This window comes from Vidua chalybeata, chromosome 1 (genome assembly GCF_026979565.1).
Source record: "Vidua chalybeata isolate OUT-0048 chromosome 1, bVidCha1 merged haplotype, whole genome shotgun sequence".
Classification (NCBI taxonomy): Eukaryota; Metazoa; Chordata; class Aves; order Passeriformes; family Viduidae; genus Vidua; species Vidua chalybeata.
The window spans coordinates 81,328,297-81,472,475 of NC_071530.1; the positions used below are offsets into that span (position 1 = coordinate 81,328,297).

The window sequence follows — 144,179 nt, forward strand, 5'->3', positions numbered from 1 at the left end:
TGGGCCTTTGTTTCTTGGCAGAAGGAATGTGAAGGAAAAGGGTTTCTATAATAGAAGAACATGCTATGTAATGTCTTTCCCAAACAATTATATCCTTTCACAGTAATGCTTTCATGAAAGATAATCTGATGAAATTCCTTTGGTCAGGAGCCTATTTTTAATACCCTAAGGATAGCTCTTTTAGCTATTTAACTTTGAGCTATTTAACTCACTTGGGTTTAATGGCTGCCAGTAAACCCTGAGTAATTCACATGTTCAAGGAAGCTGAATTTATGAGTAAATCCTAATTCACCTCAGCCTGAATCTGTGGTTTGGCAGAGGAACTGTAAAGGGAGTTAAGGAATCCCTACCTGCTACACAGACCTTTGGAGACTGGGGAAGCATCTAGGTATCCAGTATGGGACACTTTCAGGTGGACCACTGGTCTGATGCCATGCAGCTATTCTGATGCCTAAACTCCCTAGAGTTTCACCACTCAGCTGTCTTGGAGCTCAGACATGCTCTCCAGAATTGTTTATGCAAAGCTCTAACAATAAGCAGTCACATCAGGGAGACCAATCAGTGATTGGGGCTGCTAACATCTCAAATACAAAAGGGGACTGAAATTTATACATATAATTTATACATAATAAAATTGAAGGTTATTGATAGATTAAATGCGTACTTGGGTGTAGCTAACAGAGGCAGCTGTTTGGGCAGCAGTCTCTGCATTCTGCTTTGGGAGCTTCTGGACCTTCCAGGGACAAAGTCCAGGATCATTTGATATACTTGGGACATGCTGATAAACTGGAGAGTGCCTGCTGCTGTCAGACAAGAACAAGGGAAGGGGAGCTACCAGGGGTGGGCTCAAGGAAGCTCTGGCAGCTTCTAATGATCATGATCAGCTGTCCTTAACCCAGCATGCCTGGAGCCTTTGTGGCAGCTGCCCATCCTTAGAAGAGTGAAGCACATTTAGCCAGTGCTCAGGTGAGGACTATACATGAGTCCTGGCTTGGAGCACAGCTCCAAGGCAACACATTGTGCAGCAGACCACAAGGGAGGGGGCTTCTGCGGGATTTTTAGTGTTGTGACAGTCTCAGTTACGGTAGTGATGCGTCACAGGACAGCCTGCCTGGCAGGTGTTCCTGCCAGGGCAGTGGCCTGAGGCAGACTCTGGATAGCAGAAGAAGGCCTCCAAGCCCTGGGCTGCAGGGAGTAGCTAAAGCTTCTCTCTGATGTCTGCTGTCCTACCAGATGTGTGCTGTCTTACAAGATATGCAAACCAAATGGAGGAGTTACAGGTGGGAGTGAGCAAGCTGTGCAGCATCAGAGAGGCCAAAAAATGAGATAGATGAGTATTTTTATGGGAAAAAAAAAAAAAAAAAAGGAAAGGTTCTTCTCAGTAGTGTGAAGAACCCTAGGCTGCAACTGCAGTAGAGAAGCAGGCAGTATCCAAGTGTAACTGCTGGAGAATGGGAAGGATGGAAGTTCATTACTTCTATCACTAAGGAATTGTTCCTGCCACCATCTAAGCGCTTAAAACTGGGAGATGCATTCCCTGCCCTCAAAGCTGATGAGGAGTCAGGTATGTCCTCAGGCAAAGAATCTGCTCCATCTGACCCTAAAGCATGCAACACTATGGGGATGAAATGGTGAGCCCATGCAAGCAGGTGCCTAGGTGCCTCCCAGCTGCAGGGGACAGAGGCAGCCATGTGCTCATCTGACCATCACCTAGAGTGGTCTGCTGCCTGTGCCATGACTGGGGATGGCATGGAGGGAGTGCTGAAACTCCTCCAACCCTCTGGCCACTATCCTCTGCAGACCAAGGGAGGTGATTCTTCCCTTCTGCTCAGCACTGGTGAGGCCACACCTGTCACACTGTTGGTCTGAGCTCCTCAATGTAAGACGGATGAGACATTGGTCCATATAAGGTCCAGGTACAAAGATGATGGGCTAGAGCATCTCTTAGGAAAGGCTGAGTGAGCTGGGACTCTTTAGCCTGGAGGGGAGAAGGCTCATGGTTGAACTTATCAATATGTGTATATAAATACCTGGAGGAAGGGTGTTAAGAGGATGAAGTGAGACACTTTACAGTGGTGCCTGGTGAGAGAGTCAGAGCAAAGCATAAAAACTGAAACACAGTATGTTTCCCCTGAAAATCAGAAAACACATTTTAACTGTGAGGGTGGCTGAGTGCTGGCAGAGGTTGCCCAGAAAGGTGGTGGAGTTCCTGAAGATATTCAAAAGCTGCTTGTAAATAGTCCTGGCCAGCTGGCTCTAGCTAACCCTGTCTTGATAGGGGTGGGGAAAAGTTGGATGAAATTATCCTCAGAGGTCCCTTTCAGTCTCAGCCCTTCTGTGATTCTTCCTATTATTGCCACAGGGCTTTCTGATGGCAACACTAGAGATGTCTAAATATTACTGTGATATTTCACCTTTTGATTTCACTTCAAGTTTTTCACTGCATCAGAAAAGTAAATTTGCAAAGTGGTACCCTGAGACAATACTCTAATGAGAATATGCTCATTACAGATGGAGCTGTCTGAACCCATTAATTGTAGAGAAGAGCGTGTCTGAAAAACAGTCCTCAGAGTATTTAAAAAACCTTTGCCTGCTTTTGGCACGAGCTCAGAGACAAACCCAGAGGTGCAGCCTCCCATGTAACACGCTATAGATGGCCACATCACATCAGATGGGCAGCCCCAGAGCAGCCCCAGAGGCCTGGCCGTGGTTAGAAGAAAGGTAAACTCTATCTTATGGTGGTACACATGTAATTTTAATTCAGCAGCTGGAAAGGAGGCTACATTTCATGGCTAACTTAGAATGCTGGCTGTGCACACTGTAAGCCTAAAAATAGAGGTGGCCATATTGTCAGTGGTACAGTGAGTTTACTTTAATTTTGGGCCAACACCTGAGGCCAATATCAACAAATGGAGCCATGTCAGAAAAATATACTTGATCCAGAAGCAAAATTACATATTTTTATTTGTTTTAAATTTAGTTTCATACCATTATGCTCCAAAATATTTCTGAAGAGGAAAGAAATAGTGCTTGAGTCATCTATTGAAGATTTCTTTTGTTTACAGGTATTGATGAAATAACCCTCACTATAAATAAAAGATTTATTCAGTTTCTTTGAGGAAAGTGAAGCAACTTACAGCATAATGTGCTCCTTAGCTCAAACAATACATTCATCTTCTTTTCAGAAATACAGATAAAACCTATCCACTAGCTACAAACCCCCCTTTCCTGAAAGTTCCTTGAAAAATAATGTCTGGATTAGGAGTCAAGCATCTTTTTAATCTACCAAAGCAAAGCTTGTAACACCAACACAGGCAAGGTTTGAATGCTGCTAATAAGCTAATCAGTGAATCTCCATTTCTCCTGATCTTTGATGTATTAAAACAATTGACATGAAGTTTCTGATTAAAAAGTACTTCTTGAAATCCTCATTTTAATCAAGACCATTTGTTATTTACTAAGCTTGAACAAGTGTTCTGATCACCGTCAGTTAACGTGCTTTTATTTATAAACAACATAAAAGACTCAATTTAGGATACTATTGAAAATATAACTAATTAATATTAAACATTGTAACAATTTATTTTTACTATTCCAGGTATGATATTTCTTTACCAATATTAAGAGTGATTAGGATTTAACCTGTAGTGTTAAAAAAGCCCAGCTATTCAACCAGCCACATCCTGAAAATGGTCACAACCAGCAGACTGACAGTCAAATTGTGCTGTTTGGCTGAACTGCTGCAGTATTGCCATATTGCTAATCACCAATTTCCACAGCAGCAAGTTTTCTTTCTGGTGCTGTTAATGTCTCCCTTGATTCTTTCATAGGACTCTGGTTGTCTTTTAGGCATAATACTGTCTTGTTAAACTATGCTTAACAGTCTATAATGTCTGTTTCATGCAATTTTCCTTTCCGTAATTTTTGCAATGTGTTTAGGAATAGAATACAGTGCAGTGGATTAGAACATGCCTTTATGTCCAGCTTGGGTATTAATTTGGAGTCTCAATACTTACCCTGTTTTAAACCACAGGTATCTCTTTGAAAGGCAGTCTTTTGCCTAATCCATCCTTTTATGCTGTGCTTGGGGATGAGGGTCTCAAAATGCTTGCCTAAATAGAAATTTTTGGTCTGGATGTTTGGGAAGTTGTCCCAGATTTGGACATCTGGGAAGCTGAGGGCTCCAGTCAGGGTTTGTGTGCTCATATGCGATGAGGTGAAAGGAGGGAGTGCTGCTGTGCATTGAGACCCACAAGCAACATCTGTGAAGCCACTAAAACAGGTCAAGCCCTGTTTTCTGAGCTGAACTGACAGGGCAGCATACAGGCACACACTTCTCCCCTCCCACCACCCAGAACCACGTGGCTGCACCCAGAATGACAGGAGCAGCCCCCTACTTGTACCTGTCCAATGCCTGGCAGCACTTTGGACGAGTGAGGTGCTGGAGACTGTGCAGAAGCTTTGCGGGGCTGGTGGCTGGCACTGAGTAGGGAAAATCATAGCTCCAGATGCTGTGGATACTGAGGCTGTGTGGAGCTGGCAGTTTGGGAGCAGGCACAGCAGCCCTGAGCAGCCAGCTGCAGAAGAAAGACCAAGCAGAGTGGGTTGATGAGGTGAATTAAACTGCTTGTTAAATAATTAAGCTCCCCAAAGAAAGTACTTTTTAGTAAGAGGATGAAGAATGCTAGTGTTTGGGGGGTGTTTTCTGTGTTTAAATTTGTTTTTCAACAGGGTTTTAATGTTCTATATTTGTGCCACGAATTTGGATGGCAAAATAAAACTTTCTAGGGACTTTAATACCCTAGATGCTTTCTGGGAAAATTTTGGCAGAAAGTAAATTATTAATAATACTGGAATGTGATCATAATAATAATGAGTAGGCATATTAGGCTATTTTATAATATGCCTCAATTTTTTATTATATATTGTATATAACTCCTGCTAAAAAGGGCATTCTGTCCTGGAGAATTTCAAGTCTAAGGTTCTAGTCCTGTAATTTGCAGTATATGAGTGCATTTCTTAATCTGTATGCACTGCCAAAGCAGTCAGTTGCATGGGAGCAGTCAGTCACAGGCTATGGTTTTCCTAGAGCAGAACTGAAAATTGCCTGGGAGTACCCAGTGCCCATTTTTTTTAAATTTAGCTAATACGTCTTATTTTCTTGTAAAATTGAGGCAGCTTTCACTTTAGGAAGTGCAGGGCAGTGTAGGGCAGCTCCCATGACTCACTGTGATTGCCAAGTAAATACTGTTGTGATGAGTCTCTATAAATCCTAGAAGGTTTCTGGGATATGCTGTGCCTTTTCCTTAATATGGAAACAGTTATTTACAGCCAGCAACCACACTGAGTACAGAGAAATGAGCAACTCACCAAAAGTGCCTGTAGTTTCTGCCCTCTGACTGGACAGACAGAAGCCCCTAAAATATTGACCTTACTAGTAGTCCAAAAACTCTCATTAGCAAATAATTATCATAATTTAGTTGTACCAATTTTACTGCAGGATAAATGTCTAAGAGAAGTCATGCATTTTGTTTGTTCATAGTGGCTAATGCTATTGAAGGCCCAGCACTCTGCATTCTTTCATGCTAATAGGCCAGTGGCAGTAGAATTTTGTCATATGTGACCTGACATTTTATTTGTCAGGTTTTAAATTTGCAATTTCTAAACTTTGCTAAACTGTCATGCCAGCTTGACACCAGCTGAATGAAGCCTCCCTTGGAAAGGACAAAGAGTGAGCCAGTGAGGATGGTGTCTTTCAGGGCTTTCAGTGGCAGACAAAACCAAAGTAAGTCCCTGTTCAGCAGTGGTGTTTATGGCCCAGCCTCATGGTCCTTCAGTGTTTATGGCCCAGCCTCATGGTCCTTCAGTTCACTCCCTTCTTTTCCTGCCTGTGTGAAAACTGTGCAGTCAAGACCCACAAGAACCATGAGCACTTCCTTGTGTATTTTGGGATACAGGGCACAAATGCACTTTCTTTCCCAGATGTCTAGTCAAATAGTTTATGACATGGAAGTATAAACTCTATTTATTGCTGCTGTTGTAGATAGCACCAATTAAAATACCCCTTGGGAATCTTCATCTTTCATCACTCAAAAGTCCGCCCTGTTTACTTCTTTTCTTATTCTTTTAAAAGAGATTACTTGCACATTCTTCTTTCCTCCCCCACCAGGAAAACTTGACTTCAGTAAATGGTATTTCCACCATACTAAGTATCTCATGCAGCTATCACGTGAAAATAAAAATTACTTTGTGGGATTTTCCACCAGCTCTGAATGTACATAGCTTAAAACATAAGAATAAGATGTGTGAGGAGAGAAAAAGTGTCTTTATTTCTTACTGGTTTTTGTAATCTACCATGTATTATAAGGTTTTTTTACTGTTCTAGAGGTGTGTGAGATGCAACAACACATCTTATTGACTCTTTCTTTTAACAGTGGTATCATAAGACTTCTTCAAAACTGAATTGCTGCCAGCTAACCTAAATTAGGACTGTGCTTTGAGGAAAGTGATTCCCTAGGAAGTGTGGGTGTAGCCTGTTGAGGGACGGCAGTTCTTCCTCTCTGTCCATCTGCCACCTGCCTCAGTCTGCTTTATTTTCAGCTGGCAAGTAAGAGCTTCAAAACTTAGATAGCAAAAAGTCAAATGTATTTTGAAATAGGTAAGCCATTAAAGCAGCAATTTAGAAAAAGCCATCACATTGGTCATTACAGCTTTAAAAGTACAAAAAATTTTGTATTCCATTGTGCTATTTACAGGTGAGATAATAATTCCAGGGCAAGTTTACCTTCCAACGTGACCAGTGAAAAGTACACAAAGCAACATACATAGTAGCTTAAACTATGTGCATTCAAAAGAAAATAAAGAATTAAGATGAGCATGATGAATGGTTAAACAGTTGGTTCCTCCATGGTCTTTTCATAAAAGTGTAGGTATAATACTGATCTCTGTTTCCTCTGAAAAATCTGCTGCAATTTACTTTGTACTACATGGTGATGTTGTATCTCATTCTTTCTATGCACATATATATGAACAAGGGATAAAAATATTCTTTCTTACATTGACTTTTTTCCTCTCTTTCAGGACTTGGAAGTCATTTGTAATGCTAATACACAAGAGACAAGATCTGAGTACTACTTGTACTGTGCAATATTTTGCTTTCTTCTCTGACTGGTTTTCTCCTTTCCCTAAGTCAGTCCATCCAGTCTCATTTGGTACCAAAATATCTCCTTTTCAGTGTGAGATAGCCAGAGTGCCACTCTGTGTAGAGCAGCATGGGAAGAATAGACTTTGACAGCACTTTAACTCTGTATGAAATGAAGAATCTGACTCATTTGCAAAAGTGATAAGGATATTTATTGTCTACATTGGTGGTAAATGTTGACCAAGAACTGAAAAAGTGTGTGGTTTTTACAGGTACTCATGGTGGTTTTACTCAGAGCTGCAAAGGGAGGTGTAACTCACCTGCACCTGAGGCAATGCCCCCTAGGGGAGTTCCACTCAGGTCAGACTGAATTCTGATCCCAGCTCTGCTGCCCACCTTCATCACTGCTGTCAGCAAACCCTGCTGTCTCTCTGGATTTCCTCTCTATTTGTCAAGTAATATTAATTGCAGCCATATTTTCTTTCCCGCTATGAAGATTAGAAGGGTAAAGCAAAGCCTATCAGTGAGTGGCTTGGCTGGCATGTTGTTAAGAAACCATTTTGATGGTTTTGTAGCAGACTTCTTTAGCAATGGATGGTAGGGTAGGCATGTCCCTGATCTCCCATGACCCTTCCCCAAGGCCATAATCTCATTGGCTAATCCATGTGCTGCTTCTTTGCATTTCACTTGCAGTATTTTGCAGAGGATCAAGGAAGCCTGTCATCAGTGCCTGCAGAGGAGCAGCACAGCTATGTTCCTTGTTGTTACAAATCACATGTGGAATAGAGAAAGGAGGACAGTGTTCTACCACAAGGATTCTGTTACCCTCTAAAGGCTTTCCATTTAAAAAAATCCCATCCAAGTGATTTAAAGTATTGCTTTCCCCCCCACCCCATCTCCTCCAGAAGTTTATTCCCTGTTGCTGCTCTCAGATTTCTATAATACTTTTTTTTTTGCCACTTTACTTTTTAACCTCACTTGGGAATATTTTCTTTTGCAGTTAAGGGATTCTCTGACACCCTTAAAATAAACACAGTGGTGCTAGTTAACTGGATAACACTGTGCTGAACCTGAAACACAGAGCTACAAAGACACTGCACTCTGACTACCAACTAAAAGCAAGAACTTCCACGCATAGCTTGGAATGTTGTCACCCTGTTGGTTGGTCATGAGGTATCATGAACTCCAGGATATCATCTGCCTGAGTACAGAAAAAAACATTACCAATAAAATTTTAGTATTGAACTAAATTGTACTTACAAGTTTCTAGCACTGGAGTTTCCACAGCCTCTCTGACTTCAGTTTATTCCGGATCCATTTCGTTTTTGAAAGACAGTGTTCAATCTAGGCATATATCTCCTGCAGAGGCCTTAAAAACGCTCAACAGAATTCAAGAAGTATTTGCAGGATTACTTGTTGGTCTTGTTCACTCATGTCCAATTTGCATGGTCCTGTATTGCAGAGCAGTCTGGCACAGGCTTGTGTTCAGTTCGTGGTCCACTATAAACCCCAGAAACTGTTCTCCAACACTTCCTAACTATTTGGTCCTGATTTGTACTCCTGAAATTAATTACTCCTGCCCAAGGGCAGTGTTTTTCATCTTGACAAAATTTCGTAATTTTTTTTGCTGTCTGTTCCTCTGGTTTCTCAACTTCAAATTCTGCCTCTGGTATATTTGTGGGAAGCAGGTAAAACCAGTGATATAGTGAATAGTATAACATTAACCTCACATCCTTAGGAAACTAGTAAAAATTTCAACAAGAAGAGAATTCAAGACTTGGCATGTTGCACTGACTGTCCTACATTGGCAGTAGGGGCGAAAAGCAGTGACTACAAACTTCATCCAAAAGTTGTGTCCTCCACCAGAATCAGTCATAGCTGAGTCCTGCTTTTATTCTTGGTTGCCCGTGCAGCTCAAAGCTCTCCCGAGAATCTTGGAACATGAGAACTTGGTGGGCTGCACCCAGATGTGCTCCAGCATCTGCTGATAGCATGTGTTTCTTCCCATTGATTTGAACTATAAAGCCAGGTCTGCTGGAAGCTGAGTGTGCATTTCTGCTTTGCTAGATGCAAATCTTCAGATGAGGTGTGCACACAGGAATACAAGTAAGATGAACTGCTTACCTTCTAGTAAGAAGGACAAACCATGAACTTCTTGTTTTTACACCTGTGCTGAGAGCTCACAGTAATATGTTAGAAAAGTTCACTACTGGTGCTTGAACAGGAATGCATGCTTTTCATAAAGGCACTCATGGTAAATTTGCACAATAAGCAGGTTGTACTTTTCAGCCTTGCTTTTAGCAGATGTAATTTACAGATATAATTGTATATTTGATAATGATTCCAGTACTTGGCAGCAGCTATTTTTGCCTGTTTGTTTGGAAACCTCTAATGAATTAGTCCAGTTGAGCTCATTTCATAGCTTCCCCTATCTGTGGGCCATCTGTTATCCACTCACTTTTTTTTTCTTTCCCTGATTGGTTTCACACAAGTCCTTTAGTTCATTTCAATTAGGGTAGTTTGTAGAAGGTCATACTATAATCTACAGTTGTGTCATGTGTATGTTGTCCCTTCCCACCCCACTCATCCCACCACTGTTAGACAAAAAACATTCCATGAAGAAGAATGTTGTTGAATTTACCAGGCTTGGTGGAAAAAGACTCTGTGGGGATTTTCTCCAAAGCTGGATGATTTCTGCAGGTAAGCCTATAAAACCTGCAGAAGAGGGTAATGAAAAAAAAAAAAGTAATAGGAAAAAAAAGCTAAAAATTTTGACACTTTCTTTAGTCATACTGTTGACCTTTTATGTATATCTGTGCATATATTCATGCATATAAATATGTATATATAAACACTGTTGACCTTTCAAATTTATACATAAATAATATATAATTTATGAATATGTATTATATACATGTGTGTAATACAAAAATATCTATCTCACTTCCTTGGGGAATTTTTCTTTAATTTAAAAATTTCTGGCTTCCAATTCATACAGGTCATGAGTGAGGCTGGAGAAGTATAAGGGGAATGAAGAGATATTAGAAAATTCCTAGATGCCTCTTGAAATATATCTCCAGACAGATGAACCTGAAGGCCTCTTTTGCTTCTGGAAATTGTGTTGTGGGTTCGTTTTTTTTTATATGTAATTTCAGACTCTGAGCAAGATTTAGAGAATGGTGGAATGGGGAATTGCTGCTGTGGGAAGGATTTTGGAAGCAATAGTTCAGAAGCAGAAGGGCAATGTCAAGTTGGAGGAACCCTGTCTCGCTTCCCGTGCCATTTTGTCATAATGAAGAGAATCCTGTGGAATCCCCTGGGTTTTAAACAATTCTCATTTCAGATTGGGATGGGCAAACATCAAGGAATAGCTGACAAGTTCTAATATCATCTGTGTTTTTGCAGCAGAGTTGCAATAGGCCACACTATTGAGAAGCATAGGAGCAATCTTAATTTGAGATGTTATCTTTCAAAGCACAAAGGCCTCCCGCTGGCTTGCAGGAAACAGGGGTTTTGCAGAACTGCTCATGGCATGTTACTACTGTGTGCTTTGTCTGAGCAATAGCTCTGCCTGTCTTGTGGTGCCTTCACTCTGAGCTTGTCACAAATTTCTCCAGTTGAAATTTTCTTGTATCTTTATTTCATAGCCCCAGGGAGGAAAAATGCAGGTAAAATGTCAGCCGGAAAGCCCTTCCACTTTGGCTGGGAGCGGAGCACTGCACGGCTTGGGTTGGCAGGGGGCTCGGGAGAGTTGCTGTCTCCCCTGCCCACGCTCTTGCAGATGGATCACAGGTACCAGCCTGCAGCCCTGGCCTCTGCTGTCCTTGCCTGCTCCTGGAGCCCATGAAGCCGCCGAGATAGTGGAGAATGAGAGAGAACTGAGCTGCTGATGGGGGAGGGAAGGTTTACGGGATTCCTCGTGGGGTTAGTAAAGAAAATCCCCCAAATAAAACGGGGAAAAGGCAGCGTGAAGGATGTGCTCCAGGTTTATAACGGGAGGAGTGTGAGGGCTTCCCCATGTGATGTAAAGACACCAGCCCGCTCTAGGAGCTGAGGAAAGGCTTCGTACAGCGTTCCATTACTGAAATATCACTGCGTCCGTGCTGCCGTCCCCGGCAGCGGGGCGGAAGATCCCGAATCGCTACATGCAGCGGGCGTGGATGCGACAAGGAAGAGCCAGGGTCGCACGGCAAAGCTGTGGACTGTGTCTGTCTGGGGACAAGGAGCCCCTCCGTGTCCCCGGTGCCGGCCGGTGTACGGGACTTCGCTGCTTCCCACAGCACCACCTGGTGTCGGGCCGCGGCAGGGAAGAGCTTCTAAAGCTGCTCCTATCCCCAAACCTCCCGCTGCCCTTCTCTCTGCGCTTAACAAAACTGCTTCCCCGTGAAGGCCTCCCGGCGTGCCTGCTGAGTACCACCGCCTCCTGCCTGCGGTGGCTCTGCCCCTTGCCAGGAGCAGAGTTGGTACCTGACGCCTTTTAGCTCTGCAGCTGCCCTGTTCTAGAGTGGATTTCTAAGAAAGGATCGATTGGCATTTGGCTCTTTTATGCCAAGTATCACTTACTGGGATAAACTGGTGATGGCCTTCTGATTTATCAGTGTGACCAGGCTGTGAGCAGTGACAAACCCCAGGTGCCACCTGGAGCATGCTGCTGCACCACTGGCTCTTGTGGTAAAACAAATGCACCATTGCAGCCAATCAGGCTTGCTTTCTGCGGGCAAGAGCAGTCACAGCTAAAGGCTTTTTTTTAGTAACTGTGTGTTTACAACTTGCTGCCCTGCTGCCCCTGGAGATCCCAGGCTGAGGAGACAGGAGGTAGTCAGGGAGTTCTCTGAATCCCACCCTGCAGCTCCTGCCTGGGCGATTGCACCTGAGCAACCCCATGAGGAGCCAGGGGGAAACCTAGGTATCAGGGAACGGGATCCTGAATCTTCAGCTCTGGGGTACATGTCTGCAACCAGAAAATAAAGCCTGGTTTGGAGGAGGATGTTGCTTTTTTCATTGGTACACAGTAGCTGTTGGGTTTTTTTTCCAATACTGAGAGAGGAACTTTCAGAGCAGAGATGATGTTACTATACCTTGCAGTACTATCTGTTTCTAAATCAGTGTTTCTACCCAACTTCTCATCTGGTTCCCTGTGCAGCCACCTACAGACAGAGAAAGGCAAGACTGAGCTGAGGTATTCTGACTTTCCTGACTGCATCTCCATTCCTGTAAGGTGTGTAAATAGCCTTCCTCTCTCTCTTTAGTGGGATAGGTTTAGGGTGGGAAGTATGGCTTACGCAACAGCCTCAAATCCCCATGGCTGCCCCCCAGAGACAGCCATGAAGATCTTCAGTGGGAGCCCTTTCAGCTGTAGGCTCCTGTTTATCCTGTGTCTAATCATGGCTGTACCCATTAAGAGTCTGCTGCCAGGAATAGACCAGAGTAATCCTGGTGCCCAGCATCCTCACAGAGAGTTTTGTAATTCACAGCCATGTGTGTGTCATCTTCACTCAGCTCATTCTGCCAGGCATTGCCTTGTGCAATATGTACAGGTATGATCTACTGCCCACCCACCAGGCAGTGTTCTCCACGCGTGCTGGAGGTGTGAGAGGCATCAGCACCGCCTGCGGGCTCAGCTACAGATAGAGCTTTTCCTACGTTGGAGTTTGTACCTTAAACCATGTAGTTTTAAACCAGCTCTTTTTACACAGCTTATGACTCTGTGCGTGTATTAGGTGGGCTCTGGACTGACATGCTTTGGCTTTGCTAGCAGCTTTTTGCTGATGGGAGTGGAGCTGTTTGCCTCCTATGTAAAATATGTCCTATTAGTGCTTCTATACTGCTTCTGCTCTGGTGGGCAAGAGATAGATCTGAGGTGAGGCAGTTCACTACCTGTCAGTAGTAGTTTGACAGGCACAGAGAACAACACATGCAAAGTTCTGCCTGAAAGTCTGGAAAGTGGAATAAACAAATGCTCAAAGAAAATTACCTAATTCTTCATGTACACTTAGAAGGTGCCAGGCTGCTGTGTGCACTGGGATGGAAGATGCATGTGGAGAAGTGGGTGAGGGTGGGTGCTCTTCCTTTGCACTGCAGCCAGGCTGCTCTTTGCCTTGCAAGGCTGAACCTTGTGACAGAAAAAGCGTGTGCTGGGGACAGGCAGCAGGATGTCAGATCTGCAGACACACTGGTGAGAAAAATGGTTTTCAGTGAAGGCTTTGGGTATCCCAGAAAGACCTGGGATTGTGCTGCTTCTGACATAATGGGTGGGGATATCTGCAAAACCACAGGTCTGACTGGAGAGGAAATGGGGGAAAGAAGTAACAGGATGGAAGGAAGCCTGCACCAGGGAACAGCAGGATGTGGAAACCACAGTGTCTATGGTTAGTGCAGTACTTTAACTGCAAAACTGTAATGACCTGTGTGTGTGCAGAATTGAGAGAAACTGGTACAGGCATAGAATTTGACATTGTAATTGAGGCATTCACAAGTGCTTGAGGACCGTTTCTGATCACAAGCAAGCAGCACTTCTGCTTTGTGTCTCAGAAGAGAGGTGGAGCTTCCAAATGTGATGACACTGGGATACACAGAGTTCTGCTGATGAAATGCTATCACTGATGAGTTCAGCAAATACGGTGATCTTGAATTGTGAGTCTCAGTGAGACCTAAAGCCACTGTGTGTTCTCCCCATTAGCAATTACTGAACAGGATCTGTTTCTCCCCTGCACTTCTTTCTCCTCCCTGCCCCCAGGAGCTTGGGAAGCTGCAGTGTGTAATCATTTGAGCATATGCCAATCTCTTCAAAGATTCTCTGTAATCTCCTATGCTAATCCTCCTGGAAGAGGAAGGATGCTTGTAGGCAGCACTTGCAGATCCACACCTAGAACATTAAGCTTGTTACAACACCTGGCATGTCCTTGCATCTGCTGACTCATTTCCAAGGAAATTGTTGTGCATAAGTTCCTCCTTACTTTGAAATGTTGCTTCAGGTAAAAGTAATACTGTTTGTTTCACATATGAGAAAAATGGCAGCATCCAGGGACAGTTGTCATTATTCACTGCACTAACAGTGCTGAACATGAGAGGCCACATTTTTGAAGCAACCTCTAAGGCTGCACAAATCTGCAGTTACAGCAAAAGTAGGTGGTTCGATCCATGTGTCCAAACACTGATCATCAGCCTCATGCCAAGGATTCACCTTAAGGGATACACTGGGGCCCCAACAGAGGAGATGAAGTTCCCTAGACCAGTGCAAAATGAGGTACATTTAAGACATGCCCACATGATAAATGCAAGGGGAACTTTAGCACAAGCTGAAACATGCAGTTGGTACAAGACTTCTGTGTTGCTCTAAAGCTTCCCAAGTAGTGCAAGTGCTGAGAGCGTGGCAAGGTCTGTGCTGTTTCAGCTCCCTTGTGTGGCATTTCAAGAAGACATCAATTAGAAATCAATAGCATGCTTTTAAAAGAAAACCACAGGCTCTTCTGTGCTTCCTGGCAAAGAACACAAGGAGCCCTGTGCTGGAAAGGTCCCCACATCTGTGGCAAGTAGGGCACTTGCACAGCTGAGAACAAGCAGGGGCCAAGTCACCTGCCAGAAATTGCCATGTTCCACAGTCATGGCCACATTTTAGTTTAGCCAGTTTCCTTCTCAGCAGTATTTGTAACAAAAGGTATGGAAAAGGCTTTTGTTCTTCACAGGGATTATGTTTAATCACAACAGGTGTTAATGAAAAATTAATTAAATAAATAATGATGCCCACCAGACCATTAACAACCAAGGAGGAAAAGGCAAGGGAGAAACCTTGGCTCCGAGCAGGGGGCAGGTACAGGCTTGTTGAAAAGCTCACAGCAAGGGAAGGGCAGAGAAGGGAGCAGACAAACAATCAAGGGTTGCAGTGCAGAAACTCTGCAGGGCTTAAAGAGAAAAACTCATGAAGACTTCAAAACACACGTGTTAAAACTTGAGTGTGCAAGAGGGCATTGGATTTACTTCTGGTTGTGTAACAGTGAACTCCCAGCTCTATCAAGTGAAAACACCATGCTTTATCTTTGAAGATGAGAATTATACCAGCCTGATTAAACTGATCTAAATCTGATGAATCCATGAGAGATCACAGAGAGATACAGAGAGAAGAATCAATAAGGCATTAATAGATGCTAGAGTTGCTGCCTGTAAATCAATTTGGAATTGTCCGGTGCACTGCAGTTCATAAACTACACCACAGGCTGTAATTGTGAATTGGACTAAGTTACAAAGGAATAAACATCCAGGAGCTAAGGAGTTGCAGCAGGCTCTGAGTGCTACACAGGTGAAGCAATAAAGCAGATGCACTCCCCCAGCAGAGAAACCATTGAGTTCTGAGCATTCTCTGACTTCTCTGGTTGCCATTAGCACCTATACTGCTCCACACTGGCACTTCCAGATGAGCTGGAGGGCAACAAAATTAGAACTCAGACAGCAAAAGATGAAAATTAAACTCTTGTCAGTGGTCTGGTAAAGGTAATTTTGGAAAATATGCCTATGACATAAAGGATACTTCTATAAATTGATTCTTATGTGCTAGAGAAGCTCACCTCATGTCCCTATAGATAAAAAAGCTGGTTCAGCCTGAATTGAGGCTACAGATTTTGAATGTACATCTTTGCTGAAGTCTAAGGTAGAAGAGAGTAAAACCAAAAAATAATGAAATTCAAGTGTCTGTGTGCTTCATCTTCACCAAATATCTCTCATTTTTGCAGAGTGACACTGATGCTATGAGCCTGGCTATCACAACTCCTTCCCTGGAGAAAATGAGGTTGACATGATCCAGGGGCTAGGGAGAAGAGATGGTAACTGCCAGAGCTGCTCTGAGATTACTACAGTCAATCTTAGCACCAGAGTGAGACCCTCCACCTTCCTGTTCAACATCCCCTGCTCCTGCAGTCCAAGGGGTGAGTGCTAAAGAAGCAGTTGCAGTTTAAAACTGCCCTAGGGATCCACATGGCATATGTCCTGGGAGAGTCATTCCCAGATGCAGGATAAACTGTGGTCTGCCAGGTGCTGGCTGCTTACTCCATGTCCTTCACAAAATGCAGAGATCTTGTTATAAATTTGCCAAACATGTTGGGGTGGAAACAGCAAAACTCTGTCACAGCTGGGGGTCAAGAGCTGTCTTTTCTGTCTCCTAGGCCTGCATGGGCTGTCTGGGCCCACAAGCCAGGCTGCTTCCATTTTGGCCTTTGGGTAGTCCCAAGAGGTTTTGATTAATTCTACAGCTTGTTTTGCCTGGCTCCATGGCCCTTTTCCCACCCAGAAATGCACATGCCGAATGTGGTAAGGATTGAGAAAACTGTAACAAAGCTTATTTTATTTCTCTTTCTGCTTCTCTCAAAGCATGTTTTAAAAATTCAATAAATTGAGCTTTCACATTTTTTCCCTTGTTTTCCGGGGGAACACAATAAAACTGTTAAGTAGTGCTTTGAATCTAAGGAATAACAGAAGCCATGGTATGCTCCTCCCTGTGTCAGCTATATGGGGAACGGGTTTGCTGCTCAGGATGAGCCTCCCACTCCTCCTGCACACCCATTAGGAAGGTTTGGACCTTAAAAGCAGTGTGATTTCAGTGTGGTTTCAACCTGGCACTCTTGGAAGTACCAAGTGACTTTGATGGGTGGAGAGCATTCAACCTAGGTTAAGCTTTGTGCCCCAGGGTATGGTCCTAAACTAGGTGGTTCCTTATGTGCCAACAGCTGGAGTATCTAGCAATATAAATTCCATCTGAAGGAAAGCACAAGATGGTACATTTAAGGAGCTCTCCAGAAGCACTGTATGGCCTTTATGTTGGCTTAATGTATACACCAATTCCCTGTTGTATCTTCTGCTTGTCCAGCAGTTTAGGAGTGTTCTGCTGCACTGAGAAGATCTTTGGAGCTGATTTCCAAAGAGATTTTCTCCATAGATCAATGTTGTCCAGAAAGAGCATCTATTCATGGCAAGCATGGCTACTTGCCATGAATTGCAGCTCTGCAAAGGCACCAGACTGTATTCAAGTACCCCTGTTGTAGGATGCTGCAGCCAGGCAGCATTCCTGCCTGGGGAAATGCAGCTGTGGAGTTCTCTCTCTCCTTCTCAGCAGGGACCATGAGACAGAGTGTGTTAAATTTACATTATTAACCACGGTGTTTGATGACAAAGTCACAACGCTGTTGGGCAGCAGCAGCACAGTGCTGGGTGCAGGAGAAGAGGGTGTGCCACAGACAGGAGACAACAGCTGGGGAAGGAGTTTTAGCTGAAAGACTGTGACAATTGCATTCTTTGCTTGATGGGAAGCCAACCTAAGTGTGATTTTGCCTGAAAGGAAAAGTGGTGCTATGAACTTTTGTAAGCTGATGATCTTTTTCTCTCATCCAGTCAGTTTGCTCCTGGAAAGTCTGTAGCCATGATTGTTCCATAACAGGAACTACGGTTTTTTAGAGTAAAAGAAACCCCTAAGATAATTTTGAATCATTCAAAATGTTGTTGTTTAGCTAAACAAATCATCTACCCTATTTCTTATCAATTTAATTTATAAGGAAACAAAATTAATTTTTTGTTTAGTCTTAAAACAAATCTGCTTGGATACTTTGTTGAACTTGACTTTCATAATTTTGAATAAATTGTTTTTTTTTTCCCGGTGGAGATGGTCAAAACAGTTTTGCACAGCTTTTCTTAGTACTCTTTTGATAAAATGTGCTAATGTTAGAGAGTGTACTTCAGTACAGCACAGATGAAAATGCAAGGGCAGCTGGGAAGAGTCTTCACAAGTATTCTTTATCATGTGATGTCAAAGATCCCCAGGCAAATGTAGCTAAAGGCACCAAATCTCTCAAAGGGCTAAAATCCCAGCTGAGTCTCAAATTCACTGTGCAGGGAAAGGCTGTAATCTGCTAACGAAAAGCAGATGTACAAAAGTCATTCTGGCAGCTGCATCTGTCATGCTGCCTCTCCCCCACCCTGCTTTGATAGACCCACTCTTCCATCCAGTCGTGTGCTTTTCAGAGACAACAAATAGGCAAGCACGAATGTCAGTCATGTGAAATCTATCCTTTAAGATAGTCCTTTTTTCCTCATCCTGCCTTACAGTCTGATTGAGCCCTATTGTTCCCTCAGCGAAACGCTCTCAGAATTAAGGCCAAGTACTGGCCAGGACCCTGGGGTATCCCTGTCCAGCCATGCAGCTGCCCCCACACGGACAACGCTCCATGAGGGGACAAACCCATCGTGGTTCTGCACTGTATATCCTACTCCTCAGCGATCCTCCCACGATCCTGCGGCAGGAGCCCGCTGAGGGCCTGCTGTCATCTCGCACCACATTCCTCGTGTTCCAAGAGGGAATTGGGCCTCAGGGCTTGGATAGCGACAGGGGCGCTGATGCTCCTCCTGCCCCGCCACGATCGGGGGAGCGCTTTGGCGGCTCTGGGGCGCCCAGGCAGGCATGCCCTGCGCCCAGGAGAGCACCCCTCGGTAAGGCGGGCGGGCACTCAGGCCTGTGCGCAGGGAAGGCAAAGCTGCCCCGCGGGGCAGAGGCCCGTCCCGGGCGCGACGAAGCGAGGGTGTCCCCGCGGCCTCCCGCCGGCAGGCGGCGCCCGCGGCCCCCAGGCACCGCGGCATTGCCGGGGCTTGTTCCCGTTCGCGCCGGGCAGTCAGCTGGCACACGGCTACCTTTGCGAGCGCCGGAGCTTCACGCTGTTTGCACATTTCAGCAAGCAAGAGCATCGGGATTAATTTGCATCGGGTTGCAAATTACGTAACTTTCGTGCTAGTTGCTACTCAACCCCCATCTGCTGGCTGTGTCTGTTGCTGCTCATGTTAATCAGTCCGCGGGCGCGGTCCTGCCCTCCATCTGAGCCTGGGGTCCGTTCTGAGTAGATCGCCCACTGCCGAGATTACAATCCCCAGTTACTGCTCAGCCCCGCTGACTTTGCTCCTGGTGGCTCTCGTCCGGACAGTCCATCCAATTTAGGACTGTCTTCCCTATTCCTTAAAATTCTAACCAAGCATCCGATGCTCACAATGCAACTGATTAATCGTAACTGTCCAGCCACCGGCTGCTCATTTAAAAAGACAAAATGCAAAGCTTGACTCAGATCCCTGGGCACACCCTGCAGGGCTGGGTGCCGCCCCCTCTGAGGCGGCAGCGCCCTCAGCGAACGCCGTCACGGGGCCGCGCGGCGCGGCCATGGCGGCTCCCAGCGCCGTGTGGCTCGGCGGGGACCCGGTGAGGCGGCGGGGGCTGCGCGGGGCAGGGCGGCGGGGCCGGCGTGGCGGGGCTGACCCGTGTCCCCTCGCAGGTGGAGTGGGTGCTGTGCCCCTACGACGTCCATCACCGTGTCCCCCGCGCGTCGCTGGAGAGGCACGCGGCGTCCTGCCGGCTCCGCAGGATGGGATACTCGGCCGAGGAGGAGGTGGGAGCGCGGCTCGGGAAGCGGGGCACGGGGACACGCTGCTGCCCTGGGCGCGCCTGGGCTGCCACCACCGCTCGGCGGCCCCGGGCCGGGCCGGGCCTTGACCGAGCCTTTTGGTCCCGCAGGCCGAGATGTACGACTCCAGCTTTTTCTACGAAAACCTGAAGGTTCCCACCGTCGCCATGGGTGAGCGGCAGCGGGGGCTCCGCCTGACGGGGCGGCACGCACGGCTGGGGCTGAGGAGGGAGCCCCGGGGAGGTGCAGGGGATGAGGGGCTATGGGGAGATCCCGGGGAAGGACCGAGATGTGGGACTAAGGAATCCGGGTCCTCACGGTAGCGCAGCCCCACTGCCTTGGCAGCTTGTAAACTCCTCCAGACCTCCTGAAAATCTTGAGTGTTTCAATCGGTAGGTTAGTTTTCTCAAATTGTAATTTGCAATTTGCCGTAATTTACTGGTTTTATGCTTCTGTCACTGTGTAATCCTACTCTGTAGATCACTTTTATATTTTCGTCTTAAAAGCTGAGGAGGATCAGTTTTGTCCTCTTAGGAGTTTCTTCCTATATTCTCAGTCCTCACTCTTGCATCAAATCCCGAAAGTGTATTAAAATAAATGCTTAGGAGCTGTCTATAGAATTTGGAGATAAAGCAATGGTATGGAGAGCAATATACATACATTTCTTTTTCTGTATCCTTGTAACCCAGAAATACATAGTTTTTCCTTAATTGTCTCCTCTCATATCACATATTTCATATGTAATAGATGAAAATTACATTTTTAGTTCAAATGTCCACTTGTACATGAATGAAGCTATGATGTTCTGTACCATACCATAAGTCTCATAATAGAGGTTGGGAATAAAGACTAACCCAATCAAGTACCCGAGCACTTGATGTAAAAGTGGTATGATTTTATTTTCTTCTCTGCCTTCAGATAAAGATCTACAGTTTCACATTATTAAGCAGGGTAGAGCCCAAAGTGCGAAGGAAGGTGCAGGCTACAGTGAAGGTAAGGAGCAAGCAAATACTGATGTGACTTCACCAGCCTCCTGTGGGGGGCTGCTCTTGTGTCTCTCCTTGCTGCTTCCTTCATTCCATTTTGTTCGAGAACTGCTGTGAGGAATTGCACTTCATTTATTTTTAATATTCCTTCCCCTGCATATCTTGGAGCATGATTACTTTCTATACTTGGGGCAACTAGATGAGAGACTTTGAGTCTGTTGTGCTCATATCTCTTAATGTCTTCAGGACTGAAAAAACCAAACAACATGCGTGTTACTATGTTGGACTGTCAAGACAGAAATAAGAAGTTGTATAAGAACTATGCTGGCACGTTTGCAAATGTGATGTTGTCCTTTGTCACTGCTCCAAGCTCACTAATTCCTTTACATTTCATTTTTCGGTGGGTTTTGTGACCAGACAGGGGACCAGGCTAGGATGGATACTTAGAACAAGTAAAAAATAAGGCTCCCTGTGGAATCTGTAGAGCTTTAGTGTATGGTTGAGAAATTACTGCAACACCTGAAAGACCATTTGCTCTCTGTAGACTTTAGTTTGTTAAATATGTATAGGCAGAAGGAAAAGTAACACAGAAACTTTTCTGACAGTGAAATACAGCAGCACTTGCTCGGACAATTTTTCATGTTTTCTTTGTTTCTCTGGCATAGCAAAGAGAGGCTTAATGGATAGTTGCTTGGGAAGGAGATTTCCTGGGATGAGCACTGTCTTTTGAGCATGTCAAGTGCATTTCCTTTGAAGGGAAGTGGGAACTCATTAATTTGAGACAACCACATCCAAGTAGAGGAGCAGCAGATAAACCCTTTGTGGAGTGGTTCATTGCAAATGTGCACCAGTGAGCCGCTAGGTGCCAGTGTTCACTGCCCAGATTTCCCTGCAAGCTTGCCTTTCTCTGAGGATAACACTAAAACTGAGCCGGTGCTTTTCATTGTGACAACTTGGCCTGTTGTAAGATTTACTGATTTGTTTGTTCAATTTAAAGTCTTTGGCAACAAATGAAAAATAATTTTTCATTGTAAATTTCCTTTTAATTCACTGTCTCAAAGGAAGAGATTTTCTTTCTTTGTTTTCTTTTTTCCAATTCTAATCATATTTAGAATATTAGCATAGCTACATTGTTGAAAAGAAGAGTTGGTCTTAATCACAAGTTGTGTCATTTCTCTAAAATCACAAGCATGTAATCATCAGTGCATTTTTGTGGACTTCTTTGATGCTGTAAGAACAGTGCATTTTAAAAAGAGACTTCTACTTTCTGTGTTTAAATTAATTTGTTCATGTTAGAACAGTTCTGGTTTATGTTCCAAGTACAGTAATGATGAAATGTTATATTTTAGGTTTGTAGAGTTACTGTAGGTTCTCTTCCTCTTCTTTGGTGTCTTTAGTAATAGTAGGATTGCCCAACTTCCATTAAGAGCTGAATAATCTGGAGAAGTTCTAGGTTTCCTGTTGTGAAGGGTGTTGCATACACCCTTCTTATGTGTTGCTCTTCTGTTTGCCTGGAGTTGGGTGAGATTGTGTTGGGGGAAGCAGGATTATGGAGGTCAGATCAATGGTTGCTGGAAAATTGAAAGTTTTTGACTAAAATGGTTTTTTGCTGGCCATATCCTAGAGTATTGCATCCTGTATCTTTGACACTTAACTGCTGTTGCAATGGATTGAGAATGGATTCATTTGTTTGGAGGCATATGTATTTTAACTGGGGAATGGGAAAGAAGAATGTTCAGGCAGTGTGTTTGTTTCCATAATTTTAAGTCAGTTATCTGAACTGATCTGGAGCACTTTGAAAGTGCCTTTGTAGTCCTTTTAGCTAGTGGAGTAGCCCATTTAACACAGCAGGCCGCTTGGGGCGATTCCACTGATGGCCCTATCAGTCAGCCTATTATAAAAGCTCCGTAGAGAAGGTGACAGTGTGAGTGAGACTGATTTACACAGTGCTTGGTTATCTCCTGGAAGCTTTCATTCTTGTTAGTAGAACAGGTATTTTGCAGCTAGCACTTTATGTAACATTTTAGGAGTAAGATAAACCCACAAGTTAGAGCTGCAGCCTCTCTTGATTTAGCTCGTAAGCCAAGAGCTGAAACTCATGGGAAATCACAGAGGTCATTTCGATCTAATCTAGTATGATTCTTTCATGGCATTTGAAAATTTTATCTGTGCAAGCAATCGAGGGGTTTTACAGCTTGAGGGGGGCTTGGGAGGGATCTTTGAGCAATTTTTATCTTTTCAAATTAAGAAGGTTGAAACTTCTTACAGATACATAGGGGAAGGATGAAAACAGCCTGGGAGCTTACTGCATTGTTTGTTTGTTGAGCTTCTTGGTATTTTCCTGCATAGTTATGCTACTTCACAAGTAACACCTCTCTGTCCAACCTCCAGGTTTATACTCATTACTGCCCATAGAAGTTCCTCAAAACCACAAGCGTTTCACCTGTGACCTGACCCAAGCTGACCGCCTTGCTCTTTATGATTACGTTGTTGAGGAGACAAAGAAACAGAGGTCCAGATCCCAGATAACAGAAAATGACAGTGATCTCTTCGTGGATTTAGCAGCGAAAATCACCCAAGGTTTGAAGAATGATCTGTTGTTCAATTTATGGCATACTGTTCTTAAAAGCTACAACAAAGAGCTGGCATCACAAAATGCTAGTTTGGTGTCTGTTTTCCTTCTGGGAATGTTTTCCTTCTGGGAAAGCCTCAGTGCTCTGCTCTTGGCACACATTTTGTGTGTATCTCAGCTGATGGATCTTCTGTCTTTACTGCAGCTGATAACAGGTTGCTTAATGTTGCCAACGTGCTGTGCAGCTTGGAACAGTTATTTGCTGTAAGACATTATGAGATTAAAGATTGCTTAAGAGTAAAAACTGAACAGGAGAGGTTGGCAGTCATGCAGGTGGAGCTCTAGAGCAACACACTTTGGTGTTGGTCTGGGACCTCTCATCCCTGTTGAGTCATGCCAGTTTGTAACTGTACCAAATGCAGCAAAAGCATCTGTGTCACCCTGCAGGCCCTGCTGAGCCTAGGAGGTGCGATACAGAATCTGGCTTTCTCATTCTGTGTCTTACTGTAACATCAGCTTTGAAAACACGACCCGTATTTAGAAGGCATTTGACCAAATCACAGGCCTGTATATTGGTGTGGATCACAGTTTGGAGACTGAGATCACATAACAGCATTTGCTTGGTGGCTTTTTACCTGTGCTTAAACAGCCAGCAAGAAGGTTGAAGGAGGAAGCTTGAGTAAATTCAGCATAGTTACTAAATATAGGAGGAACTTGAGAAAGAACACAATTATTTTATGTTCCTGAATGTACGAGGCCTGCATGCAGGTGCTAACATCCTGCTAATGACCATTTGTTTTACACACAATTTTTTGCTAGATGATAGTCAGAAAGGTCCGAAGTCCCATCTTGAAATTCTGGCTGAAATGCGAGATTACAAAAGGCGGCGGCAGTCATACAGAGCTAAGAATGTTCATATAACAAAGAAGTCCTACACTGAGGTGAGATTGGGAAAAAAAAAGGCTTTTTTTGCCAAAAGTGCTTATTGTATATCAGCATAAACAATTATATACGCTTTCAAAGACAAATAATATGTCTTTCTCTGCTTCTTGTATCCTGCTTTATGAGTGTTGCAAACTATAGAGGAATGTTTTTGGTTTGTTGCAGCAAGTTACAAATAATGAGCATTTCTAACTGCTAAGTTTTGAGTGTGAAAATGCCAGCAAGATATAGTTCATGATCATAAAATGGTGCTATTTAAATTTATGCTGAAACATTCTTCTGCAAATAAGACTTTCCATTCAAACATCTTATGTACAGGGTTTGGGGTAGATTTTATGAGGTTAGGGTTTTTTAAGATGTTTACAGTTTGTTTAGTGCTAGTTCAGGCACTACCGTGACATGTTTGTTTTTAATGTATCTTAATCTCCAGGTGATTCGGGATGTGATTGGTGTACATATGGAAGAACTCAGCAATCAGTGGCAGGAGGAGAACAGGTTGGATAATGCAGAGATATGTGAAGGAGGGAAGTCAAAGTCTTCAGGAAGGTATGCCACAGCTGACAGCTTCTTCATGCATGAAGCAAATTGTAATTTTATCTTACCACCTTCTTCTAATAGCACATATCAATCTTATCTGAGTCATATGCACGGTTTATTTTATACTAATTCTATTAAGTCTCGCTTGAGAAACTCTGCCTGCATGAAGCATGGAGAAAAATTAGTAAGTATCTTTCTTTCAGAGGTAAGTAGGTTAGTTGCAAGTGATTCAGCTGAACAGGTGGAGCTGGGTGGATGAATAGCTCTGGTGGAACTGGGGGATGAATAGTGCTTCCTCTGTGCCCAAATGTTGTAGCTGGATACAAAAGGACACTTGGAAATACAAGTACACAATTTCTTACCCTTCCCTACCACATGACATGTGTTAGATATATTACACCTCAGAGTTAAGGTTTCCATAACATAGTAAATATGGGGAGGCTTTACAGTTCTTGTCCCTGCAAATGCTGCTGTGCTAAGTGGAAGGGTGTTTTAGCTATACATATTTCTGCTGTGTCAAGCAACACTGCACACCCTTACAAATGTTTGTCACTGAAGTAACATTGAGTCATGACCTAGTGATTGCCTATTTGTGCCTCTTCAGCAGGTGTTTGAGAGGAGGATGTTTTTGAAACACACTAGAAAGTGACACTCTGTTCCCAGTATTAAAATGAAGATGAATGGGTAGCAGAGCACTGGAACAGTCTGCCCAGGGGAGTCATGCTGCCTGGAGACATTCGAAACCCACCTGGACACGTTCCTGTGTAACCTGCTCTAGGTGACCCTGCCTTGGCAAGGGGGGTGGAGTAGAAGATCTCCAGAGATCCCTTCCAACCCTAACAATTCTATGATTCTGTCAGATCAGGACTTATGTTCTCCAGCTGTAGGTTGCAGCTTAAGGCAGGTGCTTGAAGAGTTAAACATTTAAAGCAAAACAGTGTGAACCCCTTCTGCTGCCTCCAGTTTCACAAGCAGAGGTGTTAAGCCTGAGGAGCAGTGTTCATAGGAAATAATTGGATTAAATAGTATGCTGAGATATGCACATGGACTTTGGGCCTCTTTTGGGAGGTATTGTATTTCTTAGAGAGACAGGCTTAATAAAATATATGTCCTCTGTCTTATATCATTAGTATGTCACTATATTACAAAACTGGTACTGGAAACAGGGACTGTGCAACTGTTTTTATTGATTAAAATGACTTAAGTTTATTTTCAGAAGGGAAGACAGACGGTCAGCTTCAGTGGACTCACGGCAGTCTGGGGGAAGCAGTAAGGATACAGAGTGCATGAGACACAGGAGAGACACCAGCAGGAGTCCAAGTAAACGAAGGAGGAGTCGTGAGAGAGGTAAAGACAGAGACTCTCGGAGAAAAAGAGAGAGGTGAGCAGAAACAGGGACAGCTGACTCCTGCTTCTAAATCAGGCGGCTGTAGCCATTTTCTATGACAATTTAGTGCAGAGGTTGAGAATGTCTAGTCCAATTAAAAAGCTAGGCTAACCTCATGTGCGGTATGACAAGTCAGTGGCATGAGGCTACTAAACAAAACATACTGTGAGATCACAAACTCTGATCCAGACTTCAGAATTTACTGTCACATCTGAAAGGTGGCACTTCCTTCAGCATGCTTGCAGGGCTGCAACAGTACTGTAACAGGCTGTTGATTTTACTCCTTGATCAACATGGTTAAATGGACAGTATGTTTCTCATCCACAACTAAGTGCTTGTCATGTCTAATGCTGATTTCTGCTCTAGTTTGCTCTAGACCTTAATAAATATTATTTGTTTCACTAGTATGCATACATTAACCTTTCCATATTAGATGCTTCAAAACAATGCTGTTGCTCTTCAGTACTTCTGGACATACAATTTAGCAAAAGAAAACAAATCTAGGTCACACCTTCTAATACTATCAACAAAGACATGTTTACATCTACAGGACCACAGGTGTGTGGGACCTGTGTTTGAGCAGACATGAGGACTGTTGTGTAGAAGAAATGCTGCCTTGCCCCTTGTGTTTGGGTAAATGCATTACATAACTGCGTGGATGGCAATGATGGCTTGTCTCAAAGCTGGCTTCATTACACCGTGATGCCATTCATCCTAAACTAATTGCCATTCTGGCACTGCATGACAAGGCTTGATTAAAGCAGCATGGAAAATAAACTGTCTAAAACTAGTTTACTTTCTTTCCTTAGTGGAAGACATGGCTACATTTAATGAGAGCTTTCCATTTTCCAAGTTGTTTTTTTCTCTTCAGACTCTCACTCTGAGCCTAACAGCCCACACAATGTTTATGTTTTTGTTTCAGGGATGAAGACAAGTATTACAATCATAAAAGAAGAAAGTAGAAACAAGAACCTGATGATTTTGTTTGTCAGCTGTTCAAAATATAACTTCCACAAGAACTATTGTTACTGCTGTTTTGCCCAAGACAGTAAAGGTGTGCACATAATACTGGTGTTGCATCAGACCTGTGCTGCTCGGAGACAAAAAAGTGCCACGGTTTGTCAGGATGGAAGCAGTATATTTCAGATAATGTGTAAATTTGAAACATTTATACATCTGTTAATAAATTATATTGATCTCTCATGTATTTGAATTATTCTGACAAGGCTGAAGAATAAAATTTATGAGAGGTTGTACTTACTGGCCTTCCTGAACTGTAAGTGGTAGATATGGAACAGAGCTAATCCCTGGAGTCCAGATCAGTTACAAACAGGGAATGCATGAAGAGAGCTCCCCCTCCTACCTAACACTGTTACCTCTAGGTGACATTGCCTACTTACAGCATGTACCAGAGGGCAGATTTCAGAGTTCTCCAATAGGATAAAACATATCCAACTGCAACTGGACAGTTAAATGGACAATAACACAAAAGTTACTGTTCCTAAGCTCATGCTCAAAGAAAATTCGGATCAATATAGTCTGGAAAAAGTGATGAGAATGTAGCTCTCCACAGAAGATAGGGGTGAGGCACCAAGGACACTTGGAATATTGCTGAGTACCATATTCAAATAGCAGGTGCATTTCCTTCCAGCAATAACTAGGAAGACTTCCCATCCTGTGGACTAACATACAAATGTTTGTGATAGAGGTTGATAAAACAGACTAAAAGCGTGCAGATAGACATTAAGGATGTACAGTTCTGTTAATTCCTCACAGTCTACTTCAGCAAGGTCAATCACCATCAGCCAAGCTTCTTGCTTCAACAAAGTAAACAACTATAAGAGAACAAAATCCACCTTTCCTAAAATACTTATGTTTGTTCAATGTGCCAAGAGAGGGCAGGCACTTCACGTTGCTCCTGGTTGTGGCCTTCTCAGTCAAAGGTAATCTTAACAGTTTTACTGTAGCCTCTAGTATCCTCTTTCATACCTCAGTTGCTCCTGCAATTAAGTGTGATTATCTGTCACTAAATATCTGGTCTTGTTTTGATGGATTTAGGCTTCTATACCTGCTACAGCAGTCTAACCAAACAACTGTGTCAGGTATTCCTCATCTATGTGACAAATGCAGTAGCTTTGCCTGTCAGAAAACAAGATATATTTTGAAACATCTTTATTTAGACAAGTTTATCCAAAAATGAAAAAAAGATACTTAAGTTCTGAAAGGGTTCTAATTAGCGGGAAAACAATATGGAATCACCGCAGTCGTTGCACTCATTTTGTCTACCAGCTCAGCCACAGGGTTCTCATTAAGTTCTTTCAGTAGGGTTTGCTAAAACTGTTTAAATAGAGCATTGCCAGGCAGACAAGGTAGTCCAAGCACCAGCTGTATTTGTGCCAGAGTCAAAATGAAGTCAGAGCTACCAGAAGCATAATGAGAAATGCTCTGGTTACAGCTGCCCTGGCTTAACTGAATTTCATGTTTTACTGAATGTTTTCAGATGTAGATAGGAAGCTCAGTAACAACTTTTGCTCAATTCAATATAAGCAGATGAGTGAAGGGGTCGCTCCCTAGGGCTGGCCGTCAATATCTGAGAGGCTGGAGAACAATATAGCCATGTATTATTCAATGAACATCCCCTGAAGGGCCATCTCAAGAGCAGGACAAAGAAAAGGAAATGCCAGAGAAGAGGATCATGTTGTTCTGAAATGTGCAAATGACAGTACTTTGAACACAAATTATTCTCTTCAACTTATTTATTCCTTCTTTTGTTTTTCCTCTCACCTCATGCTGAAGAGTAGGGTTCATCAATAAAATATGAAGGTGTGTGGCAGGAAGTGTCTGATCAGCACCATGCCAGAGTGTTTGTCCCTGGAAAGGAATAAACCAGAATTTTTAAATGGAACTTTCACATGGTAAATCCTAGTGTGTTGGAAAAGATACAATTTAGGGCTATATGAAATGCAAGAAAAAGGGGCAATGATTAAAAAGTGGTTCTTACTAAAAAGTGTCAATCTTCTAACTAATCATGAAAAAGTTCATTTGTATGCTCTTGTTTTGGAGCTCCCATGAACTTGGAGCTGGTGGCAATCTAAGACAGTGTATGGAGTTTGCGTGGCGATGTTTTTTGGGGGGTGGTGGGGGGTGGGTCACAGTGGTGCCTTCTGTGAGCTGCTGAGAGAAGCTTCCCCCATGTTCTACAGAGCCAATGCCAGACAGCTCCAGAACAGACCTGCTGCTGGCCAGGGCTGCACCCAGCAGCGATGGTGGTAGCACCTCTGAGGTTGTGTCAGCCCACCAAGCACAGAAAGAGCAGTTCCAGAGAGATGGTGGGAACAGTTAAGTGTCTGTATGCAAACATGCTACAGAGGCAACATGTGGAGGACAAGCCTGATCTTTTTTAATTGGTGTAAGTGCATTTCGTGTGACCTGTGTGTAACTATGGATACAATGAGAGAACTCCCAGCCTTTCTCTCTAGTTTATGATCTATGTTAAATCAAAGAAACAGCCCAGAAGATGCTGCTTCTTCCAGAAGCTATAATATGCAGATGTTACAAGCCTGAATATAATAGCTTCCAACAGGGAAAATTATACCACCCTATAGAGACTTCAATATTTCAGAAAAAGATGGATAAATACAGTTTATCTTTTAACATTGCAAATGCTGAAGTTGACAAAAAATAACTCTGTATGCTTTTGATACAATCTTAGTCAATCCTTACTCCTGTCATCATGGCTATGCCCAAAAGAAAATGGACTATTCACCTGAAATTAAAGGCTTATGGAGAACCCAGAGGCAATTGATAAGATTAAAAATTCCTTGCACAGATTTTTACTTACGCTTGTTCTTTTATTCCATGGAGGAATGCTTTAATTTCTGTCTGTGATATCTCTCCATCAATACTAGCCAAATACGAATAAAGGAACGAGAATGTTTCAAAGGGAATTCGAGCTGCTCCTCCTTCTGCGTCTCTTGTTAAGATCTCGCAGGCCTGTTTCATTGAACTCAGTAAGGACTGCAGGGGGTTCCAGCAAGAAATGAAAGGAAAAGAATCAGAGCCATGAACATCCTTGCATACCATGAAAAAATCCATTAAAGGGAGGGTAAATGAGATGAAGGTGTTGTCATCGTTGCATAGCTTTAAACCCCAAATTTACTCTCTAGTGCAGGCCCAAGGATGGAAACAATAATGTAGTTCTAGTAGAGGCAGGAGTAAAAAAATACCAGAATCTTGTGATAGTCAAAGATTGCATAGGGTAGTCTGAACTCTCTCTCCATTAGGGCCAAATTGCTCTGTTCTGCTACTGTAAAAGCTCCAACATCACTGTATCTAGTAAAAGATCTTTTTCTGTGTGTGTGTGTATTACCTCAATGGTTCTAAATGAATTCTCAGCAGCAGTTAAGACAGACAAATCTACAACCCCCAGAGAATGAATATAGGTTTGGTGATTTTATTATGATATTGTATTATATAATTTTTAGATTATATTTTGGCTGATATTTACTGTTTCCCCTTTCTCTATTCAAGTTCCATTTCAATAGATAGTAGAAAAAGCACTGAGGCAAAAAAGCATTTAAAGAATATTTCAGTTTAGTCAAAGGCCAAGAACATCCGAGTTACCTTTAAAAAATGTGCCTCAAATTATTAATTCCAAATATACTTTGAAAAAAATCCTTCCTTTAATGTGGTGTTGACAATCCAGTGCCCTATGCATGCTGAGCTATACTGGGAAAAGTGTGGAAAAATTCAGCATTGAGTTTCATTCATTCAATACTGGTTGGATGCCATTAAAGAAACAAACCAGTAAAACCACACACACAATATATATCCAAAATATAAAAGCAAAAAATCAAACTCAAACAGGCTTTCTTTAACCAAAGTCTTAATATTTTTCACTGCAACTTTTTCAAAGTTTACTTTTACATTTTCATTAACAAGCAAGCAATGTCTATGTAAAAAGATAGTATTTCCTAACAGTAGAATAGCAATAATTAAAATAAATGCATTATCTGTTTAAGATCTAGAACACAGGCCAGAGAAGTGTCATTTTATAATCCTTTAACAGTTTTAATGTATCTCCTCCCCTGGAAAGCTTCTCAGGGAAAAGAGAGGCAGCTGACTCTATGATGGCCAACTCTACATTTTGCATTTTGCATTTGGCTACTCCTCTACTGCCCTTTCTGGTCCTGCCACCCCAAACTGCCACAACAGTCTCTCTCTCACAACACAGCAAAGTTATTCATATCCATTTTGCCAACTTTGAAAGACAATTTAACAGGCTACCTGTGTGGTCATTTCTCCTTTTGTAAAGGCTTTTGTAAAAATGTATTCATGCTTTACAAAAAAGATACTTCAGACTGGTACTCTTAAGAGGTTCATATTTATCTACTCTTGTATCTCAGCTGTGACCTTGTTTGACTGTGAACACAATTTATAGCTGCAGGAAATGAATGTAAATTTCTTGTGTATGTCTTTCTCTCTGGTTTAGGAAACTGAGGTCTAGGTTTCATTATGTAGTACTGAATTAAATTAGTTCACTTAATATCCAAAAGGATTGTGAGATGGTGAAATTTAGTCTGTCTAGCTCCATCAGAATGATGTCACTGTGACTCCATTTTTGGTTTTAGTTTTTTTGGGGTTTTTTGCAGGGAGAGAGGAGTTGGTTTTTTTTTTTAGGTAAGTAATGTTGCTGTTACTATTTTTAAATGAAGAAAAGAGCCCAAACAACAAGATCATTTTGGGAGGGAGACTGGAATCAAGAAGTACAAATTTGAAATAAAGACAGACAGAGAGATAGATAGATAGATAGATAGATAGATAGATAGATAGATAGATAGACAGACAGACAATTGCACAATTGCATCACCAGGCCAGGTTAACATTCAGGGCTTCCAGATATTGCAACATTCACAAAATATTATTTCACATATATTTTCTTTTTAGTACCTCTTCTTCCCTACTGTAGAAATCATTAGAAGCATTATACTTTATAAGAACATCAGCTTAATGCATTTTATAATCTTTCATTCTGTTGAAATGCTCTGCTGAGATTTTATTACTGACATTAAAAGAATTAAGTGCAGCTGTAGTAACATTAAGTGCTGCTGAGAAAATTTAATTGGCTACACAATCAATTAAAAATTGGTTCTTTAATTTCTCACTTCAGTTCTCTTTCATGGACATTTACACTGATGCCATCAGCATCATTCCTCCATCATCCTCTCTCACACAGTACAAGCTTCCTGCAGCCACACTTGCTCTTCTACCAAGGACTTAGCCATCCTTCTGGTTGAGTTACCAAGACCAAAATCTGATGGACAACAGAAGTAAACACGCAAGCCATTTTGCCAGCTGCTGCAAAAGCTATCACCATTCCCCAAATCCATCTGCATTAATTGTTCTATGATCTATTTTGTATATGGATCCTAGACAACCACTTGTGTTTGGATATGAGGGCTCCTGCTGTGAACGTACCCCACCAAGCACGCTGCACCCAAGTGCCAGAAACTTCATCCATTCCACCTTCTCGCCAAAACTGTCCAATTGCAGGATAGCTTCCAGCTGCTCCTCTGGCAAGCCCAAGTGCTTCCATTTTTCCTTTAGTTCTGCAATGGTCACCATGCCTTTGGAAGAAAGCTTTGAAAAAAATCATGGTACCACAATAAGAACTCTGAAAACCAGAACTAATTTAAGAACAGTGTCTGCCCAAAATATTTCAAATACTTGACAGTCTCTCTCCCCAACCATCTCCAACACATCAGCATTCCTCAATAGCATTCTGCATTTGATAAAGAACAACTCATACCTGTTTGTGCAAGACCTTAAGGAGTCCTGGGGTCAAACCAGCATCTTTTTTCACTGTTGCTAATGGCATTTCAAGCCTCTCCTTCACAGGAAGGGGTTCACCTTTAGACAAGGCTGAAAAATACCTAAGTGAATGGGAAGAGCAACACACCTCAATGCCCATGGCCATTACAAACTGCACAAAAGTAAATGCTCTTCAGTGTAAGAATCTGCAGGCTCCCCCACAGGAGCAGCAGCACCTGGTACGCTGCCAACATGCACAACTTCCCACCTTCCTGTGCCCAGAAACCACAGTCTTTAGACTTGCTCCTTTTCACAACACTCTAATAATTCTTTATTAGGCATTTAACTTATTTTGTGCACAATACATTCAGCTCTTTAATTGATAAACCTGAGGGCTTATCTGTTTAACATTCCCCTCGTGCACTACCCAAAATGTACATCTGACTATTCATATTGCAACTCTCTTCTCAGCACTTCTGCTATTTCTGTCCACTCCAAAATAAAATTTAAGAGTAGAGCATAAATGGCATTGGATGCACATCCTTTTAATTATAAGGCTGCCACCTTAAGAGCTGCCTCTTAGGTGAGCTGCCTCTGCCTTAACTGGCCAGAAATCTGAATTGTGCAAGGAAAACTCAGTTTTTACTGAGGCGTATCTAATCTACAAGTTTCTCCATTTGTCCTGCCTCATCTGCCCTGGTCATCCATGTCCATGTCCAGGCTATCCCATGCTGTGCAAATACCTGCTGAAATACACAGCAGGCAACACTCCAGAACTGAATTAGTGTGACTATAGAAATAGATGCACAGTATGCATGTACATAAAACACTCGGGCTATTTTTCAGCCAGATTCATTTCCTCATCTGATTATTCACAGGCACAAGCACTACAACACCGGCAGTACGTGTGAAGCCACAGCTTTGCTCTGCGTTGCATGGCTCCCAGGGACAGATCTTGCTCTGCCAGGTACAGCGGAGTATGCTCCAGGAAGAGGAGCTGCGACCAGCAGCAGCCCCCGCCGAGCTGCTGCAGTGTCCAGGCAGAGGTCGGGACTGGCCGCTGGCGTGGCCTTGGCAGTGCGGGGCCGGCCCTGCCCTCGCCAGCCCCACTCCCAGCAGGCTCCAGCTACAGAGGTAGCCGCACCTCGCTTCCATCACATTCCTAAGAAACGCCACACCATTTTAAGGTGGTCCTGCTGGCTTTCTCCAACACTGCACCGGTAACAATTCAGCTTCAGATTATTTTCTTTTTAACAGACAAGCCGGACTCCAGCCTGGCTTTGTTATCAGCCTCCCCTCCCTCACACGCTGCAGACGTTTTCCAATCCCCCCAGCTGAGAACATCTCACAGATACCTTTCAAGAGCTTGCCCACACAAACCATAGGGCGGGAAAAAATTATAGTGAGCAGTTGAGGTAAAAGAAAAAAAAGTGTTAAAGGAGAAACATTTAAACATCTAAATCAATTTTATGGCAAGAGATTTATTATGCTGATTATAATTTTAAAGGTGCAATTTTTCAGGCACTTTTCCCAGAAAGAAAGAAGAGAAACCTAACCAGGCTTAAGAATTAGAAAGCTAATGTCTATTTTTTCCTTTAAATTCCAATAATTGAATCTCAGATGAGAGAAGAAAACCCAAACCAAACCAAAAGGAAAAAGAGTTGGTCTTTCAGATAGAAAAACTATTAACAAAAAGCAAATTAAGATTAATTTTTCTGTATAGAAATTCAGCTACTTCTGAAGTAAGCCAGCCCTAAACCTCAAGGAAACAGAAAATAAATAGAATACCACTCTATTTTTAAAAGGCTTACATACTGCATTAGTACACAGAAACGTATGTGCAATGTATATGCTGATGTAATATTCAAAGCTACGTCCACTATACGATAAAGAGGAGAGTGGGGTTTTGGGGGTCCATATTTATAGCTCTCTGTTGTTAGGTGAACATCATACTTACGCAGCTGCCCACTGCAAAACATCAAAAGGCTGAGTCCTAATAGCAGCTTTAGTAAATTGCTTCAGAATATCAGGTAGCTCTGGGGGGATTTTGATCTGCTGAGCACAGAACATGGTTTCTGGAAGAGGCATGGTGTCCAGTCACAAGGACCTGAAAGAAATAAAACAGCAGTTCACAGATGCAGAATTTGAATGAAAAACTGTGTGTGCACATGGGAGTGGACAGTGCCTGCCCCCAGGTTCCCTCCTGTCCTACTCGATAGCTGGAGCTACTGGAGAGCTGACAGACTTGGAAGGATAAACAGACAAGCCCTGGCTCTAAAAAATTTTGTGGCTACACCAAGTAAAACACAGCAGCTTGGGCACCAATCACAGCTGGGTGAGAACTACTGCTTTAACAGGTGACTTCAGCTAGTTTTAAATTGATTCTCCTCCTCAAACCTACCACAACAAAAATTTGTAAAATGGGCAGACCAGACAAGTCACACCACACATGCCAACATGAAAGGTATCTACACTGATAGCTCACTACTGCATACCAAGGAAAATCTTGGCATTTTTGTACAGATGCCAGAGTATGCAGATGACCAAGATTCTACTGTGTTTATGTATTCAAAAATGCTGTAGCAAACAGTTACTAATTTGTGCTCATGACAGACTTTACATCAAACAATTACAGTGGCAAACAAAACATTCATGTGTGCTGCAAGCACATACCATACTTTGCTCATACAGCTCCACAGCTGTATTCAGGATGTAACTCATTTGTTGCAAGGAATCCTGTTGCCCAGGATCCAAAAGAAGGGACAGAGATAGGCTATTGTATGGTCCTTCTCCCTTCACAGGAATGGGGCACATTTGGTGGGAAACTCTCTCCTTATCATTTCCAGGACAAACTATGGCATGCTTAAGTTGACTTAGCAACAAGAACCTAAAATGGTTAGTTATTTCCAGAAAGGAGGAGCAGTAAAAGCAACAGCATTAAGAAAGGAATCAATGTAACAGAATTCTCCATCCCTTTAGACTTTTTTAATTTTTAAGATAAGACAACGTGGCAGGTGGCTTTCTCACATGAATTTTCCTGTAGCGGAAAAGAAAAACATTGAAAGTCAGTGATAGAGCAATGGAACTGCTGTGGCTCAAGGCTTCTTTGAGGATCAAACCATACTTAGAACTTTTTTTATGAAGAAATGCAGACAGAGTACAGCATCTTCATCACTCCAATGCAGCCAATTTGCATAAGGAACAGACTTCAAAGTGCACATTTAATTACCATATTGGTCATGTGCTTTTAGTAATGATTCAAAAACACAGCTCTAGCCAAGGAACTGAAGCTGAAGGCAAAAAAGCTGAGGATTTCAGGATAACAGAAAAACTCTGAGGAACAAATACAGCTAGGTGTGTATGTACCCTTGGGAAGAAGTTAAATAAAAACTAAAATATAATCAGAAAAAAATGCAGTGCAAGAGCTGCTTTTCTAATAAGTAAGCCATTAATCACAGAGTCTCACAGAAGGACAGAGGTTGCCAGAGACTTCTTGGAGGTCAGCTGGTCTGATCCCCTGCACAATCTATGAGCAGAGTGCCAAAGATCCATGTCCAGGTGTGTTCCAAGAATCTCCAAGGATGGAGACTCCACACCCCGCTGGGCAACTTGTGCCAGTGCTTGGTCACACTCACAGGGAAAAAGAATTTCTTGATGTTCAGAAGGAACCTCCTGTATATATATACATACACCTAATGGTCAAAGAAAAGCACAGCTAGGTCAGGCAGCCTCTGCACCTCTTCACCATCGTCACTCTGTCATGGGTTACTCTCCCTGGAGACAAAGATCAGCTCATCACTTTCACTTCCTGTTAGTTCTAATTTTCTGCTTTTTTCCTTCCACACACCCCAAGCCAGCCCCAGGTGTTCAGGAGACAAGGCCAAGGAGTGTCTGCACACAGACAGGAGTGGCCGAGCCGCGGGTGCCCGCGGCCCATCTGCCCCGAGCTGTGGGGAGGCAGCGCCGGCGGGCAGCGGCCCCTCGCAGGCCGGAGGGAGCCCCAGGGCCACCCACGGCCCCGGCGCCCCGGACACCCCGCGGCGGCTGCCGCGGGTCTCGGGAAGGCCCGGACACGGCCCCTCACCTGCCCCGCTCCGCGGCCCCGCTGCCCCGGCAACGCGGAGGGACGGGCCGGGGCGGGCGGCTCGGGCGCTGGGCGGGGGAAATCTTAATGGCGGCGAGGTTTAAAGGGCAAGAGCAGCACCTGCTTTGTACAAACTTTCGAAAAGGCCCCAACCATGGATGAGGGGGCTCAGTCTACCATTCGTAAATTCACAGACGCAGCCTGCAAGGTGGGTCGGAGTGGGCAGGAGGGTCCAGCGGGTGGACAATGAGCCAGCAGTGGGCCCAGGTGGCCAAAAAGGCCTCCGGCATGCCGGCCTCTAACAGTAGTAGTGTGGCCAGCAGGATAAGGGAAGTGATTCTTCCCCTGTACGTGGCCCTGGTGAGGCTACACCTCGAATCCTGTGTCCTCTCACTTCAGGGAGGAACTGGACGGTGCTGGAGGGTGTGCAGGGAAGGGTTACAAAGCTGGACAAAGGTCTGGAGCACAAGTCCTATGAGGAGCAGCTGAGGAAGCTAGGGCTGTTTAGCCTGGAGAAGAAGAGTCTCAGGGGTAACCTTATTGCTCTCTACAACTGCCTGAAAGGAGGCTGCAGGCAAGTGAGGGCTAGCATCTTCTCCCAGACAACCAGTGACAGAGTAAGTAGTCTTAAGCTGTGGCAGGGGACATTAATAAGAATTTCTACATGGAAGGGTCGATCCAGAGAAGCACTAGAATCACCATCCCTGGTGGTGTTTAAGGATAGACTGCATGTGGCATTTAGTACCATGGTCTAGTTGCTAGGATGGTGTTCGGTCATTGGCTGGTCTTGATCTCAGACATTTTTTCCAACTTGATTGATTCTGTGAACATCTTGGCACCATGTAAGTGGCAGAGCCCATGGCGGGGAGGCTGGTTCCTGCAGGTGCCTGGGTTCCCTGTAGCCTGCTGGCCCCTGCATGTCCCCTGGCCACAAGGATGCTCTACTAGGTGAGCAGTGTTAGGGTGGCATGTCCATCTTGCCTTTGGCATCCTCGCACCTCCTTTCCTGGGTTGGATGAAATGCGAAGAAATGCTGAGTGAGCTGGAAAAGAGACAGGGCAATATATCCCCAAAAATTCCCTCCACTCACAGCAGCTGCTGCTTCCAAGGACAGCTCAGCTACAAGAAACCTCTGCTGGTCAGGCTCCACAGTCCTGGACATTCAGGATAGCAGCACCACCGAGAGTCCGCCACCACGGAGAGCAGCACACGGCTGCTTCTCAGCACCTGCTGGTCCAAATTGACACCACGAGGCAGCGTGGGCTATCCCACTGCTCCAGAATGTGAGGAACCAAAGTGCCCTCTCTGCCACAAAATCTTCTTTCCACTGCAGATAAAAACAGTACCAGAGGTAACCTGACTGGCATCCTCTGTAAAGACACCAGCACATCTCTTGGTTACAAAGCAATACTCCTCCTGTACCTTCTAACATGGACTGTAAACAGCCTGAACACTCAAATCAACTTGGTAATAGGATTATTCACTTCAGAAAGCCTTTACAAGCCATTGCTCCAAAGAAACTTGTGTGCTGCATGCTCCAAACAGGCCAAGCAGTTACTGCAGGAGCACACAATCTTATTTGAAGCCAGGCCTTTTTAATCCACATTATGTCCCCGCTGATGAACATGCAAGGCTATGCAGGACAAAGATAAAATGGTGGGCTCTGGAAAGCAATAAGCACACATTTTAACAACTGTTTAACCTTCCATAAAACAGGAATACTTAGCATAAGCTACAGGCTAATTGTTTGGCCTCAAAATACTTTGCAGATTCCTGTAACTAATGAAAACAGTTCTGACATATGACATACATTTCTATCCTTTAGTTGTTTTAAAGCATCTACTCATTTAAAAATGCTATATCAAGAAAAACATGATGCAAACATTATCCTGCAGGAGCTTACAGAATAGAATTCAATTAAACTGATTTCACAGTGCAGTTTTTTAAAGGTGTCTAGTGATAACAGATAAACAGCAAGTTGCATATTATCGCTCATATGTGGTCCTTGCATACACTTGAAACTATCCCTAAAATGCTCCAAAAGTAGATGTCATACTCTTAATTCTTCCAGCAATTTGGTCCAGTGCAGTGAAATCATGCATAAAGCTGCCACACTGTATTATGGGAAACAGCAGCATGTAGGTGGAATTTTTTTTCCTGTATTTAATGAAATGTATTTTCATAGAATCATAGAATGGCCTGGATTGGACCTTAGAGATCACCTAGTTCCAACCCTCCTGCCACAGTCACAAGCACTTTCACTAGACGAGGCTACTCAGAGCTCCATCAACCTGGTCTTTAACATTTCCAGTGGTGGGGCATCCACATCTTTTCTGGGCAACCTATTCCAGTGTTTCATCACCCTCACAGTAAGGAATGTCTTCCTAACATCTAATTAAACTCTCTTTCAGTTTGAAGTCACTCCCCCCTTGTCCTGTGACTACATACTCTTGTAAATACTCTCTTTATATGAATCTATGCTGTTTCCTAGAAGTATTTCCTCCCTATATGTAATACCAAATCTTGTATATAAAGAACATTTAAAAGTATATCCACGGATGTAATTGTTGCTTTATAGCAGCACTGCCAGAAATGCTGCTATAAAGCAGCATTCCTTAGAGTTTCTGCTGCTTCCTACTTCCATGACTCCTGCTAACAACTAGTCAAAATATCCCATGGCCTCTCCATTCTAATCCAGTAGTATTTTCAGATTCATCACATTCCTTACCTAACTCTAGCAAGCCACTTAATGCAATTTGTATCTGCTGAATGTGGCACACCAGTGCAGCTCTGCACTATTTAGGTTCTAATACAGAAACTCTACCCAATATAAATAAAAGCTTTGCATTGTCCTCTGGTTTTATAAGCAACAAGGAATTCTAAGTAAAACTAACATCCTTTTCCAGGAACACAAACAGCCCTTGAAAGGCAAGTAATGTTAAATACCACCCCCTCCTCCCACACCTGATGTAAGACACCTCCAGATGTTTGACTTCACCTTGTACACGGGAAAATGCCTCTGTAGCTTTGGTGTTGGCCAGTACTCAACAGGTAAGAGATAATAGCAGGTAAGCAGATAAGCAGAAAAACTGATATGCAGAGCTGTAAAATAATATTGCCATTGCTCTACTCTCAGTATTATACTGAAGTCAAAACATTCAGTTTATTTTGAAACTGTATTTGACCTCTGAAAACATAATCTTTTAAAACTTTCCATTATTGAGTAACTTTGATTTCTGCATATAATTTCTCAATTTATGGTTACTTCTTAATGAAGAAATTAAAACCAGATGCATAATTAAAAAAATGGCTGTTAACTATGCAGTTCTTTATTTCCAGCTACTAATTAAGAACTGAAATACCACAGTAAGAGAGCTCTAACTTACCATTATGCTTTATAAAAGTTATTTCCTCATCTGTTTCAGAAAACAGTTTATTTTATTTTGCACCCTCAACTTGATTACACTACCAAGATTCAATTTCCTTGTTTAATGTTTTTACTATTTGTACCATCATTTCTGCCAAGGTCCTCACTCATTGCCCAGGCTGTACCATGGCCATTATTCCCAAGGCAGGCAGAACAAGAACACTGATCCTACTACGAAACCTTTTCAATCTGGATGTAAAAAAAATGGACAGTGACATCCAAGGAAACAAAATGATGCTGACCAGCATGCCAGGCAATGAAACCCCAATCATTTGTGCTTTGTGAGGTACAGGCCTTTGTGAAGTTTTTTACAGAATTCTCTGAAGAACAGTGCAGCTGCTGAGAAGGTTTTTATGAAGACCTTTACGCAAGCATAGGGGAAGGCAAGGAAAGAATTAATGCACTCAGCTGAAAAAGTGATGTGAGCACTGTAAAAGGTTGGAGCTGGCATCTTACTAAGGAAGTCACTGACACAAAGCAGTTACAGTTACTGAAGGGCCCTCAGAAATAAAATCAAGTAACTTCAGCTTCACTCAACAGAGAAGGGGCAGACAGAAAAGATGCAGAGTTTTAACTATTTTTAATCATTATAAAATAGCCTGTGTAAAAACAGTCAAAGCTAGCTGCAATTAACTTTTTTTCAATATGCACAAGATAGACACAGAGCCATCTGACAGTTCTTGGATGAAGGCCTGTGGAACTAACAACAGCATCAGATTCTCAACACACAAAGGGGATCCAGTTGAGCCATACACATCTCCAACCACTCCAGTCAAGACCAAGGTCAACACAAATTGTAGTGGAAGAGTGCACGCGTGCACACACGCACTTTCACATTTGGAAAGTAACAGGAGCACACACCACTCTGCATCACTCCAGCACAGGTTGAAGCCACTGGTACAGCACTCATCATCTGTCTCAGAAACAGCCACTTAACTTACAAGCTTGCTTAACAAGTTTCTATGCCAAGGGAGTACACAGCACACAATAAGGCAAACCACTGAAATGTAAAACAATTTATAAAGTACTGCTATTTAATTCCTGTTCTCTACAACCTCCATATTCTTTCAAAAAATGTGTAAAAATAAGAGGAGGAGATGAGATTTCTGAAAAGTTCACATTGGACAGTTCTGGAAACAAACTTCACCTGGTATCTGTAAAGGAGTGCAAATAAAGATACTGTAAGCTACATCAAAACAGTTGCAGTTCACATTGCACTACTGGCCTGATTTGCTATTTTCTTTCCTTACTTGTAAAATACCAGTAGTAAGAAACAGCACAAAGGCTTTTTCTTAATAAAGTTTAAAATTAAGACCACTTTGTCTGGATAAAAACAATTACAAGTACCACACTACTGCAAATTCTGCATGATGCACAGTAGTGCTCGCAACATTTGAGTGGCAAGACCATTTTGGAACTGTTTGTGAAAGATATGTCAAAAACAGAATATTGGCATAAGTAAGAATGTATGTTACCAGTGAATTTATTATTGTGAAAATATATCTGTCCCACAATGTACACCATTGTAAATAATCAAATGCAATATTTATGCACATCAAAAATATATGGGGCGAATATATACTCAGTTCAGCATTAAATCAGCAACAGTAAATGAAAAAATATTTTGGCTATTTTTCTATGATTTCATTTCACTGGAAATTTTCTAATAAATCACTCCAAAGGGTAATATTTGTGGTTCAAAACCATCAGGACAACAGTAATTCTGTAAAATAGTATGGATCTAAGAGTGACAGTCCAATCCTCCTGCCACTAGATTCAGATGCATTTGGCTTGTGCTCGCTGCCTTAGAACATGAGTCCAGACACCAAAAGAATGAACTACTACTATCACAGCCTGGACCACATTAGCTCATACCATGTCAGATCAGAGATGCAACATCAATAAAAGGAGATGACACTTTAAAAGCACCTGCCAGATTCTCAAGTATTAATTATATACACATATGGTAAAATACAGAATACTGAAGGAGAGTGTACTGAATAGCAAGTTAAATGCTCCATTCATTTTCTCATTACTGCAATGGATATTCACATTTTCCACATTGGTCCAGGAAAGATACTGCAATCTAAGCATGTGATTTGATGCTACTTAAAGCTTTGTGATACTGTTATGTGTTTTCTTTATCTACATAACCCCCACCCCCAACCCCAAATATTACTGCAAAAGAACTCTATCTACATATAGAAATAACACAGACTTGATTTGGTGGCTCTTGTTTGACTGTGCTCTTGTAAAGACATCTGCTAACTTTTCCTTACCTGTTTAATAGCATATTTATTTCCCTGCCCCTCAGGTCATAAATGGTACATGATAAATCACTTCCTCAGTATTATTCCTGTAAAAATTCACAGTGACCAATTCTGAGAGAATTTTTTTTGGTTGGGTTTGGTTTTTTTAAAAGTAATTGTGCAATATGAAATTCATACTACAATTTTCAACTTTGGTAACTTACAGAAAAAAGATTTCATGATGTTTAACTAAGGATCAGTCATGACATTGCTTACATTATCCTCATTATGCTGTGCAAGCACATCAGTTAAGGTTCATCCCTTTTCTTGAGATCCTGAAAAATTCCAATATTGATGAGAAATTTACTGCAATTTAAGTTGTGAACCTATTTAATTTTTCTTGTTACCTTTAAATACGTCCATCACCTAGCCGTAGTAAATTTTTACTTACTGTTTCAATTCATGGAATCCTGATCCCAAAACAAACAGCCACCTACCCCTTCAACCAAATAGAAAAATCCAGCTGAGCCTCAACAAGTACATCTGAATTCTCAGAAGAGGAAATATTTTCTTGATTTAACAGCAACTGTACAATATTACAAACTCTGACACATGAAAAACAATCAGGCAATAGAAAAATGTACAACAGCTTTGGTGTTATACAAAATAATAAAAAAGACTGGACAGCAAGATACATAGTTCATTATCTTCTCAACACAGCAACTTCATTGCTGACTGTAAGACAGTTATTTGCTTTTGATATTCTCTACGTGGTCTTTCCACTCATGAAAAATCATACTGTATTACTACAATAAGAACTGTTATGAACACCGTAAAATAAGCTCCAAATTTTATAAAAACATCTTTCCTCTTCGCACTATTGCTTTGTGGCACATTGTCAACAGAACAGCAGTCCAAAATAAAGTGACAACTAGATTTAATAAATTAATATACTTTTTAAAGATGTACAATGCACATTCTTTTTAATCCAAGGTTTTAGGGTGTCAGGACACTTCTATATACACATATACAGACCTCAGACAGCATTTACAACATCAGAAAATGCAGATAAGAAACAGAGCCTTAACTGCTATCTGGATGCTACCAACAGAAGCCAAAACACTGCTGAGAGTATTATTGGGAGAGAGATCCAAAGACGAGAAGAGTCTATGAAAAAAGGACATGTAAAGGCAAAGGGAAGGTCAAGATGTTTAATATGACCATCTATTCTTGTGAAGACTGAGGTGGAGTTGTTGATGTGCCTGGTTTACCAGACTTCCGTTCATAATTCACAAGTCGTTGTCCAACAAGGTACCTGGGATCACAGTAAAAACAGAAATTAACACAAGGTAAATACCATTTTGTAACACAAATCCACTCTATCTCCTTTGCTGCCAAAAGTAGTTTTTTCATTTCAATAAAAAATTATTCTATAAATTGTCAAGGAAGAACTTTAGCTGCTCCCTAATCTTTCTTAAAGGGAAAGAAAATATCCTCATGCTACTCCATGGAAAGCTTAAGGGCTGCAAGATTGCTTTAGTGCAATATTGAAACATAATTTAACTATCTCAGCAGCTTAACAGTTTTCATAGCTTTCACATTATTCCTTCCTTCCTCTATATCATTGTTCAACACTTTTTGCCACCTAAATTACTTTTCATATTTGCATGCTAGTTCTGTGTATACAAGAGCCCTACACACCTATGAATTAGTTGCTAATCTTCTTAACCCATAAAAAAGGTATAGGGTAACACCAAAAATAATGTAATAACAAAAAAAAAGGTTCAACTAAGCAAGATAACAAAAAAATAATAGGAAAATTATTATTTTTATCAGATATCTGAGTAATACAGAGTAATAATTACTGAAAATATCAGAAAACCACACAAAATTTGGTAAGGACAAATGATCAAAACACCTGAACAGGTTAGTTAGACTAATGAGTAGAAAGAGTAAGAAAAATAGTTATGCAGAAAAGGTTGAAGAAATAGTTTTATAAGCAGCATCCTGAGACATGATTTTAACTTCCAGGTATGTTGCAATTCATGACATTCATTTGTAATTCAAGGCTACAGATGAGACTAAGAGTCAGCTTCATTTGTGGGAAAACACACTCATGTTAGACAAGAGGGAGTGTGTTCCCTTTTTATAAAGACAGTCTATTCTTGTGTTTATCTACCTGAACCACAGATAAAACATCTGCCAAGAACAGTCTGTCTGTCTTAAAGAGTAATTTGTCTAGAAAACGTCTTAAAAACCCTTTTAGTCCTAAGTGTCTACAGCACCTGAATTCAACCTGAAGTATTCACATATATCAAAATATATGTAAAAGGGAAAAATTAAAAAAAAACCACTATATACTCACTTGTCATTTTTAATATGTTCATAAAGGCGCTTGAACTGGCGGACTTGGAAGGACAGAATTCCCATCAAAACCACCACCATAAGCAGAAAAGGATAAATGCGTCGCTGAACGAGGTTCTGCATTTCAGCAGTAACTCCTACAAAACAAGACACAATCCTTAGACACTCTAATATTGTTGAGCTAACTCACGTATTTCTGCTTCTCTCTACTCGCTTGCAGACTTTTTGTTGTACTGTAACTTCAGTAGAAGGGCTGTGAAATAAATGACACATCCATTTACATCAAAGATCCAACATGACAGTTGCTGTTCTTTTTAATCTGATCACTATGAGCAGAAAGCTTTCCATTAACAGAGTGAAAATCCACAGTAGAAAAAAAAAGCTTACCAGTTCTTTTTGCCTATTAACATCTGTTTATCTGCTTACTGACTTCTTGTATCAGAAAAGTCAACACAATAAAAGCTGGCATTCAAGTGAGACTGAAGAATAAAATGGAACTTCTTGAACATGTTAACACCAAAACTAACTAGCACAAGACAAGTCTTGATGAAAAAGCTTATCTACCCTGGTTCTAATCAAATTATTTACCTCAATTATGAGGAGATAGGAAAGCCTGAAAAAAACCTATATATTTAAAATTTAAATTTTAATACTGTTAAAACTTCAAAACAAACCCAAGATCTACACCTGGTCTAAGCGTCGTTTAGAATCTGACAAGTCAGAAAAAGATGGCTTCAGCTCAGTATAGCTCCTAGAGGGACTAAAATCAAAGGCTGATTGTCCAAAGAAGAAATGAATTAATCATTCCTTTCCCAAACTAGCTAGATACCTAAAATGCACGAAGAAGAAATCAGTGTCTGCCCCTCCTCTTGGGTAAGGAGGGGCAGACACAGATTTCTTCACTGTGGTGACCAGTGAAAGGACCCAAGGAGCAGCCTCAAGTTGTGTCAGGGAAGGGTTTGGGCTGGGTATTAGAAAAAGGTTCTTCACCCAGAGGGTGGTTGGGCACTGGCACAGGTTCAGAGAAGCGATCACAGCACCAAGACTGACAGAGTTCAAGAAGCATTTGGACAATATTCCTGAACATGGTGTGACTCTTGTAAGTCTTTAAACATTTACATTTGTCAGCAGAAGAAGAGTTTATTTGTTTTTGTTTATTTTTTTTTTTTTTGGTTTTTTTTTTGTTTTTTTTTTTTGTTGTTGTTGCTTTAATAAACTACAGATTGAAGTTTTATTTCCACAAACATATTTACATTGCTGTAAACCATGAGATGACAAATTCTGAATGCATACATACCCAGTAAAGGTACAACACCAGAAGCTATGATGTACGGCACACACAGGGAAAGTAAGAGGACAGAGATTACAGGTGCTGCCAGTTTACGGATGATGAAGTGTAAGTCAATGTTACGAATCCCATTTGCATATACCTAAAATGGAACAAGTTAGAAGTAGAACAGATCAATTAAGACAGACTTGCTTTGCACTTACAGTAATAATTAAAAGTTTTACACAATTCTTCTTATGAAAGGAAATGGGTATTCCCATGGCCACAGTTGAAGAAGAAATTTACATCATGAAGGTTCCAGGAAATCATTTAAACAATGCCCAAGAGACCAACTTAATCTGGAACAGAGTTGTGATTTCGTTGCAGGAATGCAAGAGAACTTCTGAAAGATCATTTAATAGAGCTGTGGACAATGGTTTTGTGGGTGACCTGGGATCACTTTGCGCTGTTAACTTACTAGAAGAGGATCCTGTATATGCTAATAGAATAAATTATTAAATTTTGTAAAGGGCAGAAAATAGGATCCTATTTTTGTACTTGGTGAGGTAGACCAAAGCCTCTGTACATAGAGCCCGTGCCTGAAAAAAAGGCCTCTACAATTCTTAAGCTTCTGCAGTTACTACCAAAAGCTAAGGTCAAAACGTAACCAGATTAAGTATGGGAAAAACCCAGTTTTGAACGCCTACTAAATGGCTTCTGGTAAATAATGGCTTCTGTCCCACAGCCTGGAAGGCTCAGGAGAGTGTGTAAACTTTCCATGGAGAGCATTCAGAATGGAAGAGGGAGCCATGGTATGCATCAAAACATACTCCCAGACAAAGACTGTATTTCGGCAGTGTGACAGCTGAAGTGATTTAATAACAGACTATGTGCTAGACTTACTCACGAGAGGCACCTTGTGTACAGAGGCTGGGACATGCACCACAGGCATCACATAGAGTGCAGGGCTGAAAAATTACCTTCTGACAAACAACTGAGATACTTCATCGAGATGACAACTATGGAATTGAACAGTTATAGCCAAGAAAAAAATACTTCTAACAAAACAAGAGACCATGTGACTCAACTGCTCAGAGAAACTGTTTTGTGTTGCTTAATAATCAAAGGGGAACAGAAATTGTGTCTTTCATCTCCACTGATCTATGAATGGGGTAATCCCTTCAGCTGCAGAGAAAGCAAAATTCTGTGTTTTTGACTTGTGGATGTAAATACTGTCCAATATTTGGAGACAGACTTCATCTGAAGAAATAATCAGGTTTCTTTCTCACTTTATTACAAACCTGAGAAAAATGCATATATGTATACAAAGCATTTTCTTGAATTCAGATTTCTGATTTTTTGTTTTACTGTTAAGTGTACCTTAATGGATTAGGCTATACAATTTAAAAGGTTTTTACAAGACTAGTTGAATTCTATACTCAATTACTCCATTACTGCAAGAGTAACACTGTTTTCTGACACACATTCAGAAACATAAAAAATGTATTATACAGATAATTCACATGAACAATTTTTCCCTACCTGTTCAATAACAGTTTTCAGCCACCACTGGGGACCCATCAGTGTTATGGCAGCAATTATTTTGGCATGCAGAACTCCAAGAGCCCAGTCCTAATTTTGTAAAAATTTATAGTGTTAGCATTAACATATCTTTAAAAAGTCTGACAACAAAAGCTTTAAGAGCAATGTGTTAATATTGCTTATAAGTGAAAATATAATTACTTTTCCATTTACATGGGACATTGATCCAAAGAGATGACATCATCTACAAATTCCTATGAGAAAGAGGATGCTTTCAAGATTAACTGACATCTGTAAATTTAGCTCCCTGGGAGCAGGAAAATCACTACTGCTATTAAACCAAAGGCAAATACAAAATAAAATCATTAGACTTAAAGCAATTGACTAACATTCTGGTTAAAAACTAATTTACATAAAAGGAAGTTAATTTCCTTTCTCTATAGAAGAATAGAAAAAAGATACAAAGATGTTCACATGCATCAAGAAGCAAGTTCTTTTGAAGTTTATTTATTCCCAAAACTCTACCTGATGTAAGAAAGCTTAAAGGAAGACAATGCTTTAACAAAAAAAGTCATACTTTTGGTGGAAAATTTATGATTTAATATAAACTGCAATTATTATGGCAAGGAATTAGGACACTGTAACTACTGGCTTCTAGTAAATACTTCACATCATAAGTCCATCCTTTTTGGATTACAGATATTTGTAAGAGATTTTCAATAAAACCCGCCAAAAATAGAATGCAAAACATAGGCTGATAAAGTAGAATACACAGCCAAGATCTGGTAAGACTTGGGACATCATAGACTAAATTAACTTTCTTATCCTGATGGGGAAATATATTTTCTTTAACTGATTATTTAAAAAGACAACTTTTGTTAATGTCAATTCTAAAGAATTTAAAAAAATTGTTACAAAAAAGCACCAGTCTTAAAGTTGATTCATATTTATTTAAGGATGCAACCTCTGCAAACTCTTTTGGGGAAAATGGAAATTAGTCTCAATTTTCATAGTTCCTTGTTGATTTAGAACAAGGCTTAAGTCCCACTTATCCTATATTTTGAAGAAGTTCTGCTACGTGAAAATAAACCTTTTCAGTATACTTCTTTTAAAACTTCTAAAGAACTAATATGCAATAGTAAAGAATTTTTATAATCTCTAGCATTACAAATTCTTTCCAAAATTGTTTGGAAACCATGATCATCTACCACTGTAATTATATGATGCCCTGATTTTCTGGTCATCTACTCAGCTCAAAAATATACTTGGATTTTAAAATAATGAAATAATTAAATTAGTAGCCAAATTCTTTATGGCTTTCAAACATTTGGATATTGAAAGTAAATGAAAGCTTAGGGCAGCTTAGAAAGTCACTGTCCCTGAACAGTTTCTTGTTATTTAGTAATGACATTCTAGATGCTCTGAGTTATGGTCCCCTCACTTGGGTTTCACGGAGTTATGACTTCTTTCATAATTCAGCCTAGGTGATGGAAGCACATGTCATTCAATCCACTGCATCTTCATTTAGTCTCCCAACTTGCAGGACTGAAATTTGCATTCAGCCTGTGAGACTTGACTGAAGAGTAATAAAACACAGCTACCTCAAAATTTTGTATTAATGATTTGACAACTCAGGCCAAAATCAGCATGACCCTAAATAATTTAAAAATTACATTCATAATGTGCCTCATCACTGAATTAAAATCTTACAAGGAAAAAAAAATGACCAGAACCTCTTGCTGCATAACTGTATGCAGAAGGCTTTCCGGAACAATTGTACATCTGTGCATACATACATATAGGTATACTAACTTCTTACATAACTTTACAATTACACTACTGGAAAAATAGCTAATCACCGAAATGCAACCTTTGCTGTCATCTCACAACAGTTCAGCTTTTCATAGTTTAAATTCCTCAGCATATCCTTTTGGTTCAAATAATTCTCACATCCAGACTGACTGCCTTTTCTGTGCCACATATAAACATATTTGTGGAAAATGCTCTGAAGCACCAAATCCACACAAAACAAGGCAGCCCATACTCCTTACATAGACAAAAGCAAAAGAATGGGAGCAACTGACCTGCCAAGGATAGAAGAGAGGTGTTTGATCCAAAGGAACCCTCAAAGGTGCGACGATGACCAGTTCAAACAAAAGACCAAGCAAAAGTGGAACCACACCAGCGAGCAGTATAGCCACTATCAATGTCTTCATTATCTAAAAAACCCAAGACATTTAATAAATTTATTTACCAGAGGATTCTTTCTTTAAACTCAAAAATATAATTAGAGTACTATGCATATTGCATAAACACACAGCCCTGGTAAAAAAAACCCAAAATGACATAGACCTCTATTTCACACATATACACCCTTAGAAACAATTTTTACTACTTACACAGTTTTGCAACGCAAGTTTTCAAGATTGGGTCCTATTCCATAGGAATAGGAATTCCAGAAAAAATCATGACTGTGCCTACTAGTATTCATATAGTTTTAAACCATAAAATCACACTGACTGTTATCAATAGGGAATACTATCCAATGGAACTTCAATACATTGCATATGCTCATATCTTGGGAAATAGAAAAAATTTTTCCAAAACTGCCAATTTTTCTCTGGAGCAAAACAAACCCTAAAAATTCAGTCATTATGGACTATTTGACTTAAAAATGGAGGACTCAGAACACCATACTTGAAATTTTATTTATGCTAAAATTATCTTAATTTAACTGCATCATACAAAGTAGCCTGACTTAATTAACATGCTAAGGAGAAGCAGCAAAGAACAAGTAGAAATTATGCTTTAGCTCTGAATTTTCTTGAAGAAGCTAAGATCTTAAAGAAGCTAAAATCAAAATGATGGATGAGGTATTTGGGAAACATGATAGTACATGAAGAACATGTACAGTGTAACAATTCAGTAAGCACATTAAAATGTTTATAACAAGATACCATTTATGCTATCAATGTTTAAAGAAACTAGCAAGATATCTACTACAGAAATCCTCAAAATCAAAACCAAGATAAAAAGATGGGGTATGAATTTGTTTTCATGCTGAGAAGGTCAACTCATCATAATTAATATTTTTGAGGAAAATACCTTTTATTTGAACAACACAAGTTCAAGAGCTGATATCTTTCTGAAAATATGCATCAAGCTACTTTTTAGAGACATAGTCATAATCTATCAGCTTTATTAGGTTTTTCCATTTGATAATTTCATGTAACTAAACACGTAAATAGTTAAGCTTCCAGATTTATGTGAAAATGTCAATGTTTTTGAGAACACAACACATGGGATAATAATGCAATATATTCACTTTTAAAGGAAAACAGAAAAAAATATAGACATATATTTATTTAAACATATATATATATACAAGCCTCTTTACTCTGATTCCTTTCCAAAAATAGCCTATGCAATGGGAATGTAAGCTGCAAAAGCTTCAGAATGGTCTGAAAAGCAAAATGTAGTATACAGAACAGAGTAAAGTGTGCAAGCAAAAAAGGAAACAAGTCCTATTAGCTAATTTTTTGATAATTCAGCAGAACTGCTTCTCAAGACTCACCATGAGAGACCATTCTTTGACCTTCTGGAAAATGACTCTACGACCCTGTGGCATCCAGGCAACCAGCACTGTCACAGCTCGGATAGTCAGCCAACAGACATAAAGACCACAGGCAGCTGTGTACAGTTCATGGATTTTGGCAGAGCCCGTCCAAAATGACATTAACCACCGGCCAGCGAATACTGAAAACACAAGCACTGTTACATACAGTAATGCTTCTGGATTTATTAGGGAAGGATGCTTGTTAAAAAACTACTTATCAAATTTATCTGAAATATCCCTGCATAAATATTATTCATCATGAAACAGTTATTTTGGTACTGTACCCATAATGCATAAATGTGTGAAGCACTATGCAAACAGCTTCAAAAATTATGCCAAATAAACCCACAGAAATCCTTTTCCACCTAAATTTTCATTAGGACAGCAATGTTACCTAAGCTACAGCAAAACAAAGCACTGTTCAGAGCCTAAACACTGATCTTTAGAACTGCAACACGGATCATGCCTTAGTGTGTGAGCTTGAACTTAAATTATATGAGCTATCTTTGGGTTGTTTCACTGCTTCATGTAATTTTTTAAGACTTACTGATGGGGCTTCTGAAGTTCTCTGACAAAAATGGGAGACTGATTTGCTACAGTTCATTTTTTAATAGTGTTTAAATTTCCCTAGTATTACAGTGGAATTATTTTATGTCCTACTACTAAAACTATCACAGAATTTATAACTTTGATCTCAACACATTATTGACTTTAGGATCATTAATAGAACAAGGTATAAATTACATGGTATTACAGCAGACAGGTTATGAAATTTACATTGGTTGACATGGCTTAATTTACTCCAAATTATTAAAAAAAATACCAAATGCTTTTGAAGTACTTATTCAGACATTTTAAAGTTATATATGTACCACTTCACAGAATCTCCTAGTGATGTGTCAAGATCACAGAATCATAGAATATCTCAAGTTGGAAGGAACCCCTAAGGATCACTGAGTCCAACTCCCTGCTCCTCGCAGTATTCAACAATGACACCTTCAGAATATTTAATTAAGGAAAATACTGCAGAAGACCTGGAAACAATCTATATATTTTCCTTCTTGAAACAGAAAAAGAGGTGCAAGAGTTTCAATTATTTTTTGATCAATACTATCGAGATTGAAGCACCTGAAGCCCTGTTCTCAGAGGAAAATTATTCTACAACAAAAAGGGAATGGCAATCTCTGTCATTTAGATTTTTAGATTACAATTTGATGACAAATTATTAAAAATGAGACTAGTTTCTATATTTTTTCCTTTTGACTTCAAACAATGGTTTCAAAACATCTGCCATGGTTGGGCATGGCAACATATTAAATTGTTTTTAATGACAGTTTACTGTAATAGACTCACCTGGTAAGGTAAGGCAGATAAGACTAGCAATCAGTAATGTTATGCACATGAAAACAATCAAAAGAAATATCTGAAAAAGTGAAAAAAAAAAGGAGGGGAAGTTCATAAGAAAGTTATTTAACCAAACCCCAAGAAACCCCAGTACAAAAAAATACATCATCCTAGAAATGCAGCTAAACTAGGATGTTTAAATAATAATTGATGTTTCACTGTATAAATAAATCAGCAAAAAGAAACCTAATCACAATACATGCAGAACACCTGTGGTGTTGTGTATTTCTAAGACTCTCCATTAACTGTTCCAACAGTAAAAAATAACATTTGAATCCAGAATTACTTAAGTTCTTTGCTTTGTCATATAAAAAAGACCATCTCTTAATTTCTGCACTGAGCAGCAGCATGACTCTCATATAATCCCAAAAGATTTCTAGCTCTGAATGCCATATGAGCAAGACAGTGGTTTTATAAGGAAAACCTTGCTGACAAAGTTCTTCTAGATGTGCTCAGACTTTCTGTGACCAGTGAAGGTGGTTACTTTTCAGCCAGGTTCTCATCTTACCAGAGAATTACCATGTACTTGACTTCCTTAAATAATTCTCAAGCACCAGGCACTATGAAGTTCTGCTTCACTAATCACCAAAGCCACACAAAAAGCAAGCTTGCTATGGGAAAGCTAACACCTCATCCCAACAGACTACTGAGAGAAAATTAAATCTGGAACACACACTTTCCTTGACGAGACATTTGGGTACCACAGGGACCTAATGTTAGCCATTACTTCCATTCTTCAGCTATACCTGAAACCACAGTAAGTGGGCTGTGGTAAGTTCATATTTAACTCAGAGTTCTGTTAAAAACAAAACAGTTACCTAGTTTAAGCTGTATCTTATTCTAGAAATGTAAGTATTTGCCAATAAAATTTCCTTTCTAATTTTAGGGATTTAGAACTTCCAAGTATTATACAATACCTTTCTATGTTTAATACAGATACAGAAGCAACAGAAGTTCTCTGCTTATTTTCTTAATAAAACAAAGTAGTTTTTAAATACACTTCAGCTACAAGACCAATGTACAAGCTACAAGGCCCCTTCAAAGCCATGCCTTGTTAGAGGCACACCTGAACTACCTGTTTGAGAGGGGCTTATTGTCTTTCTCTCCATTACTTACTGTAAAGAAAATAAGATGTCAACTGACACACAATACTCAACATATATGGGATCTATAAATAAAATTGTAATTGAAGGGCTTACATTAGAGGCTGAAAAAAGCCTTATATGAGCATAACTGCAAATCTATGTTTTTGAAAGCTGCAAACCATATAAAACAGGACCCACCATGTGACTTCTGACAACGTGGGCCAAATCTTTCTTAGAAAAAAAAAAACCAAAAACTTCTCAAATACCTTTTTCTTTCCTCTTGATGTGCTAGGTATACATACCCTGAGTGGGAATTTTAAAGGCCTACGATAAGGCTGGAAACCCACAGGTCCTCCTTGTTGAAGTATGGCTTGATGGGCTGCATGGAGACCTTCTCCCACAACTGGAATGGCATTATTATTGCGAGCATGCTGGTTGTTAGGTTGCTGATTTGCATTGTTTTCGTTCTCTTCCTGATCACCAAGTAGGTAAGAATGAAGATCCCTGTAACAATCACCATTTCAGTTTTGTTCTGTTTGATATGAATGAGAAACTTACAGAAATATAGGCCTACTCAGAATCCATACAGGTTGTAAAAAACTAATACAGGAGAACTGGCAGAATCTTGATTAAGTAAAATAAGCCTTTTTTGGTAACATACTCAATGTCATAATGAACACAATTTAGAATAAAAATGCTGGTGCGGATGCAGTTAGAATACAATCACAAGGAAAGGTCACTTATGTGTTTGACTGCTTTAAAAACACCACCTGGTAATAAAGATGTTGTGCATATGAAAGGAAAATTACATGGATATTTTAGTTCTTGTAAGCACACAGCTCTACTGACAGCTTTTATGTCACTGTCACTAAGCTCTATAGGAAACAACGGCCTTCAAATCTAAATCATACAAGGACGGTGCTGCATTGCTATGAACCTGCTGTCAGAAGTACAGAGACAGGCAGAGTCTTTCAAGAAGATTCTAAATTACTCAAAATCTGTTCACAACTTTTTAAGAATATAATTCCTAGGAAAAAAACCAATCTATTTTAAAATTATTCTGTTGATGTTTTCCATATATACATTTAGCAAAATTTGAGTCTGATTAAAAATGAACATTTAGAACTTAATTTTCCTCAGCTTTAGCAGAGTAAGATTAGTGTAGATATTCTATTAGCAATGAAATTTACCCAACAGTTTGCTTTTTGGGACCAACAGAGCAAAACACTTTCATCTGTGCTGAACTAAAATTGCTGAAGAGGTAATTTGCAATTGTCCTAAAGAGCTGCAACAGTGGAGTAAGAAAAGCTATTTCTATCATCATCTCTAAATCTCTCTTGTTACACTATACTATACACTATACTATACACAATCAAAATTTGGAAAATAATTAAAAACTTCTTCAAAATGCAAACTAAGAAAAGAGTGGGTGAGCAGAGTTTCCTTATGAGAAACTAAAATAAATATTTTGGATTACAGTGAAGAAAAAAATCTATCATTCATTCACTCACTCAGATATAACTTGGCAAAGAATAATTCTTGATCCTGAGAGTGCGACATGGTGGGAGAATGCCAATATACTTTGAAGTTAAATTGAAAAATGTACAGAAACAAAATCAACCTTTCTTTTTACCTGACTAATCTGGCAAACAACAGATGAACTAAAATATAATTTTAAGTGCTAGAACTCTGTCTGGCAGTACTATAATTTACTTCATTTGACAAAGAAATGGTTTTATTCTTTTCTAAAGTCTGAACTTTAAACTCTAAAACCCCTTATTTAAGTTGCTTACTTCTTCAGCTCAATGTTCTAAATGATTTTTCCTTTTCTTCCTTCTTATAGTAAGAAATCCAAGAAGTGCACATGAATTTTATTTAGATGATTCATAGAAACACACTGCTGATATTTATCTCCTTATATTCATATAATAGGGAGTTAAGATGTCAGTCATACTTTACAGATTCCTTTCACTAAGCAAATGCTGTAATGGTGTACCAAAAGAATTAATTGTCAAATGTTAGTTAAGCAGTACATATATCTACTGCTTAGAAGAAAGCAATCACTACAGAAGTTTTTCATAATGTATTTATCTGCAGAAGAGCTATTAAACCTCCTTGCTGGGATAACCTTCTGGAAAGCTGCCTTCATGTTTAAAGGCCAAACTGGGCGTAGTGGTTGTAGCTGATTTTGGATTTCTGTACTTACAGCAAGTATCCAGCAGTAACAGTCCATGCTCGTACAAGACCTTTCAACCACTGTCTTGTATGTCCTTGCTCTAGCAAAGCTGGAAGCACCACCTGAAGCAAAAGCAGCTCTAGGGAAAGTTCACTTACTGGAGCATCACTGGAAACAATGGGAAGAGCATGAAATCAAACATACAGAACATTCTAATAGCAATCCTTTACACTGAATCCCATTAATGCCACCACAATACAAAATTACATTGGATGCCAAAAAGGAAAACTCTTAGTTTTTTGCTAAGGTTTTTCCCTATATACTACCCTGAGCAGAGAGGTTAGGCCCTTTGGCATATAATAAATTTAGGAAAAAACATTGAGAAAGATTATATCTAAAAATACAGTATGCGTCTCTATTTGCATCTATCATTACTTTTCAATTATTATTCAGAAACAGGAAAATACTGCTATCACTAAAAAAATGCAGTTACAGATATTCTTTTACTCCTGAAGCAACGACAGTTGGGAATGAGTGTGTTAAAAAAGCAAACATGAAAGGAACTTCACTATCAGAAAGTTGAAATGGGAAGTGTTTTGAGGCCATAAAGCCCCGAACAGTTATCTTTATGGAAGGAATACAAAATGCTTCTTTTTTCAAGTAGCTTTTAATTTGTCACATTGTATGATGTAGCTATGTCCTTTACCCTTTATTTCTCTTAGAACAATGAAGATTAGATTAACTGAAAACAAAATAACATAAAAAGTGTCACTTTAATGCTCAGGGAATGCAAATGCACTTTTTCCAGTTATAGAAACACTGAACAAAACCCCTATCATTTTAAAAATAAATGCTCACCTGTAGAGCATAACATTATATGGAAGAAAGTTAGGTAGGAGATACTTAATAATGCGTATAGGAAGCCAGAGCATGAGCAGTACAATTGATCCAAAGACAATCTGCAATTATAAAGTAAACAAGTTAGTCCAAAAAGTAGAAACTACCAAACCTGGTTTCCCACCCATCTCTGACATGTTCCCTGGGTGTGTGGTGGGTTAGCCCTGGCTAACAGCTGAATATCTACCCAGCTGCTCTCCAGCTGAAGGGGAAGGCAAAAACAGAAGGCAGGCAAGACTGAGATAATGGCAATTTAACAGAGAAAGCACCAAGTATGCAATCAAAACAGTAAGAAGAATTCACTCTCTACTTCCCATCAGCAGACAGAATCAGCAATTTCCTGGAAAGTCAGGAAGACAAACACCATAAGCATGAACATCCCTCCCAACCTCCTTTCTCACTGCTCTCTTTTACTGCTGAGCATGATGTCATCAGCTGTTCCAGGGATACCCTCCTTCCAGCCTGCAGCTTATTCACTGGAGGTGAGGGAGCAGCAAAGAAAATGCCTGGATGTTGTGCAAGCACTGTCCAGCCATAGCCAACAGGCCTGTGTTAACAACACTGTTTCAGCTGCCCCACTATGCAGAAAATCAATTCCATCCCAGGCAGACTGGTTGACTACAATGCCCTCGCCAAATAGGACTGCAGCTGAATAAGCACCAGAATAACCCTGCTGACAGCTACAGCAATGTCAGAGAGTTCTTTCTTCCCCCTTTCCCAACACCAGATTTGCTTATTTTGTATTCCTCTCTTTTCTAAGTGGCTGACTTCTTAAGCAACTTGACGAAGCGTCAAAGACATTTCAGTTCTTATTTCTTCACATTTCAAATTGACTGAAAGACTGAAATTCAGTAGGAGACATCAAGTGCCTGAAGACAATGCACTTTTATGAATCCTGTTTCCTTAAGGAACCAGATGAAAAATTAAGTTTTAAACACATTCTTACATTTCATATAAATTAAATAGAGAGTAAAGATGTGAAAAAAAAAATTGTGTCTAACTATGTCAAGAAGAAAAACTGAATCCCATTCTTCCTCAAAAATAATAGTTTATGTCATACACTAGACATTTCTTAAAATACAGAGAGAGCTTGAAAGGTGTGATTTATTCTTTGACATGGTAAATGATTACCATTCTGGATCCCATATTCTAGTGAGGCTAGTGAAAATTCTGAATTAATTAGCTGAGCAAATAAAAAGGTGAAGTTCAAGTAACTGCCTGTTCCAATACCATGTGACAACATAAGTGAGACCATGAGCAACCAGTAGATCTTGGCTTGTATTTGGGCCACCTGATGTACCATGAAATTTCAGGCAGCTGAAGAACTACAATTATCTAAGGACAGAATGCTCAGACAGGTGGAAAGGTCAACTCCATTCAGATACTGAAGGGCTCTCCAACAGAACCAGGATCTCTCTGAGCTTTCACTGCTCAAAGCGCCTCAGGTGTAACAATACTGTATATCAAAGAATGTTTCTGGTGTGTCAGTTTACACAGTTCATTTATGTCAAAGACAGTCTACGACCCTTCCTTGACTGCATGCTCAGGAAATCTCAGACAAACAACTAAAGGGAAAAAAACTCATTGTTTTCACTATCTTACAATGATAATCTGGAAATGGACACCACTGGCTACAGCAGCAGAATCCAATCCAAAATCCATCAAGAAAATTACTCTCCCCTGCTGCACTACTTTGGCTCAACAGGACACACAATGTTTACTGCAGCAACTGAGGGCATAATAAAAGTTACAGGATTTACAATATCCATTATAACAAACACTTGTTTTCTGAGAATACAAACATTTTCTGGGACTTTGCATAATATACTTGGTTTAGAAGAGAGCTCAGAAGTCCAACCAATTATCCCCAAACCCCTGCTCTGAGATACATCAGGCTGATCAGAACCTTATCTAATTGAGTATTGAAAGATGCAGATTCTGTTTGCAACCTGCTCCAGGTACCAGTTCACTTCCATGGTGAAAATGTTTTTCTTTAAATACACAGTACATATGAAGCTTTATTTTCAAATAACGAAATCTTTCTGGTAAGTCCTTACCACTGATAAGATAAACCTCCTGAGATGTCTATAGATTGGCAAGTGAATCATTTCCTGCACAGGATTGAAGTCTGGATCATTCAAATTCCTGAGAAACCATAAGACACCAGGTCTCAATACCTGAAGAAGGAAACAGAAAACAATATATGAGGAGAATATAATCTTTGTATTTATTTTTCAATTTTGAACAACATTGCTGCAGAAAATAAGTAATAGGGTAAAACAAGATTGGTTGAACAAGATTCACCAAAATTGCACAGAAATAGAACAAAGAAAGTATTATCACAGGGAACTAGAGAACCAATAACCAAATATGAGCTTAATTTTCAAGTACTGATTGGCCTTAAACAACTAAAACATATTTGGATTAATTTGAAGGCAATGCTCAGATTTAACAGTTAAACAAAAATCTCTAAGTAAAATGTACTCAAAATCATGATTTTTCCACTGCAGTAAGTACCAGCATGGCCCTTTTAACATATAACTGAATCCAATATACACACAAAAAATGGTAGCAACAATACCCACACATGAAAGATTTAACAGTTTTGTATGTAAGCCTCTAACTGTGTTGCATACCAATCTTGTTCTTACAGACTCACCTCTCTTAGCAAAAGGATGAAGGATGCAAAATAGAAGACGTAAACCATTCCAACCAACCAATGCAGAAACATTGTGGTGCCTGGGGCAGACTGAAAGCTCAATTCTCTGTCTTTCAGAGTGGCGTCAAACATCTCCTAGAAGAAGGTAAGTAGTAAACAAATATGAATGAAGTTTGGCAAACATCCACAACTACTCTTCTGCTTACCCTAGTTCATATACTACTAAGCATAATTTAAATGTTTGCTTTAACACATAAATACACCATTTAATTAGAGAAAAAAGGGATTACTTATGATAAGAACAGCAAATAAAGATCAATATCTGATCGATTTATTTCTTCTGACAGAAAGAAGAAATATGTCAACTCAATCACTAGCAGACTCTAGAGAAGTTACAAATCAATTCAAACAAAGTAGCACTATGATGGAAGCAAATAATTCCTAAGTAAAATTGTACTTCTACCAAGGCTGGAAAAAACTAATTTTGTCCATTCCAAATTTATCACTCAGTATTTTTCAGGACAGAAAAACTGTCCTCAATTCCAAGCAAATGCAGCAAAGATATTTTTCAAAACAGAAAGAGACTGGACAACTTAAAATACAAAGTTATTACCATTTCACATAAGATGGCTACATAAAGAGGTTTATTCAGCACACAAGTTTGCCTATAAAAAAGCTCATTATCACAGTGGTCTTGTAACAGCACTAAAAAGGATTAGGATCTTGTTATTTTAGTAATAGCATGTTAATTTGTATTTAGCAACAAAAAACCCCCAAAATTAGCATTAGGCAGTACCTAAAAAACCCTGGAAATTTCCCTCTGGAAATGCGTTTATGAAAACAGCATTTATGTCAAACTCATATTAAGAGCTCTCTTCTCATGAGAACTTTTTTTTTTTTTGCTTCAAATATAAACAGTTACAAAAGATTTTATCATTATTTGTTTCTGTTCTTACCAAGGAGCATATATCCAACCACCAGCCACAGATGAGAGGAAACACACCAATTTCAACCACCACTAACAAGGAAACCTTTAGGAAAAGAGAAAATAACATCTCACTAGTTTAACAAAAATTGCTAAGAAAACGATAATGTCAGTTTAAATTGAGAGGGTTTTTTTTCCCCACACAAAAAATTAGGATTACCTTGACAACAATATAGCAAACTCCTAGTAAACGACGTGATCGCTGAAATTTAACAAGAGCTGCCAAACCCTGAATAACTTTGTCAAGAAAATAACACTGGAAAACACTTTGTAACAGTCTAATATCGAACACTATATTATGTTGCTTTTAGCAACAGGAAATTTTATAAAAGAGAAAAATTAAATAGTACTTATGTGTATTATTTTCAAAACTCGCTGAGACTCCAGTAGTCATGAGCTGGTGTGCTGGGTAACATCCCCAAACATGCATCTGAAATAAATAAATATTTATTAATAATAGAACCCTTTTTAAATTAAACAACCAGAGTTTTCTCGAGAAATAAATAGTCATCTCTGAAAACATCTGCCACAAATAAGTAAGTTTAAAAACTGAAGATCTACTTTAAATAGTAGCTTTCTCTTCCCTGCTGTCTAAATCAAACTCTCACCTTTTCCAAGAAAAGCTGGATGAAATTGCACTTTGGGAGTTTGTTTTGGGGTTTTTTTTCAGGAGGCAAAACCTACATGCTAATTAAATAATGTTTTACACTTGCACTGCACATTGGTATACTGATGTAGAAAGTTGATGTTAACTCTTGTTTACTTCTGAACAGAAAACTGCTAACAAATGTATATTCTTTCAAATTGAAGTTAATGTAAAAAAACATGCAGCTCGAATGCAGCCTTCTTACTTGTGACCAAATAAATCCTTCCAGCTTCCAGTACTTTATTTTCTACAACTAAGAGAAAGTAGTTTTCTCTGAAAAAGTAATAATGAGAAAGAAATTGTTGCTGCAAACTCTCAGTAGTTCAGAGACGTAACAAAGAAACTAAAATAATTCTTATTCAAAAAATCTGGCAGATCAAAAATATTTGTATAAATTTCCCATCATACTTCCTTTTATAATCTCTCTGCTGCAACTACAGTCCACAGCAGAAGCCTATGGATAAAAATGAGGAAAAAATGATTCTACACTTTTTTCCTCAGACAGACCTTCAAGCAAGCATAAAAGCCTTTGATTGTGTTGCTAAGCATGTGGAAGTACTTGAAAGCAGGCAGTCACACCGACAACTTCTAAATCCCCAAGAGAACAGAAGAGACCTTTCCTTCTAACTTCACCAAAAGAGCAGAGAAAAATAGTGAGTTAAGTGCACCTGCATCATGTCTGCACTGCCACAAAGCACAGCCAGAAAAAATTATTTACATGTAAATCTGAACCAGGTAACTACTGACAAAAGGATACATGACAAACAATTAGAGTCACTGCTAGAAGAACATATCCCACTATAGTTGTAATCAGGCCTTCAAAGTGAGATGCTTGGACCTGGAGCAAAGAGGAAAAAACGTGAAACTTTATCAGTCTCTTAGAAGATTACATCTCCTTTTTATGTAACTAAGATAAATTCCAAATTTCAACTATTCAAGAAGAATGTCAAGTTTCTCTAGTTTTTACATATTTTAATAATCTACTACTATTTTTTAATATTCATCAATAATAGATAATGTTTACATTTACATTACAACTACTTTCTTCAAACTCAAAACAATCTCAATATATGAAACAAAAGGTGCCACCTTACACTGTTTCATTCATCCCCTATTTTCCTCTACTTATTATCATCCACTATGAAAATTAGTAAACAAGTTTAAAATGTACACAAGGAACAAGAGGCTGTTAAAAACCCTGAAGACATACACAGTTTTTACAAACAGTAAAAATCTCACTTGAGATGTAAATAATGGAGGAAGGGGAAAAGAGTGGGACAACATGTTTAATCATATACTCAAAAAGGTTGAAGAACTAGTAAGAAGACATACTCGAAGTTACTTTTGCAACCACAAATAGAAGTGGAAAGATGCTACAAAAATATTGTGATCGAATAAATGGTGGTAGTTTATTTTTCATTTTGAAATTATAAAACAGTACTTACATATTCCTCAAAGCCCAGGCCAACAATGGAGAAGTGACCAATGTGGTATGGACAAAATGCTGTATAATGTAAGCAGAAAGGAGAAAAAAAGTCCATGAAAACTGCTAAATGAAGCCTTATTTGCAGGATGAATATTGTAACATGGTAGTATTCTACTTGTAAATTTCATGAAAAAATACAAAAATTTATTTCTGTGCAAATATTTTCAAGTGTTAGATTCCTATAATTTTACAAACACTGAAAATCAGATCAGAATTTGCACTTAAGGACTAAAACAATATAAAACTACACAAAATAAGAGGACAGTCTTTTCCTTCTAACTTCATCTTGCACTCTGCAAATTAATTCCATTTCTCAGTGTTATGTACTAGGCTGGCATGTGTCTCAGACTCCTGTAGGAACCTATGCTGTATACTCCTTTTTTCCCATGCACTAAAAGACTTCAGTAGCCATTTTACAGCCTGGTGAGATGGGACTTCCATTAGCAAGGCTTCGGTTCTAGTGCTTTAATTCTTAAAAATACTTAAAATATTGTGAAAAATGCAAGCCCTGCAGAAATTTGCAGAGGGAAGAGGAGGGGGAGAAAGATGACACCCAATGAAGGGATGAGGAGCAAATGAGAAGTCTTTTACTTTGAACTAATGCACTGAAAACTGTTCATTATTCCTGAGAACTCACTTCTGACCATTCTAAGGTTTCAGAAGAAATGCATTAGAAAAAACAGCACTTCCCCATTTTTAGAAACCTGAATATTTGCAATAAAATTTTTAGTTACTTTATCTCACTCTGTTGTCTTCCAACCAAGTTATGAAGAACTAGAGAATTTAACATCAATTTTTTATAGGAGAAAAGTGCATCAGTATAAAGTGGAGGGGCTGCAGAAGTGGCAAGCTTTTATTTTCACCTCTATTGTCTTCACTACATCGTGGTAGCCCACCCTGGGAACTACTACAGACTAAATATTCCCTCAAACGAAAAGTGCGATGATTTTCTCTCTCCTCATTTCTGTATGACCAATGTAAGAAAAATTACAACTTCAAAACCCAAGAAGCAAACAAACAAACCAACAAAAAAACTACAGGAAAAGATTTAGCAGGACTCATATTACCCTAATCAATAATAAGAAAAGTTTTAATTTATGTCTCTTTTAGGAAAATCTGTAGTTATTGGGAAGAGCAAACATGTAAAAGATAAAGGGAGGAATTGAGCTCTCCCTGCCCAGCAAGAACAAGAGAAAGAAAAGTGAGATGACAATGATCACACTCGCAACTCCTACAGGTACCAGACTAATAACTTAAAAGTTGCATTTTTGACATTTTATGAGAATATAGTGCACAGTTTGTCATGTTTTTAAAATAACATTATTTAAATTATTTTTCTAATGGTTTCCTTAAAAAAAAAGCACAAAGGAGTACAAACTCCTCTGTGAGTACTAGAATGAGCTATAGAAAATATTAATTAAGTTGAAATGAATTAATTTGTCCAAGGAGAATTTCTGGACTACTAATTAAGGTTGCAAATGCTTTCCCTCTGCTTTATATTTCATCAAGAACCTCCTGTGACATCTGAACTCACAAGTACTATAATTACAAATTACCAGATATTTGGCAGTTACAAATTAAGCAGTATTACTTAATGGGAAAGATACTAAAAATAGGCTTGAGAGGCACATATTAAATTCCCAGACCTCCTGCTTGCTTAGGAAAGTCATTCTCTTCTCTATTTGTGAGTTTCCCGTTGGCAAAGCAGCTACTGAAAATGTTTCTATACAACAGCCTCATTAAGCATTCTTATTACTTCCTTATTATTGAATTTTAATCTACTATGATTTAGAAATTCCATGGTTATTATCTACTTAGGAAAAAAGCAGCTAAAAAATCCACTTAACTTCTGATAACTATGTATTAAAATAGAATAATTATCAGAAAGAAATAATTCAAGTATTTTCTGCTTCTTATTTTAGAACAGTTACGGTTTCTTGTGAATTAAACATACAATGTACTTATGTTTATTTTCTTTTGATTTGCTGTTCTGTTTCAGTATGTAGATGCTCAAATCACTGTGTTGTGAGCTTTACTTTGTCTGTAAAAACTTAGCTATTGTACCACTTCAGCTTTTCAACCTCAAACCCTTCTGCCAAGAAAGACCACTGAAAAAACACCAAAGTAACATAAAAAATTATTTTCTAAACTGGTCATTCAGAGCAAGTGAAACTTTGTGGTATTTTTGTCTGGTATTTTTTGAAGTGCATAACATGCTTCATTTGTCACTAAAATGCTATATTCTTGCATACCTCCCTCCCTTTCAATCTGAGCTCCAAGAATGGATTCTTAATGGAAAAAATTTGTATAACTCTATCTAGTAAAAACTATGAAGAGGAAAACTATGAAGAAGAAAAAAAAACTATGAAGAGTACTTTGAGCTATTCCTCAAAGTACTGCATTTCCTCGCAAATTAAATTCCCTGAGATTCCTCCTTTAATTTAACCATATTAGAAATAAATATTTTCTGTGCTTTAGTTGACATGGTTAAGGTTCTGCTAGGTTTCCTATTTTAAATCTATTCACTTTAAGAAATTAAAATGACAAAACTAGAAAATAATAAATATTTGTTATTCATATTGTCAGTTCATTTTTGTTTCTGTTTTTAGAAGTCACTGCACTACCAATTCACAAAGAAGAATCATTTTAAAACCTAAGAGCAAACAATACTTACCAAAGACAAGTATGAACAATGTATTTAAAGACACCACCCAGAAGACATGTTCCTGTAAGGAGTACAGGGGAAAGAGGAAGGAAGATGACAAGAAAACAGGACATAAATGTCAGTCTTTTAAATAAGTGACTTGACTTTTGTATCTTAACTTCTTATTTCAACAGTCTATTATCACCAGAACTTGCACATCTCATGTTAGAGCCAGGAAGTTTGTGCTCTAACACAAAGACCAAAACATGCAGCTCGTTACATTCATGAACATTTATTTAGATAAGTGCACTTACTCTGGCTTACATTTTGTAAAAGTAGGCTTTTATTTTAAAATCTATACAAAGAGTTCCATCTTTAAAAAGAATTACATAAAATGTCTGTGGATATTTTTTTCATAAATGAGAAAATGTTCATCTGAACTTTTAACAATTAGTCTTTGCCACAACAAATGCATTAACCAAACTGACAGCTCTGACTCTAAAAAATGACAGCACATTTCCATTTTTTAATATTACTTTTAGCTGAGATGTGACCTCAGCCACAAGTACACTGGATTTTTACTTCTTTTGATATTAATATTTAAGGTAAATGACTAATAACATGGACATCAACGGCCTTCGAGGTATTTTTCAAACTTAATGATTCTAAGATAGAGTATTTTGAAAATAGAGTCAACTGAAGATCTTAGATTTTAAAATCTAGTCTATACTAGATGTAGTGGTGTTATGGTGGTATTAGGACAAAAAATATATTTGAATGATAATTGTATTTTAATTATAACAAAGATCAAAACATAAGGTTAGAACACATATGTATTTTCAGTGTGTGCTTTTTAAAAGGTCTAGTTTTTATTTACAGTGGAGTAAGTGATCCGAAGTTATCTACATATTTTAAGAAATTCTACTTTTATGCCACACACACACCCCATTCATTTGTGAAACTCCTAAAAACCCAGTTTACTTGAACATGACATCATATGAAACTCTCTTTAAAGAAATATATATATGATATGAAAATAAGGACTTCAAATACAATTATGTATATAAAAAAAACCAGGTACTTAAAAAAATCCTTCTGTAGAAATTATTGAAAAGTAGGATTGCACTTACTAAGAAAACCAGAGATCCATCAAGTCCAAGCATCTGTGAAGATAAGAAAGTTATTTTTACTTATCAGAAAAACTAACTTGAATCTAAAATAAGCCTCTTTCACATTGACCTTTACTGTCCAATGCACTCAAGAGTTTTTTAATGGCTCAACCAACAGTACCAGCACATAAATTTTTACCAATAAACAGAGAAACTAAGTTCTCATTCAAAACTCAGGTGTTCAAAGAGAGTGATGTACATGCGGAATATCTGAATACACATGTATCTATATGTGTCAAACCAAACACAGAATCTATTCATTTATAAGCTGTTTCTCTCCATGACTTTGAAGACTTTGACAAAGATTTTGTATTTACAAAATACTGTAGTGATTGAATGGCTATTTAAGTACATGTTTAATCAACTCAATATTTAAATTCAAGAGCAAATTTTTGTTTCATGCTACTTGCAAAATATCAGTTTATGCTGCACTGAGAAAAGTTAGTATTTTACCCTCGATGTATAAAAGCAACTACTAACAGGGTAATTTGCTACACTGTATGCTATTAACTTTCGAACAGAATTGTTTTACAGCTAGTGAAGATGGGAAACCTATTCTTCATAACTCAGCACAACTGTTATGGGAAGCATCCACAGAGCAGACAAAAATAAAGCACCCATTACAAAAAAAATAAAAATCTCCATTTCCCCCATTTTGAGTGTATCTTACTATTTCAATCCATATACTCCTACTCCATAATTACCACTGTAAAGTTCCATGTTCAAGCGTCTTTTATACAAGGACTTTGCACTAATTTCCAAGATATAAGCGTTACACATATTTTACAAATCAAACTAAGATGCAAAAATGTTTGAAAACTCAGAAAAATTGCATGGTATTTTCACAGGATGACATAATAGAAGAGCCTACCTCAATTTTGATACTAAATGTCAACTACACATCTATTACCTATGTCAGCACATAACATTGGAAGTGGTTATGAGAGTATGCTGAAACTGACTTCTATATTCATGGAAAAGCACCAAAATATCACCAGTTAGGAATATATCAGCACTTTCTAGCAAATAAATTGGGTTCAGAAATACAGCACTTTCATCCTGAAATAAACAACAGAATGGTTCAGGAACCTGAATTTATGTATGTCCATTTTATGAAATATCTTTCAAAACACACTAAGAAGCTTTCAGTAGATTCAAAACAAATATCAAGATGTGCCACTCATGATGAAAACTGTATTTCTGCTACCCTGCAGTCGAGGCAACAACTATACCACAGCCTCGTAGTGATGCTGGTAAATCACATGAAGCTGCTGCACCTACCTTCAGGCAGATTTTGCTGCATGTGGTGAGCTTTGAACTCAGATGTTGGCTACTTCTAGACCAGCTACACAAACCTAATTTTCAAGTCTCTACCCTACTCCATGATTACAGTGTACACGCATGTCATACTCTAGTTATGGAATTTGTGATGCATAGAGACACCATGTTACATTAAAGTGCTCCATAATTTTTAGAGAAATACATTGGCTTTTTGCAAAGAAATCTAAACTTCTCTTTTCTTTAGTCTAATGCTTTCATGAACACAAAAATTAAGCATTAAACTACATCTAATGCAACATCTTTGCACTCCTAATCTGGCCCAGTGTCCTCAAAGCAAGCTGCAAGTCAGTTCTATACCTCAGCAAGTGAAAGACTTCAGAAAAGACTACTAAAACATGTTTTATGCTGCTACTATATACTTATAAGCTGGCACTATACTTAAAATCAAAGAAATGCTTTCTTTAAGAGTTAAGAAGTAACATAATATCATTTTGTTTATAATATAACAACTTTTCTAGGTCACTAAAGGCTCTTACAAAAGAATGATTTCCAAATCCCAAACGCAATTTAACACAGCAATACTACAAATCATTTAAAGTATGAGCCTGAATTATTAAATTCAAGAAAATGATTCTTACTCACTCGCTCCCAAGTAAGCTCTTCTGCTGCTCGATCCCATTCCAAAGCATTCCAGTTCATGTCATCTGAGGGGACAATGGCCATTTTTACAGCTGTTAGATCACTCAAAACAAGATGTAACCACTCCATGTTATGTTCTAAATGAACAAAAAGACTTGAGTGCATAATATTCATCTTGTAACTGCTGACAGCTTTTCAGCAAGCAGATGCTTCAGCACTCAAAACACATGAAATTTTCAAAGCCAAGATAAACAAGCTGAAGTGGGAATTTACACAGCTTCCTTCAATTACGACAGTTTGATATCCAATTAATTTGTATTTAGTAAGAACTAGAACATTAATGTTTTGAGTCACCTGTTACCTTGTGCTCCATTGTTTGCATCTGCTGCATCTTCTACTACAGCATCCTCTTCATCTTCATTATCTTCCTCCTCTTCATCTACTTGTTCCTCTTGAATTTCAGGGTTCTCACCTACAACTACATTCTCAGCTGCTGGGTTAGCAGGTTGATCAAGCACAGCATTTTCAACACCTCCATTTACAGCAGCCTGAGCCTGTAGAAACAGGATTTAGTACTTGGTTAAATTGATCAAGCACTCTTCATGCTTTTATCCTGTATATATATGAAACCAAACAGTATTTTAAAAAGTCAATAATGTATTTTCTAAATAAGAATTACACTTGGGACCAGTAAACTTTTAAAAACAGGAAAAGAAATATTCAGATAACTTTACAGAGTAGCTGAGGTAGAAAAGGGCCTCTAGAGATCATCTAGCCAACCTGACTACTCAAAGCAGGGTCAGCTATGGCAGGGTCAGTGCTGTTTCCACTTGGCTTTTGAGCCACCTTTTCCTGAGGTGGAAACTTTACAACCTCTCTAAGCAACCTGTTCCAGTAGATGATCAAAGTAGCAGTATGTATATAAAAAAAGCTAAAACCCTCCTGTTTTTTTTTTAATCTAAATGTAATTTCCTGCATTTTAATTTAAGCCTACTGCCTGTGGTCCTGTCACTCAACACCAGAAGACAACCATAGCTCTGTCTTCTTTATAGCCCTCCATATCAGGCATTCATACAGACTGGTAAGGTCCACCCTGAGCATTCCCATTTTCAAACTAAATAATTCCAGTTCTCTTAGCCTTTTATCATGTCAGATGTTCCAGTCCTTCAATCATTTCTGTTGGCTCTTCACTGCACTCACTCCAGGCTGTCCATGCTCTTTTGTACTGGAGGACCCTAAAACTGGATACAGCACTCCAGATGTGGTTTTACCAGTGCTCAGTAGAGGGGAACTCCCTCATGGAAACTTTCATTATATGAGAAAGATGATAACTCAAGGGCAACTTGAGTCAGTCACGAAGACGAGAATCTCTGTCTTTTAAAAACTGACATTTACTAAAACAAAAACAAGATTTTTAATTATCTTTTCCCTATGTGTGGATCACTTCTATGACCACTTCTTCACCCAAGACGCTCCTAAAAGCACTGAAGGAGTTCATATGCATGTGTGGGGAGTGGGAGGAGGGCAGAGAAGCTCCAGCTTCAGTGGTGTCAACAAAACTTTCAATTTCTTTGAGAACAGTGAATTTTTACCTCATGAACTACCAGCATACCTACGAAAAAGACAAAATAAAAGCAAGCTGCATCTTCATTGACTATGCCCGAGAATTCAGCTTTATGTGCATAAAATTACCTTAAAAAGGGTAAAGATACAGAGCTAAGAATCTACGCTATGCTACACAATAAAACAACTTCAAAAACATAACAGCGGTGTCACCAAGTTTATACAGGAAGAAGTGTTCAACCTCTGTAACAAATAAAGATATAATGAAGTAAAATAACATTCCCATTGTGTTCTGATAAAGTATTTACTCTCAGTAGTAAATACATTTTCTAAATTAATTGTGAACTAATGAGCAGTACGTTTTACCTCATTTTGTTGACCAACACCATTAAGTGGCTGTTGTTGATTTTGTTCCAACCACTGTGGTGCTCCTCCATGGACGATCTGCTCACGTAACCATACAAGGCTGATAAATGCACACAGAGTGCATGTCACCACAAAACAGCCCTGCAAACAGTCAGCCAATAAGTTCTCCCTGTTAAAAAAAAAAAAAAATTAATGAAAACAGTATTTTGCTGGTAACTACCAAGTAGCTTAGAAAAAACAATCTTCCAGAATAGCAAAGGAAACACAACAGTCACTAAGTAAATGGTTTGATATAGTAAGAGGTTTTCTTAAAGGCTAAATGCATAATATCCAGTCCACCTCAGCATTTTATCTGCTGAGCTACCTGAACCAGAAGAATGGAACCGTATGAAAAGACGACACAAGAGGCTACTGTAACTGACTCTGCCAAAGAAATAAATGTCAAAACACAGTTTCACACCCTGTTAAAATCTGACAAATACTTGAGTCCCTTATTTTCTCCCTAGACTGTAATAGACATGAGGTTCAGATGTTTCAGATTCTTCTCCGAAAAATAAAAACAGAATCTACACTACAGAGATAACAGGAAACATACTGTTATTAGACTGAAACAAGCATCTCTCTCCAATAATGAAAATAAGTTAAATGCAACTTGACCTTATTTCTCAAATCAAATAGCCCAATTGAGATGACTTAGCTGAAACACAGAGAACATTCATTCCAAATTTGCTTGATGTGCAGCTGATTCTACTTAAACTCCGTTTCAGTTCCTCATGTTCAAGATAATGAGAAAGTAAGAGGCTTGAATTTAAGCAAGCTTGGAATTCTGTTCTTTGGTATTTACTGATTCTTTAGGCAAAATTGATTTTAAAAGGACATGGAAAGACAATGTGCAATAGCAGATGGTGACTGAAGCATTAAAAATCCAAGTATCAGCTAGAAGGAAATCTGATAAAAAATAATCCCTCTCACATAAGAGACTCAGAATGGATAAAATTAAATTCAAAATATAAAAGTGCAACAAAAACCAGAAAGTCACATTATTAGTGACACATTTCTTAGTATTCTACTATGTATCTGATTTAAACCATAGGAAATTTATTTTTTTTAATTAAGTTTGCAGCGTAAGTTTTCTTGACATCAAATACAAGTTTTCATTAACCAGGGCCTGCTTTGTAGTCGGTTTCCCAGCTCCAAAGATCCTGAATAATGGAACTCCAAAGTGAAATAATTTCTACTGTAATGGTGTTGTCCATACATCTGGTTGTGCAAAGGGTAATGGGCAGTTGATTATTAAGATGGCAGAAGATAACAAATGTAACTGGATGAAAGAGACTCTAAGTTCCAAAGTTACTGTTTTTAGGGTAATCTGACTAAAACAGGTTTTTAGATCAAACTGCTGAAGTACTTACGTAGACAGAATATCTAATGGCAGTGTCAGTAGTGAGCTCACAGAGCCAGTAAACAAGCACTTGTAGATACGACCTGCATGAATAAACAGAAGCTTTGCAATAATTCAATTTTGGCTACAGCTTCACTTGGAAAGGACCCCCAGGTACCCCCTTTTCACCTGGTACCCAACTAAATTTATGACATGGAAGAAAATCTCAACTTTCAGTGTATGAACAGAAGTCAAGATCATATACAACCATGTGGCACAAAGCTGTATTTTTAGCTCCACATCTTTAAAAGTACACATTCAAAGTGTAAGAAATGCCATACTAGATTAGACCCAAGATTCTTCCAGACCTGTGTCCAGCACTGGTCACACTAATGGATGCCTAAGGAAGAATATGGAAGCAGGTTAAAGATACTTGCAGGGATACTTCTTCAGTGTATACAGTGATACTTCTTCTCATATGCTTCACTTCCTATTCCAAAATATTTCACAGCTAGTTAATCCTTGATGCAATTTTCCCCCTTTAATTTGCTCAATCACATTTTGAATGTGTATAAACTTCTGGTGTTATGATATCATGTTGCAAGGACCATCACTATTTCATCATCTGTTTTAAGTAACTATTTTATGGATTAATAGATGATGCTAGTAAATGTTAGCTTTTTATCATGATGTGTATTTAAAAAGTAGGTCATCAGTGTATATGGTCTACTTCAGAAAATTAGGCGATGCCAATATTGTGCTGTTCTCAAACTAAGTCTGTGCCAGCTACAAATAAAAACACAGAACATACCAAGAAACTGTCTGGGGAGATGCATTTACTCCCTTGCTCTTTTGTTCAAGGGGCGTATTATGGTTTGTAAAGATGCACTTCCAATTATTTCCTTGACTGAACATTATAGCCTTTCTGCCTTTCTCCATTTTATGTGTATTCTTAGCTTGTTGAAACATCCATAGTTCTTTTTCTGTCTCTATTTGGAAAGTAAAATTTAAACTGGATACTAGAGTAATTTAAATGTGCATCTCTTTTCTACTGAATTCCTTTACTACTTACATGACTTCGAGATTTTAAGAGTTTCACGAATCAATTTGTCCATGATTGTAAAGGAATTTTACTTTTCACATAAAAAAAACCTGCACTTTCATTTAGAGAAGGTTAATAAAAATAGGACAACTCTTCTATCCTAATATTAATAAATGGCATAAAATAAAAGCTTCCATGTAGATTTTAAAGAAAACTGAGAAGAGGCATTTTATTGGAGTAAGACACGTAAAAGCTCTTTCATGCATTCTCTCCTGTGTCTTAACACCTTTCTGCATTGCACTACTGGCTTAAGAGTCAAACAGCTAGAATTCCTGAGTGAAAAGAAATGAAATAGCATCTTTGATTTTTTTTTTTGTTTTGATAAACAATAATGGTCTCACAAAACTTTGTTGCAGGAAGCGGTATGTTTCCCTGTGTATAAGAGCATTATGTACAGAAAATTAATACTTACATGCAGTAAGAGGTACTACTCCCAACCATGCAAAGGCCACAAGTGTATAATGAAACCAGTATCGTATTGCTGTGCCAATACTCGTAACCAGTCCAGCAAAGATGTCTTGGATTGGAAGCCGTGAAGGCATATCTGGGGAATAAACTGTGTAGAAAAGACACTTACGAAACAGTTTGTCCTTGAGAGAAGCATTTATGTAGAAGCCCTGCCAAACTGTTTGCATCTGACAAAAGCTTACTAGAAGAATAAGCATATTTTATGTTCTAAAGAGATGACTCCAAACAAACAACAACAAAAAAGAATTCACATAAAACATTTGTTTCATTGTGTACTGAATGGAATGGGAAAATTAATAAGCTCTATGCCAGTTTTTGACCTAAGTTTTTTTAATAGCTTTATTTGTTAACTGTAATATCCAATTACCTAAAAATAAGCTCAAGAAAAAGCAGATTCTAAAATCAGTATCACTCTCACTCAACACTACCTCAAAGATTCCTCTGTTATTTATAAACCTAGTTCATGGGCAGGGCACGAGGAACAACAGCAATTAGCAATTTTGCACACTATTTGTGTGCTAGATAATTTATACCCTACTTGCCATCCAACAGCACAGACCAAAAATACCCCCAGCAAAATAAAAGCAGCACACAGGGAGTAAAAACTGAAGAAAACTGATTAAGTATCCACAGACATTGAAATTTACACACCATAATTGACTTTCAACAGATATCTGTTTCATATCATGCAGAATTTCTTCTAAGGACACTCCTATTACAGAGCACAATGCAAATCTCTCATCCTGCACAGATATTCTCATAATACTAAATTTTCTGGACTTCTTAAACTCAACACCTATATGTTGCATAGCCCCATCCCCACTCAAAAGCCCAGAAAAACAGCGGTGAGGTCTTCTTTTGCACACAATTAGAAAACATGTAACAATTTCATTACATGCACTTAGTTTCTACAGACTTACATGGATACTAAGTAGTGGTAATACACACTATCAATAACAGATTTGAATAAAGAAGATAAATTATATTTGGGAGTTGCACAAAGACATTGCTGCCTGGATGTTATGTTGCAAATATCTGTGCTTGAAGATTTTAACATTATGGACTATCTTTTAAAACCTTACATACTTCTAACTACATCAGGAAACTCAATTTTTATAAGAACAAATAGAAAGAAGTTTTCGATTCCCCTCCTGAGCAATCCTCTAACAAATACTGCTTTATGCTATCTACCTGCAGCCCCTTCACCTACATTCTCAATCATCCTTTTACTAGTCTCAGAGAAGAAGCTTCTACAGGAGTAAGAAATTATTTTCTCTCCAGGGCTATTTCCTTCAGTTTCTGTATTGTAAAGAGAACTCAAGAATACAGACAAACAGTATCAACATCCAGAAGTAGTCAAAGAATGGGGAGAGACTGGTGCATTACAGCAATATGTGGATTATAACTGACACAAAGCAAGAACAAAACAGTACCCCGAGACAAATAGTAACTGGTTTGAAATTTCAGAGCTTGTTATTCGCCAGGTATCAGGCAGAGAACTGGAATTCATGAAACAAAGGACTAAAAGTATAACACTAGGGAACTGTAGCTGTGAGAACATAGAACAGTGAATTGAAAGCAGGACACAAACATATTTTGACATCCTCTTACAATTTTCTTGTTAGAGAAACAGATTTAGTACACATTTTGGAACCATAGAAAATGCCAACCGAAGTCTAACTAATGATCTCAACTCACACTGAACAAACATACTGGAAAATTTCTGCCACAGGAGATAAAAAAGCTTTGTCAAGGGTGAAAAAGAATGTCTATTTTGAGTATATCTGTTAAATATTTATGGTACCGCTCACACGATTCAGCAGAGTGAATACGTTCAAAAAGTATACTTTTTGAAAGTATTCAAAAAGAATACTTTCAAAAAGTATATTTTGATCAACACTTTGCAACAAGAACTACACAGAAAACATTAACTTTGTATTAATGATTTATTTGTTAGGGACAAGTTGTTAAGTTGTAAAGATTTGAAATTTAAAAAATTTAAAAATGCTTCTTCCAGGAATTACTGAACACAAACAAGGAACTGTAAAAAAATGTCCATCCTAACTTAAAGCAGAAAGTGCTTATAAAAGCTGGCACTTTGCATGCCTTTAGAAAAGAAGGCTTTAGAGTTACAACACAGCCTTTTCAAATAAAAGAATAATGTAGCTACTACTCAGAGAACACAAGCTATATCCCCCAAATTTTAACAATTTGGTGATTTTAGATGATTTCAGAAGTTGAGGGTGGGAAGAAAGCTTTTTTCCTGTGCACACTTCAAAATATGTACAGCTTTTTCCACTAGAAGCTTTATACCATGATGATAAGTTAAAATCCTTCTATGTCCTGCAACACTCAGGTGCATGAAATGCAGGAATTCCTAGCATGACAGGAACCCCTGGTGTGCAAGAACCCTGCACCACTGAAGCTTGCTGCCAGTGATTTTCATAGGTTATGTCCCCACCTGTGTCTGTCACCCAGTGCCATTTTCTGTCCACACTGCACCTCCCTTTACTCTCCACTATCACTTTGAGGCCTGAGACCTTGACCCCTGCCACCACAGCATCCATCCTCCTAATTCACTTCTGCACATGCATCCTCCTCACTGCAACTCCATCCCTTACTTTCCATCCCAGTAATCTTTCCCAACTCAGTTTGAGAAAGCAAATTCTTGCATCATTTACCACAGTTCTTCCAAATAAAAATCTTTCTACTAGAGACCAATTGAAACAATAGGTTGTCTTTTTTTTTTATTACAGCATGAAATTCAAACAGACTTTGGGTGAGTTTTTCATGGGTTTAGCTCAACTTCCTTGTTATAGAAAAACTAATAGAAAGCTTTTTGCATACTTAGGTCACACCTATGCAGTGTAACTGCTAATTTAGTTGTGAATTCGAAATTTAGGTGGGTTTTTTTTTGGTTGGTTGGTTGTTTTCAGGTGGGGTTTTGTTTTACACTCCCCTCCTCTCCTGTAAGCCTAACTTTTCCAGGAAAACAATTATTAATTTTACTTCTCCAAAACAGATGGTATGACAAAAAAAATCTGCTCTTACACTTACACAAATAAGGTAGAAAAAACACAAGGCTACCTTTAGAAGCTGTCATTTAACCTACTTCACAGAATCATCACACTTGCAACCCTCTTACCCATAGATTCTTTATTTACTACTACATTTGCAAGCCATTTATATGCCACCTCAGTCATCCCCATGCACTGATCGTGAAATAAGACTGTGTAACTCGTAAGTAAAAAACACGTATTTGATAGCTCCTGAGTGAAAGTACTGGTTTGGTAAAACAGGGCTTGTGAGTTATTCTTTAGGTTGGAACAGATGATCTTCCTAAGACCATTCCAACCCAAACTATTCTATGTTTCTGTGTTTTACACCCTTCAAACACATGCAGACTTAGCTTCAGACCCCTAAGGTAAAAGCAGAAAAACTCCACTCCTTCTCAGACAAGCACAGCTCTAACAAATATATGAAATAACATTCATATAAATCTCAGCTGTGTGTATACTCTGCACACTGGAGCTGGCAGAAGACACATTGAATTCTGTGCCAGTATGTAGTATTTTGTTCCAGAATTTTATTTTTTGAAATTAGCCTTTGTAGAAATTCTGAAGCTATGACTACTGTGTTAAAAGTTTATCAAAACAAACAGGTAAAGAAACCAGTTTAATATATCCTCCAATAATGTAATACCCAAATTACATTATAAAGAACACTCTACTCATATGGCTTCCTTTAGTTTTACAGTATCTGTTTTAACGAAGCTTGTGACATTGTATGAACCACATACCAGCAATGAAGCTGCATGGGAAGCACGGAAATTAACCCATCCCAATCCTCAGACAAAGATCAGCCTAGTCTGCTTCCATATTTGTGTTTTTGACACTGTTTATGTTAACATTATCTCCTACAAAATGGAGAAGTTTTGACAACTGTATTTTCTTGGGAAATACAGCCTCGCTGTCTTTCATGTGTCAGTGCTTATGTTTAGTGTAGCACTAATAGAAGCACATCCTTGCACACGACAAAAGAAAATGTGTGTGGGGAGGAAAAGAACAGAGAGTAGTTACTCTTTAAAAACTCAGGAAGAAAACTCAGAAATTAAAAATGAATAAGTACCATGACAATAAAAAAATGTCTAAAGCTTTCTTTCATAGTTGTATTAACTCTTACCTTGTAGAACTTAGAAAAGGAATTAATTTTAAAACATAAAAAATTTCATTTTAAAGAATGCATTTGAAATTGAGTCGTTTACCTACAAGACTAAACACATTTAGAGAATGATGCTATTATTAAAAAGAAAAATTTGTTCCTTTGTATTCCTGCCAAAATTTAAGTTGAATCTTCTCCTTTTTCCTTCCTTCCAAGCAATAAGTAAACTAGCAGTTCAGGTGCTAAAAAAAAAAAAAAATCCCAAAATGTTACAGAACTTAGAGAATAAATGCACTAGAAATAGTTTATGAATACTCCATACATGAGAAGTTACACTAGCAAGGGAGCATTTTTGACAGAATGACGGCAACAGCCTTAGCAAGCAAACCAAGCTAAACAAGAGAGGAGTTGCTGGTATTACTGCACTAATAATCTATTACACTATTAATACTTGTCTGCTGGAGCACAGATATTAATTACATGCATGTGTTTATTTGACCACATCCCATGGTGAATCAACTTATCTGAAAATGTGTTACACCTGGCATGGTTACAAGCCAGATACAACTTTGCTTGGGATGACTGGCATATACATAAGCCCCCTTTTTTTTCTGCCTTATCATTCTCTCTCCAGCACCTGTGACTCCTTCCCTGCTCCCACAAGCAGATCCAGTTTCCAGACTGGACAGCCACATTATCTTCCAAAGAAAGAGGGATAAGAGAAATTAAGGAAACCATAACTGCATGAGTATTGGGTGTGAGGGAAACAATGAAACAAGACTCTATGGATAGGGAGGGCAGGAGGAATCTCTGCAGGCTACCTGACCTGCTACCACTGTGTGAAGCCTAGTAGGAAAAAGCACACTGCAATGTGGAAAGCTGAGAAGGAAACCTTATCAGCTGAGCCTGCTCAGTCAGGGGAGTGACAAGTGTGTGGCAGAGGATAAGCAGACCTTCACTAGAGGCTGAAGGTGGAAGATACACTCTATTGCATGAGGAAGAAAGAGATTCCTTATTACGAATTTCAAAGCTCCTAGGAAAAATGGTAATTTTTTTTGAGCCACATTAACTCAACTAAGTTTTCTCCCCTGTCTATAACCTGCAAGTACATTACAAGCTGTGCTGGTAACAGCAGTGTCAGTAAAGAATTAACTTCTGCAGGAACACCTCTGTCAATAAAGGCAGTAACTAAGCTTCCACTTATCAATAGCAACATGCATATGAAGTGTATTTCGTTTAGTTTAGAATGTCTCATCCTCTTTTCCTAGAGCCCAAGGAAAACACTACAAACGTTTTTGATTTGCTTTTTTCTTTTCATACAAAATTAGAAAGTCTTCTTTCTTAACAACTAATAAATCACTGAAATGCCATTTTCTGGTCTTGCACACTAAGTTCTGTAGAGGACCTGGTCACAGTATGCAATTTTGTGAAAGTTCCATACAGAAGTAATATAATGCCTTTATAAAAATATGTAACAAATAAAACCTGCAAGCAGATGATCTCTAACACTGCTCATACAGGTCACTGCAGTATTTAAGAATAATAACCGGAAAGCACTGCTGTGTTCAACGTAAAATATGCTATTACCCTCCCAAGACAGAGTTAATATTGCACATTTCACTGATGGTCTAATGTGTTTAATTAATTGTTGGCAGAAATACATTATACCAAGGTTCAACATAAAGAGAGAAGGTGCATTAAGGGATTTTTGGAACAGAAAATACATGAACTAAATCACCTTAGCGTCTGTTTTCTCTACCAAAGTACAAAACTAGGAGGAAAAAAAACCCAACACGCAAGGAAAGGTGAGAGAGGAGCAGGAATAAATCAATAAATTTAAAGAGAAAAATGTAGCATAAAACCCACTTTACCTGCTCATCAGACAATAAACTGATAACACTAAATAATACTAGCCTGCTACCTCACCTATTCCTACTACAATCAGTTAAAATGTAATTAAGAATCCTCTGGGAACTATATGAATATTCTTTATCGAAGTTGCCTAACCTATTTAGTTGTATCTAACATAAAAGGCAATTTAATACTGGTAGTTAGCATATCTTGACTGAAATATAAGTGGAATAATCATAATTTCTATTATCTGTCAAGATCACTTGAACTGAAACTGACAGAAGCCAAGTATTAGTGTTGCAGGTAGATCCTTTAAAGGTAACTGAAAACTGCCTTTCAAATTCAAATTTTGCCATGGTTTCACTTTACCATTCAGACTTCCAAAAACTCGAATTTATCAATGAAGCTGAAAACACGCAACACTGTAATGCTGGCCACAAAAGAATGGCACTGAGGCTGTCAGAAAAAGATACAATACTTTTAGTACTTTTAGTACTTTTTACAATACTTTTTATGTCTCACTTAAGATTATGAAAGAACCAAATTATCCATTATTTAAGCAATTCACAGTCTGCAATAACATGCATAAAAATTGCAATTAAAACAAGAATACAGAAGTTACGCCACAAGTTTGGATCTACCACACTGAATGAAAAAGTAATCACTTCGTAGATATTATATGAGAAAAATTCTGAAAAAATAGGAGCAAGTAAAACATACTTACTTGGTGTGAAAGCAAATCTGTGCTTACATAATTCACAGTATTCTTTTCTGCTGTGTTTAAGCCACTGAACTAAGCTGCAATAAAAAGTGATCACATTAACACACGCTATACATCTCTCAGCCCTATCCCTCCATTAAGGAAAACACACCAATTCTCTGCTTTCACACTTAAGCCAGGAGATTTGTACTGTCAAGTAGGACTTAAATTAGCATGTTTAATAAGTCCATTTAGGCCATGAAGTAAGTTTCAAACAGTAGAAAAAGGTAAAAAAGACACGTGTCACAGTGTAGATAAAGAACATTCTTTGAGTATGTTATTGATCAAAGCAGACATCATGGCATGGACATCCACCTGTGACACCAATTCTTATAAATACTTCAGGATATGACATCTAGATGCACACAGCTAAGATTTAGAATTGCTGTATTTGTTAAAGAAGGACTATTAAAATACCATCAGAAATGACCATATAGACCAGAACTACAGTTTTTACTTTATCACTTCTTGATCAAACACACCTCAAAATGACTAAAAAGCATTAGGGTTTTTTTTTTTTTTCTGTGAGGTTTGATGTTCTTTCTATTCACAACTATAAGTGGGCAAAAAAAAACCCAACTGATTTTTCTACTTATTTTTCATAAAGCTGACATAAAACCCAAACTGCAGTCTCAAACACAAATAATTATCAGTGCTTTCCTTCCATATATAATTACTAAATTTTTCCTGAATTGTAATGAATCATCATGTAAACAGCATCACAACCCGAAGCACTTTTTCACTGAAAATTGTTTTTTCACTAGTTAACCTGAAGACTTGAAGTATTTCTAGAAACATGTCAATATGTTTTCATTAAGAAAAATAAAATTAAGAAACACACAGACACAGAACTCACCATTCCTGATGAATAAATTTAATACTGCCAGTACACACACATGGATGATAGAGCGGTTTCTCGGGAGTTCCTTCCGACCGACAGACTCTGCATATATCTGCTGACAAGGATAAAAAGCATATTACACTACAGCTTAAAGAACTTGAATTTTCAAGACAAATTACACAATTACATTCTAGGAACTTTACCATGTAGCAAAATGAAGCCAGAATAAATTGAAAGAGGATGAAAGACAGATTTCATCTGATGCAAGACAGAGACTGGGAGATCACCAGAAAGAGCAACAAGAACATTATCTGCCTGATCATGTTACATAAACACAAAACACGTCTTATAAAATTTTAGGATTTCTAGGAAATAGACACAGTAAAACTACAGGAGGATGTGTTTTCTACCTAAAGAGTTATCACTAAAACAACATAAAAACTGTTAAGGATAATTTTCTTTAATGTGGATACTTTGAAAAAGTCCATCTCAGTTTGGAAAAAGTTAAACAGAGGCTGAACAGAAGATGTTTAATAATGTCCAACAGTGGTTTAAATAATTTGTTACTCTTGAACCTAACACACATATTTCCTTGGTGCTCTTGATGAAAGGAAAAAAAAAAACCCAAAATAACAGACACAGGTATTTTGCAATTTGCTACCCAACTTGGAGATAGCCTACTGTCTAGTAAGAAAAGCCACTTTCTATTTCTTATTTTGTAATTTCAGTAATATTTCCATAGGTCCTGCACCTTCTTTACTCCCTATTTTTGATGTTTTCTTGCAACTAAAGGTTGCAAGAGGTTTTGTGGATAAACAAGCAAGCATAAATCTTTCCCTCTAAAAAACAGATGTCTATTTTAAACAACATTCAGTTGTTTAAGAGCTCTGAACACACAATTAAATAGAAATAAAAATCAAGTTTTATCTGTTTATTGACAGATGCATGATATTGTCCCTTGACTCTTCCTTTTGCTTCTATTAAGAAGTGAACATAAAATGTCCATTTTTATAGAATATGTGAGTTTGAGATTTCATCTTTTGTTAATTATTTCTCTATCAACCACTATCCAGCAAACATGCATATTTGTTCCAGTGGAACACATGCATATCAGAGATCTCTGTCAGAAAAATACCAGCTGATGTGAGAATACTGCAAATATGCAATTTCAAGTCTGAATCACCTATCTTTGTTCTTGGCCAAAATCTTCAAAAGTTAATGCTTTTCTACAAAAGCTTCCAAAAGGCACCAAAGACTGATTTTTTTTTTTTTTTTTTCTATAAAGAAGTCACATTATGACCATATTCACAGTCTATAGAGTATTAGGACAGTTTCTACACATAAGAATTCAGGTTATTCAATTCAAACAATTTTCTATCTATGAAAGTGTTGTTGAATGAATTAATTATGCAGCATGAAAATCTAGAATTAACAGAAACAGGTATTCAGTATCACATTGGTGCAGCTACAAAGAGACATAAAGAGCATTTCCATCACTGCTATGTTGAGCAGTGATGATTTGCAGTATTGCTGCAAACATCAGGAGTCCCTGGTTCCTCTGCTGACAAGAATGACCAGAACTGCTACTTCACTTAACAAATGATTCTTTCATCCCAGAGAGCACTTCCACAGGGATGTCTCTCCGACTGGACAGGCAGGCCCTGCCCTACCCACTCGCTGTGGCATGCCCACCTCCTCCTGCATTCTTTCCAACAGAGCTGTTTCACTGCAGCAAGTGGACAGCTTTGTAGGCTGGATGAGCCTCACAAGGGGTCACACAAGCACGAGACTGCACATGAAACCACTGCTTTAAGGATACTCTGGCACCAGTGAAAGCAAGCTAAAAGCACACTGTTCCCTGAAGGATGCCCACTGCTCTCCGAATCTGTCCATTTAATGGCCTGTTGACTCTCACAGCAAAATGTTCACTTATTGTCAAAACTTTTGGGAAAAAGCAATTTGCATTACTGTGAGCAAAAGAATTCTTTACTTGAGAAAAGACTGCCTGTTAGCTTACTAAAATAAACTTAAATTTTATTTTTTCAAAGCTATAATAATGTCTAGATATTTCCACTTGTTTTATAAATCCAAATAAAGATATTATGAGTGGAATTGTTTGGACTGTGAAGCAACTGATAGCTTCGAATCAATAAACTCTGCTGAGGGTCAATGTGTTAAGCTATGCACCTTATGAACTACAGCCATGGTCAAAGAGAACTGCACCATGCAAGAGTCACTATTTTTCTATGTGCACACACACTTTGCACCCTGTTCTTCAGGCACGTGTTTTGAAAAAAATTATCTTGAATAATAAGTTCTTTCCTCTTCCCCTCGAGAATGATTCACTGCCTATTATCTCTCCAAATGAATCCAACACCAGAATATCAAAAAGTGAAGAGTATGTTATTTAGCAACACACTGATTTATCTAGAAAGAACCAGAATTACCTCTCTTCAGCACAACCCGTTATCTGGTGCTTTCAGGTGCTGCAGAGAAGCAACTTTCACATTCATTCTGAGGGGAAGCAGCTTCCACTTAGGTCTGACCATGACCCCATACTGCCTCTCTTATCTAAACTCTCTCCATGCAGTTCAGTTTTCTAGCTCCACAATACAGCTCAGTCAAGCACAAAGCCCATCAGAACCACAATGGCCGTAATACCGCTATCAGACAATCACCAGTTCAGAAAGTCCATCTGACACTTTGTAGCAGAAGCTCAAGCACACAATAATATCATATTTCCTCTTCCTCAAGGCACTAACACATTCTTTGCTGCTGCTGTTCACAGCTTTCTAACCTTGGGAAGTCTCTTCAGCATTCTGGCAAGCTGCATGAAGTTCTAATAGTAGGATCTGAGGTTTGAAACTGTAGAAGAAGTTGTAACATTCTAGCGGTATTTATGGAAAGTGAGTATATAGACTGGTTACTGTCATGCTACCACTGGGAGCTTTTGAGGGCAACATTGATAAGGCCACAATATAATACCTAAGGCTGCATATATATATACCTTCGTGTGTGTTTATATATAAAACCAGAAAAGTCCAATTTTCAAGTGTGGAATTCAACACAAAGGTTTAGTTAAAGAAGACAATGCCTTAAAGAGGTAACTAAAAACCTGCACTTCTTTGTCTTGCTGGTCTGTTCACTTACTTAAGTCAGGTATGATCAAAGTCTACCACTGGTAACAGCCTGTAACAAATTAGCAACTATGCTGTTTGAATTAAATCCACCGGGATGGATTTACCAGCTACTGGAGGGGTGGAAAATCAGGAGGTAATTTCTGAGTATCCACTTCACAGCTTGCAGAAAAACCAGTTTTTCTGGGCAACCAGAGGACATGCGATCAAAGTTTCACTTTGTGTTTGATTTCACTGGTGTAAGTGACTTGGTCTACAGAGCTGCAGCAAGCAATTTTAAATGGTAAATTTAAGAAACACTAATATTTTGATAAACCACCAGTGATTGTGGGTATTAAACATGTCTACAGTACAACCCAAAGGATACTACTACAAAGGTGCTGTCTTATTTCATCCAGCAGTTTATGTTTTTCCAGCTTTTTTTGTTTAATCCTCTCAAGCAGGAAAAACAAGTGACACCTGATAAAAAGCTACATTCAAAATAATGCCAAAGTAACAAAAGCCAAGATGCAAAATGCTTTCCTTGGAACTGCTTTGCTACTGCAATATGTATTTGTTTGAGATGACAAACAAAGCTCGAATACTGCAAGAAACATAGCACAACAAACATCCTTTATTTAGTTTGGTTTACGCTACAATATGAAGTGCTGATCTGTCAAAGTTCTCCAGTATCTGCTTGAACTACATAGCCCCTCTCCCTCTCTGGAGACATTCAAAACCCACCTGGACACATTCCTGTGTCACCGGCTCTAGGTAACCCTGCCTTGGCAGGAGGGTTTGAGAAGATGAACTCCAGAGATCCCTTACAACCTTAACAACTCTGGGATTTTGTGATTATCTAAGCATAACAAAAGTGCTGACAAAACATATCCACGTTTCATCTCAAATAAAGCAATACCCTTAAAAGTGGATACTACACCTAAAACCCCCCTCATGACTATGATATCTTTGACAAGTCTTTTTTTTTAAAGTTAGGTAAGTGACTACATATTAGTCTGCTGTAAAAGAGACAGAGAAACACGTCAGCTGCTGCATATTTCAATTCTGCAAACAGATTGCCCAGCACACGTAACAAAGTCAGCTTTGCGAAAGGAGCAGCTATTACTATTCAGCTAAACGCGGAAATGTAAGGCTCCCCGGGCTGCAGGGCCGGCCGGGTCCGACACAGTCCGCCGGCCCGCAGGGAGCTGGGGGCAGTGCCCTCCTCGCCGCCTCTCCCGCTGCCCCAGCGTGCGCACCCGGCCTGCTGCTTTCCATCCCGGGGTCTCATTTCTCCCCCGGGCCCCCACTTCCCCAGGCAAAGCCGCAGCCAGCGGAACGCTCCGGCGGGCCCCGGTGCCCAGGTACGGCCCATCCCAGCCCCGCTCCGGGTGTTGCCAGCACCGCCCCCCTTTTCCCCCCCCCGCCTCGCTCCCCGTTCCCCATGGTTATGTAAGGGGCACCCGCGCGCGCCGCCTCACACACTGTCCCCCTCGGCCCGGCCCCCGCAGCACGGCGGGCCCGGCACGGTGGGGGGGCGCGGGGCCCGGGCACCTGCAGCCCCGGTGCGAGAAGCCCCTCCGGGCGTGAACAGCCCCCAGCGGGCGCGGTGCCACTCTCCTTCTCCTCTCCCGCGCCCCTCCACCCTCCGAGGCCGCCCCGGCAGAGCCCCTGCTCGGGGGCTGGTGGCGGTGGCGGGGCGAGCGCCGTACCTTCCTCAGCGGTCTCCATCTTGCCGGGCTGACGCAGCGCCGGCCGGGCGGGTGGCGTGACCGCGGGGGGCGGGGCCGCGCGCCGAGCGGACGGACCGGCCGCGCCGCCGAGCCCGCGGCCACAGAGCGCGGCCGCGCGGGGACGGAGCGCCGCCCGCCCGCCGCGAGCGCCGCCTGCCGGGCACACGCGCAGGGAGGCCCGGCAGTGGGCCGGGCCGGGCCGGGCGGGCGCTGCTGCGGCGCTGCCCCGCTCTCATCTACAGAAACACGGGGTCATTTGGATTGGAAAAGACCTCCGAGATCAGTGGGTCCAACCTATGAACGAACACCTCCATGTCAACTAGACCATGGCACAACGTGCCACATACAGCTTTTCCTTAAGTACCTCCAGGAACGGTGACTCCACCACCTCCCTGGGCAGCCCATTCCAATGCCCAATCACTCTTTCTGTGAAGAAATTCCTCATAATGTCCACTGCTGCATCTTGTGACTATGTCCCCTTTCCTGTCACTAGTTGTCTGGGAAGAAGATGACGACTACAACCTCCTTTCCTGTGGTTGCACAGAGAGATAATGTCCTTCCCTGAGCCTCCTTTACTCCAGGCTAAACAACCCGGCTGTCTCAGCCATTCCTCAGGGGACTGGTGTTCCAGACCAGTCACCGGCTTTGCTATTTTTCTCTGGACACTTTCCAGCACCTCAATGTCCTGAGCTGAGGGGCCCAGAGCTGGACACAGCACTCGAGTTGTGGCCCCATCAGTGCCGGGTTCAGGGGGACAATCACTGCCCTCGTCCTGCTGGCTGCACTGCTCCTGATCCAAGCCAGGATGCCATTGGCCACCCGGACACATGCTGGCTCATGTTCAGCCAGCTGCTGACCAACACCCCCAGGTCCGGTTCCAATGGGCAGCTTTCCAGACACTCTTCCCCCAGCCTGTAGCGCTGCCTGGGGTTGTTGTGACCCAGGTTCAGGATCCAGCACTTGTCCCAGCAGCTCTGCCAGGGCCCGGCCCCGCCGCTCGGGCGGGAGCGGGCGGGTCCGTGCCGAGGGCAGCGGGCGGGCAGGGGAAGAGCACGGGAGTCGGACAAAATGTAGCCAAAACCGGTTCTAAATTCTACTCTAAACTGGAAAGAAACGCTGCATCCGTAGGTGAAGTAGGCCAGATTTTGAGAGGGTCAGTGTTCCAGAGATCAGGGATGTGTAAGCCCTGGAAACAGCCGTCCTCCTCCTCAGTGTCAAGCGGTTACCTGTGCTGTTCGTCAAATCTCACCGAGCCTTCCAGACCTGGGGCTTTCCAACAGAGCTAATAAACCGCTCAGCAAAGCACAAAAATCTCTCCTAGCTTAATCATTTATGTTTCCATTTCTTGCTGCCCTACATAGCAGGGGGAGCACGCATTAAAACTTTCTACTCCGCCATGTGCGCTGAGAGCTGTCGCTCGGGCTCGCTGAGTTGGCAGGAATATTGTTAAGGAAGAAAACAATTTAATTTTATTCAGGGTAGAGAGGAATTCCATCTTGATGAAATGTATGCGTGCATTGCTTTAGTGCTCCATTGTGGCAGCTGTTTCAACCCCTCTGGTTGATCAATGAGTCGTAGCAACCCTCAGCTCTCTTTACCTTATGACCCTTTGTGTCCAGCCAGTCATTAAATCCTTTGCATTCAGCCTTCGGGCATCGTGTCAGCAGCAGAGTGGTTGGTAGTTCAAGTCTGAACTTAGAGTGCAGAGGCGACAGGTACCCAATTTGCTATTTTATAACTATTTTCCTACACTGTAGCCATGTTAGTTCCTTCAAAATCACATTTTTCAAGCTGGTGTAGTGTATGATACTGGCCTGTATAAGTAAAAAAATTAAGGAAAAAGTGAAGGCTTCCTATGGCTCTCCAATGGCTGAATAAGTACAGTAAAGTCCTGCAATAAATACACTAGGGATAGATTGTCATACTCAGCTCTTCTGTGTCCCTCCTCTCTGAAAGGCAAGGTGGAAAAATTCCCACTTATAACTTAAAAAAAAAAAATCTGTTTAACAATAAGCTAATTTTTGAGCTTCACTTTGCTCAGTGTCAGCAAATTATCTTGGCCTATTAAAAATCTGTCAGCATAGTACTCCGGATGTGGGAAATGTTGTAATACTAATTTTGTCAGAGCAAGGAGAAATCAATGGAAAGAAACAGGAGAAAAAGCCAAGAAATTTCAATTTCCAAGTATATTCCTAATTCCCACTCTTTATTTCCCAAACATGTAACCAACCATTATTCATTACAACATTGTTACTCTGCTGTGATAAATGTAAATTAAATGTCAATAAAAGTCTCTAAATTATAATTTGCATTCAAAGACCCTGGCAAGATTATTGTATATAATTCTCCAATTTCAGTCTCTCATGGTAGGCTTCTTTAAATTCAATTAAAGCTTTTGAAAGGAGTCGCTGTATGTTGCCAGTGAATAATTTCATTCCTGTCTGTATCTATCTGTTCAGCCATTTAAATTACCTAACAAACATTACATGTGTACTGCCTTCTCAGCATTTAGAGAGAATTTATCCCAAAATTTTGTTCATACCTAGTGTTTCAGTATGTGCTATAAAATAGCTTACCAGTAAACATGAGTTGGAGGCAGACTATTATACTTTAAACAGTAAGAAAAAATACCTATAGTATGTTATTGTAGGCTAAATTAAATTTAGCATCTCTCAGCCTTCTTGGTGTTTTTGGCAAATGTGTTATTAATCTGTCTGTTAGGTGTTTTTTGTTTAAGAAATACACATGGCTTAAGTAGCTTTTAATTTTTGGTAAAGAAGGACGTTAGAAGGCTGTTGTTAGCTTTTGACTCTCAACAAGGTCAAGAATTGCTGCCAACAGACACTGAACAAATATGCTGAAAAAACAAAGTCTCTGATCCATATAAGTTATTATCTAGAAAATGGAGGAAATATGGTAATTGTACAGGTGTAAACTGAAGACAGTAATAGATATAACCCCAAACAACAGAAGGTTATGGCAAAAGGAAAGGCATACTTATAAGTGTGGATAGAAAGAGTAGAAAAAAAGACAAGGATCTTTTCAACATGGTCTTGTTTTGGTTTTACATGACTTAAATGCTTAGATAATGCATTTTTATTCAAGAGTTCTATTAAGACAATGCAAAATAATAATTGCAAAATGAAAATTATCCAGCATTTGTACTGTGACATTTCCATCTTTCCTGTCATTTTAAAATGGCTTCGTAAAAATGATTCCCTTACACTTTTAGTTATTTTGAAAGTTCAGAGCATTGAAAAAAACAAACAGTAAAAGCTACTGCTTTTCAATTTTTCTGTAGATGAACACTTCAAAATGCATTTATTTTCTTAACCAGTTGTTTGGTTTTTTTTTTTTTTTTTCAGTGCTGTCCTAGCTTTTTCCCCTCAGCTGCTCACCTGACTCTCACTGCAAAATTGGTTCAGTTAGTTATGAACAGCAAGTTGCAGAAATGTGGAAAACATAGTGGATTATCTTAAGTAAAACCAAGTGTATGTCAGCTTATCTTGACAAACCAAGCAGTATTTGGAGTGAACACGTATCTCGTTCCTAAATGATGCACCATCACTAGGGAGGCCCAGAGCTTCCATGGCAGGAGAAAAACCATCAGAACAGGCTCTTCGGTGTGTAGCACAAAGTATGGCCCACAGAAAATTGGCCTGACACAATCAGAAAGCACAGAGCTCTGTGGACTACAAAAACACATGGTGAAAAACACTGCCAGCCTGGATCTTCCCTGTGCGCTGCAGGGACTTTAGAGCACGTGCTTCCAGGGCAGTGGCTGCTCTGCCATGACATCTCCTGAACCATCCCTAACCAGTAGGTAGCTGCTGTGGCCATGGGTTCCTGGAATGAAGATGGAGAGAAGTGCTCTCAGATGTACTGTGAATGCAATGGTGTTTGCTGCTGCGCCAGGAGATTGGCCCAGGCTGCTGCACTGGCGCTAAATACTAACTCAGTACATGGAGTATACTCCTCAGTATATGGAATACTGAACAATGTGTTTCCCTTCAGCTGGTGCTTGCTTCTTACTAAACCTGGGCTATGATTGGTAGCCAATGGAGGAGTCAAACTTCCTGAATGAATATGTAACTTGTGGTTCATGTTTTATGCTATGAAATGTGTAGCAGTACTGCACCAAACAGAAATTAAGAGATGGGCAAAATGGCTGAGCATCATCAGACACAGCCATGACGTAGGCTCCAGACCTGTTTATTTCAGAAACTATTTCTGAGGAGATGCTTGGCTATGCACTGGGGTTTGTTCTATGGATTATTAACATTTCAACCAAGAAAAAAAACTATTTCCACTACTATCTTAAGTGAGAGATTAGGTAAATAAACTCAGTCTAAATGATGCTACTGTTTAATGAGTCTGACTGAAAAGACAAAAAGGGTTGCTTATGTGTCTAGATTTTAAGAACCTCGGCAATACTTGGATAATTAACACAAACCATTTCCATGGAGTAAAGAAGTATTTGCAGAACTTCATGGCTCTTTTCAAGATCTGCAGAATGTGCTTCACCAAATTATTTTTCTTAAGCACAACAGGGATCTTTTCACATGTGTTGCAGTGGATTTTCTATTTAAAACATAGGCCCTATCAGCTTGGTTGGGATGCTGCCATCATGCTGAGAATGGAGCCAATGGTTGTTATTACTCTACTTGGGATTCAGAGCTCTGTGGCTGTGGTTACTTGGTGGAGGCTTCCTGCATTCAAAAAAGGCTGTATTGGTCTTTCAGAATATCCCATTCCTAATAATTGTGATATCATTTGAAGTATACAGTTCTTTACCTAAAGCACTTTCATCATGTCCAAGTGAACCTTTTTGATAGTTAGATATTTGTGTAATTAGATTAGAAAGATTTTTTTTTTCCTACTTCTTGAACTTTGATCTCCTTGGTAACAGAGGATATGGTGTGAAACATTACCATCGTCATGTGACTGCGTATAAGTGCTTCTGAGGACATGTTGATTCTCATGTCTTTAAAATTCTGTGAAAATATCCCTGCAGATGACAGCAGTTAGGGATTATCCTCTGTATTTAGAAGAATCAGTCTTATTTTGCCAAAAATCTTTATCATGACCTTCCAGGCATTATTAAACATTATGACTGCCAACCAAATTAAATTTAATTCCTCAGGGCAAGGTTCAGTTCTACTTCATTTAAAACCATGAGTGTTGCCAAAAAGAAAATGTATCTGCTAGGGAGAGTGATCCACATAGTCACTATAGTTACACGTTCTGTAACAACACCTGTGTTACTGCCTGTGCTTCTGCAGCACTGACTAGGAAACAAGTACAGAAGGGCTTAGATTTGTAATAACTTTGTCATTACTTTTCCTCAAATGTTTGTGAGGTATGGTCTAAAGGTCAAAGTTATTACAGGCTGATCAGAGTCAATGACCTCTGTTTTGTGAAGTTGTCTGATTTCTGTGGTGACTTTCACTTCACAGTAGCTTGCACACTGAGAATGTGCATCATGGGGCATAACCCCCAGCTTTTTCTCATTTCCCTATGACAAGAATATATTTGCTGTGTGTGCTGCCTTCAATGCAGGGTCAAAGAATATAGTGAAGAAACCGCTTAATGCTGTTGATGTCTAAGAAAAATGCTTGGCTCAGTGAAGTAGATTTTCAGTTGGATGACTGACATGGAATGTCAAACATGCTTACTACTCTAAAGGTACATTCTCTTCACTCTCCTTTGTGTATCAATTATACTCTTTTTTTTTTTTTTTGACTAATTTTTTAGTGTAGTCATGTAACATGGGCCTCTGCCGTGGCCTCAGCCTGGTTAGAGGTGCCAAAGAAAGGGTAATCTCACAAAGATGACAACACACAGAGAAATGACAGTGAGTGATATTTCATCTGATGGCCTGGTCCTCAGAAGGTCTGAAGACTATTTAAGCAGTTGCATTCAGTATCACCATTCAGCTTCTGAGAACAACCTTGTTTGGAATATGCACTTTTCAATTGAGAACATCTGGAAAAATTCCTACTTTAAAAGTCAGCATGGAATTTTTCACTGTTTAAGGTGGAAAAGTCTTCTGAGAGCCTGTCTTTTCTGATTCATTATCACATAAGCCCTGAGAGCAGAAATTGCTGTCAAAAATTTGTACCAGAATTTCCAGTAAGGTCTTACATATTCATGGTGACAAATTGGGTTCTCTTTCATTTTTCTCTGGATCTCCAAGTTTTGTTCTACTCCTTTTACCTCTTCTTTTAATGATCTTATACAGGAAGGAAATCAGGGGTCTTCAAATTATTCATGGATTCTTGAGGGGATTGATTCATCTCTGCTTTCCTTACACTCCTGGTCATGTTGAGCCAAGTTCTTGATCCTGATTCTATGGAAAGGCAGGCAAGAATTTTATACAGTAAAGGGCTGGGAGTTCTTTGGGAGGCCTCAACCTCATAGTAGCTTCAGTGAAAGCAAAGGCTCATGGACAACTCTTTTTCTCCTTCAAACTCACTCCCAGTGAGGGTACACTGAAGCTGGGAAAATACTGTTTCTTCTGTGGACAGGGGTGCTACCATGCAAGAGTGCAGGAAGAACAGCCAGGAGCTAGAGAGATGCATGGTGGAAAGCATCATGGTGAATAGCATGGCCAAGATGAACAGGCAAGATGGGAGGAGTGTGAGTGGGACTAAGAGAAAGACTAGAAAAATTTGACCAGAGGAGATGCTGATGGTCCAACCCTGGAAGTGTTGTTCAAGGCCAGGCTGGATGGGGCTCTGAGCAACCTGTTCTAGTGAATGGTGTCCCTGCCCATGGTGGGGGGATTGGAACTAGACGATCTTTAAAGTTCCTTCCAACCCAGACTATTCCATGATTGTAAGTAAAAAAAAATGGTAATAGGCAGAGATCCTTGGAAACAGGGAAAAGGGAAGTGTCACAACAATTTTCAAGGCAAAACAAATTAATTCAGGGAACTACAGGTCAGTCAGCCTCATCTCAACCTACAGCAAAATTATGCAATGTGCACTGAAAGAATCTCATGGCAACAGGGACCTGGACACGAGGAGCAGGAGCATGGACCGATCCAGAGAGGTGACAGGGCTTCAAGGGTGCCACCAGAGGGCACCTCTACTCCAGGCCCAGGAGGAATTTGGGGACCCTGAGAAGAAGGTGGCAGAGGAGATGGAGCACCTCTGGGGCCTGCAGTGGCCAGTCAGGCAGGAACCATGGTGGCTTGCACCCAAGCTGGGGCCACCTGCCAATTTGATGGGCCATCAAACAAGCAGCTGCTGATTTTGGGAAACTTATGGCCTTGAATGCTGCCACCTGATTAAGGAGGACTTTTACTTGAGGGGCCCCAGGGCATTTCCAGGTGTCTAAAGCCTTCAACATTTGCAACAGCATCCTGCACACCTGCCCTGCACCTTGCTACTAGCACTGGTGGCAGCCGAATGACTGAGTCACCAGGGGCTGCCAATCTGCTGTCTTGCCTCAGGCTGCCATATCTTCCTGTATCTTCACTGGTATAGTCCCCAGAACACATCCCATGACTGCCAGAGTCCCTTGACCCGGGTTAGTCACTGCCTGTGCTCAGCTGGGGCTGGAGGTGGTTTGCGAGAAAGATGTGGGGACTTAGGGTTTTCCCTGGGAGCCCAGGGATGATGTGACAGTGGCTGATGATCTCTGCCTCCACTCAGCTGCAGAAAGTGCTGCACTCCTTGAGCCCCGGCTCCTATACCAAGGACTGGCCCTCAACCCTCCATTCAGGGGGATGTAGGGAAGAATACGTCAGAAATTTCTAAGCTGGCCTTATTGATGAGGACCCAGGTAGGGGTAACTGTCACCCCAATGACACTCAGTGAATTTTTGATCTAAATATGGGAAATTCTGCATAAAATGCTAACTGCTGAAATGTCCTGTCCACAGTCAAGAGGAAAGAGATATGCTTTATCTCTCCACCAGGAAGGAGACAGGGGGCAGGAAGGGGTACGAGAGTGCTTCAGCACTGACACACCAAATGGTCTCATGCAAGGAGCCTGTTGTGTGAGCATGGACATAAAGGATGGGAGCTGACAGCAGCATGTCAGCCCAGCCCTGTGGGGCAGCCTGCCTTTGTGAATCAATGTGTTCTCACCAGCAGCCTGCACCTTGCAATAATAGGAGCAAGTCCGAGAGGCCAAGAGAGCTGACCCAGAGCTATCCAATTCATCTGAGCAATAAGGATCTGTTAATGTAGGTGAGTTGGAAATCTGTACATCAAGAAGTGCTTCTGCTTGATTTTCTACCACAGATTTTCTCACTGCAGTCCAAAACTTGGGGTTGAAAGTGTATACTTATGTTAAATACTCTGATTTATCTATGTTAACACATCTGTAATGATTATATCTGAAATACTCTTAGACCTGCAACATGCTTCAGATTGGCTTGAAGATTTTGGATATGGAATCAATTCCAGAGTAGCTATCACAACCAAGAAGATGTGTGAATTTAGATTGTCTCTTGAAGACACATGAGAAGGAAGACATTAAAGATCTCTTTTTGTTTTTGAAAACCCATATTTATAACATGCAGAGCAATAATGTCCTATGCTTTAGTATCATATATAATCACAGATATTTAATAAGATTCTTTGCCTACTTATTTTCAGTTATTTAATATGACTATATTTTAATGAAAGTTGAAAGCTGAAAGTTATAAGTTCTCACTCACCTGGATCCACTGTCCTTAGAAATTTGCCACATATATTTAGTGCTGTGCTTACAAACAAATCAAAGCTCCCCCTGAAGCCCAGGGAATAAAATCACTGGGACCTTGGGCAAGTGCTCTGTGTTTTAGGACTGGGACCTGTAGTGACTTGGCTCTTCTGAGCTTGACTTGAACATAGTTTCTTCTTCAGCATCCCAGTCATGTTCATGCTTTTTTAAATCTGGAGATAACAAACTGGAAAACCCCATATATTTCTTGCTTTCATAATAAAAATCAGAAAAATGTATTTTCTTCTTTGTAAAATTTGTATTTAATATAAACAGAGAACCATTTAATGGAGAGTCATTTAGTAAAAGAGTAAAGAAAGTTACAAGAGTGATGAGGAGGTTATAGCTGTTGATTTTCAGCTTGAAAGAAGAATTCCTTGAAAAGATACCATACCTAAAGAACATGAAGAATTCTGAACAACCTATTAAAGAAGTTCGCTGATTCTCTGGGCGGTTTCCAGGAGTAATCAACACAACTGCCAGTAGTTCAGCTGCCTGAAAGATGAACATAAACACAGCAAATATTACTTTGAAGTGTACCCAGGTGAAACGTGCAAGATCTAGATTGCATTTAGCGATGCCAGTTGTTTCCCAAACTTCACAAAATTTTTTTATCCCATCAAAGCAGGAAACAAAAATAGGCCTCTTCACAAACCTTTATTATAACAGCATCTTGCATGGTAACCAAGAGCCTTAATTACCACACCAAGAAGGAGACTCTTTAATTTCTGATTTTCTGCTTACAGAAATAATTTACAAGTTCATTGAGGAGTGTGCAGTTTCACTGCTGTTCTCCTGAGTCAGGCCATGCTTACTGTTTTCTCTCAATTCACATATGTAATTGTCCTTGGAAATTAATTTAGCTCTCAGACGTTTAAGTTTGAAAACATTGGCATTTATGTCTTTCTCACAGGAAAGAACTTTTCACAATTGTTGAATAACATACAGCAATGGTTGTGCTCAGTTAAATCATGGGGTTTAACTCTTGAGGAATTGAAATTACCTAGATGTGATTATTTTAGGATGAATATGCATCATCAGAAAAATCCACATCATCAAAATTCAGTTTTGGAGACACTTTTGAACAAATTTCTGGAGAAGAGACCTTTAGCAGGCAGCAATTTCTGCTTAAAATCAGAGAGGGAGTGTTGGAATAGCTGGTAGTACTGGTATCTGACTGGAACGAGAGGAATCAGGTTTCTGGTTCTGGCTGACATAAAAACAGAAGTGGCTGTACCAAGACAGAGTCTTCCAGAGAAGACAGAAGCGAAGAAACTGCCATGTGGGTATGGCAGTTTCGGCACAAATGTGCATGGCGGAGCAGTAGCTCGAGCACAGATCTCTGACCCAGCATATTTATGTTAAATCTCCAGGTCTACACTGAGGGCATGTCTTAGGGGGAAAGTCTTGGGTCCTTCTTTCAGAACCAGCCTGTCCAAGACTTCCTCTCACAACCTCATTCCCTCCTGCTTTATATCTGAGTTTTATATTTTGTATGGACATTCAAACAAATGCTTCCCATGAATGCTAGTCTATCACTCATGAGATGGTGGAGACACACCATGTAGTATGTGATGGTAGAGACATTAATGAATTCCTTCTGCAGAGAAGATGACTAATTTCCCTTTGAAGAGGCAGGTGACTGGGGATTTGATTTCAGCTTGAGGCTTAGGGTTTGGATTGGTTTTTCCCCCTGAACCAGGAGAACAGGCTGTAATGAACACCTGAGCTTGTCCTGAGGTCTAAGCTGCAGCTCAAGGCAGGCCTTTATAAGGAATCTGCCTTATGGTACTTGCCGTGTCAAGTAAAGACAGGCTATCATCTCTGCAGCTTCCAGGGAACAAAGAGAAAACCAAAGCACCTTAATGTTGAACCTTGTAAAGGATTGAATAAACTTTTTTGTCTCATGGCCTATAACACCTCAGCTCTCTGTGATCTCATTGTGGGTCTATCAGGAAACTGAGATTCAATTTCAGACCAGAAAGAAGCAGCATGCTGGAAATTGTGAAGTCTGGAAGTGCCAATCTCAGCCCTTTAGAGCAAATCTGATCAGGCCTTGAGTTTCCTGCTTAAGCTTATGTTGAGTTTTCTGCTTAAGCTCATGATGCTACTTGCTGTAGCATCCAGTTTGAAACTCGCTAGTTCACAACCAAGCTGTGGAAGAGCAAGCCTGGGAGTTCACTCTTGGCACACCTGCTTCGGCACACACAGCACTAGCAAATGTTTGAACTGTCCGGGTGAGCAGGGGAAGAGAACCTCCTCCACACCATGATGTTTGATGCCACAAGCATCTGAACCAGGCTGGGTGGGCAGTGACTGCAGTCTGCTTGGTGTACCTGGCCCAAGGGCTCACTTCCACATGAGGTGCACATTGCCTGTGTGCCTTGCTGTACCTGCACGGGGCAGTGCAGGTCAGCATTCACATGGGGGGCTGGCCCCTTCCTGCCTGGACCCCTTTTGTGTTCTGAGATGCCCCCTTGCATGTTTACAGCAGTTCAGGGAGTCTTAGAAACTCATTTTGTTCAACTGGCACAGACATAGAATAGTTCCAGCACAGTCTCAAGCATTTGCAGGGTTACACCAAAATGTAATTTTTTTTTTCTGCTGGGGCAAAGTTCATTATCTCATTTTAGAAAAAGGGTGAGACAGGTGCTCTCTGCAAACATATTTAATAAAGCCCCTTGATTGCTCTGAATTATGTATGGTAATTATTCTCTGAATTACGTATGGTAATTATTGTTATATAATTAGAAACTCTTAAATATACTTTCTTTAAACTTGTTGCTTTGATGTTGCACTTGGGCATCTGTATTACTTTGTGGGATACAGTCCAAAGCTATCTGGATACATTCCAAGATTACTAATGCATAGACATATTTGCAAAACAGGACTTTTAAAGTCGAGCAAACATGGGTAAAAGTTTTTTTCCTAGCACTCTGTTTAAAGTTTTGGAGTTTAAAACACTGATTAGTATAGTAATTTATGCCAGATTTGTTCAATATTTTGTGATAGTAGCTATCACTGACTGTTGAACAATGAAAACCTGATGGTTTTCCTTTCTCCAGTTAGGGAAAAAAAACCCTAAAGGTTAAACTGAAAGATGTATAACCTGTAGGGGATCATATGCAGGTGGAAATTTTGGGGTCCTCTTGGCTTTAGGAAGGATGTCTTGGAAAATCTCAGCCAAATGAAGCTGTTCAAGTGCACACTGGGAGTTTATAGAGGAGAAGTCATCTTTCTACACATGAAAGTTGCCTCTTCTGAAAATTAAGATAAATTCTGTGGGCACAATACAATCTTTGTATTGAAGATTGAAACACTATTTACATCTCAGTGCAAATATGGCCTCAATTACAAGGAAACAAAATCACTTCCTTCCATCTGATTAATCCCAGAAAGTTCTTGAAATATAAAATGAGCATTAGATGAGTTTTGTATGAGACAACACATACCGAATAAAGGAACAGGAAAAAAAATATAAAAGTACCTGTGTCCTAGAATAAAACTGATCAAATATATGTCTTTTTATGGGAAAAACTCTGGATATAAAATTCTGTTTCAATGACTAAACACATTGAATTAATTAATCATTGAAACTAATACTCTGAGTGGTGGATAACTGAAAAAAAAAAGTGGTTTTTTAGTAATTACTGGATTTCAAATTTTTGTTATTTTAGAGGAGAAGACAAAATATTTGGTAAGAAAAACACAATAGACATATTATTAAATCATGCACAAAATAGATGCTTAGATTTTTAGAGAAGGAAATCCATGCAATTGTCCATGGACTCTTAATTTTATTGTCTTGTTCATGTCTGCATTTATAGTGTTCAGTGAAAAACAGATGCCACCTTTGATCTGGGGTACCTGTTTTTGAGCCATTGTTCCAGAATGTAGTATTCTCCCTGCATAATGTTATTAATATTCATTATTATTTGGAATAATTTGCCTTGTGCTGAAATTCCATTGAAAGTGAGTGTTCCTTAATAAAGTGAAGAGCAACTGGACGGTGATAAGTAATTTTAATACCCCTCCTTGCATGTCACTCACAACATTAGAATAGATTTCCTGTTATTGCTTGGCATAATTAAAATACTCCACCCAATTTCTATAAAGTTCAGAAAGCACACCCTCTGAAATCCCATGAACTCTTTCAGGAAAAATAGAAAATTTGAGAATAAACATTCGCAATTTGTTTTTAAGTAAAACTTAATCCAAGACAGGTGTAAGAAACCCAGAAGCTGTTGGGTCAACCAATTCTACATCACAAGCTAGCTGCATACCTATGGGAAACTATAGCTTGCAGATCATCCTTCTGTCCCTGTGGAGAAAGTCATAATATTGATTTTAGGTTGATAAGTACTTGTATACTTTGAGAGCTGACCCTAGCCTACCCCAGAACATAAAACCCTGGAACATTGAAAGGGATAACCAGAAACCAATTGAAACCAGTGGCTTCAAATAACTTACATAAATGGATCAGAGTGGAAGAGGAGGAAGAAGGGGCGGATGCAATGGGGAGATGGCCAAAAGGAGGGATGATGACAGATTGAGCCTATTATATTTTAGCATCAAACAAAATCACAAGGGAGTGGAAGCATGGTGAGAGATGAGAAGATTTATGGTGAAGAAGCAGCAATCACCCTGGTCCTGGTGCCCTGTGAGGAGCAGCGGGTGCTCTGATCAGTGCAGGGAACACAGTCATGCCTGCCAACGATGCACCAGATGGAGCAGATAAGGTCACTCACTCCCACAGAGGACAGACTTCGGAGCCTTTCTTCTTAGACACATGGGAAATCTTGGGAAAGAGTGGGGATACAGCTCACTACTAACCAAATCAGAGGATTTCTTGGAGAATTTTTATAGTGCTCCAGGCAAAGGCAGCTGGCAACTCCAGAGTACCATGCTAGGTAAATGGTAAAGAACAAAATTGTAAGTGTAAGACTAGTTCTCACTGATGATAAAGAAGGTATCTGTACATGTAAACCTCCTGCCAAGCCTTGATTTGCAATAAGAAGAGCTGGCCTGATTTCCAAGGGTCTTTATTCAAACTCTGACTGGACACCCAAAACAGAGACCTGGAGTATTCAATCAGATTTGTTAAAAGATATTTCTTTCCTCCCACGTGATGACTCAGTAGACATCTTTAAATAAAAACCATTTTACTGGATGGAGGGAAAGGAATTGAGTTAACATACAGGAAAAAAAAAAAAAGCATCAAACAAAGCTCCAAATTACAAGCTCACTAGCAAGGCTGTTCTTTCAGTGAAGCTTTATTAGAAGGAATAGCTATGCTCCCCCCTTGAAGAGACCCAAATCCAAAAGGATTTCTCTTGCTGTGGAGGCAGATGTTGGATACAGAGTCCCCAGTGGCATTACAGCTGGCTCTGCAGAGCTGCATTTTGACTCCATCCCACTGTGCCTCTGCTGTGGTCCTTCCCAGGAGCTTCCCCACCCATTCCTCACAAGACACCTGGGCAGTGGTAACCTCTTATGAAGGCTGCTGTTGCTGGCTGGCACTGTGCAAGAGGAGAGGGGAGCCCTGCTGTCCCTCTTGCCTTGTCTGCATCCTCTAGGCTGCAACCCTGTCACTCAACAGACATGTTTTGAACAGGTTTTTTCACAACATAGATACAACATTTGTAATGATTTCAGCTTTCTGGCGAGTCTGTTGTTACCAGCAGCACTCCAAATACTGTACGGGGTGACTGTAGATTGGGCATGTTTAAGCCTGCTTATTGGTTTCTCCATCTGAGTGTATCACTTCTGCACTAGATGCCACCAGAGTACCTGCCTATCTGGGTTTTTAGATATCAGTAGTCATCTGGGAGAGAATACCTTTCTATTTTGCCTCAGGGCAGCAGGCTTGCGTGTCCTAGGATCTTGTTTCTTTTATTGACATACAACTAAAATTGCAGCCAACAGCTGTTGATGGTTAACTTTTGGGCTTTATTCTATGCCCATTTCTATAAAACCAGGAGGAGCAGTTGGAGAAGTATCAGTGCAAGCCTTAAGGAGCAAAAGAAGTCAAACCAGCCAAAAACCAGCTGTGTTTCTCAGGTAAATGAGAAATTCCACCACTGTGTGTTTGAACAAGTAAATCTGTTGTGCTCATTCCAACTCAGTTATGTGTCTTCTTCCTTTTTTTTTTTTTAACCCTAAAAATAAAGATGTTCACAGCAAGCATAAAAAATTAAATGCATAAGTTTCTTGAGACTGTAGGAAGTTCATGGATGCAATGATCTGCATAATCCTGAGTCCATTACATAGATGATTGTATCTTACAGGGAAAAAGACAGTCTCATCAAGTATGAGAGATCTGAATGATAGAGGGTTTGCAGGTCAAACATAAACACTGTGTGCAGGCAAAGGCTTGCATTAGAGCAAAGTGAATCCTTTGCTCTCCTTTTACCCTAACCACCTCCCAAGGCTGTGCACCAGGACAGGATTTACAGTCATGAGATGCATGTGGGATCAGGTACACAGCTTCTGCTGGCCCAGTCTGTTCCAGGGGACTGCAGCTTGGATTAATCCACATTCTGTGGGGGCAAGGTAGGAAGACAATACTTCAGTCTTGTGGATCTGAGTACAAGACACCCACCTGGGTGGTGTTACACAAGGTCAAGCAAGGTGCCATTAGTATCAAAGTACAAACCGGATATTTTCAGTCAAGTCTCCCCACTCCCTCCCTTGCAACACAAGCAATCTTTTTAATGGTTTCTTGTACAATCCTGATGTGCAAATCTACTGACAGGTGTAACAGGACAAACACCCTCTTTCTGGTCATGACAAACCTTAATTTTGAGTTGTGTGAAGGTCTCACAGCACAGAGAGGTAGGACTCATTGTGTCTGGGTTATTATGCACTCAGCACACCAATCTTATTGCACTAGTTGGGTCATCTAGGGGACTACCTATTTTCATTCAAAAAAAGACACCCATGGAGTCTGAGTCATACTCTAAATATTGATGACACTGTGGGAGTGTAGACACCTTGCTGATATGAAGACATCATCATTGTAAATGTCTGAAGTTTGGTGAACTGAGTCCATCTATCACCTGTTTAACATAATCCTCAGATTATGGTCCCTACCTCACAGAGTACTCCTGAGCATCTACTGGATGACTGGTGAACTTGTTTGTCATCTATACCAAGAATAAAAATTTCTTTACTGACCTTTGTCATGAAATTACATTATAATTTTCTTTGAGCTCTTTTGTCTCTTGTTTGCATACCCCCCACCCTCCAACCTGCACACACATCCAGCCCATGTGTACACACAGAGAAAATGAGTGTATGTCAGACTGAGGGCTAAGTTAATGTTCCTTGCATACAGTACCACTGTGGAAATAGGAATGGAAAATTTAAACAAGCCACCACAGACTCAAGCCTTTCTTGCTTGTCAAATGCAAGTCTAATCACAAATAACCTGGAACACTTTTTGACTTGTTGAGAATACTTATGGGTGTGGTTGTAATATGTTTAATGTGTGTGCTAGGGAGACTTAGTAAGTTTTTTAAGCTGCAAGTTTGCCAGGACAGATTAATCTTAATTCACTTCAAATGTCATTAATGACATTTATTATAGTTAAGAAAGTATATGAATATTCTTCAAGAAAATGCATCAGCAAACACACCACTGATACTAAATGTCTCAGTTATACATACTGAAGTCTAAAGCCTCTGCAGTGTCTTAAATGTCTGCATCACACACATCATAGTGTATTACAGTGCTTCGGTGCATCTTTCCTTCTAAATGCCTCAGATAACAAATAAATGAAAGGTGGAGAAAAGGCAACTGATGTGGAGGCCGCTGCAGACTGCCTCTCTGCATGATCTGTCCCCACCCCTTCCGTTCGGGATGACTCTTGAGTGAAGCCTCTCCTCCTCACTTCCCAATCTCAAAATCTGCAGAAGAGCTGAAGAGCACCTGAAAACTGGATGGGCAGCACCAGGAGCAAAACTGTCACCAAAAACTGGTTTTCTTCTTTTTCTGTTTAGAGAAATCTAGCTGGTATCTCACTGAGCAGAAGAAGTGAGCTGGGCTGAAGCAGGATCCTGCACTCCAGGTATGTGAGGGCAAACTGGTCCATGCAGACTGAGTTGACAGCAAAAAAGGATAACTACTTTTACCTATGCTGAAAGGGAAAATCTGAAATTGCTAAGCAAGTAGATATAGCTCTTTGAAAAGGCATGAAACAATCAGCAAAATCTACTCATTTAAAGAGAGACTATTATTTTGGTTTCAGTAAAAAAAATGCACAAATACAAGTATCAAGGGGCAGATAAGATGAAGATAAAAGCTGTCAACTTTGGGAAAGGCTAAATTTAATTTTGAGTCCTTGTTACAAACTGTGGTACAGCAATAGTTCTGTTCATCAAGTATCAAGTTCACATTAAAGGACCATAAATTTTTTTCACCCTTATGGTAATGAATTTTCATTCTTTTCCTTGTGTGGTCCACTGAGCTCTTAGCATTGAAATGAAATGCTGCTGTAGCTTAAAATGTTATCGCTCGACCCGGGAAAAGGGCAAAGATGTCACATCTTGGCATCAGTAGTCCAAGGTTCTGCCAAACAGCACAGCACTTTGAGATCACGTGCTCATACTCACTTTCTGAGACATGGAGATTGTCCTTAGCAGGATCTTAGCCTCTGTTTAACCTGATTGTTTTAAAAAATATTTTTAACCTCACTTTTCAAGTGAGATTTGTTTTTTCCTGATGAAATCTAAGATTCAGCAGAATATAACTATGTGATTTGTTGCTCCTAGAAATTAGTTTGTGTCTGTCCTACCACCTTTTGTGGAGCCCACCTTTGTGTTGCATAAATAACTCTCCTCAGTTTTTATGCTACTTGCATGAAAGCTGAATGATATCATGACACCCAAGGAAGGGCAGGACCACTGGAGAGAAGGAGAAGGTTTAAGAAGCCTTTCTCTTAGGGAGCAGTAGGATGTCACAAGACTCATCAATATCTGTGCTTCCCATTAGCAGCAGTAACTTTTCCCCCTGTTCCCAGCAGGCCCTGCATCTCTTCTGTGCTGCAGCGCAGTGATGCAGAGCGGGACATAAAGGCGAGATGCTGCCGGCTTGGAACTGTGCCATGGGGAAAGCGGGAAAAGGAAAAGTGTAATGGATGAAATTGGTGGGAAGAGGGAATGAAGTGAGACTGGAAAAGTAGGAAATATCCTGGCGTGTTGCTTTGCCACACCACATTGCGTGGGACAAAGCAGGCGGGAGTAAATAAATCTTCTGACTGAACAGGATCTCATCAAACTTCTAAGCAGTTCAGGCGTGGCTGAGTATTTACTAACGTTCTCCACTGCCTGGTGCCTGGAAAGGAGCCAGCTGGCCTGGCCTCAGTCAGCACAGGCCAAAGATGGTTTCTGGGAAGCAATCAATGGATAGGGAGTAGGCTGGTTCACAACTATTGCAGAGCTTAGTGCCTCCTAAACAACACTTCCTTGAAGGGGACACCACAGGTTGTGCCCTTCTGAACAAAATACCGCAGTGGAGTAAGACTGTGGCTGCCATCTCAATAGGCAGCAGTGTTAGCTATCTTTGTGAGTACCTGCAGCTTCTCCAGGCAGCCTCCTGTACTTCAACAAGCTCATTCATCTTAGGTTATAAAAAGAGAGGTAGGAAGCACTTTTGTATGAACAGACCTCTCTCAAGCATTTTCAGGCATTTCAAGCATTATGGGGGGCTTAAACTAGGAGATAATATCCTATGTGTAACACGCCTTCCACTTTCATATAATGCCAAAACAATGCAGGTCTAAATCCTGAAGATCAGACTACTTTGTGCTTCCTAGAACCAAGCCTGACAGATGTTGAGAAAGGTGGGATGAAAATTAACACATGTAATCAATTCTCAGTTATCAGCACTGAGGATTATTATTATGATGAGAGGTCATCCATCTCATGGATTTATCTGAATGAGCTTGATTAGAGCAGTAAAGCCATGTCTGCCCAGTTCCTGTATGTCTACACCAGGGTTATGGTTGTAATCAAGCATATTTGCTCAAACTCAACCCTGGCCCTGCCAGATCTGGTGACAGCAGCTCCAGGTTGGGAGAGGACGGGGAAGAACAGTGTATCTGCACTAAGCATTGGGGAGGTGTATTTTGGGTATAAAGCAGTTTAAATGCATATAAAATTTGGGTTATCTTGGGTATAAAACAGTCTAAATGCATATAAAATATGGATCCTTTTATTAAGCCAGAGTGAATCATGCAAACTGGGAAGTGTTGTGGGAAGGGCATAAGCAAGCAGTGAGTCTCCGTGGCACCAACTCTCTGTTCTTCAGTCTGTCCATACCAGGGTTCCAAATGTGTCCATATTGCCTGAGCAAAATTTCCCATTACTCTGTGAAATGTAGCCCTCTGCTGCTCTAGTTAATGAGGAAGGCATGTATTTTTATGGGAATTTGTTGCTCTTCCATGAAGATTAGACATTTTTATGAAGTACATGTTACAGCGTGTCGGGGTAGTGTTGGCAAGATCCCAACAGTGTGAAAGTCCTTTTTTCCCTAGCCCAGCAGCCAAAGGAAAGGTCTGTAATGTGTGAAGCTGAGTTTTCAAGGTTGTTTATTTCTTCTTATCTATAATAGTTTCTCTTTGACCTGCTGAGGTCCACCTAGTACAGAAGCCATGGCAGTCTGGCCCGAGTGCCGAGCATCTCCCACATTATATACTCAAAATGATGTATACCATGTTTACAGTTCCCGTACCAATACCTAAAATCTATGTTGGACAGTGTGTCCCTATCCTAGACCAATAAAAAAGTGTCACTATCACACCGAGACATGGAGGACAAGAAGAAGGAAGAAAAGGCTAGGCCACGCCCAGATTCCTCCATCTTGTACCCCTGAATTACATTCTAAAAAACCCCAAAATTCTACTTTTTTACCCTGTGTCAATTCCCTTATTACACTACTCGAACCCTTTTGGCTTGTAATTCCTCATATAAGGCTGGCAGCCTCTCCCATGGGCTAAAATGGAAGCCACAGGTGTTTTTGACTTGTTGCCAAGGTCCCTGAGCCCCCTGCCAGGGTCTCAAGGCATCCAGAGCAGCCAAAGGGATGCTCTGGACTCCGACATCAATGCAAAGTAAAAGAACAGGTTGATGTAGAAATGATGAAGTGGAGACAGTCATAGTGTATGTGCTTGTGTACTGCACGCCCAAGGACAGTTTCAAAGTCAGTACCAAGTCCGTACATGGCTAGGAAGTGTTACTATTATCACTGCCCCTGCAGACTTAATTATAGATGCATTGTAACACCACTTTTAATTACAGGATCACAATCTACTTTTTGCACAGAGTCCATTCCAAGCTCCTGACACAGAGAGTCAGAACAACTTTTGACTTTAATCTGTCTAGTACATCTACTGGTTCATTGTCTCTAATTGCTACTTTTGCAAAAGGGACAAAACCATACACTCTCAAATATTCTGAATGAGGCTTGCACATAAGCTTGTTTTCTTGCAATCCCTTTCAAGGGCACAGGGGCACATGGCACTGGAAAGTAGTTTACGAATCCATACTGCAGCTCCTCACTAACTGTGCTCAGTACTCCTGCTCCCAGAAGAGGTGCGATGCTGCTGCAGAAAGCACAGATGAACTACCAGGCACCAGCACCAAGAGAAGCACTGAACACTACACTTCAATGCAGCAGTTGGGTGCTGTGGTCCTTGCAAATACTTCAGAGGAACCAGCATAGGATTCCCCATGAAGACATGCATGATGGCCCCATGCCCCAGGAGACAGTGACATTAGAAGCCACTGTGCTTCACACCAGAGCCACATGGCAGCAAAACAAATGTGACATAAGTGTCAAGACCTACATGTCCAGGTTGTTTGTAGTTTGATAACTTTGATTTCGGTATTTCCCTTTATTCTCAGCTTAATAACATAATAGACGAAGATGCATTCTGCACTGAACATTGCTTTTGCTTTTTTCTACTTTCTCTTTTCATACAAGTATGTCAATGTTATTTACAGAAGTTATTAAACTACTTTCAGAAGACCATATTTTACAGTCTTGCTAAATTTTTTGTTCTTTTTTTTTTTTTTTTTTAGGTTTTCAAATGGCTGATCCTTTTCTATATAATACAGGAGAAAGGTCTCACTATGGGTGCCTTGGCCATGAAGTACAAATTGAGTACCTTAAAGCATATGTTTGTAGACCATCTTTTTCCACGGACAAAGCTGTGATTGTGGTTCATGATGTATTTGGATGGCAGTTCCCAGACATTAGATACATAGTCGATTTGATGGCAGGTCATGGATATATGTAAGCAACTTTCTTTCCTATCTTCCCCTGAAATGCATTGATATATCACCAAGCTCCAAGCTAGGCATAGCATATGATGTTTCCAATACACATAAGACAGCCATACCACTTCAGTCTGAGCAAATAAAAAAGAAAATGGACAAAATATTTCCATGGAGCCGCCAAAGGTACTAAAACTGACCCAGGAAAAATGGCTACCTAAACACAAAGGCACAAGGAGTCTTAAAGTGCCTGTGTTTGTGCTTATGAATCAGCATGGGTGATCCAAAGAGAAACAGTGGTATCTATTTTAAGTTGCATAAGCTTTTCAGAACCAAACCTTTTGAACATTTGCTTTAGCTTGTAACAGCAAAGAGGTATATATGTGTTTATATAGAATCAGGAGGTTTGTTTAATCCCTTTATTTTTGTATTAAGTGTGTCTAAGGAAATCAGAAAACAATTTATGACTTTGTTTTCCATACAAAGACATATACTTTTAGCTAGTTGATTAGCAGAATAGGACGAATAAAATATGATTCAGACAGTGATCGTGTAGATGTGTACTCTGGACTAGAAGATACTAGGAGACATTTAGACATCCACAGTTTTAATGAAAATTGACTGAATTCCATATCTCACACAGAACCATCTGCCCAGACTTCTTCAAGGGAACAAAACCCTGGACATCTATAGATCACTGGGCTGACTTTCCTGACTGGATGAAAAATCATGATCCTATGAAAGTAGACAAGTAAGATACATATTTGTACTTGAACTTTTCAAAGGATCTAGCAAACAAGGAGAATTTATATTAAATATTAGAAATGGCACCTCACAGCAGGGCAAGTTGGCTGAAACAACCAATGTTTCTTGTTCTGGGTGATTCTTCTGTGGTCCTGGGCACTGTCTTAGCAGGGATTTGAAAAGGATTATCTGCTCTGCCCATCACTCTGCTTAATGTCCCCATCTTCTTTTTCCTGAGCCCTTTTCTGACAATGTTATACTGGCCACACAGGCTCACAGTGTTTCACAGGCTACGAAATACCCAGCACTCTCACCCACAAGTGCTGATTCTGCACTCAGTTCCTCGAGATGAAGAGGAAAATTCTTCTGCAATTGCAGATGTTATCTGCCAGTTGTCACATGCCCATCTTGCTTTCTGCTTTGCAGATTATGATAGGTACCGATGACATTCTCCTGAGCAGCGCTACATAAAAATTTGCCATACTGACCAAAACCAAAGATATATCTGATCAACTGTACTATTTTTTCAGTGTGAAATAGAGGGATCATTATCTGTATAACCTAACAGGGCCTGTAACAAGGCTTCCCTGAATTATGGGAGACATTGCTGTATCTTCAGCATCTCTCACCACAGCTCGAAACTTCAGATGATAGTGAGGCAACTGTGACACCCTATTACTCAGCTACCATCCTGCAAGCCACAAGTATTCTTCTGACCCTGTCCAGACTTTCAGCAGCCACAGTCTATCTTCAGTGTCTCTCAGCAAAGTTTTTGACCATAAAGCTGTGACCAAATTTTTTGAAAAGACAAATGGCTAACAACCGTAAAAAAATTCTGTTTCAAAGAGAAGCAGATATGGGCACTGTCTTTAAAAATTAAGATCTCAGGACATGCTTTTGCTGTCTTCTGAGGGATCACTTGTAGGTGAACATTCCAGTTCAGATCCATTGTTCTTTCAGAGAACATGGAACCCAACATATCCATGGCTTTCTTAGTATCCTTTCAAACAAACCAAATGTGAGAGAGCATGGCCACAGGCCTAGAACACAATGTCCTCTTCATGTCACTGTCATACTGGGTTTTTTTTGGTCAGACTAACCAAACCTGAATGACCACACAACTCTACCTAATGTTTGAAAATTCAGTTAATAGTTTATGAACTCTGCATTTAAACTTAATTTAAAACTCTGTAGGTAATGAAGAAGATAAAATTATTGAAGAAGTTAGCAATTAAGAAAAAATTGTTCTCACCTACAATAAAAATATTTTTCTTTTTTTTTTAAATTGCACCTCATGCAAAAGTTATTTTTTTAAACATTGTAATTACTGACAATGTAATTTGAGTAATTGCCATTTTAGCATAACATTCTTGCATGTGGGCTTGGTAAGATATTTTAGTATTAACTCATGTAACAGGAATGACAGGAAAAGTCTTTATCGAAATAGGTGAACTCTGTAGAGATAGTACAGTGAAGCTTATCTATTCCTACAGTCCATAATGCAAGATGTTGTTCTACTTGCAGATATGTCTTGTCTTTAGTTGTCCTGTCCTAGACAAAGTGATTCAAATAAAAATTTACTAATTTTGAAAACAAAGGAACAGGTGACAATTCAGGTAAGTATTTAAGTGCCTACACCTGTACTTCCCTAAACTAGGACCAGAGATGTTAACTCTCATTTAATAATAGAATCTACTGCTCTAGCTGGAAATGTGCTTTTTAAAGTAACCTCTGTTTTAAACGACTGAAGGTGCAGATACAGACAAAAATACCATATATGTCTTTTTATTTACTTCTTAAATTGTCAAGTATTGGTTCTGCAATAGATTCCTTAGTTTACTTTTCTTTATATATCTTAGGGAAGCTGATGTTGTCTTGAAGTATCTAAAGGAACAATGCGGTGCAAAGAAGATTGGTATCGTTGGGTTTTCCTGGGGTGGAATGGCAGTACATCACTTGATGCTGAAAAATCCTCAATTAACCGCTGGGGTGTCCCTCTATGGTAGTGTAGAACACATGAAAACTTACTTGGGTTCACATGACTATGCTTAGTTTGTAATTCTACTTATTGCTTTGTAACAATTTCTGTAAATACTCAACTCAAAGGTGAGTTGCAGATTTTAATTATGGTTATTTCAGCAATAAGCTGTATTGGTATAAAAATATTAAGCATACTGTAAACAACAAAAAAAAATCATTCCTTGCTTCAGGAGAGCAGGGAAATATGCTTTCCAAATGCTTATTCTCCATCCACATATCCAGTGTCCTGATCTAAGTAATGTACCTAATGAGTAAACTTAAATAGAAATGTTCTTTTTTAATTTACTATTTACCTTGCACTAACCTCACTAATTGACTGTTTCTCAAAACATTATAGGAATAGTTAGAGACTCTGAAGAAAGATACAGTTTACTAAATCCCACGTTTTTCATTTTTGGTGAGAAAGACCACACTATTTCTTTGGATCAGGTAAGCTGTTGTTCTGGAAAGACTTCTTTTCCAATAGTTCATTATCCTACAGAGAAATCCTTGTTAGAAACCATTTTGACATGCAAAAAATTAGACAGGTTGGGCGGTCCTGTTTATATTTCAACTTCCCCTCTATCTTGTTTAGGTTATTCAATGCTTCTTTTTTGAGGTAAGAAATACAGTAAAGAACAGTCATCAGTGTCTGTGTGGCTAGATAAGCAGAGTGTGAAATTGGGCAGGGATAGGCAACTTGGCATGAGCCAAGCATCTCAAAAACTTGTCTACTTGTATACAAAACACATATATGTTATGGGTGAGAAATCAGGTGGCTAAACCACTGAATTTGCACACTGAATGGAAATAAAAAAGTATTTTCAGTTTAGTAACTGGAACTTTCTGATGACGGGGAGCCATGACTAACTGCTTTTGCTACAAGAAGACAAAATTAACTGTGTCAAAAGAGTGGGCATGAACTTTAGCTGAGACAACAACAACAACTCGTAGACTCAAATGTTTTGACTCCTATGGCTCCTATTGACTGCCATCTATGTTCTGATATAACCCCTACTGTAAGCTTATGTGAGAGGTTGGATAAATATATGGGTAGGAAACTGGTGCCCTCTTCTGTGCATAAATTCTTTTTCTTCAGTGACAAGGATAACAGCACCTCTAGCACAGCTAGTTTTTTAGGGTAGGGTCAGACTGGAGAACTGGCAGTGTGCTCTGGGAATGCAGAAGTCATTCAGTATTTACTTCTAACTGCATTAGTCAGCATATTAATCGGTACCTCATATGTGTCTCCTCTGCAGAGGAAAACAAATCCTTCATCCCCTGTCCTCATTTTATGGCGAATGTGTCTTTCTCCCAGGGGCACAATTTTGGCAAATGCATTTTTTTCTATCATGTGTTACACATTGAAACAACTCCTTTTTCTCCTGAAGCTTTCTTTCTGTGCAGATTGTATAACTAAAAATTCCTGCATTAAACAAAAAACAACCCTCAAAGACATAGTTTTCTGTACTGAAAAAAGGGCTTCACAAAAAAACCCCAAACCAAAACAACAAAAAACCATGAAATAAATTACAATACTCTCTCTAATCTGCACAATGGGTAGAAGTAAGCTTGTGGGGAAAAATAAGTGTTCATTCTTCTATTTTCTGACTTTTAGTGGAAATAAGCACAAACTGTGCCAGCAAATGTATATGGGTACATGAACGTTAGTACTTTCTATGCATACTAATCACCAAAACATTGTGCAAGAGCTATGTTTTTTTGTTGTTCACATAACAAAAAAAAAGCCCTCCATGTTTTCTTAAACTCTGTTACTAAGCCTATCTAAATGTTTTGGACGATGGTCACTAAGGTTCATAGTCTATGTTCTCTCAAGATCAGAGCTTCAAGTGTAGGTTACAAGCCTGAGAGTCTGAACAGAAACACACCTGCTCTTTTATGGCAATGAGATTTACCAAACCATCTTTGCTGCAACTGTTGAGGTTCTTAGACTCACCCATACTTTAAAAAAAAAGTGTCAGTCTTACACCCAAAGATGCATTTTCTCTATGAGAAACAGCAAATTTGGCAAACTTAAAAAAAACCCCATAATATAATGGAATTTTTTTTTTCTTTTTTTTTACAGATCTTCTTATTGGAGGACAAGCTGAAACAGTATTGTAAAGTTCCATATAAAATTAAAGTTTATCCTGGACAAGTGCATGGGTTTGCACAACTGAAGCCAGAAGATATGAAACCTGATGATAAACCTTATATTGAAGAAGCTAGAAGGGATATGATTGATTGGATCAAAATGTTTGTTTGACGATAGCAGAAAGAAATGCTAGGCTTCAAGATCAGTGATTGATTTAATTTGAGAGAAGAAAACAGTCAAGGGAAAAATATCTTATTTTGAAAGTTGTCATAAACTAAAATAGGAACATTTTAATTTATAGCTTTAAATTATTTTTGACAATATTTAGGGAAGATTGTGAAATAAAAGTCAGAGTAAAGGATGATTAGGCATTGAAAAGTTTTTTGAAGTTTTCTTGCTTTTTATTCGCTTTATTATTTTACATTATGACCTTCATAGCCATGATAGTGTTTAGCCATTTTTCTTTGCTAGTAAGCATGACTTCATCATGACTTTACTTGAGTAATTTCAGGCTTTATTTTGGTATGATGATTGGTGGTCATAGGTGTTCACATGGAAGTATCCTGGGTTTGCAAACAGGTATTTTCTTTATTACCTACAAAGTATTCTCAGCTGTACTGGGCAGAATTTGCCATGCATGAAACAAACACTTGGCTATACTAAGGAGTTAGGAAGAAATGATGTTGTTAAGTGACACCCTCCAGGTATTCCCTTGGCAATATTAAGAATGGTATTCCTTCATCAACATCAAGGAAAAACATAAACAGTCCCTCCTGTGGAAGTAACCCAGACACAAGCACTGCAGAAACAGTGGGTTTTATGTCGTGGTGAAATTGTGGTGATCAGGCATAGGGCTCATAAAATCATGATTATATTTTTTGCTTCACATTATATCCTTGTTCCTCTCTCAAGTTCTTCCTCTTTATCACCCTCATAACCTCCCAATAACATAATAGAAAAAAAAAAGCATCCTCATGTACACTCTGCCCTTGTGTGTTTTTTGAATTTCATTGCCTTGGTAATGACTTGGCAATTAGTGCTTACTCAGAGATTCTCTAAGGAACCCATCGCCCTTTTTATTTTCTACATCTGTCAGTTTCTCACCCTGTCACCTTATTAATGTTGCCATAAGTTAAGGCTTGCTAGCTACATTAATATGACCTTCCCTTTGATATCAGGCAGTCTGGCAGTTTCACACATTGTTATCCTGTCACTGTAACTATATGGTCATGGCATACTGGTTGTCCACACACCTCAAGAGACCTAGTATGTTAAACAATACTTGCTCGATGAGCCTCTTAAAAGGGCTTTTTTAAGTACTCTGAGTGAGATGCATGGGAGAAATACCAACAAGATATTATCAAGAGGCCAAAAAACCCCCAAAAAACTTCACTGGCAACTATAGAAAATCAGAGAACTTTGGCAAAAGGTTTAGAGCAGTATTCTGTCAACATAAAACAGCTCACAAAGTGTTATTCACTTGTCTATTCAACTTACCAAACTCCAAACCCATCTAATTTTAAATTATTCAAAACTCCAGGAAGAGGGAATTAGAAGAAGAAAGAGACAAAACCAGAAAAGATATAGAAAAGAACAAGTATAGCTACCATTCCTAGTTCCAGCAGTGTTCAGTCTCTCACAGTTGCATGCCCAGCTGTATTCATGCATTAAAATATTTTAGAGTCCTTATTCAATATGTCAGTAGCTGGTCCTGTTTAATTACAGGAAAGATGCCATTTCTGTGTGTGAGATCCTGATTTTTGACAATTATTCCTTCTGACATGAGCAGGAGTTCCTCTGTTGCTTGCAAAAGAGCTGAAATTTCAGTACCCTTTTTCTTGCACCTTCTATTACCCAGACACCCAGACACAGTCTGATCCATATGCAATCACCTTGTGTGGGTGTGTAAAGAAGTATCACCACTGGGCCATAAGAAATCTGGAGAACCTTGCCTCTACAGAATAGAACCCTGACAGTGAAAGCACAGAGTTGGCAGCACTTGCCTTGCCTTGCCTTGCCTTGCCTTGCCAGGGAATAGTCTCTTAAGACTATTTGCTGCCTTCATCTCTGGTGAAGATGGTGAGCCATCTCTGGGCAGTTGTGAGCCACAGGCATAAAAATTATATTGTGAGACCACTTCTGTTGGAAGATATTTATATCCATGAACTTTAACTAATAGGGGAATCTGTGCTGCTTATTTCCCAAGTCTGAGGTTCTGCTTTGCAGTCAATGAGTTTTCAGGTGGAAGAAGAAAGGATTATGTGTGTGTGTGTGTGTGTGTATGTAAATTAGGGAATTTTAAGGTATGTGAACATAGTCATTTTTCTTTTCAGTTGTATTGGGGACCTCAAAATCAATGACACAAGTGGTTATCTCTTAAACTCAAGGACTGATAAAATTACACAATCAAGGTCACTGCTGTACATCAAAATGTACACTGTAAGGTACAGTACAATACATGTTTCATCAGTGTGACTTGCTGCTATTTGCAATCCAAAAACATGCTGGAACTGAGACTCTTTTGTTCTTCCAGTACCAGTAAATAAACCTGGTCTATTGGTTTGTTGTGCATGACGAAGAGTTAGGACTGAAGACATTATTAATTTATGTAATACTTGCACTTAGACAGTCCTTAGTAATGCAGGGGATTGTTAGATTTGTCTTCCTTTAGATTCACTACATTCAAGCACTTAAGCTTTTGCTTTTTAATTCTGAGGAACAGCATAGAAAATGGATGCACAAATTTTCCACACAAACTAGGGACAGAATGTTTACCAGAGGCAAAGGAGGAGATGAATGTGCCCAAAATGACTGAAAAATGTGTGCATACAGACATGCCTAGATCACAGTCCTAGGACTAAGCAGGCTTAATTCACTGCAAAAAGGACACACATGTCCTGAAATGTTCCTGACTTGCCCTGGGAAGATGGTGGCTGGCAAGAAGTATGTTAACACTAACAAATAATTTACTAGACCTAGCCAATGGCTGTCTTCATGGTTCTCAGGAATGAAGAAAGGCATCAGAAGCAGGTTGTAGGTCAAAATAACCTTGGGAACACCAAGATGGTAAGAGGGCTGGAACACCTTTCCTGTGGAGACAGGGTGAGAGACTTGGGGTTGTTTGCCCTGGGGGGCTGCCTCTGTCTTCACCCTCCACGGGTGCAGTGGAGAAGGTTGTGTTGGGAAGGCACAGGGGAAGGTGAGGAGGCAAAAGGCACTAGGGGAACCATGGAGCTCTGAGATGCTTCATAACTTCTCTGGGGCAACCTGCCCAGACAAGTGACAGAATCTCCCTCTTTGGAGAGGTTCAAGACCTTCAGGGTGAGTGAAACTTCAAGTGGTGTGGTCTTGTCCATGGGAGATTGGACAAGGGCACCTTCAACCTCCAACCTCATTTGAGCCTCAAAATCCCCATGATGACCTGATCCCCCAAATCCCCATGATGACCTGACCTGGTGCTTTCAGTACAGGTCTGTTACCCATGTCTCCAGAGGGTATCTCTGGGTCCCCAGACAGTATCCCCACAGCTGTATCTTGTGTTGCCAAACATCGAGGCCCCAGTCTCACAATGTTTCCATGTGTGCCAAGGAGACCTCCAGGCCCTTAGCACCACTCCTGTGCCTACATAACCTCAGAAAAATTCTCCAAGTGTCATGGCTTTGTGAAGGCAACACCATACACTATGTCATTTTGGTAGGAGACAAGGGACGAGTGTGATGAAGGTCTTGGAAATAGGAGCTGTGAAAGCAGTGTCTGAAGTGAAAAATGCCGGTTGCATTATTGGTATTAAAACCTGTTTAAAGTGGGATAGAAACTGTCTGTTTTCCCAAATACTATTCATTATCTTAAAAAATAGCATTCAGTGGGGAACCTCTTTAGGTGACACTTGTCCCTGCGATCCAGGTGTCGTGGGTGTGGGATAGCATGTGTGGGATGCAGCTGCACGTTGTGTAAACAGATTTTTATAGGAGAGACGTGAAAGCCTGCTTGTACTCTTCTCCAAAGGCACCGAGACATGGGTCATCAGGGCTGGCACAGGGTGTCTCCAGCTATTCTGGGCATCCAGGGTCTCCTGCTGCTCACAGCATGTGGCCACATGTGCCATGGCCTCTAGGGTGCCTGAGAAATTGTTCCTTGGGTTGGTTGGTTGACCTCACTGGTGGTGGATGCCCTGACCTCATCTCTGCTCACCCTTCTCTCTTCTCATTCCCGTCCTTCAGTGAGCAGGTAAGGAGTTTGCAAGTAGTACGTAAAAGTGTCCTTCAGGTCTTTCTTTAAAAGCTGTATTGAGGCAGGATGCCTCATACTTACAGAAACGGGAGGATGGTTTGCCTTGAGAGAAGGAAATGAGGTTGTTTTTGCACTTCTCAGCCCAGCCATAATTCCGGTTTAGGCAAGATCTGCTGCAGTTTGTTATCACAGCTTGTTTTCAGCACTGCATTAACAGCACCGTGGTTAACAGCTTCACAGCCAGACCACACTTGCTCCAGGAAATGTCCACAAGATGGGGCCCCTTTCCTTGACAGCCACGAAGACTTTTAGGGACTTTGGCTCTAATTACAGTAATCAACACTCTGAATGGTCCCTGTCAAATCCTGCAGTAAAAGTACACCAGTGTCAGAGGAAACCTGGCTTCCTAGTAAGTGGAAGCTGTAGCAAGCGAAGCTGTTGAATGTTGTCTCTTCGTGCAGCAAGGCACCAGCCTGTTGGGTTATGATAAAAGGTGGAATGTCATCTGCTCATTAGAAGTCTGTAGTTATTCAGAGAAAACCCTGGTTGTCATAGACCATCATCACACCCTGCATTTTATTTTGCACTACTGAATATTTATCAGTTTATCTCTTGTATGTAGCAAAATCAAATTACCTTGGGATATCATTAGAGCTTGATAAGCCAATAAGTTGGAAGAAGCGTGATTTGAATTTTAACCCAAGGGTATTCTCTTTATGCTTGCTCATCATGAGTCAGACCTTTCTTTTTCCAACATAAGTATAAATAGAGTTACACTAAGCTGCTTAAAGAAATTTTAACTGTGGCAAACAGTATTAGTTCCAAAATGCTGAGTTAATCTCCTTGCAATTCTCTGATAAACTTAATGAGCCAAATAGTGCAAAATCACTTTAAAATTCCTCGGCAAACTAGAACTCAGAGGGGCAGCCCAAATATTTATCACTGGAAAGGTAGTATTCAAAGAATAGCAGCTGGTAAATCTGAATTTCTGCCATCCAAGCATTACCAGTGCTCAGTGCTCTACTACAGAATGAAGTGCTATGGAGACAGATTTGTGTCTGGCACTCCAATGCTGCATGAGAAAATGGGGAGTAGCCACCTTGTTCTCATGCCATAGAAGAAACTGGACAAGAACTGATGAGCAACGGGAAAAAGAAATAGATGGATGAAGGAGAAGATAGAGAAGCATGTCAAACTAGTGCTGTTTGGAGTCTTGTTACCTGTTTTTGTGTTGATGCTATAGCCCTCATTGCTGCGGGTGGGACAACAGCACAGATGCTGTTATGCTCTGGCTGCAATATTAGGAGTTCACAGATAAGACTCTGCCCAAACTGGGTCTTACCCAAATTGTTTTGCTATTTGGTTTTATTTTCTAGAGAGGGTTTATGTGATAAATTAATCTTGAAACTGTTTTTAATACCATTTAATGCATTACAATTGCAGCAGAGAAACTGAAGAGGGATTTTTGGAAGTGTATTAGAGGTCTTATTTAGCATCTATTTTAATTAGTTAGAAAACCTAGGATGGGATAAATAACTAAGATATTATCTGAACAAAAAACAGTTAAGCATTGAAGAGCACATCTGATTTTTATTGCCAGTGTGCTGCATTTCACTTTAGTGAAGTGGACCAGCCAGACCAAGGAATATTGTTCCAGTACATGCATTTACATGGGAATAAGCAAACAGTTCAATTTTGATCAGTTAAGAGTGACAGCAGAGCAAGGTTTTAAACAGCTTCTCTGACTAGTGTAAAATAAATGCTCTCTGTATGACTATCTAATGCCTGTGAAGGGGAAGAGGAGGGATCACCATATGTTAGTTTGGTTTAAAAAGATACTACAGTGTCCTGTCTCCTGTTGAAAGATACAAGAAACTAAACTGAGCTTGAGGGTTTCATCTGAGAAGACGTCCTAGGTCATGAACTCTATAGAAACCTTTCTTCACTTGAGGAGAAATGGAGTAGTTTCCAGCTTGTCCTTTAAAATGCATACGTCTGGAGAAGTTATTTATCTGTGCTGTATGAGGTTGTGTTATATGCACAGCACTGGTCTATGTCTCTATTTTTCTGACCACTCCCAGTTCAGACTGCACAGTTTATAACTTTGCAAAGAAACCCTCTGCTGATTTACCTTTAAGATGATTTATTAAAACCTTTAGATGCCAGTTAATGATAGGTACCCTGGGAAAGGATGCCAGGGGATACAAGAGACCAGCAAAGTGCATGTAGGAAGCAGCAGCTTTGGAGTCCCTAAAGAGGAAGGGAAAGGCGACATACAGATTGAAAGCTTGAAGGGAGCAGTAGTCAGAAAAACAGCATGATGACAGTGGGGTCCCACAGGAGTTACAGCAAGAGGTTACCAGTGTGTGAGGAAGAACTGAAAGACCACATGAGAGGAGTGGTTATGAAGCAGTGTGTGGGGATATCACACGGAAATGTAGTTATCATATGCTGAATTGCTCCAGGCACAAAGCTAGGAGTGGTAGACTGACATATACCCCTCCTCTGCCCTTAACTCTCTCATAGGTTATGCTGACTGACCTGAAATGAATATTTATGTAATAAACATGTCAACAGCCTGTTTACAATAAACACCTGGAATTTCCCTTCCAACCTTGCTGATCCAAGCAGATATTATTACGTGTCTGGAGGGGGCTGGGGAGAACTGCATGAAGATTGACTCATAATCATAGTTGTTATTGCAGATAACAACTGGTTTTCATTTCTGCTTTCCTGCAGATTCCTAGATGGCTGATGAATGAGGCCCTGCCCGTGTGATACTGGAGGCAGATTTGACTATGAGGGTTGTGGGGCAGGAAGTACAAGTTGAGCACATCAAGGTGTACATTTGCAAACCACCTGCCAGCACAGGCAAATCTGTGATTGTGATTCATTATATATTTGGATGGCACCTCCCAAACACCAGATACATGGCTGATATGCTAACAACTAATGGATACATGTAAGAAATCTTTTATTTTCCAAGAAATCCCACTTTTTGAGATTTCTAGCCTTACATTAGAACTGTTATATGTGAAAGGAAACTATTACCAGGGCAGTTTGAGCAATATATTTCCATAACACAGACCCAAAGAAGAAAACTGCCGTGTAGCGTGGCAGAGTACAGCATGCTTCCTTCATTCTTTACTGATTACAGAAGAAGTGACTGCACACGTAGAATATTGAAAACATAATGCAGTAAAAAGTTATTTTGATTATTTTCCCAGCAAAGGGAAATGGCTTTTAAAAATAGTGTGTTCTGAAACACATGTATGTATTCTGGTTTTGCAAGCCTTTTTTAAAATAAAGTCATTCAATCTGAGTTATTTGATGGGATTTTTGAAAACTTCCATCAGCATAAATATGAATGAATGTCATATATTTTGCATATGGGTATGTGAATGGTTCATATGCACCTGTGGTTATTAAATACAATCTCCTTCCCCTTTCAAAGCTTTCACATTCATTTGCAATGTCCTGCAACAGTTAAATTCCAAAATGCAGAAAAATCTTGCAATAACTGGACATGATGCAATGTAGTCCATTTGCTTTATACATTACAGACATTCATATGGGGTATGAACAGACATGCAGTACCAAAAGGCAAACCTCCACATGATTCTGTAGAAGTCTAGTTTGGAGAGAGTGCCTTTAATGCCCTGAGCCTGTGGAGCATGAGGGAAGCCAGATGCCAGCAGAGAGGTGTGGTGTAGCTGAGATCTGTCTGTGGGAGTGCAAGGAGAAAAAACTGTCCCTTGAGAAAAAAAACTCTACCTTTGCAAGCATTAGGGTTTTACTGACACATTGGAACAGTGCAAGGGTCTGTTGTCTGCTCCCTGTTACTGTCTTTCCTGACATCCCCTATTCTGCTCCATGTTTGGAAGTATGTTTGTGACCAAATGCAGATGTTGTCAATGTGAGACTGGACACACACCCTCCAGGCTGTGCAGGATACTAGCAAATCACTGCTATGACAATGTGCTGCTTTGTTACAGCAAGTCTGCTCTGTCAAAAGTGCCCAGTGTCTGATCAATTGGCATTTTTCTATACTACCTTGCAAATTTTCCCTATGATTCATGCTCTGCCATACTTGTTTCTGGGATACCTTCTTTCCCTCCACCCAAACTGTTAAGAATGCGGTGGTCAAGGGAAGAAGGCTTCAGGAGAACTGAGTGTTTTCAGGCAGCAGTGTCCAAATGAAGACAAGTTGCATATATCTTCCAAGATGCTGCTGAATTGGTGCATCAGTGCTTACTGAGTGGAAAATAGATGAAATTTTCCCAGTGCAGTATGGGATGAGAAGCTATAGAAACTCCATTTCAGAGACCATATTAAGCATGACGGCTATTGCCTTATTAGATCAGTTTGAGTGGGAAAACCTGTTCTTCTGCATGGGTTTGGGAAGGTTCACTTTCAAAGCACTATGTGTTTCTGACAGATTCTTATGCAAAGGCTGCAGAGTTTTGCCCATACATTTCCAAATACATTTATACATTTATGCTCTGGGTGTCACTGTTAGGTTTTTTGTTTGTTTGTGTTTGTTTGTTTTTGTTTTTGGTTTTTTGTGTTTGTTTTTGTTTTTGTTTTTTTAAATAGAAATTATAGAAGTGATCAAACAAGGTGAAGAAAAAGAAATGATTGCAACATACTTCAGTCTGATTTAGGCCAAACTGATCCAGCCATTTCACCATGTTCAATAACATCCATGAGGTGTGTCTGAGGATGGAGAGAGCCAAAGACATTTTAATAAGTGAAAGATCATTGCTGTTTCCCAGGGATCCCATTGCTTCTAACTGGGACGGGCTTGGAAGAACACGCAGCAACACCTGGTGGTGACCTAGTGATGGCAGCCTCCAGAGTCCCTTCTGCACGAGGAAACTCTGTCCTCCACTAGGGAGTCACAACTCTGCTGCTGGTCATGCGACACATTCCAGCCAAGGTCATCCTGAGCCAGGGTTTGCGTCCCGTGACGCAGGAGCTCAGTACTGAGTGGACTCTTACTGCACTTCTCTTTTTCCAGTCACCAGATGAATAAAACACTACTCCCCTTCTTCTCACACAGTTTCTTTCCCTCACTTGTTCTTTGCTGACCTCAGTCCATCAGGCGTCTGTTGTTTTGGTTTTTTCCTAGCTCATAAGTAAGCCTCACCATGTGCTCTGTAGTAAACAACTATTTTATGTGATTGTCTTGGTTTACATGGAACCAATCAATGATGGATTTAGGTTAAATGCTATATGTTGTATGCAAAATGTAAATATTTTTGTAATCAGGACAGAATTTTATCGTCTTTTTAAAGATAATGTGTTGTTTTGTTGTGTATAGTTTCAAATTATATACTCAAACCCAGGAAAAACAGATGAAATACTATGGATAAGAGTATTAATATTTTCCAGATTTGTATCACAGAATGTATTTGGTGGTTTAGTCATTGAAAAAAACATTTATAGGTATATTTAAGTGTTTTCTAAAGCTCATAGGTATTTTTGTGGAATAGGTAACAATGTTACTTAAAAACATAACTTTCTTAGGAAAAAAAGAGATCAAAATTATGTCTGGATAGAAATCTTCCATGCAATGAAGGGCCAAAAAAAATCTCAGTGTGTGATTAATTAATTAAATTTTGATTTTTGTGTCTATGTGTGCAGAGCCAGCTGCCCAGACTTATTTGAGGAAGAGAAATTTAGAAGCTTTCTGATGAGTGGTCTGAATTTGAAGATTGGCTGAAAACTTGAGATGGCAGGAAAATACAGGGAGCTGGATATCACATTGCCTGCTGCTGTCAGAAACTGCCTTCTTCCGGTTTTTCTTGTTTGTTTTGTTTTGTTTTGTTTGGTTGGGGTTTCTTCTCTTTTTGTTTTGTTTGAGATTGGATGCAGCTATTTTAGCTACACTAGCAAAAGTGGCCTTCTGAAAAGACTTCCTAGAAGTGGACGGAATCAATGATTTTGACTTGAAGAGAATTCAAGGACAACTTTCTTAGTAGTGGCTTGGTGAAGAATTTTTGTCATCTGCTGTTGACAAAAGTTGCTTCCTCTGCTTCAAAAAGCCCAGTTTAAAAGTGCTCAGTGACTGAAATCATGAGAAACCATAATTCTGATCTGATGTCTCACTGAGTTTAACAGACTGATCCTTTAAGGCGTTGCATGGAAAGAAGAAAGGAGTTATTGATTGTGCGAGAGAACTTTCTCAGCATCGTGTAATTGCCCCCAGGGAGGTGATGGCTGCATAATCAGGCAGAGTGAGGACCAGTGGCTCCCTAGGGAACGTGGTGCTGGGAGCCAGGAGGAGTATTGCATCCTCCTGTCCTGTGTGCAGCACTGCCTGCACATTTATCAGCAAAGACCTGTCACTAGCAGGCTCTGCTGCCTTAATAACAGAGAGGGAAGCTGCTGGCAAGACAACCCTGAGAAGGGGTCAGACTAATTAGAGGCCAAGCTAGTTAACTTTCCTGGGAGAGCAAATATCTTGGATTATTGGGGTAGCTGCATCGAACGTTGCTGAGCTTGGGTATTTGGTGAGAAGGTTATGGGAGACATAACTGGACCATTTCCAGAGTGCTTCTGTCTCACAGGGGTCAGTTGTCTTGGAAACTTTTTAGCTTGGAATCTGTCCCCTGTCTGCTGCAATGGGAAGGCAGGGTTGGGTGCTGCCTGGCATTTCTTACCGGCAATTCACACGTTTCAAGTGTCAGCTCCAGCCAGGAAAGAATTTCGTGGCACTTAATTTGCTTGTTGTGTGTGTTTGTGCGTTGGCAGATAATGTTGTGTTTGCGAGGCTGGTTTATTGGGGAATTTCACTGGTGCCCAAGGGAGTGAGGAACTGGGGCTGGGAGCAGCCTGGAGGTGATCTAAAAGCCTGAACTGCCACCCTGCACCCACCAATACTTTCTCTTTACTGTCTCTGCATGGTGACACATGCTACAGGGGTAAATGGGTATTTTCAGAACACAGCATCTCAGCAAGATGTATTTCAGTCTACACTGTAAATTCTGAAAACATCTACCATGTTTGTTACATTAACTTCCCTCCAACAAATATCCCACATGACAACTTACAGTTATTGTCAGCATTTTCACTGGCTAATAAGTAGTATTTTCTAGAGAGGTTTTTACTATTTTTCTATCAAAATTTACAAAGCAAAAACTGGTCCAGCTTCTCCCAGAATTGTAAGCTTTTTTAACTCTTAGGCAGGTGTGTAATCAATATCCATCCTTTTCCAATCCATCCTTTTAGGTTTTTTTTTGATGTAGTTATGTTGCTTTTTTAATTGAATCCCATTGAGATATCTTTTTTCTCTTTCCGAGGATATCAGATTAGCAACCTCTAACATTTATTTGAAATAATTAAATTTTTAAATATGCAAAAGAAAATATAGTAGCAGCATAATATGGTGACAGTCATATATGCGCCTCTGTATTTTCATATATTTTCAGATACTGGTTTTACTATGGTTGCTTGATTTGCATTTCCTTACATGTTCCAGAGAAGCTGATGCTGTCCTGAAATACCAAAGGGAGCAGTGTGGTGCAAAGAAATTAGGGGTCATTGGTTTTTGAGTGGGTGGTGTTGATGTAGGTCACCTGATGATCACACACTTGGAATTAAAGGCCGGTGCATCTCTCTATGGTAGGTAAATCCAAGAAAGTCCTACAAGCAGGTACACATGCATAAACGTATTGTGTAGCCTAAACACATGATGTAGCATCATTTTTTCAAATGAGGCTATCACCTGATGAAGAGAGATATTTTTAGCCAAGTTGGAAGGATACTATGCAAAGAAGACAGTGGTCAGGATATTCGTTCCTAGTTTCGGAAGGATCATAGCAGACATGTCCTTCATTTGGATCTGGACAGACATACATGTTGTCCTTGGGTCACTTCCCCAATTTAGTTTCCTTTTTCCTGTTTACTACTGCTCTGCATTCTGCAGAACCAGAACTTCACCCAGGAGCAGAGAGTGTTGTTTTTGTTGCAGCTGCTCTGTAAAGTTAGATTGAAGTTACTTTAACACGAGCTTTCCTTTACTTTAACACCAGCTTTCCTTTTTGCGCTCTGCTCAAGAAGCTGTGATAGCTGAGCTGCCCTTTCCTGATGTTCTCAAAACCAGTTTGGACTGATTACTAAAGCATTCTTTTTATCAGTCAGTTTGAAAGAACTGAAGCTTGTATGCACAGAAGATACCTTTGAAGCCTTAATTCAGATATTCTGTCTATACTAAGAAACTGGCTTAAATAGAGTTTTAGTCAAGAAAGGTATCTTTTGAAGAGCCATGATACCAGCAGCTTCAAAATAAAGATAGTATGTTTGGCTACATATTGTGTGAGATACAAAAATTTCTACACAGAATGCTCTATTTGAGTCTGGTTTCCTCTAAAATGCCAATTGAAGATTTTGTTTACATGTTTTCTAGGACTAATCAAAGATTCTGATGATATATCCAATCTCATGAACCCTAAATTTTTCATTTTTGCTGGAAAATATGACTCACTTTCCCTTCATCAAATATGCTAATAGCCTCCATCATCTTTGATTTCTGCATGTTTTAATTTCCATGCTAAACTGAGTTAAAACTCAGCCTCCTAATAGTGCTTGAAGATAAAAAAAAAAAAAAAAAAAAAAAAAAAAAGCAGAAAAACGGAACTAGACATAGAAGAGCTAATGTAACCTAGGCAAAGAATGAAATCTATCAATATATATATTTTTAAAGTCTCTTTCTTTTGTAAAAGTATGGTTACTAACCCAAGTAAAAAAGTTTTATCAAAACTCCACTGCTGTTTTGGAGTACTCTACTCAGGGACATATCCTTTGCTGTATGACACTTTTTCTATTGGTCTTAGGAGCCCATAAACCATGTAGGATGTGACAAATTGCATCCAAATGTGTCTGTTAGAGGCTTTTTGTTCAGTTATAGTGTATGTGGCACTGTCATATATTTCACATATAGGAAATACTTTTGTTATGTCCATGTCTTTGCAATTAGGAGGCCTCCTTTTAACAAATTTTCTAGGACCTGAGTGCAAAAGTGCATGTAATGCTTTAACATGCTTTGAAATACTCTCCAGCTCCTTGAGATTCATATTAATGTTTGAAGTTAGACTAATGGTAAATTAATCTGTGTATTATGGCCCTTGTTCATCTATGTTCCAAATAAATCACAAGCCCAAAATTCAGGAACACAAACACATTGTTTGGTGAAGCTTATTTAGAGAGATGAAGCTTTTTTGGACTTGTAGCCTGGTGGCAGATGTGTATTTAGCAGGTGATGTAAGGGAGCACACCTCTTTCAAAATTTGTGGCTAAGGTTATTCAGAGGGGGCTCTACTCTCTTGGGTTCCCTGTGGCTCTGTGAAACACTATAGATTCCTAAACTGATCAATGTGCAGACAGGACATTTTAATGTGAGGCTTACAACCATGGCTGCTGCCTGAAGAAGAAATCTCACATTTCAAAAACAATACATGTTTTTGCATGATGCCTTAGTTTTTCTGTCAGTGATATGATAAAATTCTCCATGTCTCATCAGCTCAAGACTGCATTCACCTCAGCACCCATCCTCCATTTGTGGCCAGCAGTAGGGAATATCCCCCCTTGCTAAACATCTTGGCAACCTATGCTTCAGGGGATTTCTGAGCTAGGAATTTCTAATGCCACTCCTGCAACTGTGTCAAATGGCCACTGGTGGACCAAGAGTCTGTGGATTTGCCAGACCCCTTTTGGAACTTATTTGAACTGCTGAGCTCTGGCACGCCTTGTGACTGTGACTTCCATGGTTTAATTATGCCTCATAATTAAAGAGGGAGAAAGGCTCATGATCATTAGTTTGAACCCAGCTGCCTCATATCTTCATCAGGTGGTGGTACTTCTAAAGCTATAAGAAAACCAAACATGAGTGTATGTCCCTTTTCACCTTTTCAGTGCTACAGATAAAGACTGCATATCATTTAAATAAGGAGAAAAATGTAATTTAGGGAAGTCTTAATTTTACTAATGACACACTCTCAAATTAAATATACTGTCAGAGAAATATTTATTGTGGTGTCTCTCATGTAAAGATAGTCAGCAGTACTAATGACCTGTATCTCCCTTAATGGGATTGTTAAGGTGTTCCTACTTTACACAACTGCTAATGGCCCTCCATCTTTCTCATGGGGAGGTCTTCAGAGAATTCTGACCTGAAACTGCTGATCAACTGTTGATTTCCATGTGACACCTCCTATATGTAATATATAAATGCAGCTGTTTCCTGGGTGATACAGCTGTCATAACACATATTTTCCAGGGGAAGAATGCAGAAGTCTGGAAGTGTATTGTGCCTTAACTGCCCCAGTGTCAAACACGGATAACTCCACATTAATGGTGTTCCATTAGCGTTAGAAGGTTTGTTAATGTGGGACAGGACGATCAGGACATCTATTTAGAGAACAGCAGTCAATCATAAATTCTGGAACGGTATGTGAACTGTAACACTAACACTGTGACTAAGCAAAAAGAAAAAACAAAACAAACTGACATGCTGTATTTTTGTGAAATGAAAGGGTAGGTAGCTACTGAACCATATTATCATAGTTATGTTATAAATGTGTATTTTATATAGGTGTATTTTTTATATGTATAATATATATAATATATATTATTATAGTTACTACAAGTACAGCCAAATATTCATGATAAAACTGTAAGTCTCTGAGTAGGAGCTGGAAATGTGAGATCTGAAAGAGGTGAGTGTTTACATTGTGAAGTGCAGCCAAATGCATGTACGGAGATCGTGGATGCATTGAATTAAGTTTTGACTTCTAGGTGAAAAATCAGCATGGATTGCCTATCAAGGAACATGAAACAACAGGAAATAAAAAGCAGTTTACTTTCAGAAGTTTAACCTTAATATTAAGGTAAAGTGGAATAGTCTTATGCATAAAGAATTATTTCCACGTGACTAAGAAAATGGAAATGTGGTTAAAGAGCTCTAGTGGAGAGAAGGTTCTGCAAACATTGCTGCCATTTTTGTTTTCTGGGAATGATGAAAACTCACAATTTTTCTCTCCTTTAGCTGACTGCTGTTCTCTGAAGTTGATATGGAGGACCTAATGTCTTTGTGTGATATAATTTGTGGCACACAAGTGGGAAGAGCCAAAAGCATAAAACAAAAGGATTGGGGTTTGAGCCTTATGACTTTGCTCTAGAACGGCTTTTCTTTTCATTTGTTCAACTTTATTTTAGGAATTGCAAACAAAGAGCACTAATGAAGTTATGAGCAAACACCTTACATATGAGGACTAAACTGTAAGACAAAAGTGTGCTAGACTAGCATGCATTTAATCTAGTTCATAGATGCACCTCTGAGGAAACAGGGAATTTTTGATTGCTAATATATTTAGCTAAAGGTCTTTACGAAATAATCCTAATAATCCCATAAAAAGAAAATTGGGAGAATGGGAAGGATACAAGAGTCAGCCAGAGACTTAAAATGAAAAACAATGTATAAAATATCCTGTAATAGGATAAAAACGTCTGTATTTTAAACACTTACTGATTAGCTTGGAGATACTGCAATCTAGAAATCTATTACTTTCTCACATGCTACTTATTTTCATTCTGAAGAGAAAATATTTTTCCTGTAGTGTATAAGCTTTGTCTAGTGTAGAGCTTTGAAATTATATTTCTACTTCCCTACCTCACTCTGCTGATGACTTTAAATATGTCTTCTACCCAGGGATAAATTTTGCCAATGTAGTGTTTAAAAGTTGGTGTTCGACCTCAACCTTTAAAAACAAAGAAACACCCTTAAAAAAAAAAAAAAAAAGTTTTTTTTCTAGGTGGATTGTTCAGCTAAATCAACATGTTTTCAAAACGAAAAGAAAAAGCCCTCCGGGGGTGAATACCATTTCGCGTAAGTTCAAAAGAGGCTTGGTACTCAGCTAGGGCAGCACACCCCTCCCACGGCGGCAGCGAAATGAACAGCTTTAAAAAGAGCGCCCTTCGTCACTCGGCGAGGCGCACAGATAAAGGCAGGGCCTTATGGAATTCTCTTTTAAAGGAACCTGATCCGTGCGCTCGCCCCTTTCGTTTTGGGATTTAGCGCTGTGTTTGGGGATCCAGTTCAGCCACGCTGAGCTTCTGCTGTCTCGCACACCTGCAGCGCTACAGGTATGTGTGGGTTTGTTTGGGTTTTTTAAAAAGTCGTGGCTTTTTTTTTTTTTTTTTTTTTCCCTCAGAAACGTAGAAAAAGCGCTTGCGAGGTGTGACTCAGCATGTTCGGGAGACTTTCATTTTATTTGCAGGCAGAGTGCATTAAATTGCAATTGGGGGTTACTTTCTTCCCTTTCCTTTAAATGCAGTCCCCTTTATTTAAATGCAATTGGGGGTTACTTTCTTCCCTTCCCTTTCTTTTCTTTTTTTTTTTTTTTTTTTTTTTTTTTTTTTTTTTTTTTTCTTTTTGAGATGATGGTTCAGAAACCTGTTATTTTCCCTCCAGAGGTGGGGAAGACCTCTGAGGAGGAAGATTCAGGAGAGTGTGTTGAAAGTGATGGTGCCACACAACAATATCTTTATATTTTTACTAGCTGTAGATTTAAGTATCTGAAAATTAATTCTTCTTTGGTGTTCCAGTAAATTCTCAAGTGTTTGCAGGTGGAAATGGTGGTACATCCTCCTAAAATAATAGCTCTGATAAATGTAAGAGGGGGAAATTAATTTTTAAGCAATCTTTCAGTAGCATCTTAGGAATGGAAAGAGATGCTGTTTGTATGTAATACAGCAGATGCAGAAACACTGAAGTGTCTTGCCTATGCTACAGAGCTTGGAAGTCTATATGGCTTATAAACCATATAAGCCAATGCTATCCCTCACAGTCTTGCATCTGGAGATATTTTCATCAGTGAATATATCTACATCCTTAAATATTTCATGTTCTATGTGTTGCTTTACATTTTATCAGATAGTATGGAATGTTTTCAATTAAAGCCTTTGAGGCTATACCAGTAAGGGCATTGTATGTGTGTTTCTGGAGTTCTGAAATACAAGTTTCTTTAATATTTAATCCCCGGTTTTGTTATATTTTCTGATTTAGTCTAATCAGAAGGAAACAGTTTGTGAATGGAAAATTAGTTATGAACTTCCTCCTATTATATATTTGCACTGTATTTTGCCTTATATTCTCATTTATTCATTCATTTTTTTCCTGGTAAACTTATTTTAAATTAGAAGTCCTATATGTGAGACCACAACACGTAGAGAAAAAAGGACACTTATGGGTGTGGCTTATTTAAAAAAGAAAAGGTAGAATACTAGATTAGATGTGTGCCCAGAGATAATACAGCTTTCAAATGTGACACAGCTTGTCTTCAGCTGATCTGAACTGATCTGGGAAATGAAATCTCCTTGTATCTGCAGTCCAGCCCTGGTGATACTGCTTGGGAGATTCTGAATTTTAAAGTCTGCAAATCCAGAATTTGTTGGCCTCTAGAATTCTGTCTAAATTTTCTGGCTGCCACATTGTTCATTGGCTTCCGTAAAACTGTCCCTTTACTGACACAAATCTTTAAGTCCCACTTGTCCAGGGACACTTCAGTAATGTGCTTTTTACTGTTTCTCTCTGTGTTTTTGACACAGTCAAGTTTGAAGATCCTTGTTTCTTTACTAGGAAAGTTTCTGTGGTAATACACATGATTTATCTGTAGAGAGCTTAGGCAGAGCTTTATCTAAATTCTTTCCATGTTATTGAATAATTTGTAGATGCTGTAGATGTGTGAATATTCACAGGATTTATTCAGGAGTTATTCAGTTGGTTAACCTAAGCTTGATGGCAGAAAATCATTAACTTGAGTCTAAGCACCTACATAAAGGTGTGTTAGATTCTGCTTGTACTTTTTGACCTTTGTGAATTACTTGTTTATTTTCATTTAAGCAATACTTTGGAAAAAATTAACCATACCCTACTCTTACCTTCTTGATAAAAGATTTGGCTCAGTTTTAAGATTTTGGTTTTTTTAATATTTGGTTTTCTTTTTTTCCTATCTTGGGGTTTTAATGCACTCTTTATTTAATATTAAAGAAATACAATTTTATATTCTGACTTGTGCTGGTACATTGTTTTTTGCATCTTTCTTAAGTATCCTTCTTCAAAAGTCTGCTCTGAGGCTAAAGCTGTTTAGAAAAAGGATTTATTGACACTGAAAATTTCAGTCATGTAGTATTTTAAGTCCCTGGATGAAAATATAATGCTTAATCTATGTGTAATTATATCTTTCTGCACAGTAGCTGTTGATTTTTTTTTTCTTTCAAAATGCTGAGTCTTGTATTAAGCCTTTACTGTCTACTAAAGAAAGCTATGCATTCCTGACAGGAAATACACATGATGAAGAGTGGAAGGACTGGCTTCATCGCTATGTAAATAGTTTGTGACGGTTGCCTTGTTGCTTGCTCATAACTTTATTTTTATTGTACTATTCACTGTAGGGCATGGAAATCCTAGCATGTACCAGGTCCCTGCTGAAGACTTCATGACATAAGAAACTCTAACAATAAACTTATTTATGTTAAATAACCCAATGGGCTTATTGACTAATGCTGCATTTTAGCTCAAACAGTAATAAGCATGTTCATCCTATTACTGTAATGATTAAAAAATTCAATAGCTGATGATACTGCTGTCTTCTGACATTTTTCAGTGTGGCATCCTTTGGTATTCACTACTGAATATTTTTTCTTCCTTAGTATCACACATGGCCAATGAATCGAGGCCCTGCCCGTGTGATATTGGAGACAGGTTTGACTATGGAGGCCGTGGGCAGGAGGTTGAAGTTGGGCACATCAAGGCATACGTCTGCAAACCTTCTGCCAGCACTGACAAAGCTGTGATTGTGATTCATGACATATTTGGATGGCAGCTCCCAAACACCAGATACATAGCTGATATGCTAACAACTAATGGATACATGTAAGAAATACTGCTGTATTCAAAGTGTCTTTTTAATAAGAAAGTTTGTTGAACCAATTGTTTCCTTTTTTTGTATAAACCATACAAGCACAAATAATTTCACAGTCTTTCTTTACCCCTTTCTCCAAGGAGCTTTCTGGTAAAGCAGTGAAAGAAGTCTAAAATAATTGAGTAGTCTTACCATAATGAGTTAGTAGGTAATCACAGAAGAAGAGGGGAGAAACAGAAAATTTTCTTATTTTGCATCTTTCATCCTCCATGAGCCTGTAGCAGCCTGCTTCTTCCCTTCCTCTGTGCAGCTTGGCTGTTATGGTAAAAATTCCAAAGAAGCTGAAGATCTTTCTGTGAAGGGAAGGTGTACTAGCTTGTGCCAAATAGAGAAACAAATTCTCAAATATGTGAAAAACATATTGAATGTCCTTTTTCCTCTGTTACTGGCTTAGTGTTCCTTCCAGGCTAAACATATGTACCATGAAAATTGTAGCTTATTTGGTTTGGTTTTGGATTTCTTTTTTTAAGTTTTGTAGAAAACCACTAAGGATTTTCAGTTACAGTTAACTATTTATCAATTACTTTATTACATTTATTAATTTATTAATAATTTTAATATTAATTTTCAAATTAAGTAATGAAATTTAACAGGGTAAAATGTAACTGGAAATTACACAAAATCTTCTTATTACATATAGAAAATTATTGAGGGTTGTTGGTATAATGCTTTGGTGTGGGTTAAGTACTATGTATTCAGCAAAAAATTTGTTGTGTAGTACATATGGCCTTCCCTTTAATCCTTTTCCAGTATTATTTCATGGACATAAAATATTTTCATTTTTCTTGCAGAGCCATCTGCCCAGATTTTTTTGTGGGACAAGAAGCTTGGAAACCTTCTAACGACTGGGCATCTTTTGATGACTGGGTGAAAACACGAGATGCCGGCAAAATAGACAAGTATAGCCATTGTTCCTCGTCCACCAAGGGGACATCTGTATTTCATAGGAATTTTTGCCTCAGTAAAAGCATAAAATTAGATCCTAAATTATTAGTGGGTCAAATACAGCTGGATGTCCACACATAGAAAGTTCGTGCAGTTCATGGGACAAGCTCATGGTTATATGCTTTGCAGATAAAAGTAGACATTTGAAGCATAAAAGTTCCCAGTGTTTGTACAGAAAGTAGAAGCAAAATGAATGAATGGAAAGGAAAGAACCAGCAAAGGCTAGAAAATGCAGCTCACTCCGGCCACTTGGATCCCTCAGGAAGGCACAAATTCAATAGATTTCAGATAGGGTGCAAATGCAAACACTGTGTAATGAGGGAACATTTCTTCTGCTCCCCATCAGATCACAGCTAGTTCAAAGCATACTGCTTTTCCACTTTTCTGTATTTTTCCCATTTTTATCTCACACATAGCTTGATTGCATAAAGTAACTGCTAATTTAGAAAAAATAATTGGAAATTTGCTTCTGCAATTTTATAAAGTATTTGTCATCCTTGTGAGAGATGTTTTGCATGTAAGTCACATTTGTGATAACAGGATGCTCTTGACTGGCTGTGGGTCTCAAAGTTTTATTTGTGTTCCTTTCTATAACTGCTGCTATTTGTGAAATTAATTGGAATGCTATTCATAAAATCACCTTATAACAATGGTCTAGGAAGACTGATTTTCTCCTTTGTCTTCTCCCCTGGAGTTTGTCTTGTATTTTAGAAATGCGTAATAGTAAAGTAGTGTTGTGGGTTGACCCCAACCAGCAGCCAACAACCTGGACTACCACTCAGTTGCTCCCACGAGAGGAACAGGGGAGAGAATAAAGGAAACAAAGCACGAAAACTCATGGGTTGAGATAAAGACAAATTGATAAGTAAGGGAAAGAGAAAAACCAGGACTGATGCAAAAGCAGTCACTTTGTCCCAGAAGCAGACTGATGCCCACCCAGACTTTCAGCAGCAGCCACCAAAGAGGCCAGAGAAACAGGCTAGAGCCTTAATTCACTTTCATTTGCATGTCTCAGAGAAGTTGATGTCGTCCTCAAGTATCTAAAGGACCAATGTGGTGCGAAGAAGATTGGTGTCGTTGGGTTTTGCTGGGGTGGAGCAGCAGTGCAACATCTGATGCTGAAAAATCCCCATTTAAAGACCGGAGTGTCCCTCTATGGTAAGCCTGAAATACCTGCTGCATTCTGAGCAGAATAACAGTGCAGGAAGCAATTCTGTAGGGCTATTGCTGTAACAAAATTCTCTGTGACTTCTAGTGAAACAAGGTCTTTTTATTATAAATAATCTGTAAGTGATTTGATTTTGCACACTCACATTTTTACACTCAAGTGTACCCAGCAAGATCTATGTACTTAAAGAGTGGCATGACCAGGATAGCACCTGTGAACATAGTGCCAAATGCCATGGCCTCACTGTAGCTGAGGTTCCTCTTGGCTGGTGATGACAAAAGGGCTTCTAGGCACATCTTCCACATCTTTTAGACAGTTGTCCCTTGTTACTAATAGGAACCATTTTTAACTCTCTGTTTTAACCCTGTACTCTCACACATTACTCAATGCATTTATACTGCCTTTGATATTTTTCTTCTTGACCTCTGTACTTCTACAGAACCCAGACTAACTTATATTGATTAGAAGTGAAAGCAAATTGAAGTGTTTTTCCAGAAAGATCATTGGGATTGTTTTGCTGCAATGATATGCTGATCAGTTGAGTCAATTCAACAGTGTTACTTGCTAATATTTTATTTTTTTGCTGTAATAATCTCAGGAATGAAAAGAGTAGCCAGGGTGGCAGCTGGTTAGTTCTACTGCAACTTTTATTCAAATGTATTTGAATAGTCAAAATTATAATGTGAATTTGTTGTGAAATCATATCAGTGTAAATATACATACACTGAAATTGTAGCCATGTACGTGGAATTATCAGTATTGATAATTATCTTAAAAATGGTGTTCCCAAGCCAGAGGTGAGCAGTTCCAAAGTGTCCATCTGTCACAGAACTCTGCTTCTGACAGTGGTCAGAAGCAGTCACTCAAAACAATCCACAAAAATGGGGCAAGTGTAACACTTTTTCCCTGATTTTTCCCACAGAACTGGTCTCAGTTGTTTTTTCACACAACTGATGTTATCTTTAATGACTTTGCAAACATTCCACAACAAAAGGGACTTTTAAGCAAAGTGTGTTAAATTCCATTACAAAATGATCAGCTGTAACTGATGAAAATGTCTCTACCTGTATAGATTCTGCAGCATTTTAGCTACTTTAGGTAGCATAGCTTCTTGTATGTATGTTTTCTTCTTCCTTAGGAGTGATCAGGCGTTTTGAGGACAAACACAGTTTGCTGCATCCTACCTTCTTCATTTTTGGTGAGAAGGATGACTTTATTCCATTGGAGCAGGTGAGCTCCTCATCAAAGATATTTGTCTTTTTAATGCTTTTTTCACGCTTGTTTTGTAATTTGGTTTTTATTGAACACAAAGTAGAAATCTAATTTGCACTTTTCTTTATCTTTCACTAATTCTTACAGTTCTTCTACATAAATTTATGCTGTTTATTCCCAAAAAATAATTACCATTACACTAAAAGCATTTTCTGTTCCTGTTTGAAAATTTGGGTGATTTTCATCAGTTCCTAGGAAAAGAGCAAGAATGCAAAGAAAGCCTTCTGACAAGTTTAAGATAGGAGACCCTTTTTAGTGATACCAATGGTCCATAAAATCTGCCTGTTCCAATGGAATCACTTGTTGCAGGAGAATTAAAAAGATCCTGTGGCTATCCTTTTCCTTTTTCCACTGTCCTACAGAAATTCTCCTTTCTGTCACTCTGTCAATAGCCTTTCTCTGGAGCCTGAGTGGAGAATGATTGGAGAAGGATGACTATCTGCCAAGGGGATCAAAGAGAAAAACGTTTTTATTGAGTGATGTTGGCTTTAACTTTCCTAGAAAAAATTCCAGCCACTTTGAACTGCTGATTTTGTCTCTGCCCCTCCTCCCTCAGCTTAAAATTAATTCAAACTCCTGCCCCAATTTTTTTATGTGAGGGCTATCAGCAGCAACTCATAGAGTGTTCACTACATGATAACCTTCTCATGATGCTGAGCAGAAGTTTTTTACCTTTACAGGCATTAATAGTAATCCAGGTAATATTTTTTTTCGTTTTATACGGTCACATGCTGGTATTTTACTGGGGAAAAAAAGCCTAGTTAAATAAAGCAAGTGCAGTAACAGAAATTTAGGTATAAGATTAGTGGAAGAGAAAACAGTGGCAAGGATAAATTGTCTGTCTTTCAGAAAAGTAAAAATGAGGACAGTTTTTGGGAATGTAAATACAGAATGTGTTAACTTTGTACTTAGAATGTTCTGTGTTACAGGTCACCTTGCTGGAGCAGAAGCTTAAACAGAACTGTAAAGTTGATTATGAAGTTAAAATTTACCCCGGACAGACACATGGGTTTGTGCATCGCAAAAGAGAAGATATCAATCCTCAAGATAAACCTTTTATTGAGGAAGGAAGACAGGATATGATCAACTGGCTGAATAAATATATTTAGATTAAATTAATGCCAATAAACAAAAACAATTGTTGTAGGAAATCAGAAAATAATACAGACTATATTGCTTAAAATGTTCTTTCAACCATAAAAATATTTTGTAAAACTCTTCTGCAGTAACACTACTTATTTGCACTTCTTAGAAATGGCTTTTCAAATGCTGAAAGCTATAAATGTAAACAAGTTTTTTAACACTTGTCTTGTATATCTTAAAATTATTAGAATTTCATGTGGCATATTTTCTGGCACCTGAAAGTTTAATTTTTTTATATCAATGTCAACATGATTAAAAGTCACTGAAACTCTGCCCATGCTTGAGAAATTCTCTCCTTAAAGCTGTGTTTAGTGTTGTTTAGCTGTGAGATTTTCAGCTTTTAGGTAAATATAGTTCTGGGTTGGAAGGCTGGGAGATTTTCTTGGAAACAGAATATCCTTTTCAGAATTCATGAAAAGGGAAGGGGAAAGACAATGGAAAGAAATGTATGTGAATAGAAAGGGAGCTGCAAAAAGTTGGGAACCATAACTGAAGAGATTAGAGGAAATCACATAATTTCACAATTATCTTGATGCAAATCCTTCAGGTCATGGTTTCAGGCAGTTGCCCTACCTACTGAACCGAATTCAGAGTTTGATCTAAACCAACCTCCAACGTTGCCTCCTCACCTCCACAAATCATTCCTTTATCATCAGGTTTCTCTCTGCTGTGCTTTCATTGGGTATTGTTATTGGTAAGGTACAGCCCATTCCTGGAGACTGGGGAACATTACCCTGTTCCAGCTCCTTTGGACTGTCCCAGTGTAATTCCCAAAAACCATGTGGTGAGATCTTGCCTGTATTTCTGATGCTGAGGGAATAGATGTGGCTAAAATACTGTACTGAACATTGCCCATTTTCCTCTCAGGTAAATACGTGTGAGCCTAGGGAACTTTCACAGAACATTGCCTTTCTAGTTGCAGCCCCTCCATGGTTTCCATTGCCCCACAACGTTTTTTCTTTTTGAGTTTGCTGCTGCCAGCCATGGCTGACAGCTCTCTCAGGAAGTCACATTCCCTCTGGCTTTTTCCTAGCTAGGGGCCTAAGTCATCTGCGGTGGAGTTGTAGCTGCATGCATGTCTGAATTCCATGATGTCTCTTCGGAGTCTCCCACCATGTGAGTCCCAGCTCAAGTCCCAAATCACCAGCACTGCTTCAACTTCAACCATCCCTCCATTTCAACCCCTTCTTCACTTCACTCCTTCTCTCCTGCAATGTACTCTGTATGTTCCATGAGAAAATAGTTCTCTCTGCAGCACACTGGCTGATGTTAAAGAGAATCTATCTTTCAAAAAGATTTCATGTGAACCTCTGAGGCAGAAATGCAAAATCTTCCTTTGCTCCTTGGTTCATGCCCTTGGTCAGTGATTATTGCTGTTCTGTGGTTTGGACACTGCACATTGTGTTTCCAACTTGCTCAATGATTTCAGGAGAGATGAGCCTTCAGTTCTTACTGGGTCCAGCCAGTGCAGGGAAAACCTCTTCAGGTCTGCAGGGCATTGTTGCCATGAGTCATGCTGGAAGAAATAGTCCCTGCACACTGGAGGTGAGAAGTTCCATGATGCCTGATCCTGCCCTTGTGCTCAATCTGTGCAGACTCCCAGAGACTTATAGACAGAGGGAAGGGCTAGACAGTGACTTCTGTGCTTCCTGCCAGTCCTGGCATGGTTCTGTTCTCAGCAGGTAGAAGAGGAACAGTTTCCCAGGAGAGAGCTGCAGACACCTCCATGCACTGGTGTGGGCACATCTGAGGTTTTTGCCTGCCCAGCTCTAGGGAATGGGAACATAATGATGCACAAACCTGCCTGGAAGGAAGCAATGTAGGTTTGTGGTTCAGGCAATCTGTAAAGTGTAAATTCAATTCCCAGCTCTGGATTCATGCCCAGATTATCAGGGTTGCTATGAGAACAGAGAGAGATGATGAAACTGAACTCTCTACAACTATTTTCTCATGTGGATTTTAAGTAAAAGAGCCCTGTTTTCTCTGAAGGTAATGTCTTGGTTGGCAAACTTGTCCAGCTTGTTTTTTTATATGAATGAACATAAAATTCTTATTCTTCTCCCTATTCTGAGGGAATAGGGCTAAATGTTGCCAAATTTTCCCTGAGGTGAGTAAGGACTGTAAAACTGAAGAGTATTTTGCCAAAATTCATTTTCCTTGGAGAATTGAGAGTCTCTTGCTGTAGGACAGGTGTTACATTTTATTATATATTTGTTTTTATAGGAAAAAACCAAAAATAGGTACATTAGAAAATGTCATTGCCAGCAGGTCAAGGGAGGTTATCCTGCTCCTCTATTCAGCTCTGGTGAGGCCACATCTGGAATGCTGTGTCCTGTTCTGGACTCCTGTGTACAAGAGAGACATGAAGCTCCCAGAGCAGGTCCAGCGGAGGGCAACAAAGATGATGAAGGGACTGGAACATCTCTCTTACAATAAGAGGCTGGGACAACTGGGCCAGTTCAGCCTCAAGAAGAGATGGCAGAGAGGGGACCTCATCAGTTTCTATAAGTATCTGAAGAGAAGAGGTCAAGAGGACAGAGCCAGGCTCTTCTTGATGGTGCCAGGCAGAAAGTGAAGTATGGGAAGTTCCACCTGAATATGGGGAAGAACTTCATTACTGTGCAGGTGACCATGGACTGGAGCAGATTGCCCAGAGTGGCTGTGGAGTCTCCCTCACTGAAGGTATTCCAGGACTGTCTGGATGCAATGCTGTGCAATGAGCTCTAGGATGAGACTCCTTGAGCAAGAAGGTTGGGCCAGATGACCTACTGTGGTCTCTTCCAACCTTACCAGTGATTCTGTGGTTCTGTAAAATACACTATCTAAGATGAAAGACTCAGAAAACTCTATACTGGCACAAGCATTTTGGTAGCATCTATTATCTTTAATCAGTTTAATATTATACTGGCTTAACTTCTATTCCAATTTGCTTACCTTTTTTACATGCTGAAGGGGAGCTTTTTTATGGGTTTCAGTTAAATCTTTATGGCAACAGTTTTTAATCCACAAAATGCTTCTTCAACTCTGTTCCTTTTTCTGCATTACTCTCTGTAAAGATCATGTTTTTTGTTGTTGTTGTTGTTGTTGTTGTTGTTGTTGTTTTTGGTGTTTTTTTTTTTTTTTTTTATTATGGTGTCTAAACCAGACAGACACTATTTAATCTTGTTAATTTTTCTCAGCTTCTTTGACTCCGAAATTGGAATGGGCTTTTAGTGTAGGAGCCACACTCAGCAAAGACAAAGAAAAGCACTCCTGCTCACCTCACCCCCCCCACTCTCCCCCTCTCCTGGACATACATACGTTGCAGTGCCAATATTCCCATAAAATAATGTGCACCCAGTCTGTATAAAAAAAAATGCCCTCCACCTTCTGGCCTGCAGGCAGGAGGGCATCTATGATTCTATGATTTATGGTACGTTATAAGAGACTGTGCGCTTGCTGTAAAAATGTGTCCCTCTGTACAGCACCAACTGCACGAATGTGGGGAGCAGTTCTTCCTCAGCTACAAACTCTGACTCCAAGGAACTCTGTTGCTAGGTCTTGAAAGGGCTTTTTTGTCTTATTTTTTCTTCAAAGCTGGCCCTAAGGAAGGAGCTGAATCATTGCTATGCTGGATTAGTGAGGCTTCAGGGCTAGAAGCCTGACCAGAATTTGAACTTGATGGAATTTGGAGAATTGATGGAAAATGTGATAGAGATGACTACACCAACAGACTCAGGTCCACTCCATCTGAATGCCTTGTTGTAATTAATTCTGGCCACATTCACAGGCACACTAAGTTTGCTATTTAGAACTGTGGTTGCTACATAGGTTGTGATCAAACTGGACTCCATACCTTTAACTAATTTAGTTAAGGGAGATTTCAATGTGTTTTGCCACAGACCAGGAGTGATAGCTTAGGCTCTAGAGAGGTGCACTGAAGACACAGTTTTTTGAGGTAGGTTGTTTTGTCGCAGGGACACAAAACAATCTAGTTTCATTTTATTTGAGGTAAAAAGAAATAAAGGTAGACCCGCTGAAAGCACTTTAGTCAGAGCTCCCATGGGAAGAGCAATGGGAATTTGGTACGTACTTCCTCTTTATACCTTCAGAAACCTCCAGTGCACTTCACTTATTTTCTGGTTTCTAATTTTCTGGTTTGGCACTGAAGTTTATCAAAGCCCAGTGAATAACAGAATGCTAAATTTCAGAAAGTGAGGAGTGGAATGGGCTAATGAAGCTCCAAAACAAAGTTTCCCTTTCAGACCATCAGTGGAGCAGATGGTGACACCTGTGGTAATACATTTCCTTTCCTTCCTTTCTTGCCACTGCTGTATTAAGAGCTTGTGAGGAAATTTCACATCTGGGCTGGTAGTTTGCCCAGAACTTCAGCAAAGCTATGCTAATGTTATTTGTTAGGGGGATTGCAAGTTATTCCAACTGCACTAATAAACTGTTCTTCAGTTTAACTTCCAGGTGTTGAGCTTATAGATGGTTGACGATTTCTTTAAAGTTATTTTTATTTTCCCAGAATCCTTAGAAAGTTAAGAAAATTGCTAAGAAACTTTAAATGGGTGGCTAAGCCAAAGTAAAAAACCTATATCCTTCAGTAAAGAAAAAACCTTTCTTTTTCCTCTGACTCCTTTGAGCAAAAACCAGAAGGTAATTTTTAGGCGTGGGTGTTTGCAAGAAGAAAGAGATGCAGAGGAAAGGGATAAGTTTGCATGTTGTTGTATATACTTGCAAGAGCTGTAGTTTGCAGTGCTCTGTGATGCTGCTTTGGAGAGCAGTGAGCTGTGAAAGCTCTCCCTGTCAGTAGGACAGCAGTAAGGTAGCAGCTCAGGGTAGGTTAGCAGTGCAAGGTAAGTTGATCCTGTTAGATGGCTTGAATAGACTGAGAGCTTGTGGCAAGGATAAATAATGTCTGTCTTTCAGAAAAGTAAAAAATTAGGACAGTTTTGGGAATGTAAATATTTCCCTGCCTTTCCCTGTTTTCCTCACCCACCTGGTTTAGCTCCAAAATCACTCAGAATTTTTCTTTCTGAGACACAGATATACCCTGGGTGAAAATTAAAGGGACAGACTCGCTCATGTGTGTTATCTACTAAAGATGAAAGCAACTTCTGGCTCCACAGGCAAGGTAAAGTAGAGGTGGCCTCCTGCTCAGGAGTGTTCCTGATGTGTACAGGTTGTATATCATACCTGTGTTTTCAGATGTGATAACCAGAAGAAATGTTCTTTTTTTATAGTGGTGTATAACAAATAGTGTTAGAAAAACTAAATAAATAAAATGCTGGAACTTTCTTTGCTGATATAACTGTGAAATCACATCATTAGAATCCCTCTAAGCTGGAAAAATGGGAGTAACGATGTCCTGCAGCAACACTGTTTGTTGCTGCTCCTTTCCAGCCCACCCTTTGCTGATGCCCCTTTGCTATCTATGTAACACCAAGGCAGAGGGTAACACTGTTGTGCCTGGCTGTCTCAAGGCAGGCAAAAACCATGTTGCAAAAAACCATGAACTCATTCTGCTCACAGCCCGAGCTGGGCTAAAGCTGCACAGGCTCATAAGATGGGTGCTTTGCTTAAACAATCTTAGCAGATCATATCAGGTTGAAATCATTATTCATAGCAAAGTGGGACTAGGCTTGTGTCACTGTTGAGGTAGGGATGGGAATGGAAATGCCTCTAAGTTCAGAAGGTAAAGAATGATGATTTATTTGAAAGCATATAATTTTTTATAGCGAATATTGTGAGGACCAATTTTATTTGTCTTAAAGTAAAAATATTTCACACCATTGGTGCACTATGAATAGTACACGGTGGAGAACATATCTATAAGCAATATGAACAGAAAGAGAGATAATAATTGTTTACATTCCTCTCAGACTTTTTCCCAGGCTTAGCCTGGTAGAAATCTCTCTCCTTTTCTCTCTGACTGAACTGAGAATATCCACAGGCTTGTACTGCAGTGACTGGCAGCAGGACTAGAGGGCATTCAATTCTGTATTTTTTGCCTCTGCAAAACACTGCTGAGGCCCAGGCCTAACTATCTGTCTGCATAACATCTCACTCTCATCCATTTGTCACTTTTTGTAGATTAAATATCTGTGAACAGCTACCTATGGCTATCTAAGTGACTGCAGCTACCTAAGTGACTCTTTGCAGAGCAGCAGTGACCACAGAACAAGAAGAGTTTTAGGATCTTTCCAGTAGGCCTGGCAAGAAGGAAGCAGGAGGAGTCTGATCAAGCTGAAACAGACAAAAAGTGGAGAGTTACCTGGTGGTGCAGAGGAGGAAGTGCATAGTTGGCTATGAAAAGGAAAAGTGTGGGAGGTAGGCACTGAAGAGAGCAGAGAGTCGTGTTGGCTGTTGAAAATCAGAGTCGTGGCAAAAGCAGAGTGTTCCAGAACTTCAGCACGAAGCAGAAGTGACACTGTGAACAGCAGAAGACCTGAGACTGACATTTGAAGATCATTAGTCCATGTTCATCCTACCTGTGCTGGTTTTCTTTACTAAGAATCTGTTAAATAAGTCTTTGTGAGGACAGCCAGATGGAAAATAGGCAAATAAAAGGTGGTATAGAAAAGAAAATACAAAAGCAAAAGAGAGAGGTTAGGCAGGAAATACAGATGTGGGGTGCTCACGTGGGAAAAAGCACTGGCAGTGATGGTGTCTCCTGAAAGTCACAGTTGTCCCATGCCTCTGCTCCAATTTCCTGACTTAAAGACCCAGGAATCAGCCCTGACTGAACACTATATAATTTTAGCAGAGATGTCTCCATTAAAGAGGAGCAAAAATTCAGCAGTACTAAGTGGAGGTAGAGCCTCCCTGTGGAGAGAGATAAAGGGAGATCTGCTTCAAAGGAGAGGCAGGGAGTCAGCACTGGAGAGGCAAAGCAGGGGATATATCTATTGCTGGGTGCCCAAGAGATTTGAGGAGATAAACACTTCTTGCTGTCACTAAGCCTTTCTCCATCACACTGTGACCAATGAGACTGTAGGAGACAGGTGCCTTCTGTTGCTTCATGGCTGTTGCTGGGTGATTTGTAGATCTGATGCCAAAGTTCAAAGTTAAATTCCCAGGAATTGCTCAACCCAAGATAATGCCAGGAAGCAGTCAGCAAAATCGGTGAGATGATGGAAGTTACTCCTCAGTAAGACAAAAGCTTTTTGGGGAAAAATTGCCACCTGGGATTTTTCTCACCCACCCGTTTCCCTTGCTGTCCTAGTTTCATTGCCTCTCCAAATGTACTTCTTCTGCTGGACTGATGCCTAGTGGTACATACAAAGGGGGCTGAAGAGAAACATGTCAGGATGTTTTGATAGAAAGTCAAGGTAAACAATTCAAAGCAAGAGGTAAATCAGGAATTAATAAAGAGGAACAGTTAATTATTTCTTTCACCCATGTAAATTGGGGAATGGTGAGTCTGAAGTCAGGAAAAAGCTGGAAAAGAAAGGAAAAGAAAGATGTCTCTATATGCTATACCAGTAAGAGGGAGGTGGGGAGGGCTTGGCAGTTCCTTGCAGGCTGATGGGGTGGAAAGGGTACCATTCCAAGCCTTATTGCTTTCCAGCTGGCTCAGATTGATGGTGTTTGCTATTCCCATGATATCTCTGATAGCATCTGTCTGATGTACTAATGGCAAGATGCTTCATTCACCACTCAAAAGAGGGATTAGGGCTCAAATTGCCATTCCAGCTTGTCACTCACCAAGGAATTAAAATCTTCTTTGAATGTGGAATTTACTAACCCCGTGGGAGAGCCTAAGACTAAGGAAATGATGCTTTAAACATGAGATCACTGAAATAAAATAACTCATTAGCTGGTGAGTGTTCATCTTTCCAAGCTGTAGTGGAGAGCCACTGGGCAACGTTACACAGGCAGCACTCTCATGGAACAGCCAGGTCATCACAAATACCCCAGACCTCTGAAGAAACAGCAGAGTATAGTGCAGGAACACCAAGAGACGGCTTTTAAAGAGTTTATGTGGTTGTTATAGAGGAGGTTTTGATCTATGTCTTTCCTAATGGAGCAAATTAACTACTTCTTGTCCTGATTTGTCACTGACAGTTGGCCATGGTCACAAATCTAAATCAGGGGCTGTGCAGAAAATCACTTTGCATTTCATCTTCATCAGAAGACTGATGTCTTCATCAGATGACTGATGCCTTAAATAAATGTATATAGATGTGCCCATGTGGGAAGACAAGTGTCCTGTGGTACAAGCCTGTGATCTCTGCTGGCTCAGCTGTGCTATCAGGTTTTACAGTAGAAGTGAGCTGGTACTGAGTGGTGCACAGTGATGGAGAGCAGCAGCATCTCAGGAAGCTAGATGGTCAGGCAATAATAGACAGTCACTCTAGGTACTCTGGGTTCCTCCAGAAATTACTGACATCTGTGGTTTTAGAAAGTCTGAGGACACTGCCCTCCTGCTCCCCTCCCTGCTCTCCCCCCAACCCCAGAACCCCCAGTTTTTGAAAACATGTCTTTAGAATTGCCCAGGTAATAAGGTCCTTTAAGAAATTAACAGTGAATTCCAGGTCTTAGTAATTTGCATTGTTTGTGGGGTTTTTTTGGTCGGTTGGTTTTGTTTGATTTTGTTTTTATGGGTTGGGGTTTTTTTGCTATGCTAGGTCTAGCTTCTCTTCATACTACACATAATTTTATCTCCTTTGGAATATAAGTACAATTTGCTGCAAGTTGAAGCACTTGTGTTGTAGTTGGTGGAATTACTATGGATTGATGGACAAGGTATGACTCAGGGTCAAAAGCCCTTTTGGTTTTTTGTTGGGGCTCCTTCCATCTCTGGAACAATCCCTGCTAACATCCCTACACCTGGGGCTCTC

At 39.7% G+C, this 144,179-nt stretch overlaps 5 protein-coding genes and 1 long non-coding RNA gene across 16 annotated transcripts; 4 read left to right on the forward strand and 2 right to left on the reverse strand.

Annotated features, from left to right (window-relative positions):
- The first annotated feature begins 17,814 nt into the window (after positions 1-17,814).
- On the forward strand, positions 17,815-27,193 carry SNRNP48 (small nuclear ribonucleoprotein U11/U12 subunit 48). 4 transcript variants are annotated; one of them, XM_053963498.1, is made up of 9 exons: positions 17,815-18,610; positions 19,438-19,551; positions 19,677-19,737; positions 20,485-20,559; positions 22,944-23,132; positions 23,944-24,065; positions 24,497-24,612; positions 25,823-25,984; positions 26,913-27,193. In XM_053963498.1, the coding sequence occupies exons 1-9, from the start codon at positions 18,518-18,520 to the stop codon at positions 26,950-26,952; spliced, it is 972 nt and encodes a 323-aa protein (XP_053819473.1). In that variant the 5' UTR covers positions 17,815-18,517; the 3' UTR covers positions 26,953-27,193. The 4 variants fall into 4 exon arrangements, with proteins under 4 accessions (XP_053819473.1, XP_053819466.1, XP_053819490.1 ...); XM_053963491.1 differs by having other exon boundaries at positions 17,907-18,610; positions 25,820-25,984; XM_053963515.1 differs by lacking the exon at positions 17,815-18,610 and adding an exon at positions 18,805-19,364.
- Positions 27,194-28,728: 1,535 nt separating this feature from the next.
- On the reverse strand, positions 28,729-37,173 carry ROPN1L (rhophilin associated tail protein 1 like). 7 transcript variants are annotated; one of them, XM_053963550.1, is made up of 6 exons: positions 37,005-37,173; positions 34,758-34,907; positions 32,799-32,922; positions 32,468-32,629; positions 29,832-30,007; positions 28,729-28,861 (listed from the first exon to the last, which is right to left on the reverse strand). In XM_053963550.1, the coding sequence occupies exons 2-6, from the start codon at positions 34,886-34,888 to the stop codon at positions 28,798-28,800; spliced, it is 657 nt and encodes a 218-aa protein (XP_053819525.1). In that variant the 5' UTR covers positions 34,889-34,907; positions 37,005-37,173; the 3' UTR covers positions 28,729-28,797. The 7 variants fall into 7 exon arrangements, with proteins under 7 accessions (XP_053819525.1, XP_053819509.1, XP_053819534.1 ...); XM_053963534.1 differs by lacking the exon at positions 37,005-37,173 and adding an exon at positions 36,885-36,990; XM_053963559.1 differs by lacking the exon at positions 37,005-37,173 and adding an exon at positions 36,648-36,865.
- LOC128799295 (uncharacterized) lies at positions 37,005-40,981 on the forward strand. The gene is made up of 3 exons (XR_008434693.1): positions 37,005-37,092; positions 39,791-39,935; positions 40,411-40,981. It is a non-coding gene; the product is annotated as an uncharacterized LOC128799295 (long non-coding RNA).
- Positions 40,982-43,757: 2,776 nt separating this feature from the next.
- Positions 43,758-85,822, reverse strand: MARCHF6 (membrane associated ring-CH-type finger 6). Of its 2 annotated transcripts, none has more exons than XM_053963477.1 (26): positions 85,742-85,822; positions 80,929-81,025; positions 80,037-80,110; positions 73,245-73,388; positions 71,762-71,834; positions 70,350-70,518; positions 68,782-68,974; positions 68,424-68,485; positions 66,462-66,494; positions 65,362-65,413; positions 62,647-62,705; positions 61,959-62,039; positions 60,716-60,784; positions 60,527-60,601; positions 59,571-59,705; positions 58,969-59,088; positions 56,873-56,973; positions 56,045-56,182; positions 54,141-54,342; positions 52,703-52,772; positions 51,308-51,489; positions 49,818-49,952; positions 47,734-47,823; positions 46,222-46,354; positions 44,926-45,061; positions 43,758-43,875 (listed from the first exon to the last, which is right to left on the reverse strand). In XM_053963477.1, the coding sequence occupies exons 1-26, from the start codon at positions 85,758-85,760 to the stop codon at positions 43,785-43,787; spliced, it is 2,733 nt and encodes a 910-aa protein (XP_053819452.1). In that variant the 5' UTR covers positions 85,761-85,822; the 3' UTR covers positions 43,758-43,784. The 2 variants fall into 2 exon arrangements, with proteins under 2 accessions (XP_053819452.1, XP_053819444.1); XM_053963469.1 differs by having other exon boundaries at positions 80,929-81,028; positions 85,742-85,820.
- Positions 85,823-106,564: 20,742 nt separating this feature from the next.
- Positions 106,565-112,000, forward strand: LOC128795007 (carboxymethylenebutenolidase homolog). Its single transcript, XM_053955382.1, has 5 exons — positions 106,565-106,770; positions 107,395-107,502; positions 109,355-109,497; positions 109,873-109,964; positions 111,601-112,000. Exons 1-5 carry the CDS (start codon positions 106,565-106,567, stop codon positions 111,778-111,780), a joined length of 729 nt encoding a protein of 242 aa, XP_053811357.1. The 3' UTR covers positions 111,781-112,000.
- A 15,820-nt stretch (positions 112,001-127,820) lies between these two features.
- CMBL (carboxymethylenebutenolidase homolog) lies at positions 127,821-135,624 on the forward strand. The gene is made up of 6 exons (XM_053964885.1): positions 127,821-127,983; positions 130,552-130,774; positions 131,615-131,722; positions 132,784-132,926; positions 134,075-134,166; positions 135,138-135,624. The coding sequence occupies exons 2-6, from the start codon at positions 130,560-130,562 to the stop codon at positions 135,315-135,317; spliced, it is 738 nt and encodes a 245-aa protein (XP_053820860.1). The 5' UTR covers positions 127,821-127,983; positions 130,552-130,559; the 3' UTR covers positions 135,318-135,624.
- The last annotated feature ends 8,555 nt before the right edge of the window (positions 135,625-144,179 follow it).

Coding starts and splice junctions, on each gene's coding strand:
- SNRNP48 (XM_053963491.1), top strand. CDS start 18,518: ATGCTCCTCCTGCCCCGCCACGATCGGGGGAGCGCTTTGGCGGCTCTG. Junction 18,611..19,437: donor GCCCAGGAGAGCACCCCTCG/GTAAGGCGGGCG, acceptor GTCCCCTCGCAG/GTGGAGTGGGTGCTGTGCCC. Junction 23,133..23,943: donor AGCAGCGAAAATCACCCAAG/GTTTGAAGAATG, acceptor ATTTTTTGCTAG/ATGATAGTCAGAAAGGTCCG.
- ROPN1L (XM_053963550.1), bottom strand. CDS start 34,888: ATGCCTCTTCCAGAAACCATGTTCTGTGCTCAGCAGATCAAAATCCCC. Junction 32,630..32,798: donor TTAAGGTCTTGCACAAACAG/GTATGAGTTGTT, acceptor TTTTTTTCAAAG/CTTTCTTCCAAAGGCATGGT. Junction 30,008..32,467: donor GGTGCAGCGTGCTTGGTGGG/GTACGTTCACAG, acceptor AACCCCCTGCAG/TCCTTACTGAGTTCAATGAA.
- MARCHF6 (XM_053963469.1), bottom strand. Junction 60,785..61,958: donor TGACTCTAATTGTTTGTCAT/GTATCCTTTTGT, acceptor AAAGTTATTCAG/GGTTTGGCAGCTCTTGTTAA. Junction 45,062..46,221: donor TGGTGTTGTACCTTTACTGG/GTATGTATGCAT, acceptor CTTGTTTTGTAG/GAGTTACTGCTGAAATGCAG.
- LOC128795007 (XM_053955382.1), top strand. CDS start 106,565: ATGGCTGATCCTTTTCTATATAATACAGGAGAAAGGTCTCACTATGGG. Junction 106,771..107,394: donor ATGGCAGGTCATGGATATAT/GTAAGCAACTTT, acceptor TATCTCACACAG/AACCATCTGCCCAGACTTCT. Junction 109,965..111,600: donor ACACTATTTCTTTGGATCAG/GTAAGCTGTTGT, acceptor TTTTTTTTACAG/ATCTTCTTATTGGAGGACAA.
- CMBL (XM_053964885.1), top strand. CDS start 130,560: ATGGCCAATGAATCGAGGCCCTGCCCGTGTGATATTGGAGACAGGTTT. Junction 132,927..134,074: donor GACCGGAGTGTCCCTCTATG/GTAAGCCTGAAA, acceptor CTTCTTCCTTAG/GAGTGATCAGGCGTTTTGAG. Junction 134,167..135,137: donor ACTTTATTCCATTGGAGCAG/GTGAGCTCCTCA, acceptor TCTGTGTTACAG/GTCACCTTGCTGGAGCAGAA.